Source organism: Pituophis catenifer, unplaced genomic scaffold (assembly GCF_029215685.1).
Source record: "Pituophis catenifer annectens isolate HBS135680 unplaced genomic scaffold, rPitCat1.0.hap2 SCAF_16, whole genome shotgun sequence".
Lineage (NCBI taxonomy): Eukaryota > Metazoa > Chordata > Lepidosauria > Squamata > Colubridae > Pituophis > Pituophis catenifer.
This window is the reverse complement of record NW_027256896.1, coordinates 19547980-19690211: the sequence shown is the minus strand read 5'-3', so window position 1 is coordinate 19690211 and position 142232 is coordinate 19547980. Positions and strand designations below refer to the sequence as shown.

Genomic DNA, 142232 nt, shown 5'->3' with positions numbered 1-142232 from the left:
AGGTTCTCCAGAACTGGTCAGAACCCGCTGAAATCACCTCTCCCCTACCCCAAAAATAAGCCCCAGTTAAGATCATCAGCAGACAGAGGCATTTAGTACTGTATTTTCCCCCAAAATAAGACCTAACCAGAAAATAAGCTATAATGCATCTTTTGGAGCAAAAATTAATATAAGACCTGGTCTTATTTTGGGGGGAAACACGGTAGGATTGCGGGGATGCTGAGACAGTCATAAGTGCGAGGACTTGGCCCTCCATCCCTTTTTTCAGGGCCATTGGAACTTCGAAGGGCCACTGCATGGACGGTGGTCAGTCAAGGACTACCTGTATCTTGGAGGGGGGGAGGAAAGAACAGAAACCTCGCAGAAATATGTTCTCAGCAACAAAAACCAATAAAAAAAATGTCTCCTGCAAGATGTGAACTCAGCAATAAAAGCTGATTTTGCAATCGTCCCTGTGAGAACCGTCCTTCGGCTTGCGACTCAACCGAGGAGGCCCTGCCAAGAGGAATTTGATTTTCCAGAAGTCACATTCCCCTCCCCAGCCTCCCAGCGACTCCTTCCATGGCTGCGCGATGTCAAGATGGCACAAATGCATCCAGGGGAAAAAAAAAAAAAGATAAAGCCAATTTGCTTTTCTTGCCCCAGATCGCGCATTCGTGCAGCGGTGGTCCCCGGATAACGCCAGCCGTAGACAGGCATGTGCCCCGAAGGCTGCCGCCTGCTTGCTCTCCGGCTAAGAATAGTTAGGCAAATATTTAGACATCATCCCGTTTTAGCACTCAGGGGAAGACTGGGGAGGGTGCTGGGTTTTAAAATAGAAAGGTTTAACCCAGCAAATGTTTGACAGGGCTGGAGGGAAAGACGAAGTGAAAGTGAAATCCGAGTCCAACGGAGGCCAGCAAGGTTTGGGATGAGAGAGAGAGAGAGAGAGAGAGAAAGAGAGACAGACAGACATACAGACAGACAGATAGAGAGACAAACAGACAGACAGTCAGAGAGAGAGACAGACAAACAGACTCAGAGAGAGAGAGACAGACAGAGAGAGAGACATACAGACACAGAGAGAGACAGACAGACAAACAGACTCAGAGAGAGAGACATACAGACAGACAGACATACACACACAGAGAGAGAGACAGAGACAGAGAGACAGACAAACAGACTCAGAGAGAGAGAGAGACAGACAGACAGAGAGAGAGACATACAGACAGACACACACAGAGAGAGACAGATAGACAGACTCAGAGAGAGAGAGAGAGACAGACAGACACAGAGAGACAGACAGAGAAAGAGACAGACAGAGAGACAGACAGACACACACACACAGAGAGACAGACACAGAGAGAGAGAGAGAGAGAGACAGAGACAGAGAGACAGACAGAGAGAGAGACAGACAGAGAGACATACAGACACACACAGAGAGAGAGAGACAGACAGACAGACAGAAGAGAGACAGAGAGACACACAGAGACAGACAGACAGACACACACACACACACACATACACACACAGACAGACAGAGAGAGAGAAATTATAAAAATGGTAGTTTTGCTGACAATCTCTACACTACAGTTCAGAGGTGGGTTTCAGCACCTCTGATCTGGTTCAGTTAGACCCTCCCCAGCATGGCCATCAGAAGGAGATGACTCCTCCACGCTGGTCCATTGCTTTCTACCCCCTCTCCCCACTCTACAAGCCCAGGGGTTTTGCAGCAGAACGTGGGAAAGGGCAGATGGGCTGCGGAGAGAGGGGGCTTTGTGGTATCTCTAGAGCCAAGCCGATGCCTGCGGGCTGTGAGGGGTAGCTATTGGGGAGCCCTTCCTGCCTGGAATGGGGGGGGGGGGTGACCACAAAGAAAGACCCCCTTTTGTTAGACTTGGAGAGAAATCGCTGCCCCCCCCCCCCCCCCGGCCTCCTTTGATGGATCTCTAAACCTTTCTTCGCAATTTCTTGCCTAAGCTGGTGGCTCGAAGCAAGTGAATGGAAACAGGGTCCCTATGTTTAAAACGCCCCCCCTCCATATCCTCAGCACCATCTGCTCTCCTACCCTCCAGACCTCCTCCTCCTCCCCCAACCCCACCAAAAGGAGCCCATCCCACCCAATTTCCATACCTCTAAAACGTTTCCAAGAGTTGATGGCTTTCTGATACAGGGAAGCCCCCTCCTCCTTCTCCTCTCCCCACCCCCTAATGTCATTCCTTTGCAGAGAAGGGCATCCCACCCTCCCCCCACCATCCTCACAGGAAATGTATGTGTATGGGGAGGGAGGGGAGGAGAGGAGGAAGAGGGGCTTCTCCCACCCTAAGACACCCCACTTTTTTTCCCCTTTCTGTAAAGAAATGTTAAAAGTGTGTCAAAGGACAATCAGTCCTCCTTGTCCCTCTTTGCGACCTACCAGCTGCTGCTGGCACAAAAGGAGATCCCTCCCCTCCCCGGGCAGGAGGGATTGGGTGGGGAAAGGGGGCAGTAGGTGACCTGAAAGAGAAACTTGTCCAAAGAATCAATATCCCCCTCCTTCGGGCCCTCCTCCTTAACAAGAGGGAACAAAACGCCAGGGTTTGTTTAAGCTGGAGAAGGAGGTCCCAGGACCAGTTAAGAGGGTTGGGGTCTTTACTCGGGAGTGGAGCATTAACCCCCTTCTCAGCTTCTCCTTTTTTCCCCTTAGGCAGAAAATTCAATTAGTCTCAAGCACATGGCTTCCTAAGGAATAAAGACCCACAGAGACACAGAGAGAGAGAGGGAGAGGAGAAAGAAAACGGGGAGAAAACGGTCTTTTATCTGTCAAAGAAAAGGGACTTTTTCCTCTCTTTTCTTTCTCCTTTTGTCCCAAAGTTACTTTTTTTCAAAAGGCAACTGGACCTTCTGGCTTTTTCCTCGAAAACCGAAAAAAGCTTCAGTTGACATTGGTGGTTAATGCAAACCTAGCGCTTGCCAGGCAGTTTTGCCGATGACGTGCCAGTTTTCGGCAAAACCGTCGTAAAATACGGTCACCTATCTGCGAGATGTGGCAAACAGCTGTGTATATGTGGCTGTGTTGCCAAGCACTTGATAATGTGGTTATGGGAACTGTTGGGACTTCGGGGTCAGGGAAGGGGAGCGATGCGTTCCAGAGGAGGAAGAGACAACACAGTTGAGAGGGTTTGTGTGTGAGAAAGAGGGTGAAGACAGCTCCTTCTCAATGGTTCCCAGAGTAGCTGTTTTATGGTGCAATGCTTTGGTTTGGCAAGATTTCTGTCTACAGGTGAGGAACAATAAAGGAAGGTACTTAGAAGAATCTTGAGGTTTCTTGGTTTCTGAAGCCTGATGACTTTGGGTAGATATTTCCTGTCAGAACCAGCTCAGAAGTCCAGAAAGAAAGAATAGGATGCTCAGGTTGATTTGTTGGGGGTAAGAAATGTCGGACTGAGCTTTGAATATTTGGCCAAGCAGACAAGCCGAATTCTGCAAAGAAAAAGTTAAAGGTAAAGGTTCCCATTGCACATAAGTGCTAGTTGTTCTTGACTCCAGGGGTCGGTGCTCATCTCCGTTTCAAAGCCGAAGAGCCAGCACTGTCTGAAGACGTCTCCGTGGTCATGTGGCCGGCATGACTCAATGCCAAAGGCGCACGGAACGCTGTTCCCTTCCCACCAAAAGTGGTCCCTATTTTTCTACTTGCATTTTTTACGTGCGTTCAAACTGCTAGGTTGGCAGAAGCTGGGACAAGTCACGGGAGCTCACCCCGTTACGCGGCATCAGGGATTCGAACTGCTAAACTGCCGACCTTTCGATTGACAAGCTCAGCATCTTAGCCACTGAGCCACCGAGTCCCTGCAAAGAAAACATAGCTATAAATGATGTAGAAGTGACTCTGGAAAAGGAAGAGGGCTTCTCTCTCTCTCTCTCTCACTCTGCGCCCACCCAGCTGCTAACTCCCTTTTTCTCTCTCATCAGAACATCTGGAGGGATATTTATTCACTTCTTCCCCTCCTGCCCTCTCTCCCACTCGTAACCTTCCTGCTGCTTCAGGGCTGTTTGCAGCCGGCGTCTGCGTCTTGCCATCTGCTTATTGGACATCCCAACGGAGAACTATCAAAGCCACGTTGGAAGATCTGGAAAAACAAAAAAGCAGATCGGGATGGGCCTTCTGGGGGCAGCTCGGACTGCACGGAGTCATTGCGTCTCGGACGCACCTGTGCCGGGTGTGTTTGTGTGTGTGTGTGTGTGTGTTATTTTGTAGCCTTGTGTGACATCCCTTGCAGTCCGCTCTGCAGTCACGCCAAAGAACCCCCTCCAAGATCTGGAAGGTCCAGAGAGGCTGCCAGGTCTAGAGAGCAACGGAGCAGATGCTGAAAGGCAGGGCAGGAAGGACCAGCAGGGAAATGGAAAGTTTTAGTTTGGAGAGTTCGTGTTGTTTAGCAGAAGTTCCGTCTTTGGTGGTGATTGTTTTTTTCCCCCCACATGTGTATTTCCTTATTTCAAGAAGCTTTCAAGAAGAGATTGGACAACCAATGGCATAAAGTCTTCGGCCTGAGCAGGGAGTTGGTCTTCTTCTCCAAGGTCCCTTCCAATGATTCTATTGTAAAACACTCCCTTCTTTCCATATAAATCAGCATTTAGCCATTTGTTTTGCTGTATTTTTAGAATCCCAACTCTCTCTCTCTCCCTCCCTCCCTCCGTCCCTTCCTTCCTTCCTTCCTTCCTTCCATCCTTCCTTCCTTCCTTCCTTCCTTCCTTCCTTCCTTCCTTCCTTCCTTCCTTCCTTCCTTCCTTCCTTCCTCCCTCCCTCTCTCACTTCTCACCCTGTATTTTACCTCTACCTACATCTTCAGCGGTTCGAATCCCGAGTGCCGTGTAACGGGGTGAGCTCCAGTGTCTTGTCCCAGCTTCTGCCAACCTAGCAGTTCGAAAGGACGTAAAAAATGCAAGTAGAAAAACAGGGACCACCTTTGGTGGGAAGGGAACAGCGTTCCATGCGCCTTTGGTGTTGAGTCATGCCAGCCACATGACCACGGAGACGTCTTCGGACAGCGCTGGCTCTTCGGGTTTGAAATGGAGATCAGCACCGCCCCCTAGAGAACGACTAGCACATATGTGCGAGGGGAACCTTTACCTTTACTTTACATCTTCTCCCTCTCTCTCTTTCAACCTCTCTCTCTCTCATCTCTCTCTCTCATCTCTCTCTCTCTCATCTATATCTATCTATCTATCTATCTATCTATCTATCTATCTATCTATCTATCTATCTATCTAATCTATATGTCCTCTCCTCCTCCCTCCCTCCCTCCCTCTCTCATCTCTCATCTCTCATCTATCTCTATGCTAAAGGTTAAAGTCATGGGAGAAGATCAGAAAGCAACGGTGGCCACAGCGAAGACCCGTGAGGCATCATCTGATGGGGACCATCCATGCTTTCCTGCAAGATGCAGCCAATGCGCAGGGTCAGCGGAGAACGAGCCACAGATGAGTGATGAGCTGGGTCTTGGCTTGCATTCCACAGCACCTTCTCTTGGGACTCGGGAAGCCCAGGTTGGAGCCAGCAACAGATGGTAGCTGCAGGGATCCCCCCTCCCCATCTTCCTCCTGACACCCCTCCCCACCCCCGGGGTCACAGCTCTCTAAGCAGAGTGAAGGCATAGCCGGGATGGGGATGGGGACGGGGGCGGGTGGGTGAGATTGTAGGTGGAATTAGCTCATTGTTTCCTCCAGCTTTGCTCCATTAGCAGAGCTTGGGAGAAGAAACTTCCGCTCATATTTCTCTATCTAGCTCATGCATCTGATTTCCCAAGACAAGAGGAGAGATGGTTAAAGGCTGCTCAGCCAGCCTCTCTCTCTCTCTCTCTCTCTCTCTCTCTCTCTCTCTCTCTCTCTCTCTCTCTCTCTCTCTCTCTCTCTGTGTGTGTTTCTCTCTCTCTCTGTCTCTCTCTCTCTCTTTCCGCTGAAAGCCTGGGAAACTGGGTTAGAAGAAGCAGCGGCTTCCAGACTGTGTCCAAGAGATTTGGACATTGGCTGACTCTGCAATCACATCTTCCTTGGAGCTTTCTTCTGGCTCGCTGCCCTCCTCTGCATTGCAGATTCTGAGGGATGGGTTGCCGATGATGGAGACAGAAGAAGAAAGGGTGGTGAAGGGTGGAAGGACAGGACATCTCTGGCTTTGCTCCTCCTTTTCAAATATCATCAACCACAACATCTCTCTTTCTGAAAATTGCTTGTCTGATAGAGGGCACGTCATCTTGAGTGACCACCAGGCAGCCCATCTTCAGATAAGGTTGAGTTGGTCTGTGACTCTGCTTCACCAGGGTCTTTGAACGTAGAGGAGGAGGAAAGTTACCTCCTGAGGTCCGGACCATCCCCACCCTATTGGCCTTCCAAAAAGCGGTGAAGACCTGGCTCTTCCGGCAGGCCTGGGACTGTTGATCTCGCTGTTGCGATTTGGCGAGATCTGGCCATGAATGGTGTGAATGGGTTTTAATTAGTTTTAAAGGTTTAACTTTTAATGTTTTATATATGGTTTTTAAATGCATTGTAAGCTGCCTTGAGTCTTCGGAGAAAGGCAGCATACAAGTTGAACAAATAAATAAAGAAGCTGAACAAATAAAACGTAGAGAAATGGCGGAGTTGGACATCTCCTTAGTAGAAGAGGAAGTTTCGGTCACAGCTTGAACGCAAATTGGCGGATGATTTGCAAATCTGCATGGTTGGTGGTGGCGCCACCTTCTCCAGAGGTTCTGCTCTACTTACCCTGTTTCCCCGAAAATAAGATCCAACCGGAAAATAAGCCCTAGCATGATTTTTCAGGATGCTCGTAATATAAGCCCTACCCCCAAAATAAGCCCCAGTTAAGATTGTCAGCCAGATGGGTGCATTTAGTACCGTATTTCCCAAAAAATAAGACCTAACCAGAAAATAAGCCCTAATGCGCCTTTTGGAGCAAAAATTAATATAAGACCCGGACTTATTTTTGGGGAAACACGGTAGCGATGGAGGAACTTGCTAGCTGTTGCCACTCTGGCTGTGTTTGTGTCATTCACCTAGAAGCAAGAATAGCATTTATCATTTGGCTTTCAACCACGAAGTCAACGGTAGAAGCCAGCTTGGTTTAATGGCCACATGATTCACTTAACAGCCAAAATGATTTGATTACCAATTATGACACAAAAGCTGGTGAAATTAGGTGTGATTTACTTAGCAACCACTTGGTTTAATATTGGAAATTCTGGTCCCAGGTGGAGTCATGAGTTGAGAAATGCTTGTATTGAGCAGATAGCAATACTTGGCCAGATATTCTTGGGCTCAGAAGAGGGTTCAGACAGATGGAAGATGTCCATCAAATTTGTGTGAGTTGTAGGGTAGATTAGAAGAAATGCAGAGGAAGCGACTTCAATCTGCTGAGCAGAAAACTCGATAGATGTTTTTGTGAAGACCCCAAGAAATCAGACGGAGATTTTCACCTACCGACTAACAATTGGTGTTTGGGTTCTCGGTTCAATCTTTGAGGTCGCACCCAATGATAGTACTTGACAAGTGGAGAAGATTGCTATGGAGTCGTGGTGGCACAGTGGTTAGAATGTAGTATTGCAGGCTAATTCTGCCCACTGTCAGGAGTTTGATCCTGACCGGCTCAAAACTCGACTTAAGCTTCCATCCTTCCAAGTTCGGTAAAATGAGGACCCAGATTGTTGGAGGCAAGAGGCTGACTCTGTAAATCGCTGAGAGAGGGCTGTGAAGCCTTGTGAAGCGGTATATAAGTCTAAGTGCTATTGCTATTGCAGGCTGACTCTGCCTAATGCTTGGAGTTCGATCCTGACCAGCTTAAGGTTGACTCATCCTTCCATCCTTCCGAGGTCTGTAAAATGAGGACCCAGTTTGTTGGGGGAGATATGCTGACTCTGTAAACTGCTTAGAGAGGGCTATAAAAGCACTATGAAGTGATATATAAGTCTAAGTGCTATTGCTATTGCAGGCTGACTCTGCCTAATGTTTGGAGTTCGATCCTGACCAGCTTAAGGTTGACTCAGCCTTCCATCCTTCCTGAGGTCTATAAAATGAAGACCCAGATTGTTGGGGGAAATATGTTGACTCTGTAAACCACTTAGAGAGAGCTGTAAAAGCCCTATGAAGCGGTATATAAGTCTAATGGCTATTGCTATTGCTTGGCTATGATTCCCCTCCAGTTCCTCCCTCCGTCCATCTCCATCTGGCCAAGCAGTTGGTGAGAACCATCGAGAACATTCTCCCGGATGAATGCTGGTGAGGATGAGAAAGAAAAAGACACCTGTGGGGAGACAATGTCTCATGTTTGTGGGAATGCCTCCCCCTCTTTGCATTCGCTCTCAGCCACAAACCTGGTCTGTCAGGAAAATTCCCCAACTCCACATACCTGGACGTAGTAGATCATCCCTTCTCAGGAGACCCAGAAATCCATCCCCATCACATCCGAGGCAGGACATCAACCCCACAGCTGTTCCTGATTTGGAGTCGGTGGAGTAAAAGAGGCGAGGATGGAGGAGGAGAAATGTGTTTTCCATTTGTCTCCTGGTGCTGCTGAAAAGAGAAGGAACAGAGAGAGTGTGTGACCTCGCTGGCGGGATCCACAAGGCCCATTGTTCTAAGACAGACCGAACTGATGGTAGCTCGGAACACTTCCTCTCCCAAAAGTGGTAAACAAAACCAGCCGTCCGTGGCTGCAGCTTTGGCCTTTCCCACAATAGACAATGAAGAGACGTGGAATTAGCGTCTTGCAGGCATTTCACATCATCTCATTGCATTTCGTTCGTGGTTCCAACCTGGCCTGCCAGCTTTCCAGCCAAGAAACCAGTGGTGGGTTGCTCCCGGTTCGCACCGGTTCACAAGAACCGGTAGTAAAAACTTTTATTAGTTCGGAGAACTGGTAATAACATTGGCTGGCCACGCCCCCGAACCGGTCCCCGTCCCGCTTGCCGCTCGCTTACCCCGCCTACCTCATCAGAGGCTTTTTTTAAAAAAAAAACTTTTAAAAGCATTTTTTCTACAATCTCTTCGGCTGAAAAAATGTTTTTAAAAGTAAAAAAAAAAAGCGCCTCTGATGATCACGCGGCTCAGCTGGGATCGTCAGAGGCTTTTAAAAGTGTTTTTTCTACAACCTCTTTGGCCAAAGAGGTTGTAGGGGGAAAAAATGCCTTTAAAGCCTCTGGCGATCCCAGCTGAGTTGCCTGATCGTCAGAGGCTTCTAAAAGCATTTTTTTTCTGCAACCTCTTAAGGTTGTAGAAAAAATGCTTTTAAAAGTGTAAAAAAAAAAAAAAGTTGGCCACGCCCACCCAATCACATTACCCCATCACCAAGCCACGCCCACAAAATAAGACACGCCCACAGAACTGGTAGTAAACATTTTTAGAACTCACCCCTGCAAGAAACCCAGCATCTTAACCACGGAGCTGCCATGCCACCCAGATAGATAGCTAGATAGAAAAAGTGTCATCTTTTGTGACATCCTACAGATGCCTCAGGCTTCACACCAACTCCTTTCTCTCAACACAAAGGAAGGGATTAGTTTAACAGGGGTGGGGGGGGTGGAAGGGGGGGTTCCTTAATTAAAGGGAACAATTAAAGGACAACATGCAGGCCGTGTTCCCAGTTAACTGGGACAAATCACCGAGTCCTCGAGAAACATCTTTGTCTGCTTCTTTTACTGGCCTTACTACACATTTGAGGCTGAAGGAAAAGGATCTTGTGTGGAAAATAAATCGTCTGTTTTTTCTCCATCCTGCAAAGCAGGGAATTCTTAAATAGTTATGTTTTCAATATCCTGGGAAACAGAATGGGCCTGACAAGATGCTGATGGCTGACAGTCAATTTTGCAATTTATTTAGGTGGGGGTTTCTTTTCACTGTAAAGGAATTGTAGCTCTCGTGGAGATCTTTTGGGGGTTCCTGAGCATTTTAGGGTGCTTTGTTACTTTAATATATATATATATATATATATTAAAACAGCCAAGAGTAAATTCCATTGGTGCAATTTTTTTAAAAAAATATTTTTTACTGGTTTTCTCTTTACATACAATACGTGCAGTGATGGAATTCAAATATTTTTACTACCGGCTCTGTGGGTGTGGCTTGGTGGGTGTGGCAGGAGAAGGATACTGCAAAATCTCCATTCCCACCCCACTCCAGGGAAAGGATACTGCAAAATCCCCATTTCCTCCCCACTCCTGGGGGGAAGGATACTGCAAAATCCCCATTTCCTCTCCACTCCTGGGGGGAAGGATACTGCAAAATCCCTATTCCCTCTCCACTCCAGGGGGAAGGATATTGCAAAATCCCCATTCCCACCCCGCTCTGGGGCCAGCCAGAGGTGGCATTTGCCGGTTCTCCGAACTACTCAAAATTTCCGCTAGAACCTGTCAGAACCTGCTGGATTTCACCTCTGAATAAGTGCTTAATGACCAGCGTACTGTCTGAGTCCATTTGTTTACATAATAATACTTCTTAAGATCCGAATTTCTACCCCTGTTTTCCAACCACTGATAAAACAAGTCCCAAGTTCGATAATATTCTGCATCTTCTTCTGTATCTTTCTTTTTCTTTTAACTTCAGTGTTAGTCTGTCCGTTTCTGCACTGTCCAAATTTTCTTTTTCATTGTCTCTCCTTCCGTAGCCGTTTCCTCGCTTTTTCCAATGTTGTGCAAATACAATTTTTGCTGCTGTTAAAACATGAGTGCAATTTGTTTGTTTGTTTTTGAACCGCTTGCTTTGGCATCAGCTTGCAGGTTTAAAAGTTTGTTTGGAGGGTTTCCCCCCCCCCATTTTCTGCTACAGCAATTTACTTCTCAGGTATGTTTACCTGTTATTATCGTAGTATCATTGGTTAATTCACCATCCAATCCAGTTGGCACATGGCAAGGACTGGGTGTGTATGATATTCTCTCTCTTCGGGAGACAACTTAGAAATAACAAATAAACAAACCCGATGGGGTGACCGAGCATTTCCTTGGCAAACAAGCATTTAAGAAGTTTAACAGAACGGAATACCAGAGTTGGGAGGGACCTTAGAGGTCTTTTAGTCCAACCCCCTGTTCAAGCAAGAGACTCTATACCTGTGATGGTGAAACTATGGCATGCGTGCTAGAGGTGGCACACAGAGCCCCCGTTGCCAGCTGCTTTTCTGCTTTTCCGAATGCCGGAAAACGGCCTGAAAAATGGCCAAAAAACAGGACATTTTCTGGGCCTTTTTCAAGCTGTTTTCTGGGCTGTTTTTTGGGCTGTTTAAAGGACATTTTGCAGGCTGTTTTCAGGCTTTTGTTGGGGCGTTTTCAGGCTGTTTTTCGGGTCCAAACCCAAAAACCGGCCTGAAAACGGCCAAAAAATGGCCCAAAAAACAGGGCATTTCCCAGGCCATTTTCTGGGCCTTTTTCGGGCTATTTCCTGGGCTGTTTTTGGGTTGTTTTCAGGCCATTTTCAGGCTGTTTTCAGGCTTTTTTTGGGCTCCAGAATTGAACATTGAAATGTGGAAATTTTAAATTTTTAAATTTTAAATTCGTCTTATTTATAGGGGTATGGGTAAGGCGTTTTAAATTGGGGAGCCATTTTAGATTTAATTCTGTTTTAAACGTATTTTAACTGTTTATATTGTATGTTTTTAACTTTGGCTGTTCACCACCCCGAGTCCTTCGGGAGAGGGGGCAGTATAAAAATCTAATAAATAAATAAATAAATAAATAAACAGGGGACTTCCAGTTAGGATCTTTGGGCTCTTTTGAGTGTTTAAGGTTGCCGATCCCTGGACTAGACATACCCAATCCCTGCCACCGTTTTTCATACGTTCTCTTGTCTTTTTCATCGCAAACAGCTGGAAGGGATGGCGTGATGAGGTGTGTTCCTCTCGCAACGTGCTTTCCAGGTTGTGTCAGAAAGGTGGATTCCAGCCAGCCTTTGCTTATTGGGGTGGGGGTGGGAGGGGGGGAGAAAAGCAGGGACTCTGGGGGGCAGCCGGCAAGGGGAGGAGCCGGTCTATTCTACGGAAGCAACCCTTCAACCTTTGCCAAAGTGGCTTTTGAACGGCAGGCTGTTTATCCCCTACAGCGTCTTTGGTTCACCACGTCTGACAGAGCTGGGCAAGTATCAACCGGGTTAAAAGGATTGTCTGAAAGATAAACCCTCCTGTTTTCTGTAACAGCCGAGAGGAAAACCGCAGGGCTCAGCTGTTGTTTGTTTGCTTGGCTGCGTGGTGGCAGCCAACTTGATCTGGGGATGCCCAGCAAGAGGGGTCTTTGCGTGCTGAGGATCCCACCTGGATTTTCTCAAGGGGCATCACCTGGGACGACTTGCATAAGATCAATACAGCCAAAGGGTAGAGGGCTGACTCCTGCCTGCCACCGAGGAAGGGACTCCCACTTCATCAATCAATGAAAGCAAGTTTTGGGGTCATCCTACTTCCTACATTTGTTTGGTTCAAGCTTTGGCACATTCGGGAATAACGGGTTTGGGTTTGCCGGGACCCCAAAACTTCCCTTAGGGCAGTGGTGAAATTCAAATTTTTTTTACTACCGGTTCTGTGGGAGTGACTTGGTGGGCGTGGCTTGGTGGGCGTGGCAGAGGAAGGATACTGCAAAATCTCCATTCCCTCCCCACTCCAGGGGAAGGATACTGCAAAATCTCCATTCCCTCCCCATTCCTGGGGGGAAGGATACTGCAAAATCTCCATTCCCACCCCACTCCAGGGGAAGGATACTGCAAAATCTCCATTCCCACCCCACTCCAGGGTAAGGATACTGCAAAATCCCCATTCTCTCCCCATTCCTGGGGGAAGGATACTGCAAAATCTCCATTCCCTCCCCATTCCTGGGGGGAAGGATACTGCAAAATCTCCATTCCCACCTTACTCCAGGGGAAGGATACTGCAAAATCTCCATTCCCACCCCACTCCAGGGGAAGGATACTGCAAAATCCCCATTCTCTCCCCATTCCTGGGGGAAGGATATTGCAAAATCCCCATTCCCACCCCCACTCTGGAGCCAGCCAGAGGTGGTATTTGCCGGCTCTCCGAACTACTCAAAATATCCGCTACCGGTTCTCCAGAACCTGTCAGAACCTGCTGGATTTCACCGCTGCCTTCAGGTTATTTCCTGCCCCACTGGACTCTTAATCAAACATTTTTCCAGTTAAAAGGAAACAAAAATAGGGAACTGACATGCTGGGGAGGCAAGAGCCAACCACAAAGTTCATGTTTATTCATAGGAATCCCACCCAGCGGTCACAAAAATCTCACTGGGATGGCACAAGCCTGGGGAACTAATTAGGAATGCTGGTAGGTCGAGAAGTAACTTTACCCAGAGTTTAACAGAATAACAGAATAACAGAGTTGGAAGGGGCCTTAGAGGTCTTCTAGCCCAACCCCCTGCTCAAGCTGGAGACCCTGTACCATTTCAGACAAATGGTTTCCCAATCTCTTCTTCAGAACCTCCAGTGATGGAGCCGCTACAACATCTGGAGGCACAACTTCTGGAGAGCCCACACTTTTAAGTTGAATGTTCTGGAAAGTCCTACTCGTGAGAAAGGACTAGTCATCGTTGCTGGCATTTTTAATCTCAGGGAGACCTCTTCAGTGTTCTTTGAGGTCAACGAAATGGCTCCAACCCATCAGCCAGTGTCAAATAGGAGGGTCCCCCATTTGAAGAAGACCTTCTCGTCTATCTACTACCTCTTCATGGTCCACCTCAAGCTGTAAACATATATGAAGAACGGTTGCAGGAACTGGGTATGTCCAGTTGAATGAAAAGAAGGGCTAGGGGTGACATGATAGCAGTCTTCCAATATCTCAGGGGCTGCCCCAAAGAAGAGGGAGTCAAGCTATTCTCCAAAGCCCCTGAGGGCAGGACAAGAAGCAACGGGTGGAAACTAATCAAGGAGAGAAGCAACCTAGAACTAAGGAGAAATTTCCTGACAGTGAGAATGATTAATCAGTGGAACAATTTGCCTCCAGAAGTTGTGAATTCTCCAACACTAGAAGCTTTTAAGAAGTGATTGGACAATCATTTGTCTGAAATGGTACAGGATTTCCTGCCTGAGCAGGGGGTTGGACTAGAAGACCTCCAAGGTCCCTTCCAACTTGTAATTCTGCTATTCCGTTATTCTGAAAAGTTGAATGAGTTGACTGGTTGAAAGTTTGGAAAAAGACGTTTGGAAAAAGTGCAGAGAAGCACAACTAAGACCATTAAAGACCTGGAGATTAAACATATGAAGAACGGTTGCAGGAAGTGGGTATGGTTAGTCTAGAGAAAAGAAGGACTAGGGGTGACATGATAGCAGCATTCCAGGATCTGAGGGGCTACCACAAAGGGGGGGGGGTGTCAGACTATTCTCCAAAGCACCCAAAGTCAGGACAAGAAGCAATGGGTGGAAACTAATCAAAGAGAAAGCCAACGTAGAATTAAGGTGAAATTTCCTGGCAGTGAGAACAATTAACCAGTGGAACAACTTGCCTCCAGAAGTTGTGAATGCTCCAACGCTGGAAGTTTTTAAGAAGAGGTTGGATAACCCTTTGTCTGAAGTGGTGTAGGGTTCTTTGCTTGAACAGGGGGTTGGATTAGAAAACCTCCAAGGTCCCTTCCATCTCTGTTATTCTGTTGCTCGGGATTTCCTCTCCAGCTCGGGAGGAGAGGACCAGAAGGCAGAAGTGACACCATCGACAGCAAGCACCAGCCAAGTTCCATCTGTCAAGTGTTAAAAAGCAGTGGCTGTCTAATTCCACTTAACAGCTCCGCTTTTGTTGCCTGTAGGAACAGCAGTGAGTGGATGCACCGGGAGCTTAATGAGATACACGCAGCTGGGAAAAGTTCCCATGGACTGGTTCACCACCTCCCTTACCTTGTCTCATCCCCTTCGCATCTGGCCAGCAGGATTCATCACTGTTTAACTAGCCTTCCCCCCCACCTCACTCCCATGCCCACCTGCTGTTTCTCCTGAATCTCACAACCCTGGGAAATTTAGAAATCCCTCCGGGAGCAGATGGCTTTAGGTTCCTTGCTTGTGGGAGAAAAGAGGAGGGAGGGAGGGAGGGAGGGAGGAGGAGGAGGAGGAGGAGGAGGAGGAGGAGGAGGAGGAGGAGGGCTGAGCTTCAGGCTTGCTTCTGTTCCTGATGGTCGTGGAAAACAAACACAATCCTGCACGATAACAGCACTCCAGCCTGATAAGAGAAGTGATAATTCTTGGAACTGAGTCAAAAAAACCGAGTCAAGGATTTACCAGCGTAATCTTCCCAGCGTCCAGTCCAAGCAATTTTATTCGATTATCCCCCTTTGTAGCTAGTCCAGTGAGTTGTTGTTGTGGTTTTATTTTTTTTTAAATTCTTTTTCAGTTTGCCAACTTACCAGAAATTAGATTTATTCCAGATGCCTCTCGTGCTGAAGGAACTCTGGAAACACTTAACTTTTTTCCTTCCCTACTTCGTGAACAATGGTGCAAGCGTGCATGCAAATTTGTACACGGCCCATGTTCAGATGCGCTATAGGCTGGGGTTGGAGGTTTATTTTGAAGGTTGTTGTGTTATGTTTGTCTTGGGCCGTGATGGTGAACCTATGCCTCGTGTGCCACAGGTGGCACGCAGCGACCTCTCTGTGGGCACGCGAGCTGTCGCCCCAATTTAGTTCCGCCGCGCATGTGCGCATGTGTCCCACCAGCCAGCTGGTTGTCGGGTCTCTGCCACGCAGGTGGGGGGGCAGGGTGCATGCGGGGGGCTGCACACCAGGGGTGAAATGCTCCCGGTTCGGACCGGATCACCTGATCCAGTAGCGATGGAGGTGGGTGGTTCCTCCCTCCATAGAAGCAAATTTCAATTTCCTGTGAAAGGTTGTTTAAAATAGAATAGGATAATGGGATTAAAAAGGCAGATTTAAGCTACGATTATGTTACTGGGAGTATGATTCATTGTGCAACATCAGCCAAGGATCTAAGATCTCAGTTCCTTTTCTCTATCTATTCTTCCCCTTCTTTCCACCTCCTCCCCCCTCCACAAATATTATTTGGGGTGGGGTGAGTGGAAGTTTGGGCTGGTCATCCCTGACTTTTGCCACCAAAATGTCACATGCCTCTGAATATCTTGCGGTGTTATTCACTGTCCTTCCCTACCATGGTTACTCAATTTGTAAATCCCCCAAAGCCTCGTGTGGGAATTGCTGCTGCTCCCGTCACCTTGACTGGTCCTGAGAAACAATGTGCAGAACTAAAGAGCCAGAACGACACTTTGGAAGTTAAAGTCAACAACTCGACGCTTTGCGGGTTGACCAACATCTCCTCGCTGGTGTTGACAGAACTTGTCGGCGTATGAAGATATGAAGCAGATGGCCCCTGGTGACTTCCAAAGGAACAGTTCAAGCCTGTGAATGCCTTCACCAAAAAATAAAGGGGGGGGGGAAAGGGAATGGGGTGCAAAAGATTTGGAGGTCTAAATGTCCAATTCTGACCTTAGAACATTCTACCCCAAGCTCAGGAGAACGTGAACCTAGAACCTTTAGAACTAAGGCGAAATTTCCTGGCGCTGAGAACAATTAACAATTAACCAGTGGAATGGCAGTTGTTCTGTTTCTTTTGAGCCTCCAAATATTATCCAAATATGGGCCATGCTGTCTCATATCTAACTGTTCCCTAGACAGCATTAGGAGCCGCTGTGGTCAGAATGTGGTATTGCAGGCTAATTCATTTCTCACTGTCAGGAGTTCGATCCTGACCGGCTCAAGGTTGACTCAGCCTTCCATTCTTCCGAGGTCAGTAAAACGAGGACCCAGACTGTTGGGGGCAATAGGCTGACTTTGTAAACCGCTTAGAGAAGGCTGAAAAGCATTGTGAAGTGGTATATAAGTATTCTATTCTATTCTATTCTATTCTATTCTATTCTATTCTATTCTATTCTATTCTACTCTACTCTACTCTACTCTACTCTACTCTACTCTACTCTACTCTAGTCCAGTCCAGTCCAGTCCAGTCCATCCCATCCCATCCCATCCCATCCCATCCCATCCCATCCCATCCCATCCCATCCCACTGTGGGATAGAATGCCATATTGCAGGCTGAGTCTGCTCACTGTCAGTAGTTCGATCCTGATCGGCTCAAGGTTGAGTCAGCTTTCCATCCTTCCAAGGTGCGTAAAATGAGGACCCAGATTGTTGGGGGCGAATTGCTGACTTTGTAAACTGCTTAGAGAGGGCTGAAAAGCATTGTGAAGCGGTATATAAATCTCTATTTCTATATTTCTATTTCTATTTCTATTTCTATTTCTATTTCTATTTCTATTTCTATTTCTATTTCTATTTCTATTTCTATTTCTATTTCTATTTCTATTTCTATTTCTATTTCTATTTCTATTATTTCTTCCCATCCTGCTGTGGTGGCACAGTGGTTAGAATGCCATATTGCAGGCTGAGTCTGCTCACTGTCAGTAGTTCGATCCTGATCAGCTCAAGGCTGAGTCAGCTTTCCATCTTACCAAGGTGGGTAAAATGAGGACTCAGATTGTTGGAGGACAATGTGCTGACTCTGTAAATCCGCTTAGAGAGGGTTGTAAAAGCACCCTGAAGCAGTGTATAAGTCTAAGAGCTATTTCTAGTGCTAATAGGGCTCTCTTCACCCGGTCTCCCAAGGTCTTTCTCACAGGCTGTTCATCTACCTCTGTCTAATCTGGCAGGAAGGGCAGTTGGCAACCCCAAAAGATGGCTGAAATTGGTAGGACCAGAGTCAATTCCTCCTGTTCCTTTGAGAGCCGCCTACTCAGCGTCAGAAGGAGAAGCATCCCTCATTAGGAGGCTGCTCACGCGCCTCTCTTTGGCAGGTTTCCCTCCTGCACTTGGACGCCACACCAGTTCTCACCATTGTGCCAGTCTCTTCCAGGCGGATGTAACCTTCTATTCTTCTGCCCGGCTTCTCACTGGAGTATCCGTCCCAATTAAGAGCCTCCTGGCACCATTGCCCTGGCAATGCAGATCTCTGATGGCCAGCTCCCCACACCCTCCTCCTCCTCCTCCTCCTCGCCTCCTTACGTGGCTCTCGAGACCAAGGACGCCCAAACAAAGAGATCTCAGTCCTCCTTTTGTGCGAAGAGTTTCTGGCTGATTAACGGTAACATGGTGGCACTTTCCACTTGGCTGGAATGGAGAAGACAATAAAGGATTCAGGACGTAGGATTTGGGGGGGGATTCCCCCCCCAAAGTTGTTCTTCTCGGGGTAATTGACCGCTTTTGCCCTTCTGTGAGGGGAGATGGAGATGTTGCTTTTGGAAACGGCCTACGTTCTTAGAGGCCTTGATTTTTGGGGAGAGATTTTTTCCCTCGGAGTAGATCATTGTTTGGTGTTCTTTCATAGCTGAGACTAATTAGGAATCCTCGGGGGTGGGGGGTGGGGTGGGGATTCCTGACTGATTAATCCAGTAGGAGATTTGCATTAGGGATGGGAAGCAATCTGGTGGAGAAGGAAGCAACGGGGTTCAGGAATCATCTGGTCCATTGAAGCAGAATGTTTCAGAGTGACACAGCCCATTGACCCCATGTTGGTGTAAATGTTGAGGTCCACCCACTGAAAATCGTCCTCAATGGAGTTTTGAGGAACATTTACCCTCATGGCGCGGTGGCTCAGTGGCTAAGACACTGAGTTGTCGATCAGAAGGTCGGCGGTCCAGCGGTTCGAATCCCTAGTGCTGTGTAACGGGGTGAGCTCCTGTGACTTGTCCCAGCTTCTGCCAACCTAGCAGTTCGAAAGCAGGTAAAAAAGGCAAGTAGAAAAATAGGGACCACCTTTGGTGGGAAGGGAACATCGTTCCGTGCGCCTTTGGCGTTGAGTCATGCCGGCCTCATGACCACGGAGACGTCTTCGGACAGCGCTGGCTCTTCGGCTTTGAAACGGAGATGAGCACCGCCCCCTTGAGTCGGGAACGACTAGCACATATGTGCGAGGGGGAACCTTTACCTTTACCTTACCCTCAACTAGTGAATCCCAACCTCAACGACTTTAAGATGGGTAGACTTCCACTCCCAGAATTACCCTGCCGGAGAGTTATTAAGTTGGCCCTGTTTTACGACCTTTCTTGCCACAGTGGTCAAGTGGAATCCCTGGGGTTGTGAAGTTAGTAACACGGTTGTAAAGTGAACCCAACTTCCCTGTTGACTTTGTTGGTCAGAAGGTTGGAAAAAAAAAAAGATCACATGACACACCCACACACCGGGACGCTGCAACCGTCATAAATATGAGCCAGCTGCCAAGAACCTGAGTTTTGATCACGTGACGCTGGGGAAGCTGCAACGAAACGGTCGCAAGAATGAAAAATGTTCCTAAGTCATGTTTTTTTCAGTGCCGTTGCAACTTTGGTCACTAAATGAAAGTTTGCAAGGGTGAAATCCACTTCTATCATTCTATTCTCAGCTGGGATCTCTGATCCGGTTTCTTTGCTTTGTCCCTGCAACTTGCAGCCGTGAAGCAGGGGAATCCCTTGGTGATCTTTGGATCTCAAAAACATCCTTTGTTCATCACATTTTGCAAAGGCGGGAAGTCCGTGGGTGGGTGGGTGGGTGGCGGATTCCACCAGGGAGCACTGCAATTTTTGGTGGGTGTGTTTTCTTTTTCTTTTTAAAATGGGAACAGGAGGGTCACGTTTATGGACTGTAGTCAGTCTGCTTAATCTGCCTTGTGAATCTGTTTCCTGCCTTAAAAAACAAGGGGAAAGGACAACACCTATTTTTGGCAGACAACCTGCCCTGTTCCAGCTGGAGGGGGTTTGGGGAATTGGACGGGAAGCACTTGGGGGCCGTGGTGAAATCCTCTGTGGGTTGCTGCCCACGCATTCGCAGTGCGTGCCAGACACACACTGTGTGCGTGCATGCGTGGTGCACGCCAAACACACGCTGGACACACACATGCACAGTACGCACCAAATGCACCCTTCGTGCAGAAAAAGGACCCATTTGAAGGTAAGTAGAACAGCGAGTGGGGGAGAAGAGCTGTCCTGCGCGATTTAGATTGGCTACAATTTTTTTTTTTAATTTGATTTATATGCCGCCCTTCTCTGGAGACTCAGGACGGCTTACAATGCGCTAAGCAATAGCCTTCATCCTTTTTGTATATTTATACAAAGTCAGCTTATTGCCCCCACAAACTGGGTCCTCAATTTACCTACCTTAAAAAGGATGGAAGGCTGAGTCAACCTTGAGCCTTGGAGAGATTCGAACCAGCAGTAATTGCAGGCAGCTGTGTTAATAACAGGGTGCTTAGACCACTGTACTATCAAGGCTCTCCTACATTCCAGCGAATATAAATCGTGCGGCACAGCTAATCGTCGGAAATACCGGTTTAGATGAACTGGTAGCTTTTTTTTTTTTTACTACCGGTTCGCCTGAACTGGTGTGAACCGGTAGCATTTCACCCCTGCTTAGGGGATAACACAAGGTGAACCGTAGGCTCTCTTTTCCCCATTTTTTTTTTGGGGGGGGGGTATGGTAGGAGATCTCAAGTGTTCTGAAGATATTCAGAGTTGCAACTTAGAATCATACAGTTGTAGGGCTGAAAGGGACCGTGGAGGTCTTCTAGTCCAACCCCCAGCTCAAACAGGAGACCCTATTCCATTTCAGACAAATGGTTGTCCAATCTCTTCTTGAAAACCTCCAGTGTTGGAGCATTCACGACTTCTGGAGGCCAGTTGTTCCACTGATTGATTGTTCTTCCTTTCAGGAAATCTCTCCTTGGTTCTAGGTTGGTTCTCTCCATGCTTAGTTTCCATCCGTTGCTTCCTGCTTTGGAGAATGGGTTGAACCCCCTCTTTTTTTGCGGCAACCCCTCAAAAATCGGAAGACCGCTATCTTGTCACCCCAAGTCCTAGCAATGATGAATTCTTGCAACTGTTCTTTGTATAATTTAGCCTCCAGTCCCCTAATCATCTTTGTTGCTCTTCTCTCCACTTTTTCCAGAGTCTCAACAACTTCTTTATATTGTGTCCACCAAAATTGTATTTTCCCGAACACTTTTATTAGGTAAAGGTAAATGTTCCCCTCGCACATATGTGCTAGTCGTTCCCGACTCTAGGGGGCGGTGCTCATCTCCGTTCCAAAGCCGAAGAGCCAGCGCTATCCGAAGACGTCTCCGTGGTCATGTGGCTGGCATGACTCAACGCCAAAGGGGCACGGAACCCTGTTCCCTTCCCACCAAAGGTGATCCTTATTTTTCCACTTGCATTTTTTATGTGCTTTTGAATTGCTAGGTTGGCAGAAGCCGGGACAAGTAACGGGAGCTCACTCCATTACGCAGCACTGGGGATTCGAACCGCTGAACTGCCAACCTTTCGATTGACAAGCTCAGCGTCTTAGCCACTGAGCCACCGCGTCCCCACACTTTTATTAGCAATTACTAATTTACACACAGGATTCTTTTTAACAACAACTGAGCTGGGATGGGAGATCGGCTGTTTTTTGAAAACTGGGTGCAGAGAGAATGGGACGCTGCCATTTTGAACCTCCTGCAGCTTCACAGCCTCAACATTGGTGAATAGCTTCTCCTCGTTGTCCCTGCCTCCTTGATGCAGCTCTCCATGTCAGAACCGGAGATGACCGGAGCATCATCGAGAAACCGTTGCAATGTGAAACTCGGAGGCTTTTTTTTAAAAAAAAACAACACGCACCATCAAGCAAGAGCAATGAACTGTAGCTGCAATTTTTGCCGATTGCGTATCGTTGGGAGAACTTCCACGAGACGAGGCTGAGCTATACGGCTGGTATGTATACATTGTTTATCCTCCCATCAATTGCACATACCAGGCGTGGAGGAAGGATCTCCAGATGGGAAAAACTCTGTCGAGCACATCTGGTCCAAAGCATCCATGGAAGCGAATGGAGCTCCATTAAAACACCAGTGACGTCACTCGGTATAGGGTAACTGCAGATGTGGCAGCTTCGGGATTTTTTTTCTCATCCATCTGGCAGGGAATAAATTGCACATGGCAAGTTGATGGATGATGCCAATCACACATCAGGCATGTTTTAAATCCCGGGGATTGTGTCTGATTGCTTCCAAGCTTGCAGGCAGCAAATTATAGCCTAATTCTGGATCAATTAAGGGGATGGAATTTGGCAGAAAGAATTGTCATGTTTTGTATCTGGTTAGGAACAGTGTTAGTAATGTACGCTTGTGAAAGTTGGACCGCAAGGAAAGCTGAGGGCCGAAGAATGGATGCTTTCAAATTGTGGTGTTGAAGAAGATTCTTGAGAGGACTACAAGTCATCATCATTCATCATTGTCTATCCACTGCAGGATGAAGGCCTCTTCTGTATTTTTCCAATTCAGATGGTCTTGAACTTCCTTTTGCCGGCTGGGCCTGCAAGACTTGCTGATGTTTGTCGATCCATCTTGGTTTAAGTCTCTTTTGTGAATGCTTTTTTTATCAATTGAAATTGATTGGATTGGATCGATGGTGAAGAGAAGATCCTTGAGCGCCTCTTTTTACAGCAAGGAGATCCAATCGGTCAATCCTGAAGGAAATCAACCCTGAGTGTCCTTTGGCAGGACAGATCCTGAAGCTGAAGCTCAAATACTTTGGCCACCTAATGAGAAGAGAGAGGAACTCCTGGGAGAAGACCCTGATCTTATTTTGGATGGAGGTGCGGTGGGGAAGGTGGACCAATTTATTTATTCGTTTCCATGTTAGTCTAGTTACGTGCGAGTCGTTCCCGACTCTAGGGGGCGGTGCTCATCTCCGTTTCAAAGCCAAAGATCCAGCGCTGTCAGAAGACGTCTCCGTGGTCATGTGGCCGGCATGACTAAATGCCAAAGGCACACAGAACACTGTTCCCTTCCCACCAAAGGTGGTTCCTATTTTTCTACTTGCATTTTTTATGTGCTTTCGAACTGCTAGGTTGGCAGAAGCTGGGACCAGTCACGGAAGCTCACCCCGTTACGCAGCACTAGGGATTCGAACCACTGAACTGCCGACCTTTCCATCGACAAGCTCAGCGTTTTAGTCACTGAGTCACAGCGTCCAATCCATCTCTACTGTCCTGTTTTTATTTGTATTTGATTTTTGGTAGGGCCTATAAAGATAAGCCAAACCGACACTGATCAGAGTGATTCCCAGGCCTCCGAATTGCACATCCTCTACAGAAAATAAAAGGAAGCCACAGTCAGTCAGATTCATTTACGAGCCAAGAAGCCAAGCTTCTTTTAATTCCAACGGCAAAACCCAATCGGAGGATTGCTCCAGAGGACTCAGTCTTCTCCCAGCGACGCGACGCATTGGACACCCCGCCTGGGTAACGCACCCAAGTCGAGAAGTGGGAACATTTAAACTGGGTTAAAAGCTCGCTGGGTCTCTTGAACCCTGAGTTAAAAGGGGGAGAAGAAGAGGAAACGGTTTCTCTCCGTGGCAAAGTCTGGATGAGAGAGATCCCTTTCTCTATTGTTCGTTGACTTGGAGGCCTTTCGATTCCCATAGCCGGACGGACAATCAAGACCCAACCAAGTCCTCTGGGAGAAAACCTAATCTCAGATACCGAGTCCTTTTTTGAAAAGCGCGTCCTCCGAACAACAGAGAAACAGAGAGCCAAAAAGAAAAAAAAGGAAAGAAAAGAAAAGAACTCAGTGAAAAAGAGTTTTGGGTCCCCCTGAATTGGCAGACACCTGATTCTCCTGCTTGGGGCATTGATTGTTCAAGCCAAGCCCCCTCTTCTGAATGTGACACTTGTTTTCTGAAAGGCAAATGGAAAGAGAGGGTGGTGGGAGTCACGGGAGGCGCTCTCTCTCTCGCTCTCTCTCTCTCTCTCTCTCTCTCTCTCTCTCTCTCTCTCTCTCTCTCTGATGTTCCGAGTAGCGCAGTTTTTTGCAGTTCCGCTGGTGTTATTGCAGGAAGCTGCAATTTCTTGATGCGTTTTGTAAAATTCTTAGACATGGTACCAAGTGCCCCGATGACAAGGGGTATCCCTGTTATTATTATTTGTTATTATTATTCCCTTAGGGAGAGAGTGACTTCAGTTTTTAATCCTGAATTCCTCAATCACTAAATCAATAATTCTAGTAAAGTGATCTACTGTGGGGAATCAGAGCCATTGTCATTTGGTTTTTAGACGGCACTTCCCTCCCTCCCCTGAGAAAAGGACTTTTTTTAAAAAAAGTCTTTTACTTTTTCCTTCTTTCAATGATTTGTCTCCTGCTGTTTTATTGCTCTCGTTTTTTTGGCCTGTTTCTTTGGGCTAATTAGTCGTTATTGGACTGCTAAATTTATTCTTAAATGGAAGGCAGATGTTTGTTTATGGAAAAATCTGCTTTCTGTGTTATGTTGGGTGTCGCTTGAAATGCAAAATGCAGATGGTGGGATAGAACTGCATTTCCTTCATTGCTTAGATCAGCAAACAAGGCTTTTTAGAGGAATAAGTTTAGAAAGAAAGCTGTGAGAGGTTCTGGTAGAGAAGGAGGAGAAGGAGAAGGAGGAGGAGGAGGAGGAGGAGGAGGAGGAGGAGGAGGAGGAGGAGGAGGAGGAGGGGAAGGAGAAGGAGGAGAAGGAGAAGGAGAAGAAGAGGAAGAAGAAGAAAAAAAAAAAGAAGAAGAAGAAGAAGAAGAAGAAGAAGAAGAAGGAGGAGGAGGAGGAGGAGGAGGAGGAGGAGGAGGAGGAGGAGGAGGAGGAGGAGGAAGAAGAAGAAGAAGTCTGCTAGCATTTTTTCTAAAAATTATTTGGATGCAACCAAAGAAATAAACCGCAACTTACAAAAATTTGCTACCTTTGATTAAAACGTGGACGCATCCGAGGAAGTGAGTTGCAGATCACGAATGTTGTTGCCTTTGATTAAAATTTGAGTGCATCCAAGGAAGTGAATTGCAACTTACAAAAACTGGTACTTTGGATTAAAAGCTGGATGCATTCAAGGATGTAAATGCAATTTACACAAACTGGTCCTTGGATGCAAAATTCGGGTGCAACTGAGGAAGTGAGTTCCAGGTCACAAAAGCTACCGCCCTTGTTAGTTGGAAAAGGTGTGATTTTGATGGTAGAAGTCACATACAGACAAAATTCTTCCTCCGTTAATCTTCTAGATCTATCTGGAATAAAGTGAGTTATAAACAACACAGTTCTAGGCTGCATAAACAGAGGGATAGAATCAAGATCACGTGAAGTGTTAATACCACTTTATAAGGCCTTGTTAAGGCCACACTTGGAATCCTGCATCCAGTTTTGGTCCCTACGATGTAAAAAAGATGTGGAGACTCTAGAAAGAGTGCAGAGAAGAGCAACCAAGAGGATTAGGGGACTGGAGGCTGAAACATACAAAGAACGGTTGCTGGAACTGGGTATGTCTAGTTTAATGAAAAGAAGGACTAGGGGAGACATGATAGCAGTCTTCCAGTATCTCAGTGGCTTCCCCAAAGAAGAGGGAGTCAAACTATTCTCCAAAGCACCTGAAGGCAGGACAAGAAGCAACGGGTGGAAACTAATCAAGGAGAGAAGCAACTTAGAACTAAGGAGAAATTTCCTGACAGTGAGAACAATTCATCAGTGGAACAAGTTGCCTCCAGAAGTTGCGAATGCTCCAACACTGGAAGTTTTTAAGAAGATGCTGGATAACCATTTATCTGAAGTGGTGTAGGGTTTCCTGCCTAAGCAGGGGGTTGGACTAGAAGACCTCCAAGGTCCCTTCCAACTCTGTGATTCTAACCTAAACCAATTAGGAGTTTTGTATCATTGGAAACAGCTCCAAATTATTATGTTTTAAAATTTTCAATTCTGACCCAATTAAAAGCATGCGGATAATTTAGACTGGGTTAGGAATATTTATTTAAACCATATCATAACAATAGTTCTTTAATTTGGAGAGATGGGTAAAATATTATTTGTTTCATTCTTTTCAAATATAAGTTGCCCCACAGTCACTCTGGAGGGCAGCAGCCTTGAAACCAAGCCAATGAAGAACAAAATGAAGTTGAATCCAATCCCTTCCTTGGAAGCCTGTTTGCTAGACTTTCTTTATCCCTTCCCGATACGGATTTTTTTTCCCCCCAAGTGTTTATTTGTATGTGGTTAAAAGATTAAATAACTTTTTCCCCAGGGAAAAAGTAGGAGGGATTTTTATCCTTGGTTAGCCATGAGGAATACATTCCATTGCAATGATAAATTTGCACGCTTGGGGTTTTTTAAATGGACTTTTCAGTAAAATGTATATATATATATATGTGTGTGTGTGTGTGTGTGTGTGTGTGTGTGTGTGTGTGTGTGTAATTATATATATAGATCTGAAGAAATGCTTTTTAGAAAACCAGCCGACCGCTATGGAGCCCTACCCATCGCATTGGAAGACTTGAAACTGATTGCATCTTGAAACGGTCAATTCCATCGTTGCAAATCTGGAGCCTCCGTTCACGGACTAGGTAGTTAGGTTCACCTGACATGCTAAAGACATATCACTGCTTAGTTAGGGCTCTAAGGCATTGACTGAGAATAACCATTGTAGCTTGGTTAACAGTCAAGGAGCCACTTTGGTGTAGGAGTTAAGAGGTTGGCCGAGAAACCAGGAGACGGCGAGTTCTAGTCCTTTTCTTAAGCATGAAAGCCGGCTGGGTGACTTTGAGCCAATCACTAGGAGTCGGTGAATTCTAGTTCTGCCTTAGCCATAAAAGCTAGCTGGGTATCTCTTGGCCAATCATCAGGAGATGGTGAATTCTGGTTCTGCCCTAGCCATAAAAGCTAGTTGGGTATCTCTTGGCCAATCACTAGGAGTCTGTGAATTCTGATTCCGCCTTAGCCATAAAAACTAGCTGGGTATCTCTTGGCCAATCACCAGGAGGCGGTGAATTCTAGTTCTGCCCTAGCCATAAAAGCTGACTAGGTAACTTTTGGCCAATCACTAGGAGACCGTGAATTCTAGCTCCACCTTAGATGTGAAAACTGGCTGGGTGAGCTTTGGCCGATCACCAGGAGACGGCGAGTTCTAGTCCTTTTCTTAAGCATGAAAGCCGGCTGGGTGACTTTGAGCCAATCACTAGGAGTTGGTGAATTCTAGTTCTGCCTTAGCCATAAAAGCTAGCTGGGTATCTCTTGGCCAATCACCAGGAGACGGTGAATTCTAGTTCTGCCCTAGCCATAAAAGCTAGTTGGGTATCTCTTGGCCAATCACTAGGAGTCTGTGAATTCTGATTCCGCCTTAGCCATAAAAACTAGCTGGGTATCTCTTGGCCAATCACCAGGAGGCGGTGAATTCTAGTTCTGCCCTAGCCATAAAAGCTAGTTGGGTATCTCTTGGCCAATCACCAGGAGGCAGTGAATTCTAGTTCTGCCCTAGCCATAAAAGCTGACTAGGTAACCTTTGGCCAATCACTAGGAGACCGTGAATTCTAGTTCCACCTTAGATGTGAAAACTGGCTAGGTGAGCTTTGAGCCAATCACCAGGAGACGGTGAATTCTAGTTCCACCTTTAGGCCCGAAATCTAGCTGGGTGACTTTTGGCTAGTCCCTCTCTCAGCCCACCCCACCTCACAAGATTTTTGCTGTGGGGAAAATAGGAGGAAGAAGGATGCATGATCGCTGCTTTGAGCTACTTTTAAAGGCGAAAGTCTAATGAATAAATAAAATAAATAGATAAGATAGATAACATTGATGGCTCGGGACTGTCAAAACCAGTCCTAGCTCTGAGAAGATCAGCCCTCCGAACTGCCAACGTGGAGGGAAACAAAAACAATGTTGGAACTCACTTAAACCGTCCACTGAGGTTTGGGTGGGTCCCCTTTATTTATTCTTCACCCCCCCCCAATGTGAAAAGTCAGCTTGAGTGACATGCATGAAAAAGCCCGGTTAGGGTGAGGAATCCCCTCCCACCGCCTGCTTTCACAGACCCTCAAAGCTTTGTCTCCGGGACTCCTTGTGTTCCTGACACCCATTTCTCTGTGCAAGAATGGGGTAACTAAGAAGGTTGTGGGGGTTGCTGGGGACGGAAGAATGCCGCAGGGGAAGGGCTGTGAAAGAGAGAGAGAGAGAGAGAGAGAAAGAGAAAGCGAGAGGGAGGGAGGGAGAGAGAGGGGGATCTCCTACAGGAGTTGCCACAAAACTCCATTCAACCGAGCAGAAGAGAAGAAATAAAATCCCTTTAAACGGGAAATCAGCTTTTCTGAAAAGAAAACTCACCCCCTCCCCTTTGTCTCACGCCTTTGCTTTCTTATAACTGGGCGAGGGGATAAGCTACACCCCCCCCAATGCATTAACCAGTTTTCACTTTGTAGGGCCCACAATAGGGGTCTTCGTTCAGTGGAGCTCCCCCCCCATTCCCCGTCTCTTTCTTCAGCAGTGCTCTTTTTCATTCTTCCTTTCTCGCCCTCTCTCCATCCATTTCCCCCGTTGCTCCTTCCGAAAGGCCCGATTCTCCTCAAGGATGCTGCGTGGCCATAGACCCCCTTCGTTCCTGAAATTAAAAGCAGAACGGTGGGGCTGACCTTGGAGGAAAGAGGCTGTCATCAAGGGGGAACTTCCAGAAACGTTGACTCAGCCCCAAGGACAGAAAGGGTGGGAAGAGAAACTCAGACCCAAGTCTATCCTTGGTTTTATTGAGTGTTAAGAGGAGAGGAGAGAAACCCGAAAGGGGCTATTAAGAGATTGTCATTCTTACCCTACAACAATGAAGAACAGAGGTGTCTGCAGAAGCCACCTGCAGAGGTCCAAGAAAATAGAGGTAGTGCTCAACTTGCAACAGAATTCATTTAGGGACTGTTTGAAGTTACAACGGCTTTGAAAAACAGTGATTTAGGACCATTTTTCACACTTACAACCGGTGCAGCATCCCCAGGCTCACCTGGTTTACGTCCAGGTTTACGCTCACCTGGACTTGCATTTATGTCGGTTGCGATGTGTTGTTGTTGTTGTTGTTTTTTAAAAAAAAATGGGGCAAGATTTCAACTGCATGATTGTGACTGTCCTCTTGACAGGGGTGAAATCCAAAATTTTTCCCTACCGGTTCTGTAGGCGTGGCTTGGTGGGCATGGCAGGGGAAGGATATTGCAAAATCTCCATTCCTTCCCCTCCTGCGGGTAGGATATTGCAAAGTCTCCATTCCCACCTCATTCCTGGGAGAAGGATATTGCACAATCTCCATTCCCTCCCCACTCTAGGGCCAGCCAGAGGTGGTATTTGCCGGTTCTCCGAACTACTCAAAATTTCTGCTACCGGTTCTCCAGAACCTGTCAGAACCTGCTGGATTTCACCTCTGCCTCTTGACCTTCTGCCCACAGGCACCCCTGATAAAAGACCCATTCCTGGAATCCTTGCCTGGTTGCATCTTGACCTGGAAGGGAGAGCGGATCCGTGCCAGGGTTCAAGGAACTGAACCGTTGGCCCAGCATGCCTGTTGACGTCCCTCAAACCAACTTTACGCTTCCTTCCTGAGATCGGAGAAGGAGTGGGGGGGGGGGAAATAAATAAATAAATAAATAAATAAATAAATAAATAAATAAACCAGGCTTTGCACATGTGTTTCGGACCTATTGTTCCTTCCTCTCCCCTACCCCTCCCTTCCCTTCTTTGCATTGTTTCCACCATCCCACCTGTTCTTTCTAATCCTAAAGCTTCTCTGAAGTCAGCCGAGTGGAGAGCAGTGGTGATGGGCGAGCTCCTTTGTCCGGATGAAATGCGCAACCTACCGACCGCTTTCCAGAAGTCGAAAGGGGGGCATCGGCAGATAAGAGAAGCCTCCGAGCCAGCCCCCAAAATAACCCCGGAGACACGGGCCCTGTGGTGTGGGGGAAGGAGGGCGTGGAGGGATGCTTGAAGGAGAGCCAGAGAAGCAGGTGGCTTCTGGGGTGTGAGATTTCGAAGGCCACCGCTGCGTTGGGAGAGAGGCCGGCTTGCCCCTTTGACTTGCAAAGTGTGCTTCCCAGGCTCCGCACGGGCTGGGAAAGGAAGTCCCCGGTCGCACGTCCCTCATTAAGGCCGCCTGCTTTCTGGCCCCACGGACAGGAGGGCTAATCGCCCGGCGGGTGAAAAGTCTCACCTGGAAGAAGGGCCGTTTGGCTCCAGGAGAATCTGCCGAGAGGCCTTCCCAGGCGTTTGTTGCGGGTTCCCATCAGCACAACTGCCAACAACACCCCCCCCCCCAAGAAGACAAACGGGCATCTTTGGTTCATGGCCCCCATCTCACCTCTGCCACGCTGGGTCACATTTTCCCAGTGGAATTAGCTTGGCCAGTTTGACTCATGACCCCACCACACCCCAATAAAAGCAGTGACCCCCTTTATGTAAGCGACTGTTTTTCGGGGATAGTAATTTTGTTTTGGAATGATGTTTGTGATTCCTTCCTTCCTTCCTTCCTTCCTTCCTTCCTTCCTTCCTTCCTTCCTTCCTTCCTTCCTTCCTTCCTTCCTTCCTTCTTTTTCCTTCCTTCCTTCCTTCTTTCCTTCCTTCTTTCTTTCTTTCCTTCCTTCCTTCCTTCCTTCCTTCCCTCCCTCCTTCCTCTCTCTCTCTCTCCTTTTCTTTTCCTTTCTTTTCCTTCCTTCTTTCCCTCCCTCCTTCCTTCCCTAGCTTGACTCCCTCTTCTTTGGGGCAGCCCCTCAAATACTGGAACACTGCTATCATGTCAACCCTAGTTCCAATCAGTCAACTCATCCAAGGTTTGAGAATAACAGAATAGCGGTATAACAAGTTGGAAGGGACCTTGGAGGTCTTCTAGTCCAACCCCATAGGGGAAGAACCCTATAACATTTCCGACAAACGAATGTCCAAGCTCTTCTTAAAAACCTCCAGTGTTGGAACATCCACAATTTCTGGAGGCAAGCAGTTCCACTGGTTAATTGTTCTCAATTGTCAGGAAATTTCTCCTGAGTTCTAGGTTGCTTCTCTCCTTGGTTAGTTTCCATCCGTTGCTTCTTCTCCTGCCTTCAGGTGCTTTGGAGAATAGCTTGACTCCCTCTTCTTTGGGGCAACCCCTGAGATATTGCAATAAGGCATATATACCTTCCAAACAAATCCTGCTTGGGAAGGGAAGGGACAGCCTTGTTTGGCCCCTCGATGCCTTGGCTCCGGGTTCAGCAGACAGTCATCTCCCACAGCCCCAGCCAAAATCCCAAAGTGACGCCTGGAGGGGAAGTCTGGGGAGGGGACAGCCGGCTGGGATCCAGCGCCTTCTCTGGGGAGCTGTACTCCAATGAAACAATTAGCCCGAGCGGAAGTTGTCTTTCTGTCCTGCTGAAGTGGCAGGCGGCATCCTTGGCAGCCACGCTTTCCTTCCCAAAGCCCGTGCCACCGAGAACTGAATGCCCAACGTCCAGCTCACCCCTCCCTCCCTCCCGGATTCTGCCTCCAGCCAAAGGGAAAAAAAAGGGGGGAGGGGTCGTCTGAGATCCATTTTTAGAGACGCTCAAAGAGGGGAGGCTTTGTGGCGGAGATACTCCGCAGGCCTGGAATCCTCAGAACTTGATAGACCAGCCATTGTTGGGAAGCCATGGCCAAGGGATGGTCAACAGGACAGGAAATGGAGAAGCAGCTGACCTGCCAGAGAAGCTAACATCTGCCTGATGTAGCTTCAGGCCCAAGAGAGGAGGAGTCAAGGCGCTGAGATATAGCCTGGCCTTGTGTTGGGACACCCTTGCATTTAAAAGTTGGATAGGACCTTGTAGGTCTTCTAGTCCAAGGGTCTCCAACTTTGGCAACTTTAAGACTTGTGGACTTCAACTCACAGAATTCCTCAGCCAGCTGGCTGAGGAATTCTGTGAGTTGAAGTCCACAAGTCTTAAAGTTGCCAAGGTTGGAGACCCCTGTTCTAGTCCAACCCCTTGTACGAGCAGGAGACCCTATACCAGTCTGGACAAATGGCTGTCAGGTCTCTTCTTGAAAGCCTCCAGTGATGAAACACCCACAACTCCTGAAGATAAGCTGTTCCACTGTTTCATTGTTCTCACCGTCAGGAAATTTCTCCTTCGTTCCAAGTTGGTTCTCTCCTCGGTTAAGTTTCCATCCATTGCTTCTCGTCTTGCTTTCAGATGCTTTGGAGAGGAGGTTGACTCCCCACCCCTCTTCTTTGTGGCAGCCCTTCAAATATTGACTGACCATCCCCCCTCCTCAAATATTGGCTGAAATTTGGCTGGTGGGTTTCCATGACTGGATTTTGCTGGTGAAAAAAAATGGTGGGAGGATCTCCTTAGTTAGAAAGTTGTGCCACACGTGTTGAAAGCCCCATTAGATCATCTCTCATCCATGGACATCAAAGCTGGGTTAGATATTCTACTGCAGGGAATCGATCTGTTTCCTGCATGGCTTGCTAAGATCTTGCTTTGTACCTTGATGGACTTGTCCAGGGGACAGGGAAGTCTTCTTCAAGGCAAGCTCAACTCCTGGCAACTTCTGCAGAACTTTCTTTGGGGGGGGGCGTGGACCATGTGAAACTGTTGGCCAGAAGGTTGTGTGCGTTTTGCCAGCTTCCCAATTCAGTTTCAGGTGTTTTTCAAAAAATATTTACAATAATCCATGGTAAATCTTACGCTCTCTCCCACCCGCCTGTTACTACTCTGTGTAACATCCAGCTACCTTAAGGAAGCCACATCTGCTCATCCAGCTGCCCTATGCAAATGGCTGCCTTTAGACACGGGATGGCACGGGCTCAGAAGGACGCCAGCTCCAGGGGGCAACTGGCAACGCCTCAGGAACCCCCTCCCCTTTGCAAGATGGCCCTTTAACAACATCCTTCTCCAGCAAGCCCAGCGCCACCCCTCCCCATTTGGCACCAGACCTGACAGGCAATACACACACACACACACACACTCTGTTACTTTCTCTCTTTCTCTCTCTCTCTCTCTCTCTCTCTCTCTCTTGCTCTCTCTCTCTTTTTTGTTGTCTTTCTTTCTCTCTCTTTCTCTTTTTTGTTGTCTTTCTTGCTTTTTCTTTCTTTCTTTCTCTCTCTTTCTCTTTTTTGTTGTCTTTCTTTCTCTTTCTCTTTTTTGTTGTCTTTCTTTTTTCTTTTTCTTTCATTCTTTCTTTCTCTCTCTTTCTTTCTCTTTCTCTTTTTTGTTGTCTTTCTTTCTTTCTTTCTTTCTCTTTCTTTCTCTCTCTCTTTTTTGTTGTCTTTCTTTCTTTCTCTCTCTCTCTTTCTTTCTCTTTCTCTTTTTTGTCTTTTTCTTTCTTTCTTTCTTTCTTTCTTTCTTTCTTTCTTTCTTTCTTTCTTTCTTTCTTTCTCTCTGTCTCTCTTTCTCCTTCCCCCCCTCTCTTAATCAATCAATCAATCAATCAATCAATCAATCAATCAATCAATCAGAATACAGCTGGGAAGGACCTTGGAGGTCTTCTAGTCCAGCCCCCTGTTCAAGCAGGAGACCCTCGACCATTCCAGGCAAGTGGCTGTCCAGTCTCTTCTCAAAATCCTCCCGTGATGGAGCTCCCACAACTTCTGGTGGCAAGCAGTTCCACTGGTTAATTGTTCTCACTGTTAGGAAGTTTCTCCTTCGTTTCTCTTTCATTTCCCCTTTCTCTCTCTTTCTCTCTCTCAAGGGCAGGTAAAGGGGGGGGCAGCCTCTTCCACCATGCCCCAAAGGCTGGATTGGGAGGGCAGGGAAAGGACAGCTAGGGACACGTTGATGCCATCTCCACTGCTGGCCTGCTGAGATGACCAAAGGCCACTGCGATTTTGCAGCCGGCTGGGATAATGGAGGTGTGGGGGGGGGGGGGAGCCTCTGGCGTGTGAAACAGATGCTTCGACACCTTGGGACCATGCTCTGCAGGCTCAGGTGCCAAACCCCCTTAACGGGGTTACTTGACAGGGTGGTGCCATCTTCTTTTTCCAGCTGCTCTGGCACCCGGAGAGAGTTTGCATCACAAACCCAGGCCCGAGTTGGCTGGTTGGCTTGCCAATAAAACCCCAGGATGAGTCTCACCCCAGAAGCAAAGACCAAGTCAAATGTTTCACCACTTCCCTCCTCTAGTTACGACGGTAACTGAAGCTTCGTGATTAATGCGGGCGAAATGCTTAGCGGTTCTCCCTGCCTGTCCATTCTTGCTTTCAAAGGAAGGCAGAGAAAAGGCAGAGCTTAGTAGAGTTTGGAGGCTGGCTGGGCAGGAGATGGATTGGGGGGGGGGCACCATTTTTGCATCTCTCCCCTGAGGTGGCTGGGTGGGGAGTTGGGGGTCCCACCAGCATCTGGAAGGCTGCAGCTCCCAACCCCCGAGAGGAAGGGAGGCTTTATGGGGTTCTGGGACTCGGCTCCAAGGATGGGCTGGGCCAGAGGGGTTCAGCCAGTTCTGAGTCAGCATCAGAGCCTTCGCTAAAATGGGGCTGGTGGGTTTGGGGGTTCCCTATGCCTGGGAATACAGCCGAAGCATATACCGCCAATGAAAGATGTCCTCCCTGGAAGGAAACAGTCTGGGGATGAGATGGGTGGATACCTAGATTTGACAAATAAATAAAAAGGAGGGTTTAGATGAGTGCTTTTCAACCCTTGGCAACTTGAAGTTGTTTGGACTTCAGTGGAAGGGAGGGAGGGAGAGAAAGGGAGAAAAAGAGAAAGAAGAAAAGGAGAGAGAGAGAGAAGGAAGAAAGAGAAGGAAGAAAGAAGAAGAAAGAAAGGAAGAAAAGAAGAAAAGAAAAGAAAGAAAGAAAGAAAGAAAGAAAGAAAGAAAGAAAGAAAGAAAGAAAGAAAGAAAGAAAGAAAGAAAGGAAACAGTCTGTGGATAAAAAAGAGAAGGAAAAGAGAGAGAGAGAGAGAGAGGAAGGAAGGAAAAAGGAAAGGAAGAAAGGAAGAAAAGAAGAAAAGAAAAGGAAGGAAGGAAGGAAAGTCTGTGGATAAAAAAGAGAAGGAAAAAGAGAGAGAGAGAATGAAGGAAGGAAGGAAGGAAGGAAGAAGGAAAGAAAGAAAAGAAAGAAAGAGAGAGAGAGAGAAGGAAGGAAAAAGAAAGAAAGAAAAAAGAAAGGAAGACGGAAGGAAGGAAAAAGGAAAGAAAAGAAAAGAGAGAGGGGAAGGAAGGAAGGACGGAAGAAAGAAAGAAAAGCAAAGAAAGAAAAGAAGAAAAAGAAAAGAAGAAAAGAAAGAGAGAGAGGGAAGGAAGGAGGAAAGAAAGAAAGAAAAAAAAAACGTTGTTTTCTTTTCACCGCCCCCTTCACACTTCCCTCCTTCCACTCCCTCACCCCACCCCCACGTGGGAGACCCGAGACCCCCCCCCTTCCCGCCGCCGCCTGGTCCCCAGCCCTCCCTTTCTCTTTTATATCGGTGGGCGGGGCGGGGGGCGGGGGGCGGAGGCGGAGGGAGGTTTTAAAAGCCGGGCGGAGCCGGGACAGGACGCGGGTCCGGCCGAAACGCGGGCGCGGGACGATCTCGGGGCCGCGATGCTGACCGGCTGCGGGCAGAAGCTGCTGCTCTCGCTGCTGGGCTCCACGCTGACCTGCCTGCTGGTGCTGATGGGGGAGCAGCCGCAGGGCCAGGGCTTCAGCCTGGGGGGCGGGCAGGGGGCTCTGCTGCGCCGCTTGAGGAGCGGGGAGACCCCCGGACGGGACCCTCGGCCGCCCGCGGGCTCTTTCAGCGGCTACTTCAGCCAGCTCAGCCGGGCCAAGAGAGAAGCCGGCGGGGGCAACGAGCAGCAGCAGCAACCGCCCCCCCGCCCGGGAAGAGATTTCGCCCCGGGACGTTTTCATCGCCGTCAAGACCACCAAGAAGTTCCATAAGGCGCGGCTGGAGCTGCTGCTGGACACCTGGATCTCGCGCAACAAGGAGATGGTGAGTGGGGTCCGGGGGTCCCCCTTTGGGGAGGGGGAGCGGCTGCTTTGCTTTGAAACCCCCCTCTTGGGAACCCATCCCTAGCACAGGTCTCCTGCGTGGAGCAGAGGGTTCGGCTAGATGACCTCCAAGGTCCCTTTCCGACTCTACTGTCACTGGCCGCTATCCAGGTGCTGGAAGGAGCGACGCTCGGGGCATTTCCCCGGACAGGCCGGCCCTCTGCACTAGACCAGAGGCGCTCTTGCCCGCCTGTCCCCAGCCCGAGCGCTCGCAAAAGCGCGGGTGCCTGCAGCGATGGGTAGGGAGGGCCCGCCGTGCCACGGGAGCGGGCGGCGGGTGGGTGGGCGAGTCGAGGCAGGCTGGGCGCCTTGATCTCCGCCCGCCCCGCCTCTGGCCCCGGGGCTGGAAAGTGAGGAGGCACGCTCCGGCCCGCGCTGCCTTCCCCCTGCCGCCTCCCGCCGCTCTCTTTCCCCTTCGCGCGGCAGCCGGAGGCGGTTAGAATCCGGGGGCCCGCCTGCTTTGCACTCTGTGCATGCTCAGGGGTCTCCCGGGTAAAGACTTCTTGGCCGGCGGTGGGGGATCGGAGCTTCGCCTTCTGGAGCGCCGAGGAGGGAGGGAGGGAGGGTGGGTTCTCCTGTAAGAGAGGAGGAGGAGAGTCCTTCCAGAATAGGGCGGTATACAAATCCAATAAATGAAAATAAATAAATGAAATGAAAGATGCTGCGTTGGTTTAAGTCAAGGCTAAGGCAGGTTGCAGGTGGGAATTGACTTCTGTGCGGGGAGCTTTCCTGAGGGGCTCTAACCTAAACCCCTGATTGTGGGAACAGGGCTAGAATTCAGGAATGGGGTTGAAGGGTTGTGTGAATGAATGCAGCCAGTGCTGCCTTCAAATCAGGGGTGTCAAACTCAAAAGCCTGTTGGGCAGGATCCGGTCCGCAGGATGCTTAGATCTGGCCAACCTGGAAACAGCAAAGGACTGGCCCTCGTTGCCTCTGCCAGGCTCCGATTTTGCTGGCAGAGGGTTGCAGGAAGCCATCGCAGCCCGAAAACGGAGCTCAAGAGCCCGTTTTCACTGGCAGCCTATTCTCGCTGGCAGCCCGTTTTCGCTGGCAGCCCACTTTCGCTGGCAGCCCGTTTTCACTGGCAGTCCATTTTCGCTGGCTCGGGCCACCGTAGCTGCCCCCCCCCCCCGTCACGAGTGATGTCAAGCTGGCCACTCCTACCCTGGCCATGCCATCCCCAGCTCCCTCCCCACCCCCCCCACTCTGAGGTCAAACAAAACCCTGATGCGGCCCTCAATGAAATCGAGTTTGACACCCCTGCTTTAAATGCATGAATTGGGCAATGGTGGAGGGGGGGGGGAGAGGGGCTGCACTAACTGGTATCCGGGGGAGGGGAGCAAACCCTGCTCCGAGGCTCTAGAATAAGCTCTTTCCCCTCATTTTCTTCCTTGCTGGAGACAGTTGGTAAAAGTGGCTGCATGTTCACACCCTCCCTATGCCTAGTGTTATGTCCCCTCCCCTATTTCAAGTGACATTGTAGGCCGTCTCGCTTGGCTTGCTAGCAGCAGATGGAGGAAAGCTGGCTTCCGTGTAGATCTGTGCGAGCGTCATCTGCTCGTATCAAAGCTTTAAATTGGTTAAAAAACAAACACACCCAAAAACCTTACAGCATCTCATTTAGGACCTCAAAAAGAGGCGTAAAAGCAGTGGTGAAATCCACATTTTTTTTTTACTACTGGTTCTGTGGGCGTGGCTTGGTGGGCGTGGTGTGGCTTGGTGGGCGTGGCTCGGTGGGTGTGGCAGGGGAAGGATACTGCAAAATCCCCATTCCCTCCCCACTCCTGGAGGAAGGATATTGCAAAATATCCCCATTCCCACCCCACTCTGGAGCCAGCCAGAGGTGGTATTTGCCGGTTCTCCGAACTACTCAAAATTTCCGCTACCGGTTCTCCAGAACCTGTCAGAACCTGCTGGATTTCACCCTTGCGTAAAAGGCCATGACAAAACAGATGGACTCTGTTTACATTGTGTTCGAGAAAGCCTAGGAAGTCACTCTATTGTCATACAGTTTTTGACGTTTTTGACTTGGTCCGATGGCCCTTCCTCCATCCTTGCAACAATTGAACCCATGCTCCTCCTCCCGAAACTGTGAACCATGGGTATTGGGGAAAGGAGGGGGTCGTGATGTCGTGTTTTTTTTTAATTGGTATCATTTGTTGAAAATGGTTGAGAGGAATCTGATTGACCTTCGGGGAGAGGTGGGGACAGGGACGGGGACGGCAAGTTTGTGAACCTCAGAAAGGGTGAAATCTAATCATCTCTGGATTGGTTTTTCTCCTGACCTTAAAAACCACATTCCCACCACGGGCTAAACTATGGTTTGTTTAGCTAAGATTTAGTCTATCGTCTGCCGTTGTTTAAAGTTCGTGCGACACCTGACCCCCCCCCCAAACTAAGCAAAACCTGGCTTGTTTCGTGAACTGTCCTCGATTCAACAACTCTGGTTCTGTAAGGGTTGCACACACAAACAAACAACACACTGGCACAGGTGTGCATTAATGTTTGTCCGTTTGCGCTGTGCAGGTTGAACAGATGTTCAGGCTCGGCCTGGGCTCTGGATCTGAATCAGCTGAATTTTTATCGCTTCCCAACTCTGATAAAGAGGCTAAAAAATTCACTGCACTTTTGCAAAGTTGTATTTGCAGGGAATGGCATGTTCCAAAGAGGGTTTATAAGCAGGAACAGAGGGTAATAAATCCTTTCCCCCAAAAAATTTTTTTAGCAAACATCAGCTAAAGATGCAGTACCCTTCATTTTAAAGGATGGCCCATTATTTCAGAAAATGGTTCTTTATTCGTTTTTATAAAGTTTTGCTCTGGTTTTTTTTTTTTTTTTTTTGCGCTTGAATTTTTCCTTTGAGAAACAAAGTCGTAGACATAAGCAATTCATTTTATTTTTTAAAAAAATCCTTACAAACTGATGTCAAATCTGCCCCCCTTTTCCAGTTTGTCCTTTTTATTTCCTTCCCAAGAAAATGTGGTCGTTGTGACAAGACTGTTAAAAAGAGCGTTGCTGGTTTCTCTAAGGAAGGAGAACCAGAATAATAGTATTTCTTCCCCCACATCTCCCACCCCCAAAACCCCCCAACAATATAAAATGCAGAGGAACAATAAGAGTGGGGAATGGCAGCACCCCTCCCCCTTTGTGGCCGGAGCTTTAGGGAGTTGCTTGAATTGTTTAAAACCAGGTTACCTCGGGATCCCAGCCATCAGAATTACAAATTCTCCTTTTGTCTGAGTTGCCTGTTTTTATTCATCCTGCCCCCCCCCCGGACCCTCTCTCCCCCCCCCCAAGGAGACAGTGCTGGGGGACCATGAAATGGCCTTTGAGCTTGTCAAATTAGAAAGTGGAAGTCTGGTCTTTAACTTCAAAGAAGAAGAAGAAAAAGTTCTCAGCCTGGTTTAGGGCGAAAAGGAGGGTAACTTTTAAGCACGCTTTTGATTTACCTTTCTCCGGCCTTCATCCGCAGAGATGTAAAGCAATTTTGGGCCTTCTTGTAACCTCTCACAAAAGAGGAAAGAGATGTTGGCCCACAGTCTCTTTCCTGTGGGATGCTTGGTGGCTTCTTGGCAGACGTTTCATTATCCAGATAGGTAACATCATCAGGTTAGAAGGGAGGAGGATGTACAGCGTGGAGGAGGAGGAAGAGGAGGAGAACTATGGGGGTCCTTGGTTCTCTCTGAGCTTAGTGCTTTTCTTCCAGACATTTCATGACCCAAGTAGGTAACATCATCAGTGCTAGAAGGAGGTGGGATTTGCAGAGATGAGGAGGAGGAGGAGAACGACAATGATAGCGGGGCCCTTGTGTTCTCTGAATTTGGTGGCTTTCTTGTAGACCTTTCACTACCACACTAGGTAACATCAGTGCTAGAAGGGTTTGTGGAGCGGCGGAGGAGGAGGAGGAAGAAGATTGTAGGGTCCTTGGTGCTCTCTGAGTTTAGTGGTTTATTCCAGACATTTCATGACCCAACTAGGTAACATCATCAGTGCTAGAAGGAGGTGGGATTTGCAGAGTTAGCTTAACTCTTCCATTGCCATCCTTGGTTTTACTTTTCAGCATTTATCGAGTCTTAAAGTCTTGTAAATTAAGCAATTAAGCAGCTTTAGCTTAATTGCTAAAGGAAGAAGGGAGGAAGAAGGAGGACGACTGTGGGGTGCCTGGGGCTCTCCGAGCTTAGTGGTTTCCTTCCAGACGTTTCATAACCCAACTAAGTAACATCATCAGTCCTAGAAGGGAGCGCAGTTTGAAGAAGCGGAGATGCTCCTAGAAGTATAGACATCTTTATTGAGCTTTCTCCTTTGCAGAGTGGTAGGACTACAGGCCCCATAATGGGGAGGGATTGAGAATGGTGGTCGTACATACCTAGAAGGGGCCAGCCTGGAGATGTTGATGGGCCCTCCCATCAACGTCTGTAGATTTAGAGCCGTATCACACCTGATCGGATTGGTAGACTTGCGGAAACTTTGCATTCTGCAGGCCCAGTTGGAGGAAAAAGCTGAAATTTGGATGGCCAGCTGCTGCGGTTCTCTAGGAGGCAGCAACAGGCCCCCATCTTGGGAACGGCTCCCCCTTTTTTCCCAGCCATTCGGCCTCGTTTTTTTGGGGGGAGGAGGAGGGGGGGGAGAGAAGAGAGTTTGTTCCACCTCGTTTGTCCTTTGGGCTTCCCAGCGCTTGGCGGCTCAGCTCTCACGCTGTCTCCCTAGGCAAGCTAACAAAGCCTCTTTTCTCTCGGGGGCCGAGGAAAGAGTCCCCGGCTGCCGCTTGTGTGGTACTTCAGCCGTGGGAAAACGCCGGGGTGGGGGGCGTTGAGGAGGGGTGGTGGGGGGAGGCAAGCTGGAGCTAGCAGGATCCAGGTCAGGTTGCATAGAGATGAGGGGCCGGGTGGACCAGAGAGCAGACGGGACCCACCGAAATCTCTTGTTCTGAAATATCTCACTTATGGGGCAAGCAGGAGGGGGGGGGGCTGAAACCCCCTCTGCATTTCTGTTTTTGAGGGCCTTTTCCCCAGCTTCAGCCTATCCTCTTCCTGAGCCCTCCACCTGCCCATCCCCCCCCGTCCCCCCCTCAAATAGCATTTGCAGGTAGTCCTTGACTTACAACACTTCATTTAGGGACCGTTCGAAGTTACAACGGGACTGAAAAAAAGGAACCTTTTTTCCACAGTTGCGACCTCCGCTGTTATGACCTCTTTCCCCCCCCCCTCCCCGCCGTGATCAAAATTCAGATGCTTGGCCATTGGGCTCACAGTTGTGACCGTTGCCGTGTCTTTTTGTGACCTCCCAAGGGGAAAAGTCAATGTGGAAGCCAGGTTCACTTCGTAACTACTGATTCGCTTAACAACTGGGGGCTGGCGAGGTCGTAAAATGGGGCAAATGTTTCTCGTTAACAGGAATGTGGGGGTCACAATTGTGGGTCGTCAGTCAACCTGTCTCTTTTCATCCTGAGGATGCTGTCCTCATCCTTAGCGAATTCCCCCTCAACTCATTGCTATGAACATCACTTCCCCCCTCTTATACTCATATCCTCCTAGGTGGTGTTAATCTGTTCAACGGTGTCCTTTATTACTTTGCAGTTGGCTGGAAGGATGCAACTTTCTGCAAAAACTGGAGTTGCCAGCTAAAATGCAAGGTTGGCGCACAAGGATTGTTCCCTTGTAGCTTCCCCCCCCCCCAAAAGACGCACACCGGTGTGTGTAAACACACAAACCTACTTAGTGACTTTCCAAAACAACATCTCTCCTTGATGGAAGAAATTCTTTGGAAAAAGCATTTAAGAATCATAAAGCGCTACAACCATTGTGTGGATGATAGCAGTGGGGTGGGAGGGAGAGATTGATTGATTGATTGATTGATTGATTGATTGATTGGTTCGATTTATATGCCGCCCTTCTCTGGAGACTCCGGGCGGCTTACAATGCATTAAGCAATAGCCTTCATACTTTTGTATATTTATACAAAGTCAGCTTATTGCCCCCACTAACTGGGTCCTCATTTTACCTACCTCAGAAGGATGGAAGGCTGAGTCAACCTTGAGCCTGGTGAGATTCGAACTCGCAGTAATTGCAGGCAGCTGGTGCTGCTTAACAGCACTTTAGTCTGCTGGCACCACCAAGGCTCTTGCTTTAATGAAGCTGGGATCTTTCATTCTCTCTCTCCAGGTCCCTTACCTGCGCCCATCAATGAGAGGCTGAGTTTTTTTCCCCTATCTGGTTTTGATTTTTCCTCTAACACAGTGTTTCTCAACCCCGGATAACTGGAAGACGGATGTATTTCAATTCCCAGACTGGACTGGCATTTGTCAGAAATGATGTAGGCAGGATCTCCTGCCTGGGTAGATGGGGGGTGGGTGGGTTGGACTAGATGACCTACAAGGTCCCTTCCAACTCTAATCTAAGCCCAGAATTCCCCAGCCAGATATGCTTGTTGAAGTCTTAACAAACATAGCTGGGTGGGGAATTCTGGGAGTTCTTCCCTCCCCTCCATCTTCCAGTGTCCCGGGTTGAGAAACCAGATCCAGATGTTTCTCTCAGCACTGGGGTGTGTGTGTGTGGATGAAAGTCGCAGGTCACTTTTCACGGATCCCCCAAAATCCATGGGTTAAGAACATCTGAACGCTGCCCAGCCTGTGGCCAATTTTGGGGAAGCAGAAGCGTGCTCCGTGCCCCCATCTGCGTTCAGGAAAAGCATCATCTCCAGCCGGTTCAAAGATTGCCAAGCAGGACTCAAACTTTTGACCTCTGCTGCATTTTGCAAAGGGCCTGCAGTTAAGCATCAAAAGAACTCCTTCTCGTCGAGCTGAGCTTCTGTTTTTTTTTATCTCAGTTCTTCCTCTTTTGGGTCTTTTCAGACTGAGAAGGTGGAGATTTTTGAGGCGCTTTGGAAATTCCCGAGGCGCTGCCATCTGTGACGAGTATCGTCTTCCCTGAAATTCCCCCCACCCACCCTGGTAAATCACTCTTTCCTCCCCTTCTTTTAAGGCACAGATCATTACCAGGCAGGAGTCATCCTTATTTGATGGTTAAATATTAAATAGCTTGCCCTTGTAGGTTAACACAGTTTTCCACCTGGACCGCACATCCTTAATCTATTATCTCATGCTTCATTTGTTTTGCTTCATCAGGCCAACTGGAATTGGGCTTCCTAAACCTTGGATTTGACTTGTTTTGCAAACCACCAAGAAAACTATAGGCTTAAGCAATTCCCAACATGGAAATGCAGCCTCTTTTTTGATCCTTCTGGAGAAACTAACCAGCATCAAGCAAACTTTGCTAGTTTCACCAGGATTCCCCATTGCAACCATTGAGAACAAACACCGAGTGTTTATGTGCAGATTTGAGACTGGGATGGCGGAGGGTGGGATGAGCCCGTGTTTTTGTGCTGAATGGGTGAAATTAACCAGAGTTTCCTTCCTTTGGTCCACAAGTAGACATGAAAGAAAAACGTGTGTGCTGTGTTAAGTTACTTAGCAGATGTCGAGATGAGGGATGGTCAGAGCAGCTAACAGCATTTGCAGTTTGCAAGGTGTGCAAAGTCAGATGGGCTTTGGGCTCGAGGCAAAAAAAATGCATTGTCTGTGCTGCAACCTTTCCTGTTTAAGTCTTTTAAAAGTTATCTTCCTTTTCGGTTGCTCCGAGCGCTTCGAAAACAGTTAGTTATTACAAGAAGTGGAACCTCAGCTTACGTTCTTCCTTCCTGTGGTTGAAGCTTGAGCTGTTAGGCAGAAGTCTCTGCAGGGAGCAGTTCTGCAAAACCGCAAAATCAGCCAACAGACGAGGAAGAAGACTGGTGGCACAAAAAAATCTTTGGTCAAGTTGACAGAAAAGAAAAGGTTTTCCTTCTAAGAAGGAAGGCCGATGGCGGGTATCTTTCAAGATATCTTGGGGAGTTGAATTGATAGGTTAGACAGGAAGATCCACTCTACCTCCGGGTGCTATTATTATTTTATTATTATTATTATTTAATCCCAGGCCTGTTTGGATAGTGGCATTGGCATTTTAGAATTTGAATACTGTGACGTTTAGAAAAGTCAAGTTGTTGTTGTTGATGATGATGATGATGATGATGATGATGATGATGATGATGATGATGATGATGATAGGGATGATAACAGGGATAGTAAGGATGGAAAGGCAGACCTGAAAATCTTGAACTTTTTAGAGGAGTTTGCAAGAGGATTTTTTTAAAAAAATGTAGCTGGATTCACTTAACAAACATAACAAAAAAGGGTGTAAAATCAGGCTGACTCTCTTAAGAGCAGACTTGCTTAGTGATGGAGATTTTGGTAGATAGAACCTATATCGTTCTATTTCTCTATCCATCCAACCAACTCTGTATGTATCTATATCTCTGTATTTATTGTCTATTGATCATTCATCCATCCATCCCTATGTCTATATCTATATCTATATCTATATCTATATCTATATCTATATCTATATCTATATCTATATCTATATCTATATCTATATCTATGTCTGTCTATGTCAATGTCTGTCTGTCTGTCTGTTTGTCTATCATATCTATCTATCTATCTATCTATCTATCTATCTATCTATCTATCTATCTATCTATCTATGCATCCATCCACCTCCTCCCCTGTCAAAAAACAGGGAGAGGATGGTTTCCTTTCCTCCTCCTCCTCCTCCTCCTCCTCCTCTTCCTCCTCCTCCTCCTCCTCCTCCTCCTCCTCCTCCTCCTCCTCCTCCTCCTCCTCCCTGCAAACCCCACTCCCTTCTAGTACTGATGATGTTCCCTAGTTAGATAATGAAACTTCTGCAAGAAAACAGCCAAGCTCAGAGAGGACTAAAAACCCCAACAATCCTCCTCCTTCCTCCTTCCTCGTCCTCCTCCTCCTCCTCCATCATGGAGAAATAACTTCTGACAGCTAATTCAGAGCTTAAAAACTTGGCCAGCCAGAGAGAGGAACTGGGGCGAACCAGGAAAGTGGCGGGAAGCTCCCTTGCCAAATTCCTGATGCGGTGAAAACTTTGCCCCAACAGGATCACACAAGAAAACCGATCCTCCTCCTGGCATTAGGAGCCGAGAGCCAGGAGGTCCTCCCTTCCCAAGGAAGGTGGTGGGTGGCCGGGCGTTTCTGCAGCCAGGGCTGGGCTATGCCATGACCTGAGCTGGCAGAGGTGCTTGCCACCAAAATGCCCATGATGAAGTTCTGCAAAAACATTTCTTGGGGATGATGAAGCCTCTCAAATGGATCCAAGTGGGATGGGCCAAGTGTTTGCTTTTCTCCTTAGAGAAGAGCAAAGTAAACTTTTAAAAAATGAGCACACTTACATTCCTGGAAAGTTCAGATTTGCTCCTTAAAGTGTCTCCAAATAGAAATTCCTTCCTTCCTTCCTTCCTTCCTTCCTTCCTTCCTTCCTTCCTTCCTTCCTTCCTTCCTTCCTTCCTTCCTCTCTCTCACACTTTCTCTCCCCTTTTCTTTTCTTTTCCTTTCTCTCTCTCTATCTCTCTCTCTTTCTTTTTCTTTCTTTCTTTTCCTGCCTTTATTCCTTCCTTCTTCTTTCATCTATCTTTCTCCCACTTTTATCTTCCCTTCCCTTCCCTTCCCTTCCCTTCCCTTGAGGCACAATTCAATGGTTCGCTTAACAATCCTGGCAAAAAAAAAGGGGGGGGGGCTGTGAAATCAGGGACATGCTTGCTTAGCAACCTCTTTGGGGGCTGCAGCCTCTTCCCGAAACATGAGGACTAGCAGCTTGAGCTCCGAAGGACTCTACTGGCGTGAATGTTTGACATAGGCTCCTTCATACATAGGTCGGGGAGGGGGGGTGGCAAACGGACTTGCCAACCCACCTGCCCTCACATACACTTGGCCTCATCATAAGGAGCCTGAGTGGCGTAGGAGGCTAATGCCTCCTACTAAGGCAGCATTTAACATCCAGCTGCCTGCAATTACTGCGAGTTCAATTCTCACCAGGCTCAAGGTCGACTCAGCCTTCCATCCTTTCTAAGGTGGGTGAAATGAGGACCCGGTTTGTGGGGGCAATAAGCTGACTTTGTATAAAATATACAAAAGTATGAAGGCTATTGCTTAGCACATTGTAAGCCGCCCTGAGTCTCCGGAGAAGGGTGGCATATAAAAAATAAATAATAAATAAAAATAAGAAACCAATCCTTTTGTCCCTTCGGTTCCGGATTTGCGAGCCGCTTTCTTGCAGGATCTCTTGTTTTTTTTTTCTCCTTCTTGGGGGGGGGTTGCAGTGGGGGGGGCATTGTTTTCAGACCAGCGCATTCCAACGCCCAATTTTTCCCGCCCCTTGGCTAGAATATCTACCCTGGAGCAGGCAGGCAGAGGCAGGCAGGCAGGCTGGGGTGCGTGCCGCAGTGCAGTCTGCGGCACGCACCCCCCCTTAAACCCCACCCCACCCCCGATGGCTTCTGTGTACAGTATAAACACGGCTTGGCTTACTGTTTATACTCCAAACACAGGTGGAGGGCTCAGCTGGCTGCGTTGGCAGTGCCGGCCGAGCTGGTTTGGGTCACTTGGCTATGGCTTCAGATGGATTTTGGGGGTGGGGTGGGGGGAGAGCCAAAGTCTCCTGCCTTTGCAAAGATTTGAAGGAGTGGGGGGGGTTATGGTGACTGTTAGGGATGCTGCAACAACGGTCGTAAGTGTGAAAAACGATCCTTTTTTCCCAGCACCGTTGTAACTGGTCACTAAAAGAGCTCTCGTACGTCAAGGACCGCCTGGGTTTCTTTCTTGTACATAAATGTGAAATGGATAAACGGATATTTCTTCCTATGACCCGTTTCCGCTGGGTTGCTCCGTTCTTCCAAAGAGCTTCATTCAGAGACCCCAAATTATTTTCTATAACCCCAGAAGCCCTTAAGACAGTGTTTCTCAACCTTGGAAGCTTGAAGATGGGTGGACTTCAACTCCCAGAATCCCCCAGGCTGGGGGATTCTGGGAGTTGAAGCCCACCCATCTTCAAGCTACCAAGGTTGAGAAACACTGCCTTAAGAGAAGGGGAGAAGGTCTCCTTGAGTTGAGCAGGTCCGTTGAAGGTCATAATAAACCAGGGCATCCGGCAGACGGAGGAGAATAAGAACCCAGGTTTAAAAACAAACAAACAAACCAGGTTAGCAAAGCCGGAGAAAACGGGAGCTTGCTAAAACAGGAGGTTTCTTGGCTCCATTTTTTTCCCCCCAAGAAGACCAACTTGCAAAGTTCTGAAGGAAGACAAGGGGTTAATTGTCTCACCAGCCTTTATTACAGTTCCTTAAAAAAAATCAGATTGCTGTTGGTGCAAAGGTCAGCAGACGTAATGTATGTGTTTCTGTGTGGGTGTTGCGTTTGATGCAAAACTCTGCAATCTTGTGCCCTCGAAAGGGCCGTTTTCCAGAGAGGTTCCTGCCAAGGGCACCGGCAGGAAAGGTGGGGAGGCCTCTCTTTCCCCCCCAGGACCCAACCGGTTGGCTCTTTCTAGGATGCCCTAACCCAACAACTTGGAGAAAGTTGGCATTTTTTTTTTTTTGCATTTTACAGGGCTCCTTTTGAGTGAACAGGAAGGGGAAATGAGTCACGAAAGCACGGGGGAAATTAGGGTAAAGAGAAGAGAACTCCCACTGACCACCGATGGGGGCCTCCCCAACTGAAGGACCATCTCGTGGTCTTTATTTCTGGGGGATCCTGGATCCCCATTCCCAAACCCTGACCTTGCGAGACCGGCTGGCTTGTTTTCTGATGGGACTCGGCTATTGTTCTCCAGGACTCCATACATCCTGTGTTTCTTTCAACTGCAGCCTTTTAGAAACAATGCGGTTTCCTGTCTATCCCCCAAGCTGGGATGCTTGGACAATGAAGGCTCCAAAGTCAAGCTAGGCAGAGAAACCGTCTTTTCCCCTCCTTTGATTTGCAAGGTTTCCCCTTCTTCTTTGACAGAGACAAGGAAGCAAGAGCGGCCATGTCTGGTGGTATCTCTGGAACGGGGGGAGAACTTCAGCGGGAGACCGCAAGTTCCACATGGGAAAGTCTCCTTGTTTAAAAGGGAACTGACCCTGTTTGGTGGGACACCGTTTGTCAGGTTTCGAGGTCGTCTCAAATAAATTGCATTTCAAACAAAGTCTTTGAAGGAAAACTCCTATTTATTGAGCACGACATTCTAAAATCCGACTCCATCGAAGCCAACACAGACCCAAAACCCTCCCTTTCCATTCCCCACTCCCCTGCACTCATTGGCCATCTTCCAAGTCATTCTACCCCTAATCTACTGCTCCAGCTCAAAGGAATTTCCCCCCTCCCATCCCATCTCCTAGGGGATATTATCTCCAGGGAAAATAAGTAGGTGAAAAGTCAAACATCCCTTTCCAGACACCTCCGCTTCTCCTTCTTATGTCAGCGCTAGAGTAAATGCAGCTTGAAGTGCTGACACCGTTGCTCTTCCAAGCAGCGTTGGAAGATCTACAGAAGATGGATGGTGTAGGAGAAGGAGTGGCAGAAGCTGGGGGCGGAGTTAAAAGAGGAATCGGCCTAGAATCCCCGAGTAGCCACAAGCGAACTAAGTCCGGCCATCTTGAGTGCCCTTGAACCCTATCTAATTCCGAGCACGTGTCTACTGTTGAGTTGAGAAGATTCCTGCGCGGAGGCTTTTAGTAATAAAGCAGTTTCATTGAATCTTCACCTGCATCTGGTCTTCAGTGCCTGACAGAGGTTGACCAAGGGTTGACTCTGGTGTAGCATCTTGGTACACATGTGGAGAATAACAGAATAACAGAGTTGGAAGGGACCTTGGAGGTCTTCTAGTCCAGCCCACTGCTCAAGCAGGAGACCCTACACCACTTCAGACAAATGGTTGTCTAATCTCTTCTTTAAAAAACCTTCACAACTTCTAGAGACAAGTTCCGATTGTCACCATCATGCATCTCCTCAAAAGGGGAAGTTTCTGGGCAGTTCCATCATTTCAGGACCTTTAGAGTTTCTGGGGAGGGAAGTCCAGTTTTCTGGAGGCCTCTCGCCAAGGCAGGGTTCTCTTCCTGTCGGAGCAGCTCAGCTGGGCTTCTCCTGCTTCCAAGAAGAGGCGTTGGCTTGATTCTTGGCATCTTCCGGATAAGCAGCCTGGGCATTAATCAAATGAAAATATAATGGTCTCCCTTTGGGCTATTTTTAGCAGGCGGTGGATGAGCACAAGGCTATTTTTGGGTGCGGAGTTGCTAGCGATGGCAGGCCTGATCTAATCTAGTAAATATGATGGGTTTTTCCCTCCCCCTCTTTCCTTTCCTTTCTTTTTTTTTTATGAAATTCCCATTCAAGGGTTTTCAGCAGATCTGGCCTTTCCTGGTTAGCAGGCCGGCCACGATTCCAGTGAAGTCCTGGTCCTTCTCTTTCCCTTAAGCCCCGGTTGCTTCCTTCGAGAAACGCTGAAATAACCAGGAAGGCGGTTTAAAGAGCCGAGGTGGCACAGTGGTTAGAGTGCAGTACTGCAGGCCACGTCAGCTGACTGCTGGCTGCAGTTCGACAGTTCGAATCTCACCAGGCTCAAGGTTGACTCAGCCTTCCATCCTTCCCGAGGTGGGTCAAATGAGGACCCAGATTGTTGGGGGCAATAAGCTGACTTTGTATAAATATACAAAAGGATGAAGGCTATTGCTGAGCACATTGTAAGCCGCCCTGAGTCTTCGGAGAAGGGCGGCATATAAATCAAATTAAAAAAAAAAAAAGAGACTGACTCTGTAAACTGCTTAGAGAGGGCTGTAAAAGCACTGTAAAGCGGTATATAAGTCTAAGTGCTAAGTGGGAAGGACGGAAGGAAGGGAGGGAGGGAGGGAAGGAAGGAAGGAAGGAAGGAAGGAAGGAAGGAAGGAAGGAAGGAAGGAAGGAAGGAAGGAAGGAAGGAAGGGCCATGGTGGCGCAGTGGTCAGAATGCAGTACTGCAGGCTACTTCTGCTGACTGCCGGTTGCCTGCAATTTGGCAGTTCGAACCTCACCAGGCTCAAGGTTGACTCAGCCTTCCAGCCTTCCCGAGGTGGGTCAAATGAGGACCCAGATTGTCGGGGGCAAGAGGCTGACTCTGTAAACTGCTTAGAGAGGGCTGGAAAGCACTGTGAAGCGGTATATAAGTCTAAGTGCAATTGTTATTGCTATTAATCCTTGACTAGGCCTACTGGACTTAGACGCAAAACTCCAGATGGCCACAAGGGGAGCCAAGGAGTTCGGCTGCCTTCTGGAGTTTTGTAGCCAGGGGTAGTCCTGCTGAGGACTTAACCTGAACCTTCATGGCTTACCTTACCTGGCCAAAAAAAGCGAAGATGGAACGAAGGCGGGGATGAGCCAGGCCTTCATCCACATGCCTGCCATGGTTGTTGTTGTTTTTTGTTTTTGTTTTTATAAAAAAGTTTTATTTTCTTTATACCCCAGCTGCTTCTCTGCAAGATGCCAGGGATCAACCGGGAGGCATAAATTTTGGGAGGGGAGGATGCAACCGTTTGTGGCCAGAGAGGTAAAGAGAGGTTACTGCTACTTGTCCCCTGGCTGGACACCGGGTGCAAAATTTGCTGACTTTGCAATTTCTTTAAAACACGCAAATGGTGGTTTATGTTTAGTTTTATGGTTTATTTCAAGACGGCGCAGCACAATTATCTCGGTTTGTAGGACAATAAACTTTTCTGTGTTTCTTTTCCTGCACATACTTATGGGGTTGTTTTTTTTTTTGTTTAATGGAAAGACACGTTATAAATCATAGGGGTTGACCTCTGAATCTGCAGGGACGAAGTCTTGACGGGGCATTGAGGGTCTTTTACAAAGGGCCAGGATGGGGTGGTGGTGGGGAAGAGAGGAGGAGGAGGAGGAGGAGGAAGAGGAGGGGAGGGACTTCTCTTTGTTTTCCTACTCTGTGAGTCTCCCCTGTTTCTTTGCTCTTTGTCTCGGGCGATTAAACCAAGTTTTTGGCTGTAGTCACCCTTCCCAAACATCCCTGGCCTCCCTCTGGTTAACCAATCCAGCTGTATGCTAATTGAGAGCAAGTTCCAGCCTCCCCTCTTGCCTTAAGTTGGCTGCAAGACTATTGTTCAAAATCCCTTCAGCTTCCTTTGGCGGAAAACTTTTTTTTTTTGTTCTTTAAATGGAATGGGAACGAGGGGTGGGTGGGTGGAAGAATACCCCATGGACCAAGTTAGAGAGAGCAACTTAACTTTCTTTCTTTCTTTCTTTCTTTCTTTCTTTCTTTCTTTCTTTCTTTCTTTCTTTCTTTCTTTCTTTCTTCCTTCTTCCTTCCTTCCTTTTCCTTCTTCCTTCCTTCCTTTTTCTTTTTTCTTTTTCTCCTTCCTTCTTTTTCTTTTTCTTCCTCCCTCCCTCCCCGTTCCTTCTGTCCTTCCTTCCTTCCTTTTCTTCCCTTCTTCCCTTCCTTTTCTTTCTCTTTTTCTCTTTCCTTCCTTTTTCTTTTTCTCCTTCCTTCCTTTTTTCTCCTTCTTTCATTCCTTTTCCTTTTTCCTTCCTTCCTTCCTTTTCTTTCTTTTTCTCCTTCCGTCCATCCTTCCTTCCTTCCTTCCTTTTCTCTTTTTCTCCTTCCTTCCTTCCTTTTCTTTCTTTTTCTCCTTCCTTCCTTCTTTCTTTCTCTCTTTTTCTCCTTCCTTCCTTCCTTCCTTCCTTCCTTCCTTCCTTCCTTCCTTCCTTCCTCCCTCTCATCTCTCCCAACCAGATCCTGAACAATCCTCACTCCTTGCCACCACCACCCCCACCCCCCAGGCCGCCAGCCCTCCCAGACAGGCAGCAGATGCCAGGCCCTCCCTCCCTCTGTCAATAAGAAAGTGCAGCCAGGCAGGTGGTGGAGATGGCAGGGCGGGGCGGCCTTCGCCCGTTTTGGCTTCTGTTCAGGTGGCCGTTGGAGGCGAACCACTTCCAGGCAAGGAGGGGTGGTGCTGCCACCCGTTATCAGGAGGGCCTAAGGGGCAGGTGTGGGTGGAGGGTGAAGACCAGAGTTGGCAACCCCTGAATTTGTGGTGTGGTCACAGCAGCTTAATGGACAGATGAACCCAGAAGGTGGAAGCAGGCAGGCCTTGGAAGGGTTGGGGGAACCACAGCAGGTGTGCCGTGCCCGAATCTCCCAATTAATGCAAATCCTCAATGCAATATTCCAAAGGCAACAGATGGACAGGTGAACAGTCACCTGGCGAAGGCGGCCACCTCTTCGTTTTTTTCTCCTGACCTTCCCTGGCTTTTGAAGTGTTTAATCAATAATCTCTTTGCAATGCAAATGAAGCTTGTGCTCCAGGCTGGGTTTATTTTCTGCTTTTATCTTTCTTTTTTTTCCCCAAAACTTCTCCTGGGCCTTTGTGCAAAAACTTGAGATCTCCCTGAAATATCAGCGAACTCAACCTGGTGACCCGAACGCTTACAGTGGGAGGGGTGGGGGTGGGGGGCAGAGGCACCAAAACAGCTTAGCTTAAAACAACGAGGCGTTTACTCAAAAACATCCCAAGCCTGGTTTGCACCCCGCTCTATAAACTTCAAGCCATGATTTATGCAACAGAATGCTTATGCAAATCTCCATCAACGGCTGCAATTTGCATGGGGGATTTGAATGAATGCAATCTTAGATTTGTAACCCTCGGTGCCCTAATACGTCGGCTTGACATGATTGAAAGCAGCATATTCCTAAATATTTTCCCCTCCCCTCTCCTTTTTAGACCTACATCTTCACCGATGGCGAAGACCAAGAACTCAAGCAGAGAATGGGTGAGTTGATGGATTTCCTCTTTGGGCAGGTGTCGAAAATGCCCCTTTCTTACAGATCCTAATGGTGGGATTCCGAGGGAATGTGGCGATTAACTTTCCCGAGGGGATGAGGGGAGAAGGTGGATACTTACTCAGTGAGTGTTTAATGAGACCCCCCCCTCCCCGCCTCTCCTCCTCCCAGGCCCTCCTATTCTTCTGATGCTAATGGGCTCTATTCATGCCTTCAATTGATTCCCCTCCAGACAGCCAAAGGAGTAGCAGGTGGCAAATGATGAGAAAAGATTGGCATGAATAAGCAGGACAAGGACTTCTCCCCCTGTTAAAAGGGGGCTGGGAAAGATCCAGTTTTCTGTTCCACTTCCCACGTTTTTCCTTTCTGAGTTAACACTTGGCTGAGTTAAGGCTGGGAACAAAAGGACTTCCATTTGGTCAACAAGAAGACAATGCATCTGAGTTTGTCTTGGCCAATAGTTAAACATCTGCAGAAGGTTGCTCCTTTGGGGAGGAAATATTCCGGGAATCAGCTTGAAGCTTTAGCTACTATAAAGACATGGAGATTCTCCACCATCCAGGTCATGGTTGTCCCAAAGCTGCTTTATCAAAGGCAATTGAACTTTATTGGGTTTTTTTTTCTTTTGCTTCTCATCCAAGAAGCTCCTTCAGATGAGAAGTGAAAAGGGTTCAAGGAAGAAATCAAGAAAGTCCAGTTGCCTTTTGGCAAAGCAACTTTGGGTCTACTAACAAGGATGGTTTTCTTGTTGGTTACTCAAGTCATCTTCTGGTCTTGAGGAATTGGGAGATATTCCCAATTCCTCAAGGGAAGTGTGACTCTAAAGGTATCAAAATCCTTGGACAGGTGTGATGGTTGCATGTTTCTCCACCCACCTTCTGGTTGAACTTTCCTACTTACAGCCTGAAATTTTCAGCAGGATGTCCTGTGCCTGAATATTGAGCTAATAAGCTCAATACAGTATGAGAACTTGAAGTGATCTTGTAGGGTTCTGATCCAGGGATGAGGAACTTGGTCACAGGGCTGGATCAAACCCCTAGCTGAGATCTAGATGGTCAAGATGGATTGATAGATGCAGGATAATGGAGAACATCATAAACCAAATGGGTCCGTAGGCGGGAAAAATATCCATAGTTGGACATCACTGTTTTGAGGAACACCACAATGTCCTCAAAGAGGATGCAAAACGTTTGAAAAGTATCCCCTTTGCTGGGCCTAATGAAGATCCTTCTCATGTTACGGATTTTTGAATACAGTTGTAGTAACTTTGTCTTTTAAGGCAATTGAATATTTTTTTTCCTGTTGTCTCTCTTTAGGAAACGTCATCAACACCAATTGTTCTTCTGCGCACAGTCGCCAAGCCTTATCCTGCAAGATGGCGGTGGAATACGACAAGTTCATCGAATCCGGACGAAAGTAAGAGCAGAGAAGAGGGTAGTTGGGGAGGGAGATTCAAAGCCGTGGTTTCCAAAGCTGTAGGATCTGGATACCCTTCTTCTGGAAGGGAAGATAGTTCAGATGTAGGACATCCCCTTGATCCACGCAAGTTCAACACTTAAATGGAGGACTGAATTCTTCTCCTTTGTCCTTCTTGAAAGACATATTCTTCTTGAATATGGTGATCCTGCCCACTGAGGGTCAGTTAAAATGCTTAAAGGCTAAAGTTCTTGAGTTGGTGTCCTAATAGATCAGAGATCAGTGATTTAAGCATCTTTGAATTCCCTGGTTCCTGACCTAATCCAGTCTTGTTTTCATCCTTGCGTTAGGTGGTTTTGCCATGTGGATGATGATAATTACGTGAACGTCCGGATGTTGGTCAAACTGCTCTCCAGCTATGCTCACACGCAGGATATCTACATTGGAAAACCCAGTCTGGACAGGCCCATCCAGGCCACCGAGAGAATCAGCGAGAACAAGATGGTAAGCCAACAAGGAGAATGAGGGGCCTTGGTGGTGAACATTCGGGGTTGTCCATGCGCATCTTCTGAAGGAAGGGACTCTCCTGGTCACCCATTTCTTGGAGAAGACTTTGGATGGGATTCTCTCTCTAGGTCCCAACTATCTCTGGGATGTTGGCCAAAGCTTTGACTCCATGTGCTCTTCTGTGTCAAAGAAGACCCTTCTTGAGTCTTCATCTCTTGATTCTTCTCATCCCACAGCATCCGGTCCACTTCTGGTTTGCCACTGGTGGTGCTGGTTTCTGCATCAGTCGTGGTCTGGCACTGAAGATGACCCCTTGGGCCAGGTAAGAGACTACTTTTGGTTGAGTGTAAAGTAGAATAGAATTCTTTATTGGCCAAGTATGATTGGACACACAAGGAATTTGTTTTTGGTGCACATGTTCTCAGTGTACATAAAAAGACAAGATACATTCGTCAAGAATCATAAGGTACAACACTTAATGATAGTCATAGAGTACAAATAAGCAATCGAATCATACTAGGAAACAATCAATATAAATCGTAAGGATACAGCAACAAGTTACAGTCATGCAGTCATAAGTGGGAGGAAATGGGTGATGGGAACGATGAGAAGATTAATAGTAATGCAGAGTAGTTGCAATATGGAAGCTGGAGGGTTAAAAATAAGCAAGGTATGCTTATCAATCATCCCTGACACATCTCAATGGTGGCTTACAGATCAAACTCCATAATATTTATGGGCTACTTTTTAGCATCTTTGATGTGGAAGGCCGTTTCTTAAAAGTATAAAGCAAGATGCTTCCTGGGACACCAAAGTTTTAGCAAGTTTCCCCCTTAATTTTCCAAATTTCCCTATGCTCTGGGTTTAACCTCTTAGGAGACCCAATTGTGCCCATGCTTAGCAAGTCGCGGCTGAATGCGACACCTGACATTCCCACCAAGTTGGAAAACCACATTAACGAATTGTGTTTGCACTTACACATACACAGATATAAACACAAGGGCTTTTAATGTTAAGAGTTTTTGGGTTTTCAAATGGGGAACAGGTGGAATAATAATAAAACCTATTTTTTCTGACTCTTCTCCAATTCTCGTCCTTTTCTCTCTCTCCCTCTCCAGCGGTGGGCACTTCATGAGCACCGCGGAAAAGATTCGCCTCCCTGATGATTGCACCATTGGGTACATCATAGAATCTGTCCTGGGGGTGAAACTGATCCGAAGTAATCTTTTCCACTCGCATCTCGAGAATCTCCATCAAGTGCCCAAATCCGAGATCCATAAGCAGGTAAAAACGCTAAAGGATTTAAATCACCCAGGCCCAGAAACAAAGCTTTAAAAATGCAGATGTTCAGAGGTTGGGAATCTGGGTCAAACTTACCCCAGCTGAAATCATCCTGGGAGAAAGGCTACAAAGTTGGCCAGGAGATCCTCATCTCTCCCCACCCCCACGCACAAATAAATGTTCTAATGAATTGATATTTTGGGTTGGAAGGGACCTTGGAGGTCTTCTAGTCCAACCCCCTGCTCCGGCAAGAGACCTATCCCATTTCAGATAGTGGCTATCTGGTCTCTTCTTAAAAATCTCCAGTGGTGGAGCACCCATAACTTCTGGAGGCAAGCTGTTCCAATGATTAATTGTTCTCAATTGTCAGGAAATTTTTCCTGAGTTCTAGGTTGCTTCTCTCCTTGATTAGTTTCCACCCATTGCTTCTTGTCCTGCCTTCAGGTGCTTTGGAGAATAGCTTGGCTCCCTCTTCTTTGTAGCAACCCCTGAGATATTGAAAGACTGCTATCATGTCACCCATAGTCCTTCTTTTCATTAAAGTAGATATACTCAATTCCAACAACTGTTCTTCATGTTTTAAAAAGGAGTGCCTCTTTGCTGCCTTCGTAGCTCAGTCTTGCAATTTTTTTCACTTTTTCCCAAGGTCACTTTGAGTTATGGGATGTTTGAAAACAAGAGGAATTCCATCCATATGAAGGGGGCTTTCTCGGTGGAGGAAGATCCTTCCAGGTAAGAATTACATCTGTTTGTTGTCTGATTTAGCTGAAATTTACACTGTATGAAGGAAAGAGGTTAGAATGACAGAAAGGAAAATCAACGATATTTCCACCCCCCTAATCTTTGCAGATAGATAGATAGATAGATAGATAGATAGATAGATAGATAGATAGATAGATAGAGATGGATGATGGAGGGAGGGAGGGAGGGAGGGAGGGAGATAGATAGATAGATAGATAGATAGATAGATATGGATAGATAGATAGATGATAGATAGATAGATAGATAGATAGATAGATAGATAGATAGATAGATATGGATGATGGAGGGAGGGAGGGAGGGAGGGAGGGAGAGATAGATAGATAGATAGATAGATAGATAGATAGATAGATAGATGATAGATAGATAGACAGACAGACAGATGATAGATAGATAGATTGATAGACAGATGATAGACAGATGATAGATAAATAATAGATAGACAGATGATAGATAAATAATAGATAGATGATAGATCGATAGATGATAGATAGATGATAGATGATAGATAGAAGATACTGTAGATAGATAGATGATAGATAGATAGATAGACAGACAGACAGATAGACAGATAGATAGGTGATAGATAGATAGATTGATAGACAGATGATAGATAAATGATAGACAGATGATTGATAGACAGATGATAAATAATAGATGATAGATCGATAGATGATAGATAGATGATAGAAGATAGATAGAAGATACTGTAGATAGATAGATGATAGATAGATAGATAGATAGATAAATAGATAGATAGAAAGATAGATTTTGTCAGAAGTCCCTCTGGCTTCAAAGGATTTACTTCCAAATTGTGAGATTTAGTTCTGCAACCTGTTGGGCATCCGCAGGTATTTGCAGTGGCCTTTCACACCACACAGGCAGTCCTCGACTTAACAACCGCAACCAAGCCCAAAATTTCCATGGCTAAGCAAGACGGTTGTTAAGGGAGCTTTGCCCCCTTTTGCGACCTTCCTTGCTGCCTTTGTTAAGCTAGTAGGGCGGTCCTTAAGTGAATCTGGCTTCCGCGTTGACATTGCTCATCAGAAGGTCGCACAAAGCAATCACATCCCCCCCAAGACGTTACAATTTAGATCACAAGTTGTACGCTGATACTGATCTGGCTGTGTCCTTCTTTGACGTTCCTCCCAACACCCGTATTTTTTCTTCTTCTTCTAGGTTTCGCTCCATCCATTGCTTGCTCTACCCGGATACGCCTTGGTGTCCTCCCGACGTCGTGTACTAAAGATCTCGACGTCCCTTTAACCTCGTCCTGAGTTCTCCGGTATCCGAAGAGCTTCCGGGACCCGTATTTTTTTATGATCGTGTCTGTATGTGTGCGCCCTTCGTTTGCTGTGAAGCAATGAGCTCCTAATTACTGTGGTTAGTTCACAGTGTATGTATGTGTCTGTTTCCACCGGCTGCTGTGTGGTCTTGTGGTCCTTGCTGCGTCCGTCTCCCGGTGACTATCAGGGTATAAATATTTTAGAAGCTCCCGATGCAAGAACAATTGTGATATAGTTGCTGTAAGAGCTTCAAGGCTGGTTGTGTTTAAGAAGATCTTTCCTATCTGCCACCTGCTGAAGAGGCAACTCTGCAGGTTTCTTTGCAGAAAAAAGTCAGCCCTTCTCCAGAATATTTTGAGAGGTGCATCCTTTCCCTGCCCATCCCACCCCCCCTCCATTTCTCACGAGCCATGAAAAGCCCAAAACACACTGTGCAACCTGCCAAATCTTAAGCACTTTTAAACCCACGTATTGTGGCAGATGCTAAGCAGGTATGGGATTGCCCCATTTTAACTGGTTGAAAGAAAAGTCCAGTAAGCGTTTCTCAAACTCGTAACTTTTAAGACGGGTGGATTTCAATTCCCAGAATTCCCCAGCCACCTTCCATGTAAAGCGTACTGGCTGGGGAATTCTGGGAGCTGAAGTCCATGGGGCTTAAAGCATGCTAGGTGGTGGGGAATTCTGGGAGTCGAAGTCCACGCATCTTAAAGCATGCTGGCTGGGGAATTCTGGGAGCTGAAGTCCACACATCTTAAAGCATGCTGGCTGGGGAATTCTGGGAGCTGAAGTCCACCCATCGTAATTTTGGGGAATTTGAGGAGTTGAAGTCCACTCGTCTTAAAGTTGCCCAGTTTTGAGAAACACCGGACTAACGTTTAGCCTGGTTGTGTAGTGGTTTGGGCTGTTTAAGGCTACCAACATCTACAAGATGGCGTTCCACAGCATTGTAATCAAAGCCAGGATGCCATTTTGCAGATTTTTCCACATACCCGCCTCCCACCTCAAACCTGATCTTTTTCAGCTGGGATCCTTTAGCTTTGTGGCACTCCAGTTCCAATCATTTTTCTGGCTGGGAACTATTGGAGTGGGAATCTAACATAGCTAGCAGACGTCCCCTTGAAGAAAAAGCTACTTTTGGCCATCGGCTGTTGTTTTTCCTATTTTTTGCATACCTTTTCCCCCCGCCCCACCCCCTTCCTGCTTTTTCAGGCTCCGCGTAATTTTTCAGATGAAGGTTTACATAGGAAACAAGTTTTTTTTTTTTTGCTGATTTGTTCTGTGTGTGTTTTTGTTCCTTTCCCTCGTGCTGTTTGTAGACTTTCCTCTGAGAGGTGTTTTTTTTTTTTTCCTCCCCTAAATTCATTTAGAGCTGGTCTCTTCAACGGTCGCCTTTACAGAAGCTTTGGTGGGCTTCTTACGAGTAAACAGGCAAAGGATTGCAAAACTGCACCTAAGTCCAGAACTATGGAATGCACCCGTAGTTGCGTAGTTGCATTTAATTCTGATTTAATTTAATTAAATCAATATTTAATACCAAATGTAAGCAAGGAGTTGATAGCAGATTGGAAGGCTACAGCTCCAGAAATCCTCAATTCCTATCTCTCTCTCTCTCTCTCTCTCATCTCTCTCAGTATCTCTTTCTTTTTCTCTCTCTCATCTCTCTTTCTCTCTCTCCTATCTCTCCCACTCCCTCCCTCCCTCCCTCCATCTTTCTCTCTCATCTCTGTCTCTCTCTCTTTCTCTGTGTATCTCTTTCTCTCTCTCCTATCTCTCCCTCTCCCTCCCTCCCTCTCTTATATACCATATATTGCAAACACTCACTTTGCTGTATTCCTAGTTCTGTCTTGCTGCACAAATGTCGGTAAGAATGACAACGGAAGCCTATGTAGATTCAGAATTTTAGACCCTTTGAAGATGCAATTATTTTGATTCTACTAAATATAATTTATATATATATAATGAGCAATCCTCTGTGGAGTTTACTCAGGAGGAGATCCTACCCTGTTGAATGGGGTTTGTTCCCAGGAAAGCACAAGATGTTGGCTCACGACATAGGGCCCCACCTGAATTAATATTTAAGTAAGTAATTTAAGTCATATTTAATTTTACTTACTGTAAGTAAGTCTTTTAATTTTATGGACCAATTGGGAGGAACCCGTGTCCGTTAAAAGCCAAATGTTCATTAAACCCAACGTTATGTCACGCCCGTGAATGTTACGCGATGTTCATAATATTTATGTCGTATACCCATGTACTTTACAAAAAAAATATATTCTATGCGCATGGTCTGATTTACCAAGCTGTTGTTTGCCGAAGCCACCCAAATGCAGATATTGTCTGTTAAATCCAAAGTCTGTTGAATCAGGGTCTGTAAAATCGAGATGTGATTGTAGCAACATCCAGGCTCAACGTTTTGCAGTTGGTAGGAATGACTCATGTATTAATTTAAAAGGAGTATAAAGATGTTAGAAGCAATGAGGGATCCCTGGTAAATTGGACATGGTCTCCTTTCGCTGCAAACTTCTCTGTCTCTGGGCCGGGGAGATTTGGCTGTAGCATTTTCACCACAAGAGTTCAATTTAACTCTCCTGCAAAATGCAGTATGAGTTTTTTTTCTTCCTAGGTCCCAAAGACAGAGACCGAGAGGCGAAAGCTTCCCTTGCAAACGAAAAAAATAAAAAAATAAAAAACAAAAACCAACAACAACAACAACAAAAAGGCCCATACTGGGTAGTGTTTGTAAATATTTTATTGCAACAGTGTTATTTACTGTGCCTTTTTGTGTGTGTGTGTGAAAAACGTTGAGTCCTGTGTGATTTTTGTCAAGGGTGGGTTTCAAAGTGTGCTTTTTTTTTTCCTTGTGGATCAGCAAAAAAAAAAGGAAAAATGTTTGTTTTTTTTCCTGATCTTTTGAAAGAACAAACAAATGGAAAAAGTTTTGTGTCGTTTGTCACTTATCTGTAATTTATAAATCCCAGTATCTGGGAAGTTGCTTTCTGTAAAGTAGTGTACATATACATACATATATATATATATATTATGTGACTCTCGCTATAAATACATATATATATATATATTAAAGAAGAAAAATGTGTGGGAGGGAAATAATGATTAATATTCTCAGGGAATTAAACCTGATCACTGCCCCAGAGTGCCTGTGGCCTGTGTCTTCTCTGTGCTTTCAATAAAAGAATTTGTTGGCTAATTAATTACTTGAAGCTCTTCTCATTTTTTTTTTTTTGACCACTTATTGCTTTCTCTGCTTCCTGGGGAATTCTGGGAGTTGAAGTCCACACGTCTTCAAGTTGCCAAATTTGAGAAAGACCAGAAGGTTCCTTCCAACTCTGTTACTCCGTTCTAAATCATAAGAACTAACCTAGCTTGTGAGTAGAGGCTTGACACTCAGGAAGGGCAGTGGGTTGGACTAGAAGACCTCTAAGGTCCCTTCCTCCTCTGTGATTCTAGGAGTCCACATCTGAAAGCTCGATGGAGGAATTTACAGGTAGTCCCCGACTTACGACCACAACTGAGCCCCGAAATGACTTGACGCTAAGCCAAACATTTGTGAAGCGAGCTTTGTCCCATTGTACCACCACTCTTGCTGCGCGTTGCTAAGTGAATCCCCGCAGTTGTTAAGTTAGTAAGATGGTTGTTAAGTGGATCCTGCTTCCCCTTTGACTTTGCTTGTCGGGAGGTCGCAAAACAGAATCACGCAACCCCCCCCCCCCCAGGGAGGCTGCGACCGTCATAAATACGAGCCAGCTGCCAAGCGTCTGAATTTTTGATCACGTGATCAGTGGTCACAAGTGTGAGAAATGAGTGTGTGGGGGTTTTTTCATAAAGAAACGGTCGTAAATTGAGGAATACCTGTATGCTAATTCTATCTGATTTTCAATGGAGAGTTCTCCTTTGTCCATGGAAAACGCAGACAGGTGCTGCCACCTTGTGGAAGGACTAGGTACAACCCACCAGACAAATGATAAAAGCCACTAACAGCCAACAATATAAATCAGGGGTGAAATCCAGCAGGTTCTGACAGGTTCTGGAGAACCGGTAGCAGAAATTTTGAGTAGTTCAGAAAACTGGCAAATACCACCTATGGCTGGCCCCAGAGCGGGGTGGGAATGGAGATTTTGCAATATCCTTCCCCCAGGAGTGGGGAGGGAATGGGGATTTTGCAGTATCCTTCCCCCTGGAATGGGGTGAGAATGGAGATTTTGCAATATTCTTCCCCCAGGTGTGGGGAGGGAATGGGGTTTTGCAGTATCGTTCCCCTGGAGTGGGGTAGGAATGGAGATTTTGCAGTATCCTTCCCCTGCCACGCCCACCAAGCCACACCCACAGAACCGGTAGTAAAAAAAATTGAATTTCACCACTGGAATAAACCATTCATTAGTCGAAGCAGAGCCTTTTCAAAGTTGTTTATTTTAAAACATGAAACCCAAGCGGAATAGAAACCACAGGAATTACATTTAGAATCATTTCTGTTGTAATATCTGCAGAACAGAAAGAACACAAACCAGTTAAAAACAAAACAAAAAACAGCTACAGTACAATGTCGTAAAAATCAACCAAAAATTCAAAAGAAAAGTTTTTTTAAAAAATAATCGTCATCAGGCTGAAACCCCACCCCCTCCATTTAAACCCCCGTGAAATTTCAAAAATGTTTTTTTTTTCGGAGGAGGGGTATCCGGTGGAGAACTCTGAGAGAAGCTAGTCGTGTCTAAAGGCTTTAAAAAATTATATTTATATATATTTCATATACATATATTATATATGTATACATAAAAGTAGAAGGACTGTATTAACCATTGTGGTTTAAAGCAAAAAACCTGGGTTGAAAACGCCAGTTTGGAGTTCGACTTGGTAGAATTTGCCACACCTCTCAAATAATAATAATTAAAAAATTGGAGATCGACAGAATTAAAGTTACAATCAATTTCCCAGGTTTGCGTCTGTAATGAACAGAGGAGAAAATACAATTTGCTGGTTGCCAACGGACCCCAGCGCCAAACTCACCAAATTCACGGGCAGGCAGGAATTCAGAAGGTGAAGCTTGGCCCTTGCGGCATAAGAGGTGGCGTTGCCTGCCCAATTTAGGCTGCGTGTTGGGATGGGTAATAAACCAGGATTCTTTGTAACTGGGGTTTTAATGGGCTTGCTTGCTCTGGGGGCAAAACATGAAAGACGCAGCCACAATATCAGCAAGCCTGCTAAGAGAGACTTCAACACAAAATTGATTGAAGTAGGGGAAAGAGAATAAAACAGGGCCCAGTTCTTGACCGCAACACCAATATTCCTGGGAATCAGAAGCTCTCGAGGGATTACAATGCCCAGAATCCCCATCCAACCTCCCTGAAAAACAGTTGATTCAGGGAGACGTCAGCCCAACCCCCAACTAGATTGGGGAAGCCTGAGAGATGGATCTGGGTTACCAGAGAGGAGAGGGGTGAAAACAGGAGGAATGTCCCACCTTGCATAGAGACAAAAGTGTGGTTGTTGAATACACAAAGCACCAAAGAACCAGCCTGACGCTAGTCCAGCAGCTGCCGCTGATGGCTGTGGTTGTTGCGTTGTTGAAAAGCGTAAGAAAATGTTCAGCCCTGCTTACTGTTTGGTCCCAGGCGCACCGTGTTCCCCCTCTCAGAAGCTCCCTGAGGTTGGGAGATGGTCTACAGCAGGGGTCTCCAACCTTGGCAACTTTAAGACTTGTGGACTTCAACTCCCAGAGCCAAGCTGGCTGAGGAACTCTGGGAATTGAAGTCCACAAGTTTTAAGGCTGCCAAGGTTGGAGACCCCTGGTCTACAGGGGAAATCTGAAGATTAACTAACAAGGATGGGGAGATCTCCCACCACTACATATTAGCTGATGGTGGAGAGAGGTCCCATCAGTTTCTCAGCACCTGTCCTTGGTGGCACAGGGAGTCACCTCTCTCAAAGAGAACTCATTAGCTACAAGCAGGAGCATCTGCCATAGATTGAACCAAAGCACTTAGTACTTAGTCCTCTTACCAATGCCTGGTGGTAACATTTTCTGCTCCATTTGGAAATGATTAAGGACTGGATCTCTTGCCTGCAAGGCATATGCCCTTCCACTGAGCAGTGGACCAGAAGACCTGGCCAACAACCTGCTTTGATACGTGGAGGAGCTGGTTCCAGTTATCGATGTTCCAAGGATCTCAAAGCTAGCTATGCATCACCATGACATACTCACAACACCTAGGATCTAGAGATCTAACTCTGGGCCTGTCTAAATTCCTTCAGGTCTGAGAGGTTCACTCTTAAAAGAACTTTGGTGATCATGCATGGTCTGAAGCATCTCTCTGAGGAACACACCTCAAAAATGAGCAGAGATCTAGATGGGTTTTTTTTTTGAGTCCTTGTCTACCTACTTGGCCATTAATTACAGGATGAAGAAGGACAAAAACAGAAAGCAGAAGGCTCAAAAAAAATTTTTTGCTGAAGAAAAGGCTTTTTTTTAACCCAACGTGGTCCAAGCCTCTTGAAGACAAGAGCTTGCAAGCTGCAGGAAGCTGCGATCCACATTTCTCTATTGTCCCTCATCTGAGACGCCTGAACTGGACCTGCTCACTTTAATTAAGCTTCATACTTCCCGGAGGAAGATGCCTGATTGATGGGGGAAGCAGCCAATAGAGCACCTGCTCTTAAGCAACAGCTCAGAAAGGGTGGGGTAAGGACCAAAGTTGAACAACTCCAGCCTTGTTTCATCGCTATGGCTTTTAAAAGACTTTATTTTTGGCACAGGTACGGTTGAACAGTGTCCAGAACCTTCACCGCAAGAAGCTTTTTGACATGACCTGATGTACTAAGTCCTAGATCTCGGTCTTTCAAAGAAGAAATGGGCACAGTTGGGTCAAGTGAGTGTCAAAGCAGACGTACCCAAAAGGGACTTGCCTTCTGCCCCAACGGCCTCCATCCATGGTCAAAACTGAACTATGGACCAGACCCATCGTTCAACCTTCTTCTTGGCCTTGCTGGCTACACAGATCGCACCCCACACCATCTTCTGGCCTTCCTCTCTACTCAAGCTGACCACCCAGGAGATCACAATCTTGGCCTCCTTGAACACACAAAGGATCCTAAGAGAAACACCAACAGATATTCCCAACTACTCAACTTCCTCGTTAGTAGATCTTAGGAAGCCCTAGCATGCTTTGGGGGAAACTATAGATCTTGGGTCCCTTATGGGCCACAGATAAACAAGCACAACAGATCTACGTGGCAAGTGTGCTGAGTCGAGCAGGAACTGAATTTAACGCACACATGTGAAATGCACACATTTTCGGTGATGCTCCAGAAATTTTGCCCTCAGTAAAACTGTTCCAAGTTTAGGCCAGGTTTAAGCTGCTCCTTCCTCTTCCTTCCAGTTTAAAAGCTGGCCACACACCTGAGGTATTTAATTCACACACACCCTTCAGATTTCCTTTTTTTGTGTTTTTGTTGTTTTGTTTTGTTGCATTGAGGCTGGTCGAGAAGAAATTAACCTTCAAGTCTACATGGATGAATATCAATATTTTTTTTTTCTTCACCTTAAAACCTTTTCTCATCTGAAGAAGCCAAAGAAAATCCAAAAACGAAGTGAGCTAATATTATACAGATAGGATACAAAAACACAACACTTTTTTTTTTTTTTTTTGGACAGCACACACAAAAATAAATTCACAGCCAAGTCTTGATTCGATTAAAAAAAAAAAACCTAAAACAATTACAATGCAGTCTTCAACGTTGGGCGGGAGAAGTCCATCCCCATGCTATGTACATGTCACATTGTGGAGAGATGCCTCATAAGCTGCAGATGGTCCCTAGTTTCCTTTAGGATTGCTTTTCAAGAAAGAGCATGTGATGGTCATCGCGGGAAAAACCGATTCCCTTGCCAATGGCTCTCAGGAAAGAAAGGAAGGGGAAAAAAGGAAGGAAGGAAGGGTTTTAGGACTCCGCTTTTCCACTCCAACCTCTTGTCCCCTACTTCAGGTTCTGGCCAAGCAGTCTTAGCGACCTGCCACTCAACATCTCTTGAATTTCTTCAGCCAAAAAGTCCACAAGGATGGTTTCCACCCTGACGCAAATAGCCGGAAAAGTCTACGGCGCCATCCTGAGAGTTTTTAACTTGCAAACAAAAACAAAAAAACAAACCCAGAGAGAGAGAGAGAAAGCTAAGAAAACAGGAAAATAAACTATTTGGTGGGGTTTTCGCCTACGGTGCCGAAGAAGCTGGTGCAGAAGACCTGATGAAGACACGGAGCCAGCCAAAGGTCAACACTCTTTGCCAAGCCAAGAGTTGAGGGAGGAAGTGGGGAGGAGGGGGTAAAACTTGGGACAAGCTGGTTTGGAAGGAGAGGACAGCCAGCGGGTGAGCAGCCCTTAGCAGTCGAAATGGTCGCCACGGATGCTTGGCACGAAGGAGAAGACGGGGGAAAGTAACCCCGGCTTTTCTTTGAAGGCAAACAAGTGTCCATGCAACACAACTCACATTTTCTGAAAGAGAGCCATTCAGACATGCCTCACGAGAGCTGCACGGGCTCTTGGCGTCCCCAGCAATCCATATTTACACGGGTGGGTGTGGGGGGTGCATCCGACACACACCCAGTTGGCTCCTGCCCCCGTCGATAGAAGCACGCACCATAGTTTTGAGTTTGAGATGATTCTGTATCTCGGTTAGTTGAAAAGCCAAGCCGAGTTCAAAGTCCCTGGAGAAGATTCACCCTGCGCCAAACTCCTGACCAAGATCTCACAACTTGGGTCTTCTCCACCAGGTTGTCTTCTGCTTGTTGGAAAATGCGGGGGACATCTTCAATTCGTGCAGGACCACCCCCAAGCTGAAGTTTCTTCACCATCTAAGCGATGGCGACTTCTCAGGAGAAAGTCAAGTTTCTATAGTGGTTATGATCCCAACCTACGTTGCCGGCTCCTTCCTTAAGATGATCCCGCTCATGTTTTTTCTTCTGCCTGGAGAAGACTGGAGCAGGAAGGAGTTGTCCTGCTTCCTGCTCTCCGCAAACTGAGCTACCAAGAATGTCCTTCTGAAGATCTGTGATCACCTATGCATGATCCAGAAGACTAAATTTTGTTTTTTTAAGGGCACGCTTCAAAAGGTGGTCTGTGAAGGAATGTATTTTTTTTTTTTTTGGAGGTTTCATTTTTGTACAAATACCTTCCTGGTCGGAAGTAGGTCCAATGCCTGTCCCAACACCACTGGGCGATGAGCTGCGTGACTGGGATCTAGAGATCAGATTGCGAAGCTGAGTAGGCTTCCTGCACTTACACACAAATAATGGCTCACATCACCCTAGTTGCTCAAGAAAGACCTAATAGTGGTTTTTGTATCTCCTCGTTCTGCTGCAAGCTGCATCTAAGGATTTCAGAGCCTTTGGACAGGCTAAATTTTCAAAGCAAGCAAGCAATTATGGCGGAGGTGATTGTGTGTGTGTGTGGGGGGGGGGCATCTCTCAAGAGCGAAAGCAAGCAAAACCTCCTCTCAAGTGTGCAAAACCTGAAAAGGAAATCTCCGTGCTTTCAGAACGAGAAGACCCAAGAGATAAATAAGAATAGGGTGCAACTATTCAATATCCTAATCATCTCACACGGTAGGTGTCCTGCAGCAACTGTTCTTCCTCCCAATTTGCTGCTCACCTTTACTGTCAACAAGTTAAGAAGCAACTGGTCCCCAGATGGCCTTCAAATTAAGGGGAGAGCCTATCTGGAGACCCCCTTCCACCCCTGAACTTCAAAAGTGTCTTCCCATAACAGTATTTTTTTTAATCTTTGCTTCCTGATTTAAGAATACAGGACCAGTGATGACTCTCCTTTCTCCATCTAACATCAACACTTCCAGGGATTCGGCTGTCCTAACTCCCCAAAGAGGCTCAAATGATAAGCATGGAGAAGTCTAACTTAGGAGGACCTTGGGAGGACCTTCGAAGGCTTCTTCCTTGAGAAGAAGCTCAGTTTTGCTGGTATCTCCTTGACGCGTCAAATCCTTCTCCCAAAATTTGATATTTCACAGCCCTCCCCATCCAATCTACAGCGCTCCTTAAGTATTTTCCTGGAATATTTTGGCACCGAAAGAGTGATCGTTTCCAGTTTGATGACTTCACATCAGCTCAAGAGATGTTTGGTGGGAGCTGGTGGGAAGTACAGATACAAAGGAGGAAGGCAGACAGAGCACAAACAGTGTGTGCTCATATAAGGCTGTGTTTGTATGTGTCTGCAAATCAAGCACATACATCCAAGCACATACAAGCTGGTGCAGGAAGCCTTCTCCCTTCTCTCCAGGACTTTCAACCCAGATAGTAAAACCGAGGAGTAAACTTGCAGTAGAGGTATCCGAGAATCGCAAAGGGTTAAATTAGCAGACCACGTTGTAATAGGGAAGGGACCAAGGACTTGCGAAGATCCCAGGTTGGAGATCTACCAATGCAGGAGAAACGAAGATGCCTCTACAGCAGCTCCAAGAAGAGGCATCTGGAGGAGAAGCTGAGAGATATCCGAGCTTCATGGCAGAGCGGACATTAAAGATGGCTTTAGTTTCAAGCGTGCCAGGTCAACAGCACTTCCAGACCACGATCCAGTTTTAAGTCATCTGGTTCATCCAATCGTTTCTGGTGGGTTAAACAGAAGCCTTAGGGAGGAGATGGTCAACTTGACCATTTCCAGGCATCAAAAGCGTATTCCCTGTACAGCGAAGGAACACAAGAGGACCAGGAGGTCTTCAGCACGTGGACATGAGCATGAGGAGGTGTGTTCCCTCTCTCTGTAGAGAGAGAACTGCGAGGGAACAGAGCCCAGAATCTGCAATAAGCTTCTACGGAGGTGTCTTCACATGGACATGGGCCAGGTCAAGCTGGGGAAGAAGCAGCAGGAAATGCAACTGAGCTGGATCCTGGACTCGGGGAGAAAAGCAGGATAGAACTGCGAAGACAACAGAGACTTTTGCAATGTTGGCCCATTTCGTTCCATTTTTTTTTTTTTCACTTTCCAGGTGTCCTCGTTTTCAGTGCACGCTTCCAGAATCCGGCCGAGGCTGGTTGGTGGCGAGGTATTTGGCTCTCATGCTGGAGGTGTACTAGAGAAAGAACAGAAACCAAGAGAAGAAAACAAGAAGATTATCAACTCACACCCATGTGGCAAGAACGACTTCAGAATCATAGAGTTGACAAGGGACCTTGGAGATCTTCTGGTTCAACCCCCAAACAGGAGAGCCCCTAGACCAGTGTTTCTCAACCTTGGTAGCTTGAAAATGGGCGGACTTCAACTCCCAGAATCCCCCAGCCTGGGGGATTCTGGGAGTTGAAGTCCACCCATCTTCAAGCTTCCAAGGTTGAGAAACACTGCCCTAGACCATTTCAGACCAATGGAATCTCCAGTGTCTTCTCGAAAAAAATCTCCAGTGATGGAGCACTCACAACTTCCGAAGGCAAAATGTTCCCCTGGTGAATTGTTCTCACCGTCGGGGAATTTCTCCTTACTTCAGATACAGTGATGGTCTGATGGACCTTTGGAGAACTTAAGATTTGCACTGAGTTACATATGAAGGAGCTGACACTCAACCGGAGATCACAAACCCACATGGCTTTGCGGATGTGCTGAAGAGCAGCGCTGAAGGGTTTTGTGGACAGAACTGCTAACATCCCACTTGAAAAGTTCAAAGAAACCCAGGGCAGAAAAAAAAAAATAATCATCCTACAGATTTTAGTTCCACAGAGAAGAGAACACAGCCTTAAAAATGGGATTCCATTTTAGTAGACAGATAGGGAATCCTCGACTTACCACCTGTTCTGAGTTATGATGGACCTCCCCAGAGCTCCTTATGAACCCATTTTCAGTGTTTTTTGATGGCTGTACGCACACACAAACACAAGCTGTAGTGATGTGATTTGGGTGCTTGGCTACTGGCTCACGTTTATGGACGTCTGTAGCATCCTAAGTCACCTGGCCTCGATTTGTGATATTTTTGCCCCCAGCTTCTGATGTTGACTTCCAGAGTCCAGCAAAAAAACCCATCCTGTTCTATTCCTTCTGTAAATGTATCACGAAATTGAAAGAAAAGGGCAGAACATCCCCATTAGGGTGAGCTGCTGAGGGTTCGGCAGAACCTGTAGCTAAGATTCTGTGCAGTTCGGAGAAGCCCCAAATCCCACTCCTGGCTGGCCTCACTCCATCCCTCCCCACACGGCCCATTTTGGATGCAGGTATGTGCAGGGCACGCGCGAAGGTTCGGGAAGAGTGAAAAACGGGCCTACTGGAAGCTCGAGAAGGCCAGAAATGGGCCCATTTCTGGCCTATAGAAGGCCTCTGGAGCCTGGGGAGGCCGTTTTCACCCTCCCAAAGGTTTGAGAAAAACCTCCGGAGCCCGGGGAGGGCAAAAACACACACCGCTGTGGTGCAGGAGGCCAACTACCACCCAGCAACCAGGCCGAGAACCTCTTGCTAAAATTTTTGAAGCCCATCCCTGATCCCCATGTCTGTTTCATCACTCCAATGAAATTTCTGGGTTCTTGCAGACACCTCTGGCCATCTCTACACCTTTCGTTTTATGTGGTTTCGTCACGAGGGTGACCTTCTATCACCATGTTCTGGAGCCCCCTCTGGTGTGCCCTTCCGTTAAAAGTCACACTGGCCATCTGGACCTCTCAACGCCAAATATAACTTGTCTTGGCTTCCCTGCTTCTCAAGACGAGTTGGCATTGGAAGAAGGAGCTGACAAAGGAGGTTGAGAACATCTGCCGACACTTCGGACCCTAGCAAGAAATGTTCTGGTCTTAAAGACTACCTTCTGCCCCTCTCAAGTTCTCTTCCAGAAAAAAGCAAAACAAAATAAAACAAAGATGTCTGAAATACAAGAGTCGTAATACAGAACATTGAGAAAGGAACGAAAATGCAGTGAGCCAAACAGCCACGACGGGACCCTGGGATTCCTGCCCCACGTTTGAGTGGGACCAAGCGAGGCAGAAATAAGAGACCAACCCAGGAGCAGAAGATCACAGGCAAACATGCACCCGATAACATACGCAGTTCCTCCTCATGCGCTTGTCGGCTCATGCACCCCAAGCAAAGCATGGTGTCCTTTTGACAATCCACGCTAGAGCAAAAGGTTTGCCAAGGTGGAAAAACCCAAAACTCTAGAGATTCTCAAAAGCATAAGATGAAGCAAAAAGCCAGATGGATAAACCAGGCAAATGACAGCAGAGATAAGGTAGGTGTGCCTGGCCTTTGGGGGTGGGGGTGGGTGTTTGTGTCCTGAACACTTCACAAAAGTTAGGATACGTCTCTTCTCTCGAGAGTTCTCTAGATGTTCATCAGTTCAGAGATATTTTTGCGCCGGTCTGATTTAATCGGAGTTGAGCAGCAGCAGGTAGCAAGCTAGCTTCTTTGAAGGCTACCGTTTTCTGGAAGGGTTCTGGAGGTTTCTCGCTGCGGGATCCTGAACTCAATCTGGATTGAGGGATGCATCTGAAGGACTATGTCTAACTCTTGGTGGAATTCCCCAGGATCTGTGTTGAATCGAGGGGATGTGACTAGCTGTATCGCGGAGATCAGCAGGAGACCAAGGATAATGGTCTTCTCAGCCACCAGGGAACTGGGTCCCATCATCAATGGTGGAGCTTGGAGGATTTAGCAGGCTGTTGGTAGCTCCCGTATTCAAGGTTTATTTCTACCTTATGGAAGGTAGATGGAGCTAAGAGGCAGCACCCACCTGGGAGATATGGAATTGGTCAGCTTCGTGAACAAAACCAAGATAGAATTAGACCAGCCCAGACAAATAATCCACATTAGAACTAGGGGGAAGAACCCCTAGCTTCTATTCTTAGATATATACAGTAGGAACAGAGCTTAACTTTGCCACTAGATTAGCTAGTTTCTTTCAAGGAGGGTGAAACCTGTACCAGATTAAACACTTATCCTGGTTTAAGCTAGGGTTGAGAGTCAACAACAATATCTCGTTGTCGCTTCTGAAGCTGGTTCGCCCGCCGCTAAATCAGGTGGCAAGAAAAAAAAAAAAAGCTAGGAAAAACTCTGCTTGAAAATGGAAGGGAGGCGATTTCAAAACCCAGCTGGCTGAATCTTAAGGCCTTCTGGGTTTAAAAATTTGTCAGGAGACGCCTCTGTTAGCAATTTCACGGCACTCGCTCACTCGGCATCCTGGGGTATGGTTGACAGTGGTTGGTCTTTTCAGCTTTGCACGCTGCCCGGAATCTCTTGTTACGAGAGATAGGCAGCTACAGACACGACTTAAATCACCCAGTCAACTTTTAAAAAAATAAATAAAAATACACAGAAACTGTGACACAAAGGGAAAGAGATTGGGAGAGAGAGACAAATAAAAGGTTTGGCAAGAGAGATTAGCTACGTATGTTTTCAGGCGAGCTCAGCTAGCTAAAACTCCACGGGGGGAGAGTTCCATGGAGGAGATGCATAAACCAATCCAGAACCAGATCCAGGTCTCCAACTTGGAAGTTCCCAGAAGAGCCAAAGCGAGAGAGGTCCTTTCTTGATTGCAAAACTCCCCAGGGTTGGGGAATGGGTGAGGACTGGAGGCTCTGATTCTCAACAGCTACAAGGATTGCAGGGAGCTTTGCCATGGAAAGATGGAGAGGTCCCTCCGCGACAGAGGAGCAGGGCGTAGAGACCCTGGTGGGGAGAAGGACGGGGGGAGGGAGGGGGAAAGTGCAGGGAGAGGAGGAGACGTGGAGTCTTGGGCAGGTGACCTGAGGAAGTCAGTGCAGGATGGCAGGATCGGGTGGGTGAGTGGGCGTTTCAGCGAGAAGGACCCTTGTTTTTTCAGTACCTGTTCCGTTTTTGCGGGCGCTGCTACCAGTACGTCCGAGCACTGTCCGAGGGCTTAAGCTGCCAGCTCATATGGCTGCTACTGTCCATGGCAGCCAAATACAACTGTGATGATGCAGGAAAAGAGAGAGAAAAAGAGAGAGAGAGAGTGCAGCCTCAACGTGCATGAAAAACCACAAGTGCAAGCATGTGTGACCCGTTGTGGTAGGGATGTCAATGATTGAGGGGGAGGGGGTCATCTTTGGAGAACAGACCTTGGAGCCGGGAAGGGGAGGGAAACAAAAGAAGGGATGACTCAGGGGACAAAAAAAAGAGAGAGACAAACGATGAAGAAGACAACTCTTGCCCTACCGGAGAAGCGGACTTGATATTCCACAAGTTGGGTCCCAAAAAGGAACGAAATCTTGATGAGCGCTACTCTATTCTGCTTTGGTTCAGAACTCTCTTAACCAGAGGTGGGTTTCAGCAGGTTCTGACCAGTTCTGGAGAACCGGTAGCGGAAATTTTGAGTAGTCCAGAGAACCGGTAGTAAAAATTCTGATTGGCCTCACCCCCATCTATTCTCTGCCTCCCAAGTCCCAGCTGATCGGGAGGGAATGGAGATTTTACAGTATCCTTCCCCTGCCATGCCCACCAAGCCACACCCACAGAACCGGTAGTAAAAAATTTTGAAACCCACCACTGCTCTTAACGCTATGATCTTGTGTCTTGGTGTCCGCCAACACCAACTTGGGATTTGGGGTCCAGTTCTGGATGCACGCTTCTCTGGGTTTTTTTGGGCAGCCTTAAGCCAACTCTGATCTCATCAGAGAAGCTTGGTGGGACATGGGTTGGCCAAGTCAACCGTTGGTACTCTTGACAAGGCTACTTTCCACAAAGCAAAGGGTTACCTACTAAGAAAGGTCCCATTTAGATGGCGTCTACCTTTTTCACACCATCTCTGAGTGCGGTGTCTCAATGGCTAAGACGCTGAGCTTGTCGATCAAAAGGTCGGCAGTTCAGTGGTTCGAATCCCTAGTGCCGTGTAACGGGGTGAGCTCCCGTTCCTTGTCCCAGCTTCTGCCAACCTAGCAATTCGAAAGCACGTAAAAAAATGCAAGTAGAAAAATAGGGACCACCTTTGGTGGGAAGGTAACAGCGTTCCGTGTGCCTTTGGCGTTGAGTCATGCCGGCCACATGACCACGGAGACATCTTCGGACAGCGCTGGCTCTTCGGCTTTGAAACGGACATGAGCATCTCCCCCTAGAGTCAGGAACAACTAGCACATATGTGCGAGGGGAACCTTTACCTTTACCTGAATGCTACAGAAGAACACTTCCGTTTTTATAAGCCGTGAGTCTCCTCGTCCTCTCAACCTCCAAAGCATGGACCACTCTAAGTCCTACGATAAAACTCAAAACGTGCTGGTGCTTGCTACACCTTCTATCGTGGTGGCAGTGCCTGTCTTCTTAGACGTTGAGGTAGGGCACCAAACGTATCTCTACACCCCAGGTCCTAAAACTAAGACATGGCATTCCCATGATATCAACTTGAAGCTCCTTTCTCTTTTGAAGACCAGATCTCTATTCTTCCAGATAGAATAGAATAGAATACCAGAGTTGGAAGGGACCTTGGGGGTCTTCTAATCCAACCCTCCTGCTTAGGCAGGAAACCCTCCACCACTTCAGACAAATTGTTATCTAATCTCTTCTAAAAAGCTTCCAGTGTTGGAGCATTCACAACTTCTGGAGGCAATTAATCCACTGGATAATTGTGCTCACGGTCAGGAAAGTTCTCCTTAGTTCTAAATTGCTTCTCTCCTTGATTAGTTTCCACCCATTGCTTCTTGTCCTGCCCTCAGGGGCTTTGGAGAATAGCTTGAAAGGAATAGAATAGAATAACAGACTTGGAAGGGACCTTGGAGGTCTTCTAGTCCAACCCCCTTCTTAGGCAGGAAACCCTACACCACTTAAGACAAATTGGATATCCAACATCTTCTTAAAAACACAACACTGTCTTGAAGGCCGCTTCTTTCCAATCTTTTGAGAATTAGGATTTATTTATTTATTTCACCAAAGGAGAAGAGTAGGAAAAAAAAAAACCCCGCTCTACCACTACGTTCTGCCCATAAGGAACTAAAGATACTTTAAGAGGTTGTATTGAAGGTGTCCAAACATTTGCAGCAACAGATTCCATCACCACTACCACCATATGCATAGTCAGAAGAATAAACGTTTTCCCACTCTCGCCCAAAAAAAGAATTTGCTCTAAAAAGCTCGCAGCTTGAATCTTTCTGAAATCAAAAACGTTTCAGAATTAACTGCAACGTATTTCTAATTACGGCGTGAACTGCTGGTCTAAGCATCTGTTTTCCTTTAACAAGACTAAAATCTCTTCGACGAGACCCAGCCATTTTTTTTCCTTGCCAAAAAAAAAAAAAAGGACCGTTTTTTTAAAAAAAATTTGGTCTTTTAATATACTGACGGCATAAAATATAACCGATCCCCTTTGAAGATATTCCATTGCTGGCAGAAGACCATTGTATGGAGACCGCCAGGACAAAGACCAGAATAAATCGAGATATAAGATCGCAACTCAGGAAATTAAAGAAAATAAACCTAGGGTTTAAATAATAGCTCCTTGTTCAAAGATAATCTTCCATAAAATGCATCGTTTTCTTTCTGGAAATCAGATTCTCTCTCCCCCCCCCCACCCAAAGAAGGAAATTATGAATACTAAAAACCCAAGATGAACTCAAATAGAGAAGGGAACACATTGCTATCTTATCTTTCCTTCAAGGCTGATTTTTGGGGTCACCATAATGTCCCGTGGCCACACATTACCGGCTCTTTTTTTCAGGATACGAGACCTCTGCAGAATTTTTGCTCGTGGTCCACAACTCCGTGAAGGCCCCATCGCCACAATGATGTCATGTTTTCTGGGTGGGTTTTGCAGGTGAGTGAATGTCAGCCTGCCCGCCATAAGACAGAGTTCCATATCGTGTTTCCCCAAAAATAAGACCCTGTCTTATATTTTTTTGAACCCCGAAATAAGCGCTTGGCCTTATTTTCGGGGAGGTCTTATTATTTTGGGGCGTGTGGGGCAAGATGGGGCTCCTCTTGCCATCTTACCTGATTTCCAGCTGTGTCTCCCTAACCCTAATCAGAGGAAACGGAGGGGACCAGCTGTGCATGTGGTTAAATATTTTTTGGGGGGCTTATTTTAGCGCATGCGCTCAAAAACCCGATTGGGCTTATTATCCAGGGAGATCTTATTTTTGGGAAAACAGGGTAATAATAATAGAATAATAATAGAATAGAATAATAGAATTTTTGTTAGAATAGAAAATAGAATAGAATATACCTGTGTTTCCCCGAAAATAAGACCTTGTCTTATATTTTTTTGAACCCTGAAATAAGCGCTTGGCCTTATTTTCGGGGAGGTCTTATTATTTTGGGGTGCGTGGAGCAAGATGGGGCTCCTCTTGCCGTCTTACCTGATTTCCAGCTCTGCGTTTAAATATTTTTGGGGAGGGCTTATTTTCGGAGGGGGGCTTATTTTAGCACATGCGCTCAAAAGCCCGATTGGGCTTATTATCAGGGGAGGTCTTATTTTCGGGGAAACAGGATACTTAATGAGAAGAAGTGGGTGGGTGAGTGGGCTTGTCTCTTGGATGGATTTGTGAATCGGGGGGAGAAGACCCCTCCCTGCAGCTCTTTGTCGAGATCTTCAGAACAGATTTGTGGTTTTTAACCTTTCAAAAAGGAAGACCAGAACTTACAGAAGGAGGCGGAGATTCCCGGCCAATCAGTGGAGTGTTCTCGCAACGGGGGTTCTGGAAATTGGCATTCTGGGTCCTGGGAGCAAAAGAATCAGATTGGAGATGTGATGTTTATTCAAGATCTCAAGGAAGAGTCCTTGGAAAAGGTGTGGTCTCTCCTCTTGGAAACTGGGGGATTTGGGGAATTGAATTCCACATACCCGTATTTTTCAGAGTATAAGACGCTCTGGACTGTAAGATGTGCCTACCTTTTTTGGGGAGGAAAACAAAAAAAAAAAAAAAAATCTGCCTCTGCCTCCCAGCAATTTGCCTCCTTGCAGCAAATAGCCCGTTTCAATTTCAGCTTCTTCAGCACAGCCTGATTAGCACAAGCAGCTGATTGTCGGTTGGATCGGTCTCCCGAAGATCAGCTGTTTCAGGCTGCAAGGATTGCGATAGCCTATTGCCGCCTCCGCGTGCCCCATTTTTTGGGTGGGCGGCGGGTGGGCAGGGCTACATTCGGTGAATAAGACGCACCCAAATTTTCACCCTTTTTTATGGGGGGAAAAAGTGTGTTTTATATTCCGAAAAATACGGTATTTTAAGGTTGCTGAGATTGAGAAGGATTGCTTTAAACTCACCAAATAGCCACTAGTGTTCTTGTCATTCTTTCTGGAATCGGTGGGCGGTGGCAAGCACGAAATGGGTTGCTTTGATTCTGATGATCCTCACAGCAGCGAACGACCCAGAATAATTTAGATCAGGGGTGCTCAACCTTGGCAACTTTTAAGACTTGTGGATTTCAACTCCCAGAATTCCCCAGCCAGCATGAAGTCCACAGGTCTTAAAAGGTGCCAAGGTTGGGAAGCCGTGATCTAGATTGAGAGAGACACTAACATGGGGGAATCGGGGTCTTTCGATTCGGTTCACTGCTCTGTCTGCTGGATTATGGCTCAACTCCAGCTAGATGCAACTTTCTAAGGCTGGGACCTCAACGGCAAACCCCAAATGCTTCCACTCACATGTACTCCGTGACGGGGGCATTGCTGACGGTATGTGCAGCTGCCGGGATGCTGGTTTCGCTGCCGTAGCTACTCCCACAACTGTAGAGACTCGGCATATGGACTCGGTACAAGTTGTCGTGAGTTTGCCGATTGCCTTGAGCTGTAGATTCTTCCTCTCCATCGTCTTCGGTGCTCCTGGTGAAGAAGAAACGGAGAGAAAGGTCCTGACAGTGAGAACAATGAATTAGTTGTATGGCTTTGCCTTCAGAAGTTGTGGGTTGCTCCATCACTGGAGGCTTTTAAGAAGAGATTGGACAACAATTAGTCTGAAATGGTAGAGGGTTTCCTGCCTGAGCAGGGGGTCGGTCTAGAAGACCTCCAAGATCCCTTCCCGCTCTGGTATTCTGTTCATCTCAGATGCTTTCATTAAGCTGTGCTTTGACGCAGCAATATCACCAGCAATAACTAGTGATATAAATAACACTTAGATTTATATACCGCTTTACAGTGCTTTCCAGCCCTCTCTAAGCGGTTTACAGAGTCTGTCTTTTGCCCCCAACAATCTGGGTCCTCATTTTATTGGGACTTCAGAAGGATGGAAGCCTGAGTCAACCTTGACTTGGTCAGGATCGAACTCCTGACAGTAGGCAGAGTCATTCTGTTACTCTGTTAATTAATCAATGGAACGGAAGTAGCCTCCGGAAGTTGTGGGTTGCTCCACAACTGTGGAAGTTTTTAAGAAGAGATTGGACAACCGTTTTGTCTCAAATGGTAGAGGGTTTCCTGCCTGGGCAGGGGGTTGGACTAGAAGACCTCGAAGGTCCCTTCCCGCTCTGTTATTCTGTTTCTGTTATTTTGTTTTTCCTGTTATTTAAGGAACATTAAAAGAAAAAAAAAATCTGGATTCTGGACACAGGCTCATTTGCAGGCGACGCCACAAGGGGGCAGCCCACTGTTGCTGTAGAAGGCAAATTGTGAGTCAAGGATGACACATCTACCAGAAACTCCACATTTGGCAGCTGCAGAAAGTGGGGGCGTCCTCGGGGTGTCGATCCAAAGCATCAAGATGGCAGCTGCGATTGTACAAATGAAGTCTGGAGCCTTTTAAAACACACACGGACTCTTCCCTACTCCGGAGAAGGAGAGTTTTTTTAAAAAAGTTGTGGTTGCAACACAACTATCTTGGCCATTCTTAGGAGTCGCTCATTCCTCCTCAAACTTTAGCATTTCTATTCGAGTGTCCTTTTTTTTTTTTTTTTTTTTGGCAGCCTGCAGAGATCAGGAAAGGGATGCCCTAAATCAGGGGTGGGCAACTGTGGCCCTTTTACAACCTGTGGACTTCAACTCCCAGAATTCCTGAGCCAGCTTGGCTGTATCAGGAATTCTGGGAGTTGAAGTCCACAGGTTGTAAAAGGGCCACAGTTGCCCACCCCGCCCTAAATATTATCGTCCATATGGTCGGCTAGGAGAGTGGCGGTGCAGTGGCCTAGAGGTGGAGCTCTCGCCTCCCAATCAGGAGGCTGGGAGTTCGATCCTAGGTAGAGGCAGATATTTCTCTCTCTGGGCACAATGAGAATATATCTGCTGAACAAAACTCCGCACTGGCGACAGGGAAGGGCATCCGGCCATTAAAACACTCTGCTAGCTCTGTTCAATTGCCCAGGGATTATGGGGTCATTAAAAGAGGATGATGATCAGTAAATGGATTAAATCTATAAAACCAACATTCACAAGTCATTGCTAACACGGGACCCTGCCCCCCCCTCTCTCACACACACACACTTTTATTTTTTGCACACCTACCTCTTCTGCTGCCAAGTGTGCGGGACGCTACACACAATGGAGCTGAACATCAGGGCCGTCACAAAGGAGAACAGGACCAGGTAGATGAGTCCTTCTACACCGTCGTAACAGAAGCCGGTCAGAGCTTGGACATAATCCTAAAAGGAGATATAAATACATTACAGGGAGTCCTCGAATTACAACGGCTCATTGAGCGACCATTCAAAGTCACAACCGCACCATGAAAAGTGACTTGTGACCGGTTTTTCACACTTACGACCGTTGCTGCATCCCCGTGGTCATGTGATTGAAATTCGGACGCTTGGTCGCCTGGCACGTGCCCACTCCTTTTCCGGGTTTCTGGCACGCATGTGCAAACGACGATCAGCTGGCCTTCGTGTGTGCGGCAGTGCCGAAAACCAGAAGAGCTGCTCTTCCGTTTTCTGGTGTGTGCATGCGCGCCGGTCAGCTGATCGGTGCGTGCACATGACATGCGTGGCACTAACTGGAAGACTTGCTGGCCGACATGCATGCGCGCGCTGGAAACAGGAAGTTCATTTTCCGGCATGCGCATGCCCCCTGGCCTAATCCTCTTCCTGGTTCCGGCCCAGATGAGGGCGTGCGCATTCGGCACTCGGTGCCGAAAAGGTTCGCCATCAATGGTCTATCCATTTCGGCGCAATCTAATGTTTTTTTAATTACCGTATTTTTCAGAGTATAAGACGCACCTTAGTTTTTGGGGAGGAAAATAAGAAAAAAGCTGATTGGCGGGTGGATCAGCCTCCCGGAATACCCCTAATCAGCTGTTCCCAGAGGTGAATTTTAGCAACAGGTTCCTTGGTTGTGAGCTCTGTGCCTTGCTTTCTTTTTTGCTTTTTTTTCTGCCTCTGAAACTTCTGAAACTCTGTTTCAGAAAAAAACTTTTTTTCCTGCCTCTGAAAGCCTCCGAAACAGAGCTTCAGAAAAAAAAGCCTCTGAAGCTCTGTTTGGAGGCTTCTTTTCTGAAGCTTCGTTTCTGATGCTTTTTTCAGCCACTGAAACCTTTGAGAAGCTGGGTGGGGCTACATTCGGAGTATAAGACACACCCAGATTTTCACCCTTTTTTTGGGGTGTGTGTGAAAGGTGTGTCTTATACTCCGAAAAATATGCTACATCTCCTTCTCTCGGTGTTTCCTCATTTATCCAACACGGTGCAAATACAATTATTTTATTTATTTATTTTATTTATTTATTTTAAATTTATATACCGCCCTTCTCCCTGAGGACTCAGGGCGGTGTACAGCCAGAATTAAAAAACATAAAATACAAATATTAAAAAACAATTAAAATATATATAAATTTGGCCCAAAATTAAAAATACAAACCAATTAAAACATTTAAAATTTCTTCTTAAGCCAGCCCGGCTTGCTGGAAAAAGTGGGTTTTAAGGGCACAGCGGAAGGCACTAAGGTCTTGGATTCTCCTTATCTCTGGGGGCAACTGATTCCAGAGGGTAGGTGCCCCCATAGAGAAGGCCCTTCCTCTGTGGGGAATTCTTTAGCCGCCGTAAAAAACGTGCACTATTAAATGCAAATTCCCTTTGATTATATTCTTCTGGTACTATCCCTAACAAAAATACTTATTTTTGGCTTATCATCTATACTGGCTTATCATCTATATGCAGCTTTCACATATTTTTTTTCTAACCACGTATGTATTTGCAGGTTGTTAAGTCACTTCCTTCCGTGCGGGGGTAGCTTCCGAACAGCCGCTAAACCGAACAATGGTTAAGTCAAGGGCTGTCCATACACACAAAGCAGCTGTGTTGTGGTTGTGTAGCCACTTCTGGTCCCTCTGAAGGGCTTCTTCGTTTCTCCTGCAAATCTTTTGCATCGAGAGGAGCCGTTGCATGGCAACGAGGAGGTTAAAACCGCGTCTCTGATCCCATTCTTGGTTTTCCTCCCGGGCAACCTCTCCATAACAACATCAGATCTTAAGAGGACTTCTGTCAGAACAGAACATGCCCAAGGCATCCCAAACACCGACATCGTTTCCTTCAAGACTTGAAACGAAGACAGACGTGTCTTTGGAAGGCTACATGGTCCTCTTGTTTCTCAACAGCTTCCGACTCCGATTCTGCAGAGAGGCGTTCCTCTCCAAGGACGAGGAGAATGAAAAACCTAAGCTGGTTGACGGGGGAGGTTTTTTTTTGAAGGCCACCAGACTCGGTGTCGTAGGAGATTAAGGCTGACCACAGAACGGGTTTCAGTTCCTCTGTTGAATGAGGAACGTTCAGAAGAGGAGGAACCAGCTGGCGTCCTTCCATGAGGTACGTGCTGTTGTTATCGTGGTTCAAGACTTTATTTTTATTTTTTTTCATGAAAACAGAACCGTAAATGGTCTCGGTTGACCTCCTCCTGTCAACACGCTCTTCTGCACCCGTTTCTCGATGTCCTTCAAACACAGCTCTGCAGCCACCCGTGTCTACATTAGTGTTTCTCCACCTTGGTAACTGTAAGTTTGGTGGACTTTAACTCTAGCTTGGCTGGCTGGGGAATTCTGGGAGTTGAAATCCACCCATCGTAAAAGTTGATGGGTGGAAGTTGGGAGTTGACGTCCACCCATCGTAAAAGTCGATGGGTGGAAGTTGGGAGTTGAAGTCCACCCATCGTAAAAGTTGATGGGTGGAAGTTGGGAGTTGACGTCTACCCATCGTAAAAGTCGTTGAGGTTGAGCAAGACCTCAACCTGACGTTCGCCATCTTTCCAACAGACTCACCAAATGAAGACTCCGACAGTCAACCAAAGCGGTTAAATGTTGCAGGTTGACCTCCGTGGAGTTCAGCACTTCTTGGATTCGAATCAGGTGCTCCTGTGGAGTTTGAGAGGACAGGAAGAAGTTTAGCAATCACCGGCTGGTTTTTTGGTGACGGAAAGAAAAATGAAATGTGGAACGCCATCCCTTTCGAAGGCTGGATCCAGCGTTACCTTAGAGGTAGGATATTCCTTAACAGCCAACTTCAACAGCTCCAGGACGTCATCCTGCATTTCTACCAGAGCTTTGTGGCTCCCTGACAGCTTCTGTTCAACACAGAAAATATCATTTCAGTCTTTCAAGTCAAGTCCGGCTAGTCTGTGTAATCCTTGGTGCTCGGTGAACGTGCTGGCTTTCTTGCAGATGTTTCATGACCCAACAAGGTAACATCATCAGGGCTAGAACTTCACCCCTACTCCCTTCTAGCCCTGATGGTGTTACCTAGTTGGGTCATGAAACGTCTGCAAGAAAACCACCAAGCTCGGAGAACACCAAGGACCCCACAGTTCCTCCTCCTCCACTTCTCCTTTTCCTTTTCCTCCTCCCCCTTTCTCTTCCTCTTCTCTTCCTCTTCTCCATCCACAAACCTACTCCTTTCTAGCACTGATGATGTTCCCTAGTTGGGTCATGGAACGTCTGCAAGAAAACCACCAAGCTCAGAGAAGCACCAAAGCATGTCAACCTTGAGCTTCAAACATTCCCTCCTACTGGTTCCAGTTAGCCTGGACACACGCACTGGGTGCGTTTTAATGGCTGTTCTCCTAAAATTCTCAAAACATCAGCTACCGCGTATTATTGACTATTCAAGAAAACATCTGAGTTTTGCAAGTTAAACCCATGAGACCCAAAATACAGGCAGGAGAACACGGGTTCAAAATTCTCCTTTGATAACGAAGCACGAACCAGTCCCTCAAACCCACCTCTAGGGATGGCAACCCAGCCAAGCATCCGTCCTAGAATGGAAGCTCTAATCAATCTTTAGACATTGTTTTTATTCTTCCTGTTTACCTCCCTCTTAGATCTTTCGTTCAACAAGGAGATTGGGAGGGTTTTGAGAAGAGCAAAAGACGTTTTTTTTTTTATGGTGTCCTGCCAAGGAAGACAGCTGCGTGACCACCTCAAAAGCTTCAACTTAATTAGCAGGCGCCCCCACCCCTCCCTTGCCTCTCCTTTTATCTCATCATACTAGTATGGCATTTCTTTTGACAGCCAACCCTTCTGTTACCCATCGCTTTCATTCCAGCTGGCAGGATATTCCTTTTGATAAGATTAAGAAAACCTGCTCTGGCATTTAGGAGAACGTGGGCTTCTGCGAAGACTTCTGGTGATGAGAAGCCGTGGTGGCACGGTGGTTAGAATGCAGAATGGCAGGCTAATTCTGCTGACTGCCAGCAGCTCGATCCTGACGGGCTCACGGTCGACTCAGCCTTCCCTCCTTCCGAGGTCGGTAAAATGGGGACCCAGATTGTTGGGGGCAAGAGGTTGACTCTGTAAACAGCTTCACGGTGCTTTACAGCCTTCTCTAGTGGAATATAAGTCTAGGTGCTATTGCTAAGTAGGAAGGGAAGGAGGGAGGGAGGCAGGAAGGAAAGAAGAAGAAAGAAAGGGAGGAAGAAGGGAGTGAGGGAGGCAGGCAGGCAGGAAGGAAGGAGGGAGGAAGGAAGGGAGGAAGAAGGGAGGCAGGCAGGCAGGAAGGAAGGAGGGAGGAAGGGAGGTAGAAGGGAGGGAGTAAGAAGGGAGGGAGGGAGGCAGGCAGAGTTCATTGTATGTTTTAGCCTCCAGTCCCCTAATCATCCTGGTTGCTCTTATCTTCACTCTTTCTAGAGTCTCCACATCTTTTTTATATCATGGTGACAAAAATTGAATGCAGTATTCTAAGCGGGTAACTTGAAGACACTCAAGTGTCCTTCAGGTGCTTTGGAGAAGAGATTGACTCCCTCTTCTTTGGGGCAGCCCCTGAGATATTGGAAGACTGGTCTCATGTCTCCCCTAGTCCTTCTTTTCATTAAACTAGACATACCCAGTTCCTGCAACCGTTCTTCCTATGTTTTACCCTCCAGTCCCCTAATCCTCTTTGTTGCTCTTCTCTGCACTCTTTCCAAAGTCTCCACATCTTTTTCATATCGTGGTGACCAAAATTGGATGCAATATTGCAAGCGTGCAACTTGAAAACACTCACCTGCTGGAATGGATTAGGGTAGCCAACACCACAGACCAGGTAATAGTTCAAAGTATCTATCAAAAAGATCAACAGAGAATCATCAATCGAGGCTTGTAGGTAACCTGGTTACATTATGTTACTCTTGAAGAAGCAAATGAGTTTTGTTAGGGGCAACTTGCAATGGAGTACGTTAGAAAACTGCATTTCAAACATTTCCCACCAGGGGTGCTATTCAACAGGTTCTAACAGGTTCTGGAGAACCGGTAGTGGAAATTTTGAGTAGTTCGGAGAATCGGCAAATACCACCTCTGGCTGGACCCAGAGTGGGGTGGAAATGGAGGTTTTGCAGTATCCTTCTCCCAGGAGTGGGGAGGGAATGGGGATTTTGCAGTATCCTTCCCTTGCCATGCCCACCAAGCCACGCCCACTAAGCCACACCATGCCCATCAAGCCACGCCCACAGAACCGGTAGTAAAAAAAATTTGAATTCCACCACTGTTTCCCACGTATTTTACCAGGAAACATGGATAAGACAGGCACGAAAAATCAGCACCCTCCTAATCATAACAACGCGCTCCGAATCCGTTGGCGATGCCCATTTTGCTCTCTTGAGAAGTGCAAAGAGCCATGATCAATGTGCCAAAATAATGAGTCCTGTTTTGGCTCCCTCTGGAGATTTTCCCATCTCCCTTCATCTGATAATGCTAAAGCATGGGGCCGATGGACTCTTTGAATTATATTTCCACCAACTGTGTTTTTTCTTCCTTTCTCTTAGAGAGAGAACTTGGGGTGTTCTAAGGAAGAGCGGCTTCATTATGAAAACCTGGGCAGGCTGCAGTTTCTTGGGAATTTAGCCTCATGCACGTAGAGCGATCTCGTCTGATAAAAATAGAAGCTTGTGAGAAAAGGAAGTCACTTCCTTTCTCCTTTCCTTCTCCTTCTTCCCCTTCTTCTTCTCCTCCACCACCTCCTTCTCCACCACTCCTCCTCCTTTTCCTCCACCACCTCCTTCTCCCTTTCCATCTCCTCCTTCTCTACCACTCTTCCTCCTTCTCCTCCACCCCTTCTCCCTCTCCTCCTGCCTCTCCTCCTGCCTCTCCTTCTCCCTTTCCATCTCCTCCTTCTCCTCCACCCCCTTTTCCCTCTCCTCCTCTTCCTTCTCCGCCACTCTTCCTCCTTCTCCTCCACCACTTCCTTCTCCCTCTCCTTCTCCCTCTCCTTCTCCCTTTCCTCCTGCCTCTCCTTCTCCCTTTCCATCTCCTCCTTCTCTACCACTCTTCCTCCTTCTCCTCCACCACTTCCTTCTCCCTCTCCTTCTCCCTCTCCTTCTCCCTTTCCTCCTGCCTCTCCTTCTCCCTTTCCATCTCCTCCTTCTCTACCACTCTTCCTCCTTCTCCTCCACCCCTCCTTCTCCATCTCCTTCTCCCTTTCCTCCTGCCTCTCCTTCTCCCTTTCCATCTCCTCCTTCTCCTCCACCCCCTCCTTTTCCCTCTCCTCCTCCTTCTCCACCGCTCCTCCTCCTTCTCCTCCACACCTCCTTCTCCCTTTCCTCCTGCCTCTCCTTCTCCCTTTCCATCTCCTCCTTCTCCACCACTCTTCCTCCTTCTCCTCCACCCCCTCCTTCTCCCTCTCCTCCTCCTTTTCTACCACTCCTCCTGCTTCTCCTTCTCCCTTCCCCCCTCCTCCTCCATCATTCCTTTTCTTTCTCCCTCCCCTTCTTCTCCTCTTCCTCCATCATTCCTTCTCTTTTAGAGAAGACAGAAATATCTGAACAAGAATGACCCATGTCTGAGTAGGCGCTTTTTCTTTTCTTTTCTTTTTTCTGCAGCTAAAAAGACACTAAAATATGGTTTCCAAGCTCGGGCAACTTTAAGACCTGTGGACTTCAGCTCCCAGAATCCCCCAAGCAAAAAAAAAAGTGGGGGGGAGTTGAGGTCGACAGGTCTTCCCCAGAATTCCCCAGCTATTTTGGGAGTTGGAAGTCCACAGGTCTTAAAGTTGCCAAGCTTGGATACCCCTGTAGTAAAGCATGAGGAACTAAAACAACATGAGCATTAATTTCAAGGCTCCATCCCTTCTGCTCGTGAGAAAGAAAGAAAGAAAGAAAGAAAGAAAGAAAGAAAGAAAGAAAGAAAGAAAGAAAGAAAGAAAGAAAGAAGGAAGGAAGGAAGGAAGGAAGGAAGGAAAGAAAGAAAGAAAGAAAGAAAGAAAGAAAGAAAGAAAGAAAGAAAGAAAGAAAGAAAGAAAGAAAGAACCTCCAAACCACAGGCCTGGAAGTTGGCCAAAACTCGTGGTTCGCATTAGATCCTTCCTTTTTCTCTTTTGTTGGCTTTGCAAAGTCTGCATCCGCGTGATTTCTGTGAAAGAGGCTTGGAAATAGTAGAGCCAGGGTTGGCTGAAGCTCAAAACGCCCCGATAAGATACCGACAGCTCGTTGTGTTGGGGGAACTGAAAGAGTTGTTTCATGCTTCCTCCCCCCGAATTCTAAAACTCAGAACTTGGCCAACAAGAGGTAGAAGTACGAAGCGCATACGTTTGCACAAAACTTGCAAATTACTTTAGTTTTCGGGCAAAATTTTCATGCAAACTTTGATTAACCTTGATATCTAAGAGCCTTGATAGTACAGTGGTCTAAGCACCCTGTTATTAACACAGCTGCCTGCAATTACTTGCTGGTTCGAATCTCGCCAAGGCTCAAGGTTGACTCAGCCTTCCATCCTTTCTAAGGTGGGTAAAATGAGGACCCGGTTTGTGGGGGCAATAAGCTGACTTTGTATAAATATACAAAAGGATGAAGGCTATTGCTTAACGCATTGTAAGCCGCCCTGAGTCTCCGGAGAAGGGCGGCATATAAATCAAAATTTTAAAAAAAAAAAATTAAAAAACCTATGATTAAGCCTCCAAACGTATTTCTGGATACCGCTGGTTCTCAACTTACGACCAACTCATACAGTAATGGTTTTGAAGTGAATACGGCATTGCAAAAAGGGACTTAGGACCAGTCCTCACACTTACAACTGTTGGGGTCATATAACCAGTGTCAGGAGCTTGGCAATCGCCACATATTGATGCTGTTTGCAGCGTCCTGAGATCGTCTGATCGCCGCTTATGATCTTCCCAGCCGGCCTCTGACATGCAAAGTCAAGGGTGAAAGCCGGATTCCCTGAACAACCGAGTGATTCACAGAACGACTCTTAACGACCATGGCAAAAAGATTGTAAAATCGGTGCGGCTGTTAGCAAACGGAAATTCTGGTTTCGATTGTGTCCATTAAGTCGAGAGCTACCTGTAATTTCTGCTTTCACCTTTCCGTTTCCAACCATTTCAAAGGCAGAGAACAAATGAATGTACCCCAAGGCCACAGATCCACCCCTACCGCCTGAAATCCTTGGTCAGATGCAGATTAACAGAGTTGGAAGGGATCTTGGGGGTCATCTAGTCTGACCCCCCACCCAAGCAGGAGACCCTACACCATTTCTGACAGATGGCAGTCCAGTCTCTTCTTGAAAGCCTCCAGTGTTGAAGCTCCCACAACTTCCAAAAGCAACTTCTGTTCCATGGATTGATTGTTCTCACTGTCAGAAAATTCCTCCTTATTTCCAGGTTGAATCTCTCCTTGATCAGTTTCCATCCATTGTTCCTTGTCTGCCCTTCGGGTGCTTTGGAAAATAGCTTGACCCCCTTCCTCCTCTCTGTGGCAGCCCCTCAAATATTGGAAGATGGCTATCCTGTCTCCCCTGGTCCTTCTCTTCTCTAGACTAGCCATGCCCAGTTCCTGCAACCATTCATCATTCATCATGGTCTTTTGCAAATTCTCTTTCTGGACCATAGCATTGCTCTCTTTCTTCACCTAATCCTCTATTTTTTGACTACCGTATTTTTCGGAGTATAAGACGCTCTGGACTATAAGACGCACTTACCTTTTTTGGTGAGGAAAACAAGAAAAAGAAATCTGCCTCTGCCTCCAAGCAATTTTGCCTCGTTGCAGCAAACAGCAAACAGCCTGCTTTACTTTCATTTTCGTTTTCAGCATAGCTTGATTAGCACAAGGTAAAAAAAAAAAAATCTGCTCCCAACAATTTACCTCCTTGCAGCAAGCAGCAGAGGCCGCCGCAAAACAGCTGAGAACAAAACAGCTGAGAGTCGGGAGGCCGATCCAATCAACTTGTGCTAATTAGGCTGTGCTGAAGCTGAAAGGGGCTGTTTCTTCTTGCTGCCTGCTGCAAGGAGGTAAATTGCTGGGAGGCAGAGGTCAAAGGGTGGGGGCCAGTGGGTGGGCAGGACTACATTCGGTGTATAAGATGCACCTAAATTTTCATCCCCTTTTAGGGGGGAAAAAGGTGCGTTTTATACTCCGAAAAATACGGGTATGTACAAATCACCCTCCAATGTCTGCCTTAAAATCCCAAAGCCGCCCACTTCTTAGGACTTGTTCTCAGCAACAACTTATTACCTGCATTCAGCACTCTGTAAGCTTCCACTGTCCTGGACACGTAAGCATCAGGGTTAATGCAAAAGTCGCTGGAACCCTAAAAGGAGCAAAGAACACCCGAGGTAACTCACCCAAGTCCCATTCCAGGACACGCGCCCTGCAAAACGCTCTGGCGTTTTTCCACATGGAAAAAAAGAGCAAACGCGTTTTAGGAAGGAGAAATTGAAACCACGCCTGTGAACCTCTGGGGAGGTTGTGAAGAAAAGCGAAGCGAGCTGGGCAAAATGGCACGCAGGATTTTGGGCAGGGCGGAAAACCCCGTAGTCCCTATTCTCCATCATCCCCAAATCTGAAAACTTGCCCTACAGATAGAAAAGTCAGCCTGGCGGGCCAGAATTGTTGTGGCTCTTTCACCCCTCTGCTGCGGCTCCCTGTCACTCAAAATATGCGTCACAACTGCCAATGTGCAGCAGGTGATTTATTGAGCTTTTCAATCCCCTGTAGGCTATAACCATGGATAAATCCAAGAAAAGAAAAGTTTCAGAAGAAAACAGAACGTTTAATTCAACTACATAGGCTAGTTTTGTGGCCGCTGAAGAAATAGTCAGACATGGGAAGGGTTTTGTGGCTCCCGGTGTTTTCTTTGCTGTGGGAAACGGGTCCAAATGGCTCTTTGAGTGTTTAAGGTTGCAGACTCCTGCCCTAGGCCATTGTTGGCTTAATGGGGCTTTACTAAGGGAATACACAAGTGAATGGCTTTACCCAACAGACTAAGCCACGAATCGTGGCTTATACTGGTAAGTGAACCAGATCAAAGCCTCTTTTGTACAGTTAACGTGGAGACAACTAGTGCTAGTAAGCTCATTCTTTGGCTGAGCATCTACCAGCAAAGGGGGTGCCAGTGAAGAGAGCGATTCTTTTTCCCTGGTGAAACTAAAATACTCACCACAGCCACCGCCAGTTCAAGCCCCAGGGACCCCCAGCTCACAGTTAGGGCCAGCACCCCGAGAAGACACACACTGCAGGAGGAAAAGAAACAGAGTCAAACTGCCAGACACGTTGGCTCCAGTTCTGATGGCTTAATCTTCCCTGTAGATTCTAATTCGGAGTTCAAACAGAATGGAAAAAAAGAGGAACCACTGGCAATGGCGGCATCTGGCAGTTTAAAGGCAAAAGCGACTCCCTGCATTCTTCAGGCAACACTCCTATCAGCACCAGAAACACAAACTAAGTTATCTGGCAGAAGTTGTGAGAATCCCAGTCCACAAGTCTTAAAAGTTGCCAGGTTTGGAGATCCCAGCTTCAAATGATCAGTGTCCAAGGAACTATGACAATCTTATGACATCTATAAACTCGGCCATATTTAATAAATAAAGTCTAATTACTTTAGCCTACAGGCCCCCCTCTCTATCAAAACAAGAGCAGGAAGTTTGCAAAGATTACATCATTTAAATATCTGGCAGTGCACACTGGAAAGTATCATGGCATTCAATGATCTTCCTGCATTTCTTCTCAAGAACCTTCACAAATAAAGACCATCATCCAGTACCATGGAAGAATAACTGATTTTAAGGATCTTCAAGTTTTTGTTCCTGACTTACCCAATGAGAATGGCCTTGGAGTTTCTGATGAGTCCAAATAGCACCAGCAAACATATCACGACATGGAACATCAGCAGGCCCAGGTAGCCCAACCACCTATGGTGAAACCCAATATATAGATGGTTAAGACATTTATTTATTTATTTATTTATTTATTTAATTAAATTTTTATACCGCCCTTCTCCAAAATAGGACTCAGGGCGGTGCACAGCCAAGGTAAAAACAAGACATATATACAAACATGGTGAATCTAAAAAAAACTATTTAAAATAATTAAATGTTTTGGCCGAATTAAAACCATTTCCAATTTAAAATCAATTTAAAATTAAAAAATTTGGTCAAGCCAGCCCAGCTTGTTGGAATAAATAGGTTTTTAGGGCCCGACGAAAAATAAAGCCGTATGTAAAAAAAGTTATAGGCAAGGATTGGAGCAGTTGTAGGACCATGGCTTTCAGGAGTCGATATAATTATCTTTGGGTTTGGAGAAGTCAACGGCGTTACGCTGGTCCAAAGACTTGATATGCTTCTGAACCGCCTGTTTTAGCATCAGGCAATTCAGATCTTAATGATGGTTTTGGATCAATGTTCCCAAAATTTCCATCCATAAAAGGTAAGGGTTCCCCTCGCACATATGTGCTAGTCGTTCCCAACTCTAGGGGGCGGTGCTCCTCTCCGTTTCAAAGCTGAAGAGCCAGCCGAAGACGTCTCCGTGGTCATGTGGCCGGCATGACTCAACGCCAAAGGCGCATGGAACGCTGTTCCCTTCCCACCAAAGGTGGTCCCTATTTTTCTACTTGCATTTTTTTACGTGCTTTCGAACTGCTAGGTTGGCAGAAGCTGGGACAAGTCACGGGAGCTCACCCCATTACGCGGCGCTAGGGATTCGAACCGCTGAGCTGCCGACCTTTCGATCGACAAGCTCAGCGTCTTAGCCACTGAGCCACCGCGTTCCTTCCATGGGGAAAAAGAAAACAAACCATCTTGGTCTGTAGGTTACATAAGAAGCCGCCTGTTTTATGGGTCACAATGTCAACCGTCCCGTTGGCATTCATAGCAAAAGAAACTCCTGGGACATTTTTTTTATTACCAAGAGTAGTAAAACTTTACGGACAGATCCATTCAGGCACAGAAGAAGCAAAGCCAACTCTGAGGTTTTCGTGTCGAGCCCAGTATAATGAAACTCCTTTTCTTCCCCCCCAGAGCCACCCTGTCCACCAATCGAGGTTAAGCATTTTATTTTGGGAAAGCGGTCTGCACCTTTTGAAAAATCTTCAGATCGTGACCTTGGGATTGCCGAGATTTTCTCAGGCTACCAACAGCTCACGTAGATTCCTTCCCTTCCTCCCGCTTCCCACACATCCCAATCATACCCTTCCCCCCTCCCTTAGCTTTTTTGTCAAGCTGTGAGCAGAAAGAGGCGTCTTGCAAGTCACCCTTCACACACACAGACACACACACATTCACACATACGTCATACGTTCACACAGGTCGCACAGTTAGACCAAAGTGACTCCATCAGTGCCGTGACATCCTCATTTGTCCACCATCTTCGTGGACCATCACCCGCAGATCGAGATGAAATAAAAACAGGGTTACATGCTACTCACCTATACCAGTCGTACAGGTCGATACGAATGGCCAGCTCTTCTAATGAAACCTGGTGGTTCTTCCAGAAGGGGATCTCTGTGCTTTCTCTTACCAGGTCATCCAAAAGTCCCTGGATCTTCTGAACCATGTGCAGATACTGAGTCTGCTTACTGAATATTACCTCCAGGTCTCCTAAATTGGGCTTGGCCGTTTTGTTTAGGGCAATGGCTGTGTCGTAAACCTGGAGGCGCAGACAGATCTGGGTTGAGTTAGCATTCTTTGAAGGACAACGAGAAAGCTGAAGATGAGCTTCAAGAGAAGATAGCTTCAAGGCAACAGCACATTCAATAGGTTTACTCGGCTTGTTCAATGTGCCACAGGTGGCACACGTAACCCATCCGCAGCTGAGTTCCAGGCCTTATGGGCCCACCAGAAGTAGGGGAAAAGGCTGTTTCCTGCCCACAGAGGACCTCGGGGGTGAGTGGGGAAGGCCCGTTTTTCTCTCTCCCCAACCTCCAGAGCGTTTCTAGAAGTCTGGGGAGGGCGAAAACGGCCCGTTTGCCAACTTCTGGTGGGACCGGAAGTCTTGTTTTTTGCTGTCCCCAACCTCCAGAGCCTTTCTAGGAGTCTGGGGAGGGCAAAAACGGCCCATTTGCCAACTTCCGGTGGGACCAGAAGTCTTGTTTTTTGCTGTCCTCAACCTCCAGAGCCTTTCTAGGAGTCTGGGGAGGGCAAAAAACGGCCTCTCCCTCGCCCGGAGGCCCTCTGGAGGCCAGAAACGGCCCATTTGCCAACTGACCGGAAGTTGGCAAACGTGCCGTTACTGAAAAAAGCCAACCCTTCCTTCTCTTCATCTTCCTTCTGCTAATAGCTGTTGAGAACTAGTTGAAGGGCAGACCCACAAGTGAATGAGACTCCGAGGACAGCGGTTTATCACATCTGGACCTGTCCCTCTCTTCCTCGGGGACAGCTAACTCACCCGGTCTTGAACACCGGCCACCGTGCGATTGGCATGCCGTAGGGAATATGTTACTCGATGGATGCCGTCGCTGGTCTCCCCGTTTCCGTAGAAGCCCACCGCGATGCCAGCGCTGCAAAGAGACAGAAGACCACAAGGAGATCATCTCCATCTACGCCCATTGAATTAGCTGGCTTCAGACTTACGACGGGGTGATTGGCTTAACAACTGTGGTGACCCACTTAACGGGGCGTGAAAACAGGCGTAAAATCAAGTCCGGTCGTGTGGGGATTCAACTTATAACTGCAGTGCCTTACGACCAACATTCCAGGCTCAATTCTGGCCATAAATTGAGGACTACAGTGTATACGTTGGTTAAGGCGCCAGATTGGAAACCGGGAGACTGTGAGTTCTAGTTCCATTTTAGTCATGAAAGCCAGCTGGGTAGTCTTGGGTCAGTTTCTCTCTCGCAGCCCAGCCCACCTCACAGGGTTGTTGTTGTAGGGAGAAAGGAGGAGGAAGAAGATGCGTTGGATCTGTTCGCCGCTTTGTCATGATAGAGGCGGCATACGAATAATATAAATAACAACAATGCAGGTGTAGTTCTCGACATACGGCCACAATGGAGCCCAATGTTTCCGTCGCTAAGCGAGACACTTGTTAAGTAGAATTTTGCGACCTTTCTTGCCACAGTTGTTAAGCGAATCACAGCGGTCGATCAAGTCAGCAGCACGGTTGTTCGGTTGTTAAGTGAAACTGGCTTCCCCGTCGTCGGAAGGTCCCCAAAAGGGGATGACGTGACCTTGCGACACAGTGACGGTCGTTAAGTACAAAGGAATATAAAACCCTTCCGTTCCCCACCATCCAGTCAAGAGCTGAAGAAGCTTCTCGGATGAGAAGCGAAACGTCTTCGAAGAAGGAAAAAAACCCAGAAAGTCCAAACAAAAAAAAAAAAAAACACAGCATCAGGACATCCTTGAGACACAATCCAAGAAGAAAAGAGGGGGAAACGCCTGACAACAGAGCGTTAAATATAGTCTTCTCCAGGCCTGAAAGAGTTAAAAAAAAAAACGCACACTTCCTCTCCTTCTGCTTCTCGCTATCCGACTGGAAGAGCTGTGACAAAAATATGTTTCTGATGATTAATTCCTTATATACCCACAAGCTAAAAATATCAGCCTCGGAGATGTTCTGGGTTATATTAAGTCTCCAACTAGCAATGGGGGGCTCTCGGGTACCAAAGAGAGGGGCGGGAGCGGACAGGAATGGCCGGGCAGGGAGTTGAGGATTAAGGGAGCCCCTTCCTTTTCCAACGATGCTCAATAATAATAATAATAATAATAATAATAATAATAATAATAATAATAATAATAATAATAAATCCAGCATGGTTATCTTGTTTGCTGTGTATACTGTCAAGTTTGTGTATAATAATTATATAATAATAATAATTAATTATTATTATTATAATCAGGAGATGCCAAAGTCGAAGAAAAAGAACTGGAAAAAAATCACAAAATATCGCGACCTGGCCATCGAAACTACACGGCTATGGATGAAACATGTGACAGTGATACCCATTGTCATCGGGGCACTTGGTACCATGTCCAAGAATTTTATAACATACATCAGCAAATTGCAGCTTCCTGCAATAACACCAGCGGAACTGCAAAAAACTGCGCTACTTGGAACATCGTACATCTTAAGAAGGTACTTGGTTGATACCTGTTCTGCCCCAGCTCCGGATCCCAAGGAGTTATGACACACACAAAGCTCCACAAACTCCATTTAATACAAACAGACTCCTTTCAAAATGCAGGCTTTCGGTGCAAATGTCCTTATCAGCCTGCTATGAATTATAGAGAATAAACAAAGTCTGACAAGAGTTGGCAACCAGCCCAGAAACCACGATGTAACCAGAAACTCACTCTCAAAATGCTCTGCGTAGTAATTAAATGTTGTTTCCAGCAGCGTGTGCTATCTGTGAGCAAACTTAAACAGGCTAAGGGAGTGGCCAATTTACCCCAAGCCTTACTCTCGAGGAGACCTCCTCCTGAGTAGCCACTCCTGCCTTTTGGCAGCCCTGCGTGCTCGAGCATTGAGAAGAGGCTCCTCCACTTCACTCTCTTCACTTGAAGGAGCCTCTGGAGGGTCTGAAGGCCCTGACTGAGTCTCTGCCTCCGGCACCACATCCTCTTCAGCCTCCTCGCTGTCTGACTTGAGAGCCAGCTGCACAGGCTGCTGGCGCGACACCACACCATCCTCCTCCTCGTCGGGATCAGCCACAATCCGTGCAGGCCGCTGGCAGGCCACAACAATATCTAGGACGCTGGCAGCAACCCGTATCAACCATTAGCACGAGTCCATGGTATTGGTGATGCATTTTTGAATGTTCAGTTGACTGAGTTTCATGTTTAATGAATAAAGTTAATAATAATAATGCGTCTTTAATTAAGAGGCGTTTCACAAGCTGAGTCCTTTGCGTGCAGCCCACACTTTAAAATTCCTCTTGAGGCCCGAGCTAATTTTCACATTTCTTTACCACCTTATTCTTCCGACGCCAGGAGAAGGTGCTATTGGGGGGGGGGAAGGGCGAGATGGAAAAGCCTCTCTTTTCCACATCCAACATGCTGGCGCCCCAAAGATACAGACCGAAGTCTACACTTCGAATCAACCCCACCTCCCCGTCTCGTGGTGTCTGCTTCCTGCCCTCTTCTTCCCCTGTTCTTCTTAAGTTCTGCTGTCCCCTACTATTTCCGGAGAGCTGGAAAAAAAATGTCAAAATCTAGCAAGAACATGCTGACGCATTGCAAAGGGCAAGCATTGCAAAGGGCAAGCATTTCCTTCTCCCCTGGTTAGCCCCATGAGTTCAAACTCAAGTTAACGAAGTTGATGCAAATTTGTACCAATAACGGAGAATATTTGGGGCTCAGGGCTGAAAATGAAGGGTTTTAGCGCTCTCTGAGCTTGGTGCATCTTCTTCCAGATGTTTCGTTACCCAGCCAGGTAACATCATCAGTGCTAGAAGGCAGGGGGGGGGGGGTTGTGAGGAAGAGGAAGAGGAGGAGGAATAGAAGGATTGTGGGGTTCCTTGGTGTTCTCTGAGCTTGCTGGTCCTGCCTTCTGGTGTTTTGGAAAATAAGAGCCCCTCAAATACTGAAATACTGCTATCATGTTCAATCAAATTCTCCCTCTGGATATTTGTAGTGCAGCCAAGGAGATCTTAACTATCTCCACTTGATTATCATTGGATAGATTTATATCAGAGGAGGAGGAGGAGGAGGAATAGAAGGATTTTGGGGTCCTTTGGTGCTCTGAGCTTACTTGTCTTCTTCCAGATGTTTCGTTACCCAGCCAGGTAACATCATCAGTGCTAGAAGGAAGAGGGTTTTGTGGAGAGGAGGAGGAGGAGGAGGAGGAGGAGTGGGAGGAAGAGGAGGAGGAATAGAAGGATTATGGGGACCTTGGTGCTCTCTGAGCTTGCAGACTAGGTAACATCATCAGTGCTAGAAGGGAGTGAGATTGGAGGAGGAGGAGGAGGAGGAGAGGGAGGAGTGGGAGGAAGAGGAGGAAGAATAGAAGGATTGCGGGGTCCTCGGTACTCTCTGAGCTTGGCTATTTTTCTTGCAGTTGTTTCATTACCCAACCAGATAACATCATCAGTGCTAGTTAGGAGAGTAACTAGGGTTTTTTTCTTTTTACAGATGTTTCATTGGGTAATGAAATATCTGCAAGAAAACAACCAAACTCAGAAACCAACAAGGACCGACCCCTCATGAGGTCATGTTTGGCATTTGCAAGGGCCAACTCAACACAGAACAAAGTTGACGCATGATCCTTTGAGTTCCGATGTGGAGAGAAGCCTTGTGAAGTTGGAAAAAGGCACAGCTACTTTCAAAGGACAGCAGGAAGCGGCTACGGTAATGCTCCTGCATATTTTGAAGTCCAGTTTCGGAAGTGAATTTGAAGCATTGCATGACTCTGATATAAATCTATCCAACAATAATCAAGTGGAGATGGTTAAGACCTCCTTGGCTGCACTACAAATATCCAGAGGGAGAATTTGATGGAAGATGATAGCGGTATTTCAGTATTTGAGGAGTTGCCACAAAGAAGAGGGAGTCAAGCTATCCTCCAAAGCACCAGAGGGCAGGACAAGAAGCAATGGATGGAAGCTAACCAAGGAGAGAAGCAACCTGGAATTAAGGAGAAATGTCCTAACAGTGAGGACAATTAACCAGTGGAACAGAAGGTGCTTCCAGAAGTTGTGGGTGCTTCATCACTGGAGGTTTTCAAGAAGAGACTGGACAACCACTTCTCTGAAATGGTATAGAGTCTCATGCTTAAGCAGTGGGCTGGACTAGAAGACCTCCAAGGCCCCTTCCAACTCTTGTTATTCTGTAGACATCCTAGAATTTGTTTCCTAAATGGAGCAAGTTGCGGTTCTGGAATTCCTCAGATCCCAAGAGATGGGTTACATGGGCGGGGCCTTGCTCCTTGTAGGAAATACAACTTCATCCTGGTGGAACTCTTCAGATGGGGCAAAACTCACCTGCATACTAGAGTTGCAATGATGACGCACCACGCCGTACAGCAACAATCCGCATTCAGCTGTTCTTCACTCTTCCGATGGTGACAACACAACCAGAAGGAGTAAAAGAGGAGGAACAGGAGATCCAGAGCCAGGCACATCAAAGAGACCGCTCCCAACAGCAACAAGGCCTGAAGAGTTAACGACAAATCGAGTTAAGCAACAGGAGCTTACACAATGCCAGCTGGACAATGATTGATAGCAGTTCTGAACAATGAATGACTAGGGGAGACCTTGCTGATAATGTAGGAAGTCTGTGTCTAGATATAATCTCATTAAACCAGTTAGCAATGCTCAAACTCCTTCCGTTAATGCTCAGAAGAAGATTATTTTAGGTTACATATGTATTCCTATTCAGGGTCATCCATGGGAAGGGGCTTCAAGAAGAGAAAAGCAAGAAAGATGATCAGAGGATTGGAGGCTAAAACATACGAAGAACGGTTGCTGGAATTGGGTAGATCTAGTTTAATGAAAAGAAGGACCAGGGGAGACATGAGAGCAGTCTCACAATATCTCAGGGGCTGCCCCAAAGAAGAGGGAGTCAAGCTATTCTCCAAAGCCCCTGAGGGTAGAACAAGAAGCAATGGGTGGAAACTAATCAAGGAGAGAAGCAACTTAGAACTAAGGAGAAATTTATTGACAGTGAAAACAATTGATCAGTGGAAGACTTGCCTCCAGAAGTTGTGAATGCTCCAACTCTGGAAGTTTTTAAGAAGATGTTGGATAACCATTTGTCTGAAGTGGTATAGGGCTTCCTGCCTAGGCAGGGGGTTGGACTAGAAGACCTTCAAAGTCCCTTCCAACCCTGTTATTATGTTAAACTGTTAAATTATGTAATGTTGATTTTTTAAAAAAACAGGGATCACATCTGCAGCATCTGCAGCACCTGTACAAAAGGGGCACTTGTATACTCGTGGAATATTCCTTAGATGGTAGGTGAGAGCGTATGTTGTAGACCCAGAAAGCAAGCAGAAAAATCAGACTTGACAGCAAAATTCAAATATTAACTCCTCGGTTCTAAGACTTTGACAAGAATGATACATCTCTGCAAATGGTTAGCCTCGGGGCAGGAAAAGATCGCTTTTTAATCTATAAAATGTTTAGGCTGGGCTATTATTGGGTTACTGTTTTTCTATACAGAGCAAAAGAAAGAGACTGGTGTCTGTTCTCATGGAAATAACTATCCCTCTGAAAACTAGAATGTGTGTGAGAGAGAGAGAGAGAGAGAGAGAAAGAAAGAGAGAGACAGACAGAGAGAAAAATAAAAAGAGAGAAAGGGAGAGAAAGGGAGAGAGAGAGAAAGAGAGAAAAAAGAGAGGAGAGAGAGAAAGAGAAGAGAGAAAAAGAAAGAGAGAGAGAGAGAGACAGATAGACAAAAAGAAAAAGAAAAAGAGAAAAAGAGAGACAGGGAAAGAGGTAGAGAGAAAGGAAAAAAGAGAGGCGAGAGAGGGAAAGAGAGAAAGAAACAGAAAGAGAGGAGAGAGAAAGAGAAAAATAGAGAGGGAAAGAGAGAGAGAGAGAAAGGAACGAAAGAGAGGGAGAGAAAGAGAGAGAAAAATAGAGAAAGAGGGGAGAGAGAGAAAGAGGGAGAGAGAAAGAGAAAGAGAGAGGGAATGAGAGGGAGAGAGAGAAAGAGGGGGGGCACCAATGAATAGACAACTTATTGTTTTACAATGCAGTAGAAGCGCTCTAAGAATTAACCCCTTCTACTCAGGGGTTGGGCAATTAATCCCCACAGATCTTCTCAGGATGATCCACTGGATTTCACCTAGATTCCCTGACTAGCCAGCTCAAACCATTTCCAGGGGCAAATCCATTGCCCAAAATATCTAGGCAGAAGATAAAGAGTCCAATAGATGAAGAGTTTCCGTCTCAAGAGAAAAGTGCCAGAAAGAACATTCCCCCATCACTGCTGGCAACTCAACCACAACCTTGTTCAAAAATTAATATAAAAATGAAAAATAGCACATTATTCCTTTCCTGGCATCCTTTGAGCTGGATTTTGGAGACCAGGTGGTTGGGCAATCTGCTCCTATCTATTGTGCCCAGGAACCGCTTCATTTCATAACGATTCTGTGTTGATGGATAGCTTTTATGTCAATATTATAGTATTCATTCTATTTCGCTAGTTTTTAATTTTTGATTTCACCTTTCTATGCTGATATCATTATTATTATCATCATCATTATTATTAGCCACCCAGAAGTCATAATTGGGGTAACATACAACTCCTGTAAGTAAGTCCGTAAATAAATAAATATAGAAGCCCCTTTTTGGGCAAGAACCTGCTCTGAAAATTATTATCTGTTTCTGCAGGACTGATCCTCTTTTCTATTACCTCTGGAACGGGCTGATGGCTCCTCCACAGAACAATAATTTAGAAAAATATCTGCCACACTCTGAATGACATTTGTACTGACATCTCCCCAAAGACAAAAGCATGATTAAATGAAGCTAAGCTTCTGACAGCTTGTCAAGTTAACACACTTGCTGAAAAGATGGATTTTCTGGCAGAGGTGTTTTTTTTCTTTCCTTCCTTCCTTCCTTCCTTCCATCCTTCCCACTTAGCACTTAAGACTTATATACCGCTTCATAGTGCTTTCCAGCCCTCTCTAAGAGGTTTACAGAGTCAGCCTCTTGCCCCCAACAATCTGGGTCCTCATTTGACCCACCTCGGAAGGATGGAAGGCTGAGTCAACCTTGAGCCAGTCAGGATCGAACTCCTGGCAGTGGGCAGAGTTAGCCTCCAACACTGCATTGTAACAAATGTGCCACAATGGCTTGCTTCCTTCCTTCCTTCCTGCCTGCCTGCCTGCCTGCCTGTCTTCCTTCCTTTCCTTCCTTCCTTCCTCCTTCCTTCCTTCCCAAGCAATAGCATACTTATATATCATTTGACAGTACTTTGCAGCCCTCTCTAAGAGGTTTACAGAGTCAGCCTCTTGCCCCCAACAATCTGGGTCCTCATTTGACCCACCTTGGAAGGACGGAAGGCTGAGTCAACCTTGAGCCTGCTGAGAATCGAACTGTCAAACTGCAGGCAGCTGGCAGTCGGCAGAAGTAGCCTGCAGTACTGCACTGTGACCAGTGTGCCATCGCAGCTCATTCAAGTTAAAGTAGGATTGAGTTGCGGATACAAGCTGAAAAGGACATTGTTACCCGAAATGTGCAATACACGTTTAATTTTTCCTGCAACTCACCCTTAAATCATGCCACATTCCTGCAAGAAATTCAGCATTGACCCATCAATTCTCCAGGTTACAAAGAAGCCCAGATCCTATCCTGCAGGGATTCTCAATATTTTACACAGGGGGACGGGACAGGACTGACCTCCTCTCTTTAATTTATCGCAACGCAAATCACAATTCACTGCCCTGGCATGAAAGCCATTGATCTCCTTTGAGTACTGATTTGTGTATTAAAACTGGTCAGGCAGGAGAGAAACGAGTTGGATGCGAATCTTTCTTTGAGCTGGTTGAATATCGAACACCCCAAGAAGGAAAAAGACCCAGAAAATGAAGGGTGAAAATACTCACTAATTAGAGGGATTGATTTCTGTGGGACTGAAGTAGCTTTAGGGAATTGGGAGGCCAAAGATAAATCGTATTTTCTGTTCTATCATTCGTTAATTGCAAACAGAGGCTCACCTATCCTCTGGTCCCCTCCTGCTGGCCGGATCCATCCTTAACTGATCCATCAAAGCTTCCCTTTGTAAGACTTACGTATAGAAGAACCCAGTGGTGAAATCCAATTTTTTTTAACTACCGGTTCTGTGGGTGTGGTTTTGTGGGCATCGCAGGGGAAGGATACTGCAAAATCTCCATTCCCTCCCCACTCCTGGGGGAAGGATACTGCAAAATCCCCATTCCCACCCCACTCCTGGGGGAAGGATACTGCAAAATCCCCATTCCCTCCCCACTCCTAGGGGAAGGGTATTGCAAAATCCCCATTCCCACCCCACTCTGGGGGAAGGATACTGCAAAATCCCCATTCCCACCCCACTCCTGGGGGAAGGATACTGCAAAATCCCCATTCCCACCCCACTCCTGGGGGAAGGATACTGCAAAATCTCCATTCCCTCCCCACTCTGGGGCCAGCCAGAGGTGGTATTTGCCGGTTCTGCAAACAGCTCAAAATTTCCACTACCGGTTCTCCAGAACCTGCTAGATTTCACCCCTGGAAGAACCTAACTACAGCAAATATTTTTAGAAACGCAACTCATGCGTCTCAAAATACTTTTTTTTTTTTTGGCACAGCACGAATAATTCACAAGTAGGCGCAGGTGCAAGAAAAAGTTGTTGTCGTCGTGCAGAGTGCTATTCTTTCAGCAAGAGCAGGTCGGTGTGGCGTCTCTCAAACGATGTGTCCCAAGTCGCATCTCTGAAACCCAAAGAGAAGGCTGGAGTCCATCCTGGGTTCCATTCCGTGGCTACAGTACAGGTAGGCCCCCGACTTATGACCGCAACGGAGACCCGAATTTCTGCGGCTGAGCAAAGATGTTGCTACGTGAGTTTCGACCCATTTTTACAACCTTTCTTGGCAGAGTTGTTACGCGCATCACTACGGTTGCTCAAGTTAGTGGCCCGGTTGGCTGTTAAGTGAATCCGGCTTCCCCATCGCCTTTGCCTGTCGCAAAAGGGGATCACGTGATCCCGCCAGGACACTTCGACTGTCATAAATATAGTTGGTTGCCAAGAGGTTTTCATCACGTGATTGTGGGGATGCTGCGACGGTTGCAAGTAGAAAAATCGGTCATAAATCACATTTTTTCAAGTGCGGTTGTAACTCTGAATGGTCACTAAATGAACCGCTGTAAGTCGGCTGTATCTATACAGCCAATTTACGTATAGGTGTAAGATTTGTGTATTAGATGAACATTACAGTCGTTAGTTATTCTCCAACCTTACCCTGGAGCTGTCTTTTCACGTGATGTTGAGCTAGAATTCTTACAATACTAGACAACACAGTATCAACAGTAGAGACCTTCAAATTTCTAGGTTCTACCATATCTCACGACCTAAAATGGACACCCAACATCAAAAACATCATCAAAAAAGCACAACAAAGAATGTTCTTTCTGCCCCAACTTGGGAAGCTCAAACTGCCCAAGGAGCTGCTGATCCAGTTCTACAGAGGAACTATTGAGCCTGTCATCTGCACCTCTCTAACTGTCTGGTTTGGTTCTGCAACCCAACAAGACAGACACAGACTTCAGCGGATCATTAGGACTGCAGAAAAAACAATGGCTACCAACCTGCCTTCCATGGAGGACCTGTATACTGCACGAGTCAAAAAGAGGGCTGGGAAAATATCTACAGACCCCTCGCATCCTGGACATAAACTGTTTCAACTCCTACCCTCAAAACGAGGCTATAGGGCACTGCACACCAGAACAACTAGACACAAGGACAGTTTTTTCCCTGAACGCCATCACTCTGCTGAATAAATAATTCCCTCAACACTGTCAAACTATTCACTAAGTCTGCACTACTATTAATCTTCTCATCGTTCCCACCACCCATCTCCTCCCACTTATGACTGTATGACTGTAACCTTGTTGCTGGTATCCTTACAATTTATATTGACTGTTTCCTAATATGATTTGATTGCTTATCTGTACCCTATGACTATCATTAAGTGTTGTACTTTATGATTCTTGACGAATGTATCTTGTCTTTTATGTACACTGAGAGCATCTGCACCAAAGACAAATTCCTTGTGTGTCCAATCACACTTGGCCAATAAAGAATTCTATTCTATTCTATTCTATTCTATTCTATTCTATTCTATTCTATTCTATTCTATTCTATTCTATTCTATTCTATTCTAATTCTATTTTTCTATTCTACTCTACCCTACCCTACCCTACCCTATCCTATCTTCCATTTATTTTGTTTATTGATTAATATCTCTTTATTATTTTTACAAGTAACTCAAAGGAGCAAACTCCCAAAATTCTCCTTCCTCTTTCCATTTCATTTACTTCTTTATTTAGAAAAGTTCTGTGGCTGCCCACTCATCCTCCGTGATTCTGGGCAGCTTAAAAAAATAAAAAGCCAATATATAAATAACGCCAGCCTCCTGGCAACAGCAATCAGTCAAACAAGCCAAACATTTCCTATTTTCACTTATTTATCTCTCTATGGGAAGGACGTATTATCTACCTGCTTTCCCACACCTTTCAAAGTGGGTTTTTGACATCAAAATGCAACGTATTTAGGTCTCATTCCCTAAACATGAGCTTTTCTGATCAAATGATTTTTTCAGGCTTGAATTATAGTCCATGCCAGCCCGTGGAGAGGGAGAGAGAGAGAGGGGGAAAAAAAAAATCCAAAACGCCAAGGGAAACCTTTGAAATTACATAGAATTATCTCTGATCATATGCAACTGTAATTTCAGAGGATATTATCTCAATCCAACCATCCTCCCTGTAGCAATCCCGTTTTCCTTTCTAGGAACCAGCCGGTGGAATTCACCGCCAGAATGCAAAAAGCAAAAACTTTTGCCTGCTTCAAACAGCCTTGCCCCCCGTATTTTTAAATTTTATTTATGTATTAATACTAAAATACCAATAAAGGAGAATATTTGTAGCTCAGGGTTGAAATGAGGGATCTTTGGTGCTCTTTGAGCTTGCTTGTTTTCTTGCAGACGTCAGATACAAAAAATTAAGACCCCAAAATACAAAAGAAAATAGTAGGAAAGACAGGGGAGGAAAAAGGGAAGGGAAAAGTGTGGAAAAAGTGGGAAAAAGAATGAAAAGGCGTTGACTTCCAACTCCTTTTGCTGCATTAGAATAAAACAACAACCTCAAACCTCAACTTTTTACTTTGACGACATAGCATTTCTATCACAACAAAACCTATCTAATTGGTAAAACCCAAAATCAAAGTTTCATGTTTCCCTCCCACCTCAAGCACAAAGTCCAGAAACGGTTTCCAAGTAGGAACAAAAGTAGTTGTCTTTTTGTCTTTTAATCAAAGCCTTGTGCGATTTTTATGCAAACACAATTACACTTTTAACGGCTGGGGTTTTTTTTTTATGAGGAGTGTGATGTCCCCTCGTGATTGCAACTGTTGTTAGCAGAAATTCAGATTTATTCCACGCCACTCGAGTTTCCCACTCTGCAAAATGCATCGAGGCATTGTCAGGAGTTTCATAAAGGGACAGAAACATCTATAGAATCTATTCCGAGATGAAGCGTTGCTAAGGGAATGCAATCGTTTGTTTGCTTGCAAAGGGCTTTAAAGAAACCATTTTCACGTGATTTTTTTTTAAGAAAAAAAAAAGAAAAGAAACAGGAACTTCCGGGTCCCCTTTCCTCTCACAATTTAGATCTTAGAATTTACTGATTGTAGAAATGTTTTTTAAAGCAAAGTTTAATGTTTTAAAATTTAGGAAAAAGTTGTTTTTTTCCTCCTCTTTAGAGGTTTAAAAAAAAAAGATCTGAAAGAACACCGCGAATTTTATTAATATAAATTGTGAGAGTCTAATAAAGATTAATCAGCAAACAGAACTATATATTATTTCCCACAGCAAGGAAAAGCAGAGATTGTGAAATTGATTCTTTTCTCCAAAGAGGGCAATATATTTAACTTTGTTTCTATTTGGAAATCGCTTCGGGACTTTGTGCTTTTGATGGGGGGAAAAAATGAAATTTTGTTTTTGTGGATTAGATATGTTTGTTGTTATAGAAATGGCTAGTATATATACTATTGCATAAAAGTAAAAAGTTGAGGTTGTAATGTTATTATTTTCTACTGGGCCAAAGAGTGTTAAAAGTCAATGCTTTTTTTTTTTCTTTATTCCTTTCCACCCCACATTTTCTCTTCTTCCCTTTTTCCTTCCCCCTAGTTTTCCATTAGTTTTTATTTTCCTTTGTATTTTATATTTCAATATAATAATAATAAAAAAATTGATACACCCAAAAAAGTGAATTTTTAAACCACAAAGAATACTTTCTGTGTTTCAGATTCAGGTGGAAAACTCCCGTCTGTGGGTTTTCATATTATTCCACATTATTATAAATTTCGTTTAGGTTTGGATGAAAAAAATGTTCTTGTTATTTTTCAAATACGGCCCTCGAAACCAAAATGCAAGATTGCAATAGCCCTCGACTTAGAAACGCTTGTTTAGCGACCGTTTGACGTTACAACAGCGCTTAAAAAAAAAGTGATTTAGGAGCAATCCTCGTACTTACAACCATCATAATTACTCCAGAATCATGGGATTTTAAAATTTGGGCATTTGGCAACCAAAATATGTATTTATGACGGTTGCAGGCTCATGCAATTCCCAGCCAGCTTCCGACAAGCAAAGTCAAGGAAGGAGACCAGATTCGTTGAACTGCCTTGTGATTTGCTTAATGACTGCAGTGACTCAGGGACTCTGCAGGAACTGCAGAGACTCGCTTAATGACCAGGGCAAAAAGGCTCATAAAACAAGAAAGGAGAGAGAAGAGAAGCAGATACAAAAATACAAGTATGATGCAGAACAGAAATAGAAGAAAAAAAAACCCTGAATATGGAAATTGTTCAGAAGCTTGCTTTCATATTCCGCACAAATCCATTTATTAAATCCTGAAAAAGGCCTCTTGTTCCGTTTTCATATCGGCTCAGTGAAACAGTCCACATTTCTTTTCTCCTTCCCCCCGTCCACATTCACCATGAATTCCACTGTGGCAGCAAAAATCTGGTGAATAGCTTTTTATTTCCTCGCCTGTCCTTCTAGGGACGCTCCACAACTGCGCATAACCCTCAATTGTTCTTTTGTTCATCCACAACTTCACAGGCCCCAGAAATCAGGAATTCTCCGCTAAAGACACTGAGGCTACTTCGCCAAGTTATTGCAAATTTATTTATTTATGATGGTTCTATTTTAAATAATAATAACTAATAATAATAATAACAACAACAACTGAGTTTCATTTTTAATGAATACAAGATAATAATAATAACTTTATTGTCATTGTACGTATTTATATCTCGGAGGACCTCTCATGGACTATGAACGGTAACATGCTTGCAAAGAAGGCACAGAAGAGGCTGTACTTCCTGAGAATGCTCAGGAAAATAAATCTATCTCAGCATCTCCTTCTGTCCTCCTATCGCAGCACCATTGAGAGTGTCCTGACATACGGCATTCTTGCATGGTATGGGAGCAGCTCTGTAGCGGACAAAAAAGCTCTACAGAGAATCATTAGAACTGCCCAGAATATCATCGGACTCCAGCTACCAGCCCTGGACGACATCTTCGAATCTCGCCGTTTGAGAAAGTTGCATAACATTCTCAGAGACTCTTCCCAATCCTGCTTACAATCTTTTTGGACTGTTGCCTTCTGGCAGAAGATACAGAACAATTAAAACTCGGAGCGCGCGTCTCCTGAATAGGTTTTATCCCAGAGCTATCATTGTACTCAACCATGAACTAAAGGGCCACCATCCGTGAGCTGTTGGACAGCATTACTTGGTCTGTCGTGTGGATGTTTGGGTGGTTTAGGGGTGGAGAATTGTGGTGGGTGGGAGTGTGTTTGGGGATTGTCATGTGTGTTGGACCTGGTCTTTGGGTGTTAAGTGAATTTCGTTGTATAGGCATACTGTGTATACATGTACAATGACAATAAAATTATTATTATGTATATATGTATTATGTATATAAGTCAAAGACTACCTGTATAATGCCCCTCCCCACAAATGGAAATAAGCTTTCTCTACAAAACCTTCTTCTTAAGTTGTAGAAAGTTCATGGATTCTTCTAGTTGGCTATTTCTTTTCTTTTTAGTGTGTTCGGTTTTTTTCACTCAGGCAGCGTCTGGAGGACTTTTATCATCATGTGATTCATCCGCGTTCGAGGCTCTGCACAATATTTATTTTTTTCCTCCGATGATTAAGCAGCTTAAAAATAAACTTGGAAGCCTCCAAGACGGCGGATGACAGGGCTCCATCTGCATCGCAGATGGCCACCTCTGTCCTGCCAGATGTGGATCGGTTGGGAGCCCAAATACACCAATGGTGAGCCACACTGGGAAATCCAGGGTGTCCCTCTTTTATTTTATTTTATTTTATCTTTTATTTACACAACAGGCCGTGTATCCAAGGATCTTGTTTAACAGGCTTGCAAGAAGCAAAACCACAAGCCAATGGCAACACAATACAGATTTACAACAAGATCTATTTAGTGACTGCTCCAAGTTATGATGGCACTGATAAAAAGGCACTTGTGGCCGTTTTTCGCACTTCCAACCGAGCAAAATTTGGGATACTCAGCGACCGACTCATACTTATGACGGTTGCAGTGTGCTTCCCTTTAGTGACCTTCCGACAAACAAAGTCAATGGGGAAACCAGATTCACTTAACCAGGATACTGTAGTGGTTCACTTAACAATTGTGGCAAGAAAGATGGTAGAACGGGACAAAACTCACTTAACAACTGTCTCATTTAGCAACGGAAATTTTGGGGCTCAATTGTGGTTGTTTGTCGAAGACTAGTTCAATGGACGTCAACAACATTTTGGGGGAACAGTAACTTTAAAATAGATGCCAGCCCTCTACATGTGTTCAATAACTACTAATCTTGGCTAGATTTAAAGATATAACATAGAAATTGAATAAATAAATATATCAATGAAAATAAAGCATCCATCTTTCAGACTGTCCGATTTGGTGGTCTTTTACTCAAATGCAGATTGATTTCCCAAGGAGAGATCTTTGCCAGTCAGATCACTGGGAAGATTTAACGGAAGATCAGAATTAAATCCTTAGGATCTTTTCCTGCAAAATGTTAAGTTCTCTTACAGCTATTTTCTCAAGCGTTTTTTGATTTTCCATTTTTTGGATTTCTGCTGCTTTAAGATTATCCGGCCACCACAACGAACAAGGTACGATTTTTTTCAAAAATCGGAGGAGAGCCAAACAACGTGTTATGAACAATCGAAAAAAGCAATGTGGAATTTCTTGGAAGGAAGGAAGACTACGAAGAGGGGAGGGGGGGAAACCTAATAGAAAACAAAGGTACTTTTGTCCAGCAAACTTTTTTTTTTTAATTTTGCACGCGAAAACTTCCGTTTCTGCAAATTAGTGTTTCCTTAAATTGTCTGGGCTGAAATTCGCCACCGTTCCATGATTTTCGAAGCAAAAGCTACCGAGAGGGTTCCAGATTTCTCGTTTTGAGGCACGTAAGAAAGAAGTCCCTCCATAAAAACAGCTTCAAGAAAATGGGATCCCAACTGGAATTACAACCCTTTTCGTCCCAAATAATTTACTGGATCCACCAATATCGGCTGTCCTGTATGGCAAGTATAAAAGGATACCGTTCATGGAAAGACTCAGTCCCTGATGGCTCAGTGGCTAAGACGCTGAGCTTGTCGATCAGAAAGGTCGGCAGTTCGGCGGTTCAAATCCCTAGTATAGGTCTCCTTAGTGAGCAGGGGGTTGGACTAGATGACCTCCAAGGTCCCTTCCAACTGTTGTAATCCAGGCTCACTTAGTCATTACAAGACACAATTGGTCCCAAACAAAACTTGTTTTATTATAACAGCTGATAATTACGGATAGCAGATACGTATAGATACGTCTACGGATAGAGGCGGATAGCAGAGAAGCAGAGGAACAGGAGGAGCCTGTTCCTAGTGCACGCATGCGCAGAGCTGCCAGAAGGCAAGAACAGTTAAAGCAAAAGGGACGACTCGGGAGTAAGGCCTGGAGACGATTGGCCCCTCCTATAAGGCTTAAAAGAGCAGCAAAGGCTCTTGGGCTCTTTGTAGAAAAGCAACGTTGCTAAATCTGTTTTCCAGTCAGCGTCTCTTGTTTCTGAACTTCGTGGAGCTTTGCCAAGTAAGGCCTTTGACAGGGTGTCAAAGAAGATAAAGGTTTGTGATAACCCTGAAGGACTTTTTCTGAAGGACTTGTTTTGCAACTAATTGGGACTCAGCTGGGAATGAACGCAATTCTCAGCTGTTACAATAAAATAGGTTTGTTTGGGACTAATTTTGTATTGTAATGACTCAGTAAGCCTAGGTCACAACACACACACAGGTAGTTCTCAACTTGCAACGAATTGTTTAGCGACCGTTTGAAGTTTCGGTAGCACTGAAAAAAGTGATTTATCAGCAGTCCTCGCACTTACGGCCGTTGCAATATCCCCACATCACATGATCAAAATTCAGGCTTTTGGCAACTGGCATGTTTGGCTTTTTGGATGGTTGCAGCATCCTGGGGATACATGTTTGCCAGTTGAATTCGCTTAACGACCGCATGATTCACTTAACAACTGCGGTAAAAAAAGGTCATAAAATGGAGCAAAATGTCATTTAACAAAGGTCTTCCTTAGCAACAAAACATTTTGGGCTCAATTGTGGTCATAAGCCGAGGACTATCTCTACTGTAGTCAACTTTAACTCTGGTTACCCGTGATTGCGTGGCCACCCAGGCCCACATCAGGAGAGAAACCACAGTTAAGAGTGCTGTTTATCCAAAATTAACACCGACTATCGGTGCAAAACACGACAATTCGAAGGTATTGAACTCCCAGCGAAAAGGTGGAATTTTCCAGAAATTTCTTTTAATACCATTCCACTGTGCAAAAAAAGCAACAGATGTTATCAGCCGTAATAAAAATGAGATCTGATTTCTGGAAAGCTATTTTTATATATATTTAAAATGTGTAAATTTCCTCCTGGTTCAAAATAGTAAAAACAGATGCTTGGAAAATTCAACTTCCTGCTGAGAATATCGCTTTCCTGTCCACATTCCAGAGGCCAAAAAAAATTCAATGCGAAGAGTAACCAGAGAATGCGGGAATTGGCTCCCCCTTTCTCGAAATACGCATTTGTTCGCCTATATCACATAGGGCACCGAAAACAAGACAAATGAGATTACATCATATATATATATTGTGTTTCTTCAGGCCTTCTAAATTGCTCTAGAAATAAAAGCCAGGAGCTATTAGAAAGAATAACGCCGTTTATTGCTAGCAACAATTGACTCTACTATGTAATTACAAGTCCTTCATTGGAGTTGGAAAGACTCACAACTCTTTTGCGGCCTTTTGCCTTCAGCTCCATGACACAATAATTGGTATTACTGGCTCTAAAAATATCTCTTGCTATAAAGGTTGGATCCAAAGAGCTGCTCGAGAGTCAGATATGGGTCCACCAGAAGTTGGGAATGCTCCAACACTGGAAGTTTTTAAGAAGAGGTTGGATAACCATTTGTCTGAAGTGGTGTAGGGTTTCCTGCCTAGGCAGTGGGTTGGACTAGAAGACCTCCAAGGACCCTTTTCAACTCTTCTCCTCTTCTCTTCTCTTCTCTTCTCTTTTCTCCTCTTCTCTTCTCTTCTCCCCTCCCCTCTTTTATTCATTTCTTTTCTCTTCTCTATTCTATTCTATTCTATTTTCTATTCTATTCTATTATTATTTTATTTTATTCTATTCTATTATTCTATTATTCTATTCTATTCTTCTATCCCATCCCATCCCATCCCATCCCATCCCATTCTATTATTCTATTATTATTCTATTCTATTATTCTGTCCCATCCCATCCCATCCTATTCTATTATTCTATTATTCTTCTATTCTATTCTTCTATCCCATCCCATCCCATCCTGTTCTATTATTCTATTATTATTCTATTCTATTATTCTGTCCCATCCCATCCCATCCTATCCTATTCTATTCTATTATTCTATTATTCTTCTATTCTGTTCTCCCGTCCCGCCCCGTCCCGTCCCATCTGATCCTATCCTATCCTATCCTATCCTATCCTATCCTATCCTATCCTATCCTATCCTATCCTATCCTATCCTATCCTATTATCCTATCCTATCCTATCCTATCCTATCCTATCCTATCCTATCCTATCCTATCCTAGATAGTCCTTGGTCAGAAATATTCCTACCTCACTCCAAGCCCCTTTTACAACTGTTCCTTCTTCTCTCCCCCCCAAACACTGGAGCTACCAAGAAACTTTAAAAAAAAAAAAAAAAAAACAGTCTCAAGACAGCTTGTATTGCAGATTTCATGGCTCGGATAAGTTTTTTTTTTTTTTTTTTTAAATCCTTCTGACACAAGGCCAGATTTTGCCTTCAACCCATCAACTCGTGTTGGTGAGAACTTTTTTTGGTGAGAAGTCAGAGACGGAAGATAGCAACGTCCACCGAACTATTCAAAAGCAGCTTTGAGAAAACTGTTCCTTCCAAGGTGACCCATCTGGAAAAGGTCATGTGAAAAGGACACGGACACACAGACACACACACACTGCATTGCCAGTAGAAGAAGTGCACACAATGCAAAGCTCACCCAGGGATCTGACAAACGCACATTGCACTAGCTGTTTGTTGACTTGGAGATATGAAGACACTCCTCAAGCCAGACCAATGTAAGCAAACGCAAGTCTTATAGAAACATTTGGGTGCCTGTCAGAGCTGCAAATCGATCAGAGCAATCCATTGAGTTGAGAACGGAAGTCTTACCCATCTATGGAGAGAAAAGTTTGGGGCGACTGCCCTATGGAGTGGGGCTGGATTGGAAAAGCCCTGCCTGCAGAAGATCTAACACTAATTCCTGGTGAAGTCCCACTGACCCCCCCCCCCTTTAGAAAAACACGCAGTACCTAATTTTGGGATCCTTGGTGGCCTCTGAGCTTTTATTTATTTATTTGTTTGTTTGTTTGTTTTCGTCAAGCATTTATTAGATCAGGGGTCTCCAACCTTGGCAACTTGAAGACTGATAGCATGGTGATTAACACCAGCTGTCTGCAATTACTGTAAGTTCGAATCTCACCAGGCTCAAGGTTGACTCAGCCTTCCATCCTTTCTAAGGTAGGTAAATTGAGGACCCAGTTTGTGGGGGCAATAAGCTGACTTTGTATAAATATACTAAAGTATGAAGGCTATTGCTTAACACATTGGAAGCCGCCCTGAGTCTCCGGAGAAGGGCGGCATATAAATCAAATTAAAAAAAACAAAAAAATTAGGTAAAGTCATCAGTGCCAGAAGTTTGCTCAGAGAGAAAATTCCACTCACTTCTACCACGGATGATGTTACCTAGTTGGGTCATTAAATGTCTGCAAGAAAAAAAAAACAAAGCTTGGAGAGCACCAAGGACCCTTCAGTTCTCCTCCTCCTCCCATCCCCTCTCACTCCTGGCACTGATGATGTTACCTAGTTGGGTCATGAAAAATCTGCAAGAAAAGAAACAAACTCAGGGAGTACCAAGGATCCCACAGTCCTCCTCCTCCTCCTCTCCACAAACCCCACTTCCTTCTAACACTGATGATGTTACCTACCTGGGTCATGAGATGTCTGCAAGAAAAACCACCAAACTCAGAGAGCATCAAGGAGCCCACAGTTCAACCGTGAGCTACGAATAGTCTCTTCCTTCTATTGGTACTTAGCTCGGAATTATTTGCCCATTGGCTGCACCTTCCTTCTACCCCTTTAGCTTCTCTCCATAGTTGCAAAGCTACTTAAACCCTAAGGGGCTCTAGCAGACTGCGTGCACTCCAGAAACATGGTGCTATTGCCATAAACGACGCTTCGTTCATCAGACTAACCACCTGTCCCATAAGAGGGCATCACAGGTAAGCACAGTCATCTTCCCTATTCATGTTCAAAACTCGAAATATTGGGCCTTTTTTTTTTTTTTTTTTAATGAAATAGATTCAGTAGCAGGTTCCCTACAACCAGGCTCATTTTGTGAGCAATTGTGATAAAACGGCTAACAAGCAAGATATCATCCAATGGAATCCCTCATGCTTTCTGTGTCTGTAATTTTAATTATAGCCAGCATGTATTCTTGTGCAATGGAGCTTTTGTCTTAAATATTTCCCCTTGCTCTCTTTTTCTGTTTTTAACGGAAACCCGGTGATTCAGCGTAGTTTTATGCCGAGACGGAAGCTCCCACAACAGGATGTGAATCAAGGGTGCGCCGTCGCTTAACTAACCGAGGTTCCTAACCAAGATGAGCAGTCTTATCAAGAAACTGGCCAGCCTTTCAACCATGCCATGGAATGGAATGGAATGGAATGGAATGGAATGGAATGCAATGGAATAGAATAGAGTAACAGAGTTGGAAGGGATCTGGGAAGTCTTCTAGTCCAGGGGTCTGCAACCTTAAAGAGCCATTTGGACCCGTTTCCCACAGAAAAGAAAACACTGGGAGCCACAAAACCCTTCCCGTGCCTATTTTTTGAGCGGCCACAAAACTAGCGGGGGGGGGGGAAGGAATTTTTGCTACCGGTTCTCCGAACCACCCGCCGCCATCGCTACCGGATCGGGAGATCCAGTCTGAACCGGGAGCATTTCACCCCTGGAATTTTGCCTCATTGAACGAACTTTCCTTCCACTATTATTAAGTGAATCACCGCAGTTGTTAAATTAGCAACGTGGTTGTTAAGTGAATCTGGCTTCCCCGTTGACCTTGCTTGTCAGAAGGCCGCAAAAGGGGATCAAGCGACTCCGGAATAGTGGCAACCGTCTTAAGTACATGCCTCTGAATTTTGATCACATGACCACGGAGATGGCATAACGGTCGTAAGTATGAAAAACAGCCATCAGTCACTTTTTCAATGCTGTTGTAACTTCAAACGGTCACTAAGTCAAGTGAGGGATGCGAATTCCAAAGCAAGCACAAACCTGAATACATTGCCCAAATATATAATATTAAAGTAAAAAAAAAATGGCACAAGAGAAATTCCAGATTATGCATTCCACCGTGCTTTGTTCACGTTTCCCCCCAAAAAGTTGGAACCCTTCTTATCAGCTACCACCACATTCGAACTGTTGACAGTAGCAGATTGATAAAAAGCCTTTCCCTGGAAAATGGAGGTTGGGAAAAAAAACAGGAAAATTGAATTCTCCCGTTCCCTTAAAGGGGGGGGGCAGGGCAGGGAGGTTGGAAGAGTTGACAGAAAAGAAATGGATCATCCCAAAATGAAATTGCAAAACGTTAACTCAAGTCTAAAAAGCAATTTCAACATTGTAGGAGGATAAACAAGATGGAGGTCATTTGATAGTTTAAGTCATGTAAACAAAGAAATAAAGGGAGACTAGTATAGATCTATTTCAAGCTTTTTAGCTTTCATCAGCTAGACATACCCTTACTCGGATTCGAACTTGGCTTTCCTGCATGTTAGGCCTTCTGAGCCACAAGTTCTCCTCCCTTCATCAGCTTGAGCCAGGGGAAAGATTAAGTGTTTTTCTATCGAGACACCTGGTCTACCCCAACATGTGGGGAGAACTTGTGGCTCAGAAGGTTAATTCAACTGCCTAACATGCAGGAAGCCCAAGTTCGAATCCGAGTAAGGATATGGCTAGCTGATGAATGCTAAAAAGCTTGAAATAGATCTATACTAGTCTCCCTTTATTTCTTTATCAGCAAAATATAAATTTGATATATATATATAAAATGTCCAGGTTCGTAATGGCTTTCCCTTAATAATCTAACACTGATTCTCCACGGACAGTTTTAAAGTCATTTTTCCTTAACGTTTCTACTCGAGATCTGGCCAATATTTTGAACCTCTCCCGCTACCCTCAGTGGTTCTCAGGAACTGTCAAGGGTGCTGAAAAGATTCCTTAAAATCCCTGGAACTCAACTGCAATTCCCAGGATCATTTGCAACCAAGGACCTGCGAGGAAATAAACCTGAAAATAATTCACATTTATAATCTAGAGAGTTTCCACTCAAGCCGGCACAATGATAAAAACAGATACAGCTGGAACAGGTTTCTTACTCCAGATCTAATTCCAACTTTTACGGGTTTTTACTTTTACGACCAGCAAATTCAGCGGGCAACATCACCGATGAAAATTCCAGAAGCAGGAATAGGCGAACCGTGCCAAGAAATAAAGAAGAATAATTCTGCAGATCTGTTCCTGGGGTCTCTCAACTGAAGGGGGGGGGGAAGCTACGGCTTGACGGGAATTTTTATGCCTTGAAGTTTCCATACCCAGGACTAGGAAAAGAAACTCAAGAGGGAAGCAAAGATTTCAAGGCAAAAAAAAAAAAAAATAGGCCATCCTGAGTTTTTGCAAAATAACGTCCTGATTGATTTTCTTTCATTTGCATCCCACATTTCTACCAAAGAGTCGTGACAATACGTCCAAACTCAGGAGTATCCTAACTTACCCTAAAGAGAGGTTCTTGGTGGTCTCTGAGCTTGGTGGTTTTCTTGCAGACCCATTTAAGTAACCTTATCAATGCTAGAATGGGCTTGTACATGTAAGCAGAGAGCAAACTCCTCTCTCTTCTAGCACTGATGTTGTCACCCAGGTGGGTCATGCAAGGTCTGCAAGAAAAGAACCAAGCTCAGAGACCACCAAGGACCACACAGCCCTCCTCCTCCTCTTCCTCCTCCTCCTCCCTGCAAACCCCACTCCCTTCTAGCACTGATGGTGTTACCTAGATGGGTCGTGCAAAGTCTGCAAGAAAACAACCAAGCTCAGAGAGCACCAACCAAGGACCCCTCATTTCAACCCTGAGTTACAAATATTCTCCTCTATTGCTACCCCCGAAGATAAAGAAACCAGATCTCCTGTGCTGACACATACAGATGGCAGCCCGTGTGTACTTTAACCTCTCCGGCGTGTAGTCACAAGGGTGGGTTAATAAAAGAGAAAGTGGTTATGATTAACTCTCCTATTCAGAGCGGGTTTGCCCGCATTCTCGGTGACCTCTTGGCTAAAAGGGGCTGTCTATTGTCTCGTGCTCCGAGCGTGGCAGGACACACAACTGGGACAAAGAGACCCAAATACAACATAGCAAAAGGCACGCAATTACCCCAAGGGGGTTTATGGTCCTAAGTCAAAAACTAGTATATCATTGTTGAACATGGGAGGGAGAGAGGGAGGAAGGGGAAAAAAATAGGGAAGGAGAAAGGAAGGAGGGAAGGAAGGAAGGGAGGGAGGGAGAAGGGAAGGAAGGAAAGAAGGAAGGAAAAAGAGAAGAGGGAGGGAGGAAGGAAGGGAGGAAGGAGGGAAGGAAGGAAAGAAGAAGGCAGACAGGGAGGGAGGGAGGAAAAAGAATAGGGAGGGAGAAAGGGAGGAAGGAGGGAAGAAAAAGAATAGGGAGGAAGGAAGGAAAGAAGAAGGAAGGAAGGCAGGCAGGGAGGGAGGGAGGGAGGAAGGAAAAAAATAGGGTGGGAGAAAGGGAGGAAAGAGGGAAGGAAGGAAGGAAAAAGAGAAGAGGGAGGGAGAAAGGAGGGAAGGGAGGGAGAAAGGGAGAAAGGAGGGAAGGAAGGAAGAACGGAGGGAGGAAAAAGAAGAGGGAGGGAGAAAGGGGGGAAGGGGGGAAGAAAAAGAATAGGGAGGGAGAAAGGGAGGAAGGAAGGCAGGCAGGAAAGGAAGGTGGGAGGAGAGAAGGAAGGAAGGAAGAAGAGGGAGGGAGGGAGGGAGGAAGGAAGGAAAGAAAAAGTGACTAGAAATCAGAGTTTGCATTTGCAGTCAGAGAAGGAAGGAAGTGACTCCGGCTGCAGGAGGAACAGGATGATGTAATTTATTTAGCCCTTCACATCGGCAAGCAATAACTCTAACCTTCATGATTTACAGATGCTTTGCAAGTCCTTCAAAGCCTCTACAGATATGTTTGCCAAAGCTGTAAAAACAGACAAACCTTCATTAAGAGAGGGAAACCTAGAAAGGGAATTTTCAAAACAACATGGTGGGGAGTGGAGGGGGGGCTTTAAGCCAACGCCGTTCATCCAGAAGCCCACCGACATGGTTAAAATAAAGACGTTAAGAGGCCAGAAGTGGCATCCTTAGAAAGGTGTTTTATTCCCAAAGGGGGAAGGGGGGGTGGGTTGTAGGACATCTACCCTACAGCTGCCTCCCCTTTTTGGGGCCTTTCATTTGAGAGAGACAAGGGGGGGGGATCTCTACCCCTCTGCACTGAACCAAGCAGACGATTGAGGAAAGCAAATTGGAAGGATGAACGAGAAACGGGATCGTGGGGGATACTGGACTCTAATAAATGAAATAAAAACGGTTCACCATCATGAATTAAGCGGGAGCCAAGGAAGAGGCGAAGCACAAAGGGAAGCCCCCCCTTCCCACCCTCTCCTGCCTTTTTTTAAACCTCCAAACTCTGCATTGCTTCTGGGAGAATGTGGGGAGAATGGATCCTTCCGGCCATTTTTAGGGCACCAAATTCCAACATCAGGATGGGGGTTTTTTTTTTGCAACTCCATTTGAGATCCCGGCTGGCTTTTAGGAGGCCAGGCAGAGCTGAAGCCCCACCAGCCGCTTCTCCATTGGTGTGTGTGTGGGGGGGAGCCTGGCTGGGGGAGGGGAGAGGGGGAGGCGGTGGATTGAGGCAAAAGCCGGCAGGTATATGCAGCGATGATGATGATGATGATGATGATGATGGTGGTGGTGGTGGTGCTGCTGCCCCCTTGGCTGATTTGCCTGCCAGCCTCAGACGTCCATCATGACGTCATTTGCACCCCCAACTCAGTGCACGTGTCCCCACACCGGCCACTTGCTGCAGATTCTGCTGGGGAGGCAGCCAAAGAGGCCTGGGGAGAGGAAGCAAGGCGGAAAGGAAGGCCCGGAATAGGGTTCACCAGGCAGGAACTCTCTCTCCTTCCTCTATTTCTACCTATTTCCTTTCTTCCTTCCTCTTTCCATCTCTGTTTCCTTCTTCTATTTCTTTCTCTCCCTTCCTTCCCTTTTTCCCTCCCTCCCTCCCTTTCTCTGTATTTCCTTTCTTCTCTTTCTCCCTCTTCCTTCTTTCCCTTCCCTAATTTTCTTTCTCTCCCTCTATCTATAGCTCCTTCCTTCTTTCTCCCTCTTCCTTCTTTCCCTTTCTTTCTTCCTTTTCTTTCTCTCTCACCCCCATCTATATTTCCTTCCTTCCCTCTTTCTCCCTCTTCCTTATTTCCCTTTCTTTCTCTCTCCCTCTTTCTATATATATTTCCTTCCTTCTCTTTCTCCCTTCTTTCCCTTTCTTTCTTCCTTTTCTCTCTCTCTACCCTCTTTCTATCTATATTTCCTTCCTTCCTTCCTCCCTCCCGATCTCTCTATCTATCTTTATCTGACCGTCTGTTTATCTCTCCAAAATAACAACAGAACCTCAGGTTCCCTCCAGGCAGACTTAACAATGGCAGCTCTCAGAAACTCTCTCCCCCACCAGCTCCCCCTCCTCAGGCCAGGCAACCCCCCCTCCTCTATCTTGAAGGCCTCGGGGGTCTTGGGAACGCTACAAGAAGAAGGTTCTTCTCGGGAAGCAGACCCAAGCCGGGGGGGGGGGAATTCACACACGGGGACTGGCGACGATCCAATTCAACCTTGGAACTGGGGGAGGGAGGCAAAGGAGGGGAAAAAAAACCAGGATGCAACAAACCAGCATTGGGGAGGGGTCATCATCAGCCGCTATTTCTAGAAGGGGGGAGGGGGAGGGGTGGCTTTCGGAATTTAGAAAGCCCTCCAGTTTCCTCCCCCATCCCCCCTTTCTAGGGAAAGACTAGCCAGGAATCGAGGTTAAAGCAGCACTTGGGAGGGGGAAGGGGGGGCCTCCCGGGCAGAGATGAAAGGGAAAGCCGCAGATCAAGAAAGGCTTGTGGGGGGGGGGGGAAGCCCTCCCCCCGACCGAGCTGCTTCTCGGGGCCCCCTCCTCAGCAAAAGCAGCTTGGGAAAGATCCGCGGGGGCCGGGAGAAAAGTTTGGGGGAGGGAAAGGAAAGGCGGGGGGGGAGGGAGAAACGGGGCTCCGCACGTAACACCGGGCAGCTCGAACCACGCAAGACGGCGAAGGCTTCGCCCCCCCCAAAAGAAGGAAGACCCCCCCCCACTTCCCCGAAAGCCCTCATCGCTCCCAGCCACGGACCAAAAGTGGGGGGGGGGGAAAGAGGGAGCCGAAAGGCATCCGGCTGAGCTGGCAGCTGCAAAGGAGGCTGGCTGGGGAGGATGAGTCTGCCCGCACAGCTGGGGAGGATGGGACTCCCGCACAGCTGGGAAGGATGGGTCTCCCGCTCAACTGGGGTGGATGGGTCTCTCGGTCAGCTGGGGAGGATGGGTGTCCAGATCAGCTGGGGAGGATGGGTGTCCCGCTCAATTGGGGATGATGGGTGTCCAGATCAGCTGGGGAGGATGGGTGTCCCGCTCAATTGGGGATGATGGGTGTCCAGATCAGCTGGGGAGGATGGGTGTCCCGCTCAATTGGGGATGATGGGTGTCCAGATCAGCTGGGGAGGATGGGTCTCTCGGTCAGCTGGGGATGATGGGTGTCCAGGTCAGCTGGGGAGGATGGGTCTCCCACTCAACTGGGGAGGATGGGTCTCCCGCGCAGCTGGGGAGGATGGGTGTCCAGATCAGCTGGGGAGGATGGGTCTCTCGGTCAGCTGGGGAGGATGGGTGTCCAGGTCAGCTGGGGAGGATGGGTCTCCCACTCAATTGGGGAGGATGGGTCTCCCGCGCAGCTGGGGAGGATGGGTGTCCAGGCGAGCTGGGGAGGATGGGTCTGGGGAGGGGAGTCGCGACCCCGCCGGGCTGACCTGCTGGTATTGGGTGTCCTCAGGCCGGAACTCGTCGGGTGCGGCCTCCCAGCTCAGGCTGAAGTGCGGCAGGCGATGCAGCAGGCTGACCCACCAGGGCGGCGAGTAGCTCACCCCCGCCGCCGCCACCGCCGCCGCCGCCGCCATCCCCTCCCGGCTGGGCAGAGCGGCGCCCCTTCGCCCGCAGCTGGCAGCGCCGCTTCACGAAGCCCGCCCGCCGCCGCCGCTGCTCTCTGCGCTTCCTCCGGCTGCTGCTCCGGCCATGCGCCCGGCTGCGCTCCGGCCGCCGCCCCGCATGGCCCGAGCGCCCCTCCGCCCCGGCCGGCCGGCGCTCTTTGTTCGCCCGGAGCCTCGCCTGCTCCGCCTCGGCCGACGCGCCGCCCCCGCCGCCTGGCACCGCCCGGGAAGCGGCAGGAGGAGGAGCAGCCAGCCTGGCTCAGCCCAGCGGCGGCAGGGAAGGAGGCAGGCAGGCAGGCAGGGAGGGCTCCGGGCGCCCCCCGATCGTCTGCCCCGCCTGGGCTCCCCGCTGGGTCGGCGCCCGGGAGGGGGAAAAGAACGGGGTGCCTTTGGGGGAGGAGGGGTCTCTTCGCGGCCCCCGCGGCGGCTTTGGTCCTCTCTTGGCACGGGTGCCCGAATGCCTTGCTGGACCTGGGCAAGAGGACGGAGGAGATGGTCTCTTAAGGTCCCTTCTTCTTCTTCCCCTCCTCCCTTTTATGATCAATGCCCCCCCCAGCCCACCCACATAAGGTGGCCAATCTGTGCCAGCTACTAAACCTGGGCAAGAGGACGGAGGAGATGGTCTCTTAAGGTCCCTCTTATGCTCAATGCCCCCCCATGCCTGCCCGTATAAGGTGGCTGATCTGTGACAGCTACTAAACCTGGGCAGGAGGACGGAGGAGATGGTCTCTTAACGTCCCTTCTTCTTCTTCCCCTCCTCCCTTTTATGATCAATGCCCTCCACCAGCCCACCCACATAAGGTGGCCAATCTGTGCCAGCTACTGAACCTGGGCAGGAGGACAGAGGAGATGGTCTCTTAAGGTCCCTTCTTCTTCTTCCCCTTCTCCCTCTTATGCTCAATGCCCCCCCCATGTCCGCCTGCATAAAGTGGCTGATCTGTGCCAGCTACTGAACCTGGGCAAGAGGACAGAGGAGATGGTCTCTTAAGGTCCCTTCTTCTTCTTCTCCTCCTCCCTCTTATGCTCAATGCCCCCACCCCACACCCACCTGCATAAGGTGACTGATCCGTGCCAGCTACTGAACCTGGGCAAGAGGATGGAGGAGATGGTCTCTTAAGGTCCCTTCTTCTTCTTCCCCTCCTCCCTTTTATGCTCAATGCCCCCCCATGTCCGCCTGCATAAGGTGGCCAATCTGTGCCAGCTACTGAACCTGGGCAGGAGGAGGAAGGAGATGATCTTGTAAGGTCTCCTCCTCCTCCTTCCTCCATCTCCTCCCTTCCGATTAGTTCAATGTTTTGATGGGCCAGTAGAGCCTACTGATGCTTCCCCAACATAAGGGCCTTGATCTGTGCCAGTTACTAGACCCGGACAGGAGGCCCAATGATATACTCTCTTAAGGTCCCTTTTCCTCATCCCCTTCCCTCTTAACACTGAACGATTTGCTGGCGAGGGTCAAAACCAGGTAACTCTCCAACCCAGAGCAATCTTGCAAGAGAATCCTTGAAGCTTTTAGTATCCGCCTTTCCGAAACGTGGCAGCTTTGACTTCAACTCCCAGAATTCCCCAGCCGGCATTGCTAGCCAGCCATGAAGGGGAAGAGCATCGCTTCCCCCCCAAATTCTACCGTAGAACTTGGCGTTCCTCTGACGAAACCGTCAAGGGCCAGCAAAACTGACCAGTTCCAGGCAATGCAAAGGCTATTTGTCCCTCTCTCAGACCGTCGTGAGGCTCGCTCGGTGTAAAGGAGGAGCCAGCCTTGTGCAAACATTACTGTCTCGGTTTTTTTTTTGTCATTTGCAGGGATTTTCTACAACTTGGCTTCCTTCTTCTCTGGTACTAGGGCCCTAATTCTGTTTGGCTGCTTCGCTCCATTGCAAAAAGATGCTCTAATTCCCCCACAACCTTCCTTTCATACAAGCTCACGTCAAGGCTGAACGTTACTCGGTTCTCCAAGTCTTAAGATGCCGTTCGGAAACAGCCTTTAATTCGTTCCCTGGCTCGAATTAAACACTCGTCACGTGGCGATCGTGGATCCACTGCATATTCTCCGCGCCATACAAAACTGGGCCTGGGCCAGCCCCATATTGGAATAATTAAGCGCCAATGCCGGCTGGATGAAATTAAACAGCTCCCTTCCCCTATTCAGAAGGCAAACGGAGCCTCTTAAAGATGGGGAAGAAGTTTGTTCTCATTCGCTTCAAGACGGCGCAAAGAAACGGAACATGATCACAAGTAGTCATTGGTTGATTTTTTTAATATATTAGGAAGGACTCACTGGAGAAGAGCCTGATGCTGGGAACGATTGAAGGCAAAAGAAGAAGGGGACAGCAGAGAAGGAGGTGGCTGGATGGAGTCACTGAAGCAGTCGGCGTGAGATTAAATGGACTGCAGAGGATGGTAGAGGACAGGAAGGCCTAGAGGAATGTTGTCCACTGGGTCGCGATGGGTCGGACACGACCTCGCAACTAACAACAACAACAAAGGAAGGCTGAGTGAGCGCCAAAGAATTGAGGCCTCTGGTGCCGGAGAAGACTCCTGCGAGTCCCTTGGATTGCAAGGCCATCCAACCGGTCAGTCCTAGAGGAGATCAACCCTGACTGCTCTTTAGAAGGCCAGATTCTGAAGAGGAAACTCAAATACTTTGGCCACTTAATGAGAAGGAAGGGCTCCCTGGAGAAGAGCCTCATGCTGGGAACGATTGAAGGCAAAAGAAGAAGGGGACAACAGAGAAGGAGGTGGCTGGATGGAGTCACTGAAGCAGTCGGCGTGAGCTTAAATGGACTCCAGAGGATGGTAGAGGACAGGAAGGCCTGAAGGAACGTTGTCCATGGAGTCGCGATGGGTCGGACACGATTTCGACTTCCCGACTAACAACAAATATATATACAGTGGATTTATTGCCGGGCCTTGTGTGAAGATTAGCTTACGGATGCGGAGAGGATGGGGAACATTTGTGCAAATGGTTTGCATTAGGGAAGGAATGCGGCCCGATGCGGAAATACAAACTCGTACCATGACATTTTCAGGAATCTTTCAAGGAGGGGGCCCCCGCCCTGCTTTAATGCAAAAGCCCATTAGGTGGATAATATGCCATTTGCTCCACCTCTTCGTTATTGCCTGCTTAAGACCTTTTGCGTAATGATGACTGAAATACAGTGTTTAGGAAAGGATGGGTGTTAATATTTCGGATGGTTTCTTCCCGAGAATAGAGCAGCGCTGGGAAAGCCGACTTAATGGGGGGGGGGTTTGGCATCCTCAAATCTTCTCCACCCCCAAATAAAGTCCCAATGCAATTAAAACAAGTCTTTTAAAAAGCAGCCTGCCGACCCACACGGCTCATGTGCCAACTGCGGGGTTCTTTTTTTTTTAAGCTCTTCCGAATGAGGGCCCTTTCCTCCCCACATCCTTTTTCTCGCTTTCCTGGACTTCTTTTCTCATCTCAAAGGGTTACAGCTACTGAGGAGGTCTTTGGGATATGGGCTCAAAGATGCATTTTCCCTAAGGTATTTGTATGCAAAAGGTTTAAACTTTAAACGCAGTTCTTTCCTAGGAGGGATAATCTGTTTGCTCAGGAAGCGATTCCTTCTCCTCCCTCCCTCTTTCTCTCCTTCCTTCCTTCCTTCCTTCCTTCCTTCCTTCCTTTCTTTTTCTTTCCTTTCCTCTTTCTTTCTTTGTTTCTTTCCTTTCCTCTTTCTTTCTTTCCCTCCCATCTTTCTTTCCTTTCTTTTCCTTGCTTTTCTCTCGCTCTCTCTCTCTTTCGCAACTGTGGGAGCCTGTTATGAATTTTGTAAGCCTGTCTCTATCCCCCTTTCCTAAGCAGCAAAAAGGCAATGCCCTTATCAGGGTAGCACCAGCCCCCCCTTCCCAAAGACTCGGCCTTCACAGCAGATCAGCCTTGTGCCTCCAGATAAGCATTGAAGCTCCTACTTCAGCTCAACATCTCCTTCCCACCCACCCCCCTTCCTCCTGCATCTCCTCCATTACATCATCGCAATGGCAGGTCATCAGTGCTAGAAGGGAGAAGGGTTTGCAGAGTTGAGGAGGGGGGGAGGACTATGGGGTCCTTGCTGCTCTCTGAGCTTGGTTGTTTTCTTGCAGATGTTTCATGACCCAACTAGATAACATCATCAGTGCTAGAAGAGAGTGCAGAGGAGGAGAAGGAGGAGGAAGCGGAATGTGGGGTCTCTGAGAAAACCACCAAGGTTTTCTTGCAGACATTTATTGACCCAACTAGGTAACATCATCAGTGCTAAAAGAGAGAGTGGAGTTTGCAGAAAGGAGGAGGAGGAGGGAGGAGAAACAACTGTGGGGTCCCTGTGCGGTGCTCTCTGAGCTTGGTTGTTTTCTTGTAGATGTTTCATGACCCAGCTAGGGAACATCATCAGTGCTAGAAGAGTCTGGATCACAACAATTCGGGACCCCTGTTCCCTGCCTTGTCGCTCGCAAGCGGGCCAGCCTAAAACTGTGGTGAAAATGCAGATAAGAATATTTGTCCTGCTGGATGAAGGGACGAGTACGGCCTAAAACCAAAGGCCAACATTAAACTCCTTCTCTGTTCCTGCCTTTTGAATAAATCAAATTGTGCCCTGCGGCCAGAAGGCCTATCCTGGCCCAGGGCGGAGGCGAAGATCTTTCAATCTGCGAGATCGATTTGATCCTATTTAGGAGCTGCGCCTTCCAAGGAAGCAGATGGCAAGCAATCCCTTAAGAATTATGGCTCACTCAGCCTGGGCTGCTGTCTATAATTTTTGAGGCGCTTCCTACACCGTTTTGCCTAATACCCTTCTCCACCCACGCCTCCTGTTCCTTTGTTCCAGAGAGCAACGTGGGAAAACGCGAAGAGGGGGTAACAGGACGCTCGGGGGCTGTTTGACGAAGCCGCCAACCTGTTTCATTTGGCAGGAATTGGCCGAGTGAAAACTTACTTATTGGAAAAGGCTTTGAAGGAAGGAGGAGGAGGAAATGCTGTGTTTTAAATGTGCACCTTGCTTCCTTTGACCTTGGCTGGCTCCATCACAACCGGCCTCTTGCGATGCTACAGGGGACCAACAGATGCCTTGAAGAGTCTGAAGGTTCAACTTCATTCTTGTCTTCGCAACTTTTTCTGGATGTTGGCGGTGGCGATTTGCAATTCTGGGGTCCGTCAACCCCTACACATCTGCAGGACACCAGAATGAAGAAAGCTACTCTCAGCCGTGGAGGCCATCTTAATGTTTGGATCTTCAGGGCTGCTTCTTCCCAAATCAGACTGTTCATTGTGCCAGCATTTTATGAATTCAGCTCTTCGGTTGTTGGAAGTAGTTCTCTAAAAGCAGTTACTGAGATGGAATCCTTCAAGAGCCTGCTTTTAATTAGAACCTCAGATGCTTTGTTTATGTCATTGTAAACTGAGGAAGGGAAGGAGGAAGGAAGGAAGGAAGGAAGGAAGGAAGGAAGGAAGGAAGGAAGGAAGGAAGGAAGGAAGGAAGGAAAGAAAGAAGATGGAGAAGACAGAGAAAGAAGGCAGGCAAGGAAGGAGGGAGAGAGGGAGGAAAGGAAGGAAGATGGAGAACACAGAGAAAGAAGGGGAAGGCAGGGAGGGAGGGAAGAAGTTAGGAAGGAAGGAAGGAAGATGGAGAAGACAGAGACAGAAGGGGAAGGCAGGCAAGGAAGGAGGAAGGGAAGGACAGAGGGAAGGCAATTGCTAGCTTAAAAAACAAATCCAATTTTTCCCACTGGTGTCAAACCAGAAGGTCAGTCCTTGACCTTAACTTAGTTTAGGGATTTGACAACAGGAAGTCAACAGACCAGATGTCTTCTACTCTGCTTTTGGCACTGCTCCTCCGTTTTGGTGAAAATGCAAAGGAGTTGCGAACCTTGAGCCGTGCGGTCTCACGCAAAATACCCTTTGGCTTCCTCTACCCATCACTGCTACCTTTTCTCTCCTCTCTCCCCCGTTGTGCAAAGCAATGTTGCAGTTGCTGGGCTGATAGCAGATACGATTCCAACTCTCCCGTTTCTTTTGAGACCAGATCCATCATCTTCATCGCCGTATTCTCCACCAAAACCAACCTCTTCCAATTATGAGCGTCCTCAGAACTCATTGTCTACAAGATGGTAGCTCGCTGAGCTTCCGAGACAGGCCATCGCTTCACACCTGGAATCCAGAATGCAACTTCTACCCCGCCATTCTATTCTTCCACCACAAAGCACAACTGCGGACTACGAATGGCTTACATAAATTCAGATGTCTGGTTGCTTAGGAAGGAAACCCAACTTTGCTCTTTCTTGAAACACAAGTGCTTGGTTTTATTTATTTTATTTTGTCGAGCACATATTAGATAATATATATAAATATAAGCATGAATTGAATTCATAAAATGAATACAATTAAACGGAACATTAGGACAGGGGCGGTGGGCACGCTGCTGCTCTTATGCACGCCCCTTACAGACCTTCTTAGGAATGGGGTGAGGTCTACAGTAGACAGTCTAAGGTTAAAGTTTCTGCTTTTCCTCCTCTTTCTGTTGAGAGCCTTGTATCTTCGCGGACTTGGCTCAATCAAGGACAATGAAAGACCTTGCGTTGTTCAAAAGAACTTGCCGAGTGCCCAGCGTGCTTTTTTTTTGTGGTTTCTCCTGCGGTGCATCCCAGTCCATTATTTCGGAAAAATGGGGCTAATTTCATTAAATAAGTGGCTTTGAAAGCCGTCTCCAAGCCACAGAAGCGCATTTCACAAGGGGTGTGAAACAAAACTGGCTCTCTGCACCGCCGGACCTCCCAACAGGCAGCAATTGTTCCCTGCCAAACCGGTGATGTAACACGTGGCTGTCACTCTGGACAGCAGAAGCCAAACTAGAACCAAGCCAGTTCTTTGGTTGGGTTGAGGAGGTTGACGTAGACTTCCCTTCTCAAGAATCCCTCTGGATCAGGGGTCTGCAACCTTAAATACTCAAAAGAGCCATTTGGACCCGTTTCCCACAGAAAAGAAAACACCGGGAGCCACAAAACCTAGGTGGGCGTGGCCAACTCGATGTCACTCACTTCCACCAGTCACATGACCCGCCCCCTCAGCCACGCCTACCCAGCTGGTCATTAGGGCAGAAAGCCAGTTGTTAAAAAACACCGGGAACCACAAAATCCTTTTGACATATCTCTCTCTCTCCCCTCCCTCTCTCTCTCTCTCTGTCTCTGCTCTGGCCGCTTCTCCTTCCCCCCAGCCGTCGCCCTTACCTTCTCAGGCCAGGCGAGGATTGACTGGGTGGGGAGGGCCAGCCAGTGGTGGGATCACCTGACAGGGAGCCACAGCAGAGGGCCCAAAGAGCCACATGCGGCTCCGGAGCCGCAGGTTGCTGACCCCTAGATTAACGAATGCTCGGATCCTGCCGGAAACGCAGCTCTCTCTTCCTTGCCTCCTGTTCGTGAAGAGCTTTGTTACAAAGCTGTGTTGCTGCTGTGAGAAAGAGGATCTGGGGCCATCAAATTACTCATCCCGGTTAGCTTTCCACCCACCCCTTCCCCCAGAGGACTCAAGTCTGGGAAATATTTTGCTCCTGTCTTGGCTTGACTGATCTAATGAAGTCCGAGAATTCCCCAGCCCTGCTAAGACAGGCTTCTTGGAGGTTAATTACAGCTCGCTCAACCTTCCTCCAAATTAATAAGACACCAGCTGGGCCAATGTCATTAGCAAATGAACCATGGAAAGTTTCGTCCGGGCGAAAACCGACGGGTTTAGACAGCGCTCCACGGTTCCCTTCGGTTAGGACGATAACCGTGCCGATAGAAAGAGCAGCTGGATTTCATCTGCCTGGGCTCGGCAAATGGTTGAAACCGCTCTTCTTCTTTCTCCGTTGACTCCGCTCTGGATGGTTTCCAGCACCTGCCATCTCTGGGAACCCTATCTGAATCACAGAACTTGGAAGGGACCTCGAAGGTCATCTAGTCCACCCCTCCTGCTCAAGCAGCAGAACTTTACAGAATCACAGTTGGAAGGGACCTTGGAGGTCATCTAGCCCAGCCCCCGTTTGGACTCATCTGGTGGAGCTAGTCCTTTTTCTTAGCTGCAGAGTCTAGCTAGCATGAAAGATGGTTGGCCAGAGTTATAGAACAGGCCCAGTTCTGCATTAGACAAGCATTCGGGGTCAGGACAGAGAGAGAGAGAGAGAGACCGACATCTTTAGGCTGAATGGGGGAAAGAGACTGTCTGGAAGCAACTTTCTTTGAAGAGAGCTCCGTGCTCGGGGAAAGCTCCGATGATCACGTCCGCCAACTGTGGACGTGAGATATTATCAAGCATTATCACACTGCCTTCTTGGAGCGGTCTTTTCTCTTCATCAATCCATCTTCTCTCTTTCGTAAACACTAGAAACACTTACTCAAGAAGGCGAATCAACGTCTCCTAGGATAATGTTGCAAGGATCCAATCTGGGTCGGTCACCGGGACCAGAGTTTTTAGTCTTCCGAGCTTTCGGAGCCCATCCTCAGGAAACTTCTCTCTAGCAGTGTGTGTGCTGTTCTGTTGTGGCCCGTACACAGCCTGTGCAGCTAGTAGCTGATTCAGACAGCGAGGAAGCTGGTGTGGTGCTGCGCCAGCAGCCTGTGCAGCTGGCACTCAAGTCAGACAAGAAGGAGGCTGGAGAAGATGTGGCGCCAGAGGTGGGGATTCAGCCAGGGCCTTCAGAACCTCCAGAAGCTTCCTTAAGTGAAGAGGACGAAGAGGAGGAGCCTCTCCTCGATGCGCGGACGCGCAGAGCTGCGAAAAGGCAGGAGTGGCTCCTCAGGAGGAGGTCTCCTCGAGAGTAAGGCTTGGGGCTAATTGGCCACTCCCTTAGCCTATTTAAGGAGGAACGCCGACTGAAGCAATTTGCAGGGAACAACTTCGTTCACTCTCCTTCGCGTCCTGATCTTAGTTCTTTTATCAGTTTCCTGCAAATTGCTTCTGGGCATTCTGCCAACCATAGTAAGCTTTCAGTTATTATTCTTTGAATTCTTGGCAGCTGTTAATGCAGTTAATTAACAGCCGTTGTTGTAAAATACTGGTTTATTTAGTAAACAAAGGTTTGTACAGACTTTGTGTGTGCTGCGCGTTCTTTGGGTCCGTAACTGGGGCAGAACATGTTCTGCGTGGGGTATTTATATGGTGCCTGTTGTGTATGGCTTTTTAGTTGATTGGGGTATGTTGAGGGCTGGCAATGAAGTCGATGGGTGTTGTTTCCTTGTGCTGCCAAGCCCTGGCCTCCTAAATATTTGGGGATGTATCAGCATTCCTGTTGATTGACAAGGGACCCGTTTCCCAGGCGTCCATCACTTCCCTGGCTGTTGTTGTGCCTGCTTGTCCAACAATCTTAGTAGCTGCAGAATTGAATGTAAGTCCTTGTTCATTGCAACGTGAGAAACACTGCGCAACCCAACAGGCAAGCATCAAGCTCTTTCTGTTTGGACCACCTCCGGTGGACCTCGTCCATCAACTCAAAAGCCACCAGAAGCCCTCTACTGAAAAAACTCCCTTCTCCAAAACGGAAGCGGAGAGGCTGCCAATTCAAGTAGAATAATATCGATCCAGAGGTTTTTCCTGGGGTTGGTGCCCACTTTTAATGGGTCGAAATCCTGGCACAAAGCAACTGCCAGAGGTCCGCTGAGACGGTTAGAGTACCATAAAAAGAACCACGCTCATGGGGGGGGGGAGATGAGAGGTATGTAAATGCATCCAAGGTTGAAAAACAACATTTTAACTTCAGTCTCCAGCAAGAGGGAGACAGAGATTGCAGACTTTTTCCCCCCCTTTCTGATTAAAAACAAACAAAACAACCAATTACGTGGAAAAAGCTAATGGCCAGACATGACTTAATTTCTTTTATGTTTTATTGCTTACAGAAAATCGTCCCCATCTTGCCGGACACAGCCTACCAAGCTTTGGCCTCTGACTTTGTTTCCAAAGACGTTGCGACTCTTTAACAAGCTTGTGATGCGCTTTTCCAGCCAACAATAGGGACACACAACGGGCCCTTTCAGCACGCCAGTTTCTCTGACGCCACCGGAACGGGAGCAGAAGAGGAAGACCTGAATATTTGGGGGCCCTGTGGGGGGGGGGGTGAATGATGGAAGTTGGACGTTTAAAGAACCGCGTGGAGGGGGATACAGCTGGCAAACAGCAGCCGAATTTAACGCGGACTAAAAGAAAAAGAGATGTTTGGTTTGAGTGACTTGCTTCTGGTAACGTCACAGGTAGTCCTTGGCTCTCAACGAGTTGTTTAGTGACTGTCCCGGCGGCACTGAAGAAAGTGACTTACGACCGTTTTTCAGGCTTACAACCGTTTGTAGCATCCCCGTGGTCATGTGATCCAAATTCAGACACTTGGCAAATGGACTCAAATTTATGACAGTCGCCAATGTCACCGGGGTGTGTGTGTGTTGTCACGTGATCCCATTTTGCGACCTTCTGAGCAGCAAAGACAACAGGGGAAGCTGGATTCGCTCAACAACTGTGTTATGAACTTAACAATTGGCAGGGATTCACTTAAGAACTATGGCACAAAAAGTCACAAGATGGGGCAAAAGGTCACAAGATGGGGCTTAAAGACTATCTCGCTTAGCAAAAGAAATTTGGAGCCCAGTTGTCGTCGTAAACCGAGGACTACCTGCACACTGCTGGGGTATACATTGGTAAAGGAGGGTTGCCTCGGTAATCTTCATCCAAATCACCAAGTGGACACGGCGACATTATGTGTCCCCTTACTTCTTTTGTTTTTTTGGCCAAACCAAGATGCCTTTGGTTCACAAACCGGGATCGCCCCAGAGGACGTCACACAGAACTGCCGGAGCCAGAAGATGAGGTGGCCTTCATGGGAAGGAAGACATGACGGTGATGATCTCATCCGAGTCGTCTGACTCAGCCCCGGGGTGCTCGAGCTTTGAGGGGGAAGCTTGCCGCTGATGGTGGGAGGTGGTAGCTGGAAAGAAAGAAAGGAGAAGCAGAGCTGGTTGAAAGGAACAGAGACACGATGCCTTCGAGGGTGGGGACGGGGGAGAACGGCCATTTTTAGACCAGGAGATTCTCCGAGGAGTTTGGAGACTGACGGGTTTCCACGTCCGGTTTTGTTTCTACGTCACTAAACCATCATCTCTGGCTTCTCTGCTAGTGGGTTTCTTGTTCTCAGGTGGGAAACGTTACTTAGGACAAATGAGGAAACCAGCTGAAGCCAACTATGACTAGCCTGCTGGGTTAATTCACAGGCCAATTTCCTGCCTGAATAAAAGGCCTTGTCTACTGGAGATCAAAAGGTCGGCAGTTCAGCGGTTCGAATCCCGAGTGCCGCGTAATGGGGTGAGCTCCCGTGACTTGTCCCAGCTTCTGCCAACCTAGCAATTTGAAAGCACGTAAAAAACAATGCAAGTAGAAAAATAGGGGCCATCTTTGGTGGGAAGGAAACAGCGTTCCGTGCGCCTTTGGCGTTGAGTCATGCTGGCCACATGACCACGGAGACGTCTTCGGACAGCGCTGGCTCTTCGGCTTTGAAACGGAGATGAGCACTGCCCCCTACAGCCGGGAACAACTAGCACATACGTGCGAGGAGAACCTTTATCTTTACCTTACCCATCTTCAGAGATGGGTCTCAACTTATTTCCTAGGGGGAAAATCTATTTCCCCAGCTGCAAACAAGATTAGGAGATGCCACCCAGCGGGGTTTGGATTGTAAGGGGAAGATCGCCCGCCAGGATCTACTGTTTTCCTTAACTTGCCCTTCACCCACCCAATAGTTTGTCCTTCCTCCTTTCATTTTTTTAATGCTTTTACTTTATTTTGTCAACATTAAGCTGGGCAGGCTTCAACTCCCAGAATGCTCCAGCCAGCTAGGGATTCTAGGAGTCGACGTCCGTCCAGCTTAATGTTGCCAAAATTGAGAAATACCGCTCAAATCGTGAGCTTCAAAGGGAAGATCTGGTTCTGCATTGCCCTCCCCAAGATAAGCAAGCAAGAAGGGCTGCCCCCCCACCCACTTCTATATCCAGGTTTCAAATGAGATCAGTTTTGTACCCAAGATCAAAGGGATAAAGCCCGCCCTTGTGAAATCAAGCAAATGTGTAAAAAAAAGTTAAGGAGAAGCCAGCGAAATTACCAGAATCGGAAGTGAAGAGCAGAGGGGAGAATTTGAATAGCGACCAGCCCACCTTTTCTTCCTCAGCTTTCTCCCTCCCGGAGTAGGAGGGGAGAGGCCTGCAAAAGATAAGTGGTGGGGGGCAAGAGTCATAAAAGCTCGGATTCCAAAGTGGTGAGTCAGAGAGAGAGAGAGATCCATCCAACCCCTTCAAGGAGATCTGCATAAGAATTCTCGCCAGCCAGCCTGGGGGACTCAAGGTCGAGCAAGCTCCTTCTGACCTCAGATTAGCTTCTGTGTGCAAAACATATAATGGAAAAGATGGTCCCCGGGAAGGGGAGGGGGCAGTACTTTACCGATGGTGGGGAGGGGAGGAGGAGAGCAAATTCATTTCCTGCCCTACAGAAATTACAGCCTAATTGAAATCCTCGAATCTGTGCTAAGGGAGAATGCTCAGCCGGGGAAAAAGGCTAACCTTACGAATCTCCAGCATCTGGTCCTCTCAATTCCTGGCAAATAGATGGGGAAGAAATGGGAGGTAGGGACAGATTTTATTTTCCTGGGCTCCAAGATCACCGCAGGTGGGGACTGCAGCCATGAAATTAAAAGACACTTGCTCCTGGGGAGGAAAGCTATGGCAAAATTAGACAGCTTATTAAAAAGCAGAGACATCACCCTGCCAACAAAAGTGCGTATAGTCAAGGCGATGGTTTTCCCAGTTGCAATGTACGGCTGTGAAAGTTGGACCATAAGGAAGACTGAGGGTCAAAGAATGGAGGCCTTTGAACTCTGGTGCTGGAGAAGACTCCTGCGAGTCCCTTGGACTGCAAGGCAATCAAACCGGTCAGTCCTAGAGGAGATCAACCCCGACTGCTCTTTAGAAGGCCAGATCCTGAAGAGGAAACTCAAATGCTTTGGCCACCTAATGAGAAGGAAGGACTCACTGGAGAAGAGCCTGATGCTGGGAACGATGGAGGGCAAAAGAAGAAGGGGACGGCAGAGAAGGAGGTGGCTGGATGGAGTCACTGAAGCAGTCGGTGTGAGCTTAAATGGACTCCGGAGGATGGTAGAGGACAGGGAGGCCTGGAGGAATGTTGTCCATGGGGTCATAATGGGTCGGACATGACTTCACAACTAACAACAACAATGAATCTCCACCAAGAAGATGAGGCCTTCAGGCCTGGCTTGGGATGCCATTGTAGGAAGCATCCCAATCAGGGGTGGGGAACAATGGCCCTTGTATGACTTGTGGACTTCAACTCCCAGAATTCCTGAGCCAGCAAGTCATAAAGGGGCCATCATTCCCCCCCACCCCCACCGCCTCTGATCCAAATCCAGACACTTGCTCCGAGCCTTCCATTCTGCAGAACTGAGCCAGCTGCTGCGGCTGCGGGTATGTGTGTTTGTGTAGCTGCAACAGCTGGTGAGCAACTCAGCCGGGTGGGGGGGGTTGGGTGGAGGAATGCCTTTTGGCTGAAATGATTTGGATTCCACGTCTCTCGGTATATAAGGGATGCAGACCAACTGCGTGTAGGTGTCCAACCTTGGCAACTTTAAGACTTGTGGATTTCAGCTCCCAGAATTCCCCAGCCAGCGTGGGACTTAAAAGTCCACCCGTCTTAAAGTTGCCAAGGTTGGACACCCCTGATCTAGATGATGTTAAGGTTTCTGATTGTTTGAGTGGGCCCTTGGAGCGGGTTGGGGTTGTCTCCTTTCTTCCTTTGACTCGCTAAACTAAGCCTCAAGGACGTCCCAAAAGTGCTTTTTTCAAGAGGCAACTGGACTTTCTGGTTTTTTCTTTGAAGACGTTTCGCTTCTCACCCAAGAAGCTTCTTCAGCTCTGACTGGATGGTGGGGAATGGAAGGATTTATATTCCTTGCAGAACTTTTAGAGATTCACGATCTAAGCCCCCGAGTTCACTGTAACATCAATGCCAAAAAGGCATTTGTTGACCTTATTTTGTGAAGCTTCTTTTCCGGTAACACTATACTGCTAACTACGGTGTACAAAACCTTTGCCAGACCAATTCTCGAATACAGCTCGTCTGTATTCTTTATATTGGACATTAATACAATTGAGCAGGTCCAGAAGTACTTCACGAGAAGAGTCCTCCACTCATCTACTCATAATAGAATCCCTTATGCCACCAGGCTTGAAATTTTGGGCTTGGCTAATCTGGAACTACGCTGCCTATGGTCTGATCTAAGCTTAATACACAAAATTGTCTGCTACAACGTCCTTCCTGTCAAAGACTACTTCAGCTTCAATCACAATAATACATGGGCAAACAATACAGACTCAAGGTAAACCGCTCCAAACTCGATTGCAGAAAATACGACTTCAGCAATAGAGTAGTCGATTCCTGGAATGCTCTACCTGACTCAGTTGTTACATCCTCAAACCCCCATAGCTTCAACCTTAAACTGACTACTGTGGACCTCACCCCATTCCTAAGAGGTCCATATAGGGCGTGCATAAGTGCACCAGCATGACTACTGTCCCTGTCCTACTGTCCCCCTTTATTTGTACTCATTTCATGTGCTCATGTCCAAGTTTATACTTATACCTGTTATCTCGTACATGTTTGACAAACTAAATAAATAAATAAAGTGGCCTCAGTGACTCTCTAAAAGGATACAAATGACCAGTTGTCTGCAAGGAGTATAAATCCTTCTATTCCCCTCCATCTGGTCAGAGCTGAAGAAGCTTCTTGGACAAGGAGCGAAATGTCTTCAAAGAAAAAAACCAGAAAGTCCAGCTGCCTTTGAGGCAACCATGACCTGGATGACTTGAGAATCTCCATAGACATTCAGCCTCAAGGATAAGCTGGTTGCTGGACCACTCAGCTTATGAAGGCCATATTAAGATCAGGGGTGAAATCCAGCAGGTTCTGATAGTAGCAGAAATTTTGAGCAGTTCGGAGAACCGGCAAATACCACCTCTGGCTGGCCCCAGAGTGGGGTGGGAATGGAGATTTTGCAGTATCCTTCCCCTGCCATGCCCACCAAGCCACCCCACAGAACCGGTAGTAAAAAAAAATTGGATTTCACCACTGTTTAAAACCATCCGTTTCCAACCTACCGTTCCTCGAGGGTTGCTTCTGTGTCGTGAGCCCTGAATGCAGACCGAACGAGGCTCACGGCTGCTGCTGTCTTCTCTTCCTCCTCTTCCCTCCCTGCTTTGCAACCAACAACTCCGGGCAAAGGGCACAGCCTGGAAGATGAATCTGGAGCCTAGTGGTGGAACAAGCAGGAATCAGGATCTGAATTTAAAGAGGGAAGCTAGGATGCTTCTGTGTGCTGAGTTGTAAACATTCCTTAGCCTTCCTCAGAGAGACACAACTGATGCACCGGCAATCTGGCGCAGGATTGGAGTTTTGCAAAAGCCATTATAATAATGTGAAACTGCCGTGATTCAGGAACTGGGTCTACAGAGAGTCCTCAGTTAATGACAGTAAATGGGACCAGAGTTCCATCGCAAAGCAACACACCACGTGGCCGTGCCACTTAGCAGCAGCATTTCTGACAGTTCTGATTTATTGTCGTTAAGTGATGACTGCACAGGTCAGGAATTCTGGGAGTTGAAGTCCACATTTGATTAAAGATACTAAGATTGAGAAAGATTGAATTTGTAGGAGTAACAAAACCTGGGAGGTGGAGTTAAAAGAGGGATCGGCTTAGAATCCCTACATAGCCACAAACAATTAAGTCCAGCCTCCCTTAAATGCCACTGATCCTTCTCTAACTCCTAGCAGGTGCTAACCGTGAGTTGAGAAGATTCTTGTACACAGGCATCATCATCTTTTAACAACCCCATAATCCCTGGCGGGGTGGAATCTGGGCCCCTGAATGGAGCTGAGTGTTTACTGGCCGGATGCCCTTCCTGTCACCAATGCGGAGCTATATTCAGCAGATATATTTCTCGTCATGCCCAGAGAGAGAAATATCTGCCTCTACCTAGGATCTCGTACACAGACATGAATGACAATGAATCAGTTAAACTGGACCTTCACGTGTGGACCTGATCTTTCATGACTGACGGAACCAGAGTGACACTGGATTAAGAAAGAGAGAAGAGGGGAGAGAAGCTGATAGGCAGGCTAAGCGCCGGTTCAGAGACTCTGGAGTTTTGCTACAGCATTGAAGAGGCTTCTTGCCATTCACAAAGTGAGATGGGGGCGAGCAAAGCCAGGCATCTCCCAGCCAAGATCCTGACAATAACATCTTTGGCTATCAATGATCTCCCATCATGTCGTGTTTCTCCCTGACCCTGCCTTAATTGCCTGGAGGCCGTACATCACTCGCCACCAGGAGAATATCGGAAGTTTCTCGTCTCTTTGACACGGCAGGATTGTAGAACTCAATCCTTGGCTGCGGTTAGATCTTCAGAGGGAAACAGTCCAAGAAACTATTAAGATCCACAGCCAGATAAGAGCCTAAACCTTCTGGGGCTTGTCGACAGAAGCCAGATTTGTCAATATTAGACAACTGCAGCTCACCAAGCAAATTAAATGGTTGGAAGAGGATCTTGTTTTCACCTGATCTGGAGGTTGCGTCACATCAATCCCGGCCTGTCTACAGGTGGTTTTTTGGTTTCCTTCCAGCTCTCTCAACTTCTCTTTCAGCTGCCGGATTTCTGTCCTGCAGAAAGATGACATGGATCACTTGCACAGTCAGACTTTACTATGGATGAATCAAATCCTGGTGATGATCTTCCCAAGATCTGTGATTCGACCGACACTCCCCGAAGTGTGTTGTATAGTAGTCCTCGCTTAGAGACCGTTGGAAATTACCACCTACCTGAAAAAGGGGATTTACAACCCAGATCTGAAGTTTCTGGTTTAGATCTTAGAATGGGATTAACTGCAACTGTGTGCCTCCCCTCCCCACCCACTTCAGAGACAGACAGCTATTCCTCAACCCCAAATTTCTAGTGCGTACTACCGTATTTTTCGGAGTATAAGATGCACCTTTCCCCCCCTTAAAACGGGGTGAAAATGTAGGTGCGTCTTATATACCGAATGTGGCCCCGCCCACCCACTGGCCCCCACCCTTTGGCGTCTGCCTCCCAGCAATTTACCTCCTTGCAGCAAGCAGCAAGAAGAAACAGCCCGTTTCAGCTTCAGCACAGCCTAATTAGCATAAGTTGATTTTCCGTCGCATCGGCCTTCAGGCTGCAGGGATTGCCATGGCCTATTGCTGGGCGGGCCTCTGCTGCTTGCTGCAAGGAGGTAAATTGCTGGGAGCAGATTTTTTTTTTTTACCTTGTGCTAATCAAGCTATGCTGAAAACGAAAATGAAAGTAAAGCAGGCTGTTTGCTGTTTGCTGCAACGAGGCAAAATTGCTGGGAGGCAGAGGCAGATTTCTTTTTCTTGTTTTCCTCACCAAAAAAGGTAGTAGGTGCATCTTATAGTCCGGAGCATCTTATACTCCAAAAATTACAGTAATTAGAGGAGGTCAGACTTTACCAATAAATTTGGGCTGCCTGCTGGATTGTTATTATTTTTTTAAAATCCATTTTAAGACCAGGCTCACATTTCTTTCTTCACGCAAGTCTTGCCAGCCAGGGCTCATTAGGGCTTCTCAGCAGGCTGAAGGAACTCTTCTGAAAACTAAGTAATTCCACTAACTTGGTGAGAAGGAGCAGGAGGAGGAATAACTGGAGAAAAGACAGTTTTGGGATATACACAATGTCCTACCTGTCAATGACTGCTCCAGCTTCAACTGCAACAATACACAAGCACACAATAGATACAAACTCAAGGTAAACCGCTCCAAACTCGATTGCAGAAAATACGATTTCAGCAACAGAGTGGTCAATGCCTGGAATGCACTACCTGACTCTGCTGTTACATCCCCAAACCCCCAAAACTTTAACCTTAGACTGTCTACAGTTGACCTCACCCCATTCCTAAGAGATCCATAAAGGGGGTAGGCATAAGCGCACCAACGTGCCTAACGTCCTTGTCCTAATGTCCCCATTTATTCGTATCCATTTCATGTATTCATAATCATGTTTATACTTCTATCTGTTAGATAACAGATTAGATAATACATGCTTGATGAAATAAATAAATAAAAATACTTGCTGAATTCAAAGCAGCTTTTCTAGGCTGGGCAATGTATTCACTTTTGACTGGCAGAAAGAGAAGGGGGGGAGGGGAAAGAAAAGTTGGATGGTTTCTCCCCCAAATCTGCAATAGGTGGGATCTGAGCTCTGTTGGCCGAGTTCCAGGAACTTAACTCTTTAACTGCCAGCTGATTCTGAAGGACGAGAATATGGTCTCTCAGCTCCGCCACGGTCTTGCCAAGAGCTTCACACATTTCTGGGAGATCGGATTCCTTAGCAACGGAGTGATCTACTTCTCCAGAAGCTGTGGGAGAGAGCAACAGCGCCCTGCTGGCCTCTGAAGGCCGCAACCCATCCTCCATTTCCTGGAAGAGGAAGAAAAAAAAATAAAAATATGAAACACTGATCCACCTGGAACATTTTTCCCCTCCCTGCAAGTTATCTAATGAGCTAGAAGCTCCAGAAAATTGAAACTTGCTTTAATGAGAAGCAGTTCAGCTGGAGAAAAAAAAAAGTGTTCTAAAATATGCAGCCTTTCTGATCTTTTACCCACCACTGGGGATGCTGGGGATTGTAGTCCAAAGAGGTGAAGGGGGGCAGATTGCAAAAGGAAAACTAGCAGAGTCATTGGTAGCTGCTTGCTTTGAAGTTGGATCCCTTTCTGGAGTTGGGAACAAGCTGGTGATGGAACCGGCATGAAATTTCTCCTTTCGGGTGCCCCCCCACACTCCAAAACCAATCCTGGTCAGCAGCTTCTAACCTCTGTCTGTAATTCACAGGCAAACCATGATCCAGGCCATCTCGCGAAAGATGGCTAGGTAAGCTAATGCTGGACCCTGAAACCATCATCTCCCACTGACAGATATCATGCTGTACTTAAGATAGTGAAGTCCCAAATCTCTGATTCTTCATCAAAGTTCGTGCAAGCGTCCCGCTGAACATGGTTAGCAGCCAATTTACTCCGGAATAACTCTCACTTACTTTTTCCCCAGCAGAAATCTGTTGGAGCAGTTTCTGCCTCTGGTGAGCAAGATAACCTGAGGAAAAGGAATACAGTTTTCAAAATGGGAGAGAAAACAAAGGACCGACTGAGGCTCATCAGCCATCAGAAGGGTGCTGGTTATAAAAGCTAGAAGTGCAAATTCCCTTGCTAGATGGGTTCCGTCCATCGTTAAAGTGCCTCTGATGGGCATGAGGATGACAGCAGGGCGAGAGAACGAGGGAGGGATAGGAAGGAGGTCTATCGTCATCTTTTAATGGCCCCATAATCCCTTCGGGGGGGTGGAGTCTGGGCAACTGAATGGGGCTAGCAGAGCGTTTTACTGGCCAGATGCCCTTCCCTGTCGCCAATGCGGAGTTACATTCAGCAGATAAATTCTCATCGTGCCTAGAGAGAGAAATATCTGCCTCTACCTAAGATCGAATTCACAGCCTCCCTCCCGATTGTGAGGCGAGAGCTCCACCTCTAGGCCACCCCACCACTCGATAGGAAGAAGGTCTATAAATGTGAAATTTTCAGAGAGTCCCTTATCAGCTATTGGAAGAGGGAAGTATTGCCTTGCTTCCTTGGGAGCAAGGAAGTTTTTCACCATGCTTTTCTTTACTTTACTTTACTTTTATTAGACTTCTATACCGCCCTTCTCCCAAAGGACTCAGAGAGAGTCCTTTCGAGAGAGCAAGGGCAGACAAGCGGCTACACGTGGGACTCCCTTCGTATGGCAAATCCCCCATGCTTCCTGGGTGCTGCCGGGATTCCCAGCTCTCAGTTCCCGCCAACATTTTTGACTTTTTGAGTGTTCATCCACACCAGAGGTAGTATTCAGCCGGTTCGCACTGGTTTGCGTGAACCGTTGGCAGAAATTTGGCCAAGGTCGTCAAACCGGTAGCGATGGCCGGCTGGCCACGCCCCCAAACCGGTTCCCCCCCGTCGCTGCTTGCTCGCCCCGCCCGCCATCTTCATCGCCATGTTCTTTGTGCATGCACATCCCATTGCCTTGCAAATCCAATGGGATGCGTATGCACAAAGAACATGGTGGCAACGGCAGCAGCTTTTTCCGCGACCTCCGGTACTTTTCAGCGGCCTGCGGCCAGCCGCCGCCTCTTTGAGAGCCGCTTTCCAGCAGCAGCGGCTAGCTGGTGGCCACCGAAAACTCTGGTCAGCTTGCCTTCCAGACTCTGGACCAGCCGCCACAGAAGGTAAGCAGCCTGAACAAAGAAGTGGTGGGGGAGGGGAGGAAGCAGGGCTACGGCCGGGGTTGCTAAAGGAGGGGAAACGGGGACAACTGGCGAAGGGACGGTGGGGGTAGATAGGTGGAAATTCCAAAAATTTTCCTACTTTTTCCTGTGGGCGTGGTTAGATGGGTGGGGTTATGTGACTGAGTGGGCGTGGGCGACATCAAGTTGGCCACACCCACTCAGTCACATGGGGGCCCCCACTTAGCCACGCCCACCAAACCGGTAGCGAACATTTTTGAAACCCACCACTGATCCATGTGAGGTTAGGCCTCTTGGTGAAGTCTGTTGACCCGTGCTTGGTTCCCTCAGAGCAACGTTCCGCAACCTTGGTTGCTTGAAGGTGGGGGGACTTCAATACCCAGAATTCCCTGGCCGGCGGTGCTGAAGTCTGCCCACCTTAAAAGAGGCCAAGGTTGAGAAACGCTGTTTTGGAGACCTGTTAAAGAGCGGTCAGGAGGGTTACTTTTGGCTTGGCTGGACGAGAGGAAGCTGCTCAGAGCGTGGTCCATGTCTGCTTTCAGCCTTTCGTTCTGGTCCTGCAGCTCCTTCATCCTTTCGGATAGCTGGAAGACGGCCGTGCTGAGCATCTTCTGGTGGGGGCTCTCAGCAGTTCTAGGCTCAAAAAAAAGGGGGGGGGGGAAACAAGCTGCCGTGGCAATACAAAGCGTGGCAGTCTCTTGCTCTCTCCTTTATCCCGAGTTCGACCGCCCCGCCTGATGAAAATATGGGCATTTCTAAGCTTTCCGATGACCGAGCAAAGGCGAGTCAGCCTTAATTTTGATCTCCCTCCCCTGGACTCAAGATGGCAGCTTCCGTTTGAAATCATGGTGCTTCCCTGGTTTACTGCTCCTTACACATTCCTCCTGGGAATTTTTTTTAGATAAAATTCTAAATTTTGTTCCTCGGAGCAATGCCTGGATTTTGCATGGCTCCATTTGGGGGCACTGGGAAACAGTAGACATCTTAATAATTTGTGGAATGCCACCAAAATATGAAGGAAGGGAGGAAGGAAGGAAGGAAGGAAGGAAGGAAGGAAGGAAGGAAGAAAGAAAGAAAGAAAGAAAGAAAGAAAGAAAGAAAGAAAGAAAGAAAGAAAGAAAGAAAGAAAGAAGAGAGAGAGAGAGAGAAGGGGAGGGAGCGAGGAAGGAAGGGAAAGGGGAAGGGATGGGAAGGGGAGGGGAGGAGAGGAAAGGAAGGGGAAGGAAAAGGAAAGGAGGGGAGGGGGAAGGGGAAGGGGAAGGGGAAGGGGAAGGAAAGGAAAGGAAAAGAAAGAAAAGGAAAGAAGGAAGGGGAAAGGGAAGGGAAGGGAAGGGAAGGGAAAGGGGAAGGGGAGGGGAGGGGAGGAGAGGAAAGGAAAGGAAAGGGAAAGGAAGGGAAAGGAGGGGAAGGGGAAGGGGAAGGGGAAGGAAAGAAAAGGAAAGGAAAGAAATGCATTGATACTTAAGAAGTTCAGCCTCCACAATGCTGATTACTATTTTGCGAACTAATATTTAGTATCGGGATTCTAAAGAATATTTAGAATTGCCTGTGGCCATTTGTGAGACCAAAATATCACCTGCCTTGTTTTATTTCTGTTTCAGGCAACGTGTGAACGAAGCCAAATGTAGTTCAGTACAAAACAGGTCAGGAGCTGAACTTGCAATGCTCCAATCTGGCCCTTCCCGCCCTTGTTTGCATTTAGCTATAATAATAATAATAACAACAGTAACAGAGTTGGAAGGGACCTTGGAGGTCATCTAATCCAACCCCCTGCTCAGGCAGGAGACCTATACTAGGGATTCGAACTGCCGACGTTTCTGATCGACAAGCTCAGCGTCTTAACCGCTGAGCCTCCTAGCCAGACTATCTTTTTGGGGGGACGGGGGGTGAGTGACATTCGGGGAACAAAAATGAAGTCTTACTCTACATTTCCACGAAACTACCTTGAGCGCCACAATCTGCCAATTGTCCTTGGACTGCACAGGCCCTTTTCTATCTTCTTCTTCCTGAGCTGCCATCAGTTTCTTCCTCCTCTGAATCTTTCATCTGATCTTATAGAAACTTTTAGTATTCAGTCTTTATTTTTTTAATTATTTGTTTTTTTTAGCAACCGGGAGCCC

The 142232-nt window shown here is 46.8% G+C and overlaps 3 protein-coding genes across 3 annotated transcripts in view; 1 reads left to right on the top strand and 2 right to left on the bottom strand.

Moving 5' to 3' along the window:
• Nucleotides 1-35247: 35247 nt before the first annotated feature.
• On the top strand, nucleotides 35248-59051 carry LFNG (LFNG O-fucosylpeptide 3-beta-N-acetylglucosaminyltransferase). Its single transcript, XM_070954952.1, is given in 9 exon segments — nucleotides 35248-35513; nucleotides 35515-35635; nucleotides 52336-52384; nucleotides 53711-53810; nucleotides 54161-54314; nucleotides 54554-54639; nucleotides 55436-55601; nucleotides 56245-56330; nucleotides 57537-59051. Coding segments are annotated over 9 exon segments (1095 nt in total). The 3' UTR covers nucleotides 57604-59051.
• A 2998-nt stretch (nucleotides 59052-62049) lies between these two features.
• TTYH3 (tweety family member 3) lies at nucleotides 62050-119723 on the bottom strand. Its single transcript, XM_070955350.1, has 14 exons — nucleotides 119577-119723; nucleotides 97059-97228; nucleotides 92528-92639; nucleotides 91569-91789; nucleotides 89962-90057; nucleotides 89307-89379; nucleotides 88382-88457; nucleotides 83947-84002; nucleotides 81941-82033; nucleotides 81732-81824; nucleotides 78996-79132; nucleotides 77211-77387; nucleotides 76210-76285; nucleotides 62050-68726 (listed from the first exon to the last, which is right to left on the bottom strand). Exons 1-14 carry the CDS (start codon nucleotides 119721-119723, stop codon nucleotides 68655-68657), a joined length of 1599 nt encoding a protein of 532 aa, XP_070811451.1. The 3' UTR covers nucleotides 62050-68654.
• Nucleotides 119724-130488: 10765 nt separating this feature from the next.
• Nucleotides 130489-142232, bottom strand: part of IQCE (IQ motif containing E) — a 21669-nt gene continuing 9925 nt past the window's right edge. Inside the window, exons 12-18 of the mRNA XM_070954926.1 lie at nucleotides 140597-140745; nucleotides 138880-138935; nucleotides 138073-138263; nucleotides 136366-136468; nucleotides 134910-135061; nucleotides 131849-131946; nucleotides 130489-130681 (exon numbers count right to left, since the gene is read on the bottom strand). Of these exons, the coding sequence (XP_070811027.1) occupies nucleotides 130572-130681; nucleotides 131849-131946; nucleotides 134910-135061; nucleotides 136366-136468; nucleotides 138073-138263; nucleotides 138880-138935; nucleotides 140597-140745 (859 nt within the window). The 3' untranslated portion in view covers nucleotides 130489-130571. The remainder of the gene's footprint in view (nucleotides 130682-131848; nucleotides 131947-134909; nucleotides 135062-136365; nucleotides 136469-138072; nucleotides 138264-138879; nucleotides 138936-140596; nucleotides 140746-142232) is intronic.

Coding starts and splice junctions, on each gene's coding strand:
- TTYH3 (XM_070955350.1), bottom strand. CDS start 119,723: ATGGCGGCGGCGGCGGCGGTGGCGGCGGCGGGGGTGAGCTACTCGCCG. Junction 82,034..83,946: donor ACCCTAATCCATTCCAGCAG/GTGAGTGTTTTC, acceptor TGTGTTGAACAG/AAGCTGTCAGGGAGCCACAA. Junction 79,133..81,731: donor ACTGTCGGAGTCTTCATTTG/GTGAGTCTGTTG, acceptor ATCTCCTTTTAG/GATTATGTCCAAGCTCTGAC.